Consider the following 126290-nt stretch of genomic DNA (forward strand, 5'->3'; position numbering starts at 1 on the left):
TGGTGTGCAGGAAGCTGTTCCAAGAAATGGACAGAATCTCTCCCTCCCCCAGCCCCAGCCCCACCTCTGCATTCTAAATATTAAAGGTTTTCAGTAGAATGCCACAGGGTTCATTTTCAGCCAACCAAACCGTCTCACCCTTCTGCCTGTGGATCCCAGTAAACAGGCAACACCTTGATTAATCTCCCCATTTCCACCCTTGATTCCCAAAACCATTGATGCTCATCAGTCATTGGAGACATTTTTAATAACAAATAGATCTGTAAAACTGAAAGGTCTGCAGAAAATAGAAAAGCTGGGATTATTGCATAGAGCAATGTTTAGATTCTCCCCTGTTATTTCCCTCCCCACAACCTGGTACCAAAATAACCGCTGCCACAGAACAGCACATCCTCTCACATCAGTATCAGTTAAACTATCTCTCTGTAGAATAAATACTTTAAGTCTAATACTCTCCCATCTGATCTCTCTCTTCCCCCCGCCCCCATTCTAATCCCATGGTCCACAAGGTCACTGTTGCATCTTCTTTCCCAGACGAGGCAATGGCGCCACGTGGCATGTCTTGGGTTTGATAACTGCTGATTGAAAGAAAAACCTTTGTAAAGCAAGCACCAGCCAAGCTTTTCAGCAATCAACAGATCTTATCCAAAGGCCCTGAGACCTTACAAGCACCAAGGGTTGGCATTCTTTCCATATTTCCAGGTGGAACCAAAGACTAGTTCAGAAGCTGGATTCTGGTACAGCTATTCTTCTGCCCAGGGAGGCTGTGTGATACCTTGCCCGCTGAAATGTGCCACAAGAAACCCCCTCTAGAGCTAGTGGTGGCGTGCAACCCTGCAAGGACACACTGTTGTGTGCCTTGGAGAGGGAAGTTGATCTGTTCAGCAACCAGTCACTCCGTCCCTTGTTGCTGCAGGAGCTCTGAGCACGCTTGATGTCCAATTCAGAACGGCAGATCCTCCCATTGGGCAGCCCTTCTGTGGAGCTGCGGCCCAAGGCACTGTTTGCCCTGCTCTCAGTGATAGAACTCAGTGTTCCATTGGAGAGAGATGCCCGGGAGGACGCTATGGCGGGTGGCATGACGCCGTGCCTATCAGACTCACTGTGCCGCTTGGGGTCCCGCCGTAGGAAGCCAACTCTGAAGACAGCCAGCTTTCCCTCTGGCTGCCTCTCACCCTCAGGCTCCCTCACTGCAACACAGGGCATGACCTTTGGGTCCTGGACACCCCTGCTTTTAGGTTGAGAACTGGATGGAGGGAGGTTTGTTCCAGTGCGCAAGGTCCCATTGACGTTTGCTTTGCCCTTGGGTTCCTCGTCCTTTATTGGAGGTACTGTGCCGAGAGAAAGCACCAGTTTCTTGGGTGTCCGTGGCTGCTCACCTACATCCTCCTTTGGCTTCCCTGCCCTTTTCAGGGTGCTCGTGTTTTCCATGGCAGTGGGTTCTTTCCCGGTGCTCTCAACGGTACCCATGCCTGTTAGTGAAGTGTTTGGCTTGGCTCTGGCGAGCGAAGGCCCATTGTCCTCCCCTTCCTTAGTCATGAGAGGTACAATGGACTCATTTGTGAACCGAGGTCTGCGGCCAGACTCCAGGTATTCCACGAGCTCCCCAGAGGGCTCTGCTGGCCAATCTTTGGAGGTGAAGGACCAACGCGAAGGCATTGGCTTTGGGATGCCCAGCTTGACCTTACAAGGGGAAGCTTTCAGGCTGACGCTCCTGCCCTGGACGCCCCGCACCAGGGGGCGCGACTCAAAGCCACCTAGAAAAGAAAACAAAGGGAACTGGCAGTGGTTCTCAGGAAGGCAGTGGAGTCAAGTGTGCTCCTACAGAGGAACGTGGAAGCTTGCTTAATAAAACGTGCAATAGCAATGCTGCCAAGACTCATATTTCTTGGCCTGAGTGAGCACGATCAGCCCTGAATTCTTCTCTAACTCAACTTCTAATTCAAGCCAAAGAAGAATTCCCCTCCAGCCCCATTTCTCCCTTTTACCTCTTGCTTTTCTCCCACCCATTAATCTTCTAGCCCCCGCCGTCCCCATCTCTTTCTTCCCACCCCACTCATCCGGCTGCGGATATTGCAGTAGCCCTCAGGAAAATTACATTTCCCAGGTGCTACTTCTGCTTGTGCCTGACATGCCATGTGGTGGCACACCAGACATTGGGAGACGGAGGAGAGGCATCCTTCCTGCTTCCTGCTACTGCCAAAACACCAGCAGCAATCAGGTAAGTGGAGGGAACAGGGGGGGATTTGGACGTTCAAAGGAGCAGGTTGAGTCTGAATGCTTTTTAAATATCTATATGAAACTGCTGGTAGAGTCATCAGGAGGATTTGACACAAAATGTCAACAGTATGCTGATGACATTCAGGTTTATTTCTCTTCCTCATCTGAGTCAGGTGAGGCATGCAGGTGCTGGACCAGTGCATGGAGGCAGTAAAGGGCTGCATGAGCCTAATAAGCTTAGACCGAAGCATGACAAGAAGGAGGTCCTGTGGGTGACTGGTTCTCAGAACCAGGAACTGGGTAGATGGCCTGTTCTGAATGGGGTTGCATTCCCCCTGAAAGAGGAGGTATGTTGTCTGGGGGTACTCCATGACCCAGCTTTGTCACTGAAGTCCCAGATGGCCTCAGCGGCACCAAGTGCCTTTGTCCAGTTTTGGCTGGAAGAGCAGCTATAATCATTCCCGGACAGAGATAGCTTAGCCACAGTGAATCATGCTCGGGTCACCCTGTGTTTGGATTACTGCAACACACATTACATGGGGCTGCCCTTGAAGACGATCTGGAAGTAAGACTTGATACAAAATGTGCCAGCCAGGAAACTGACAGGGACAGCTGTTAGAGAAGGAGCTGGACTGGTTGCCTACCTGTTTCTGGGCTAAATTCAAGAAGTTGTTGTTGACCTACCAAACCATGAATGACTTAGGACTCAGGTATCTCAAAGAACACCTCTCCCTATATCAGTCTGTCTTAGATCTGTGGGGGAGGCCTGCCTCGTTATCCTACTAATGGGAGAAGTACACTGAGTAGTCATACAAGACAGGGCCTTCTTAGTGGTGATGGTCTGACTTTAGAAATCCCTCCCCAAAGAGCTAAACCTGGTGCCAACTTTATTGTCATTTTGGTGCTAAGCAAAGATCCACTTATCCACATGGATATTTATGAGTGATTAGCTTTGTTGCAAACTAATTGCTGTTACCCATCTTGGGATATTTTTTTAATGAACGGTGGAATATAATTGGGAATAAATAAACAAATAAATTTGGCTTGGTTTGGAAATAAGCTGAGCTATTTCCCAGTTTGGGGAGAGAAATGGCTTGGTTTCTTTCCAAACTAATCCATTCAAGGGGGAGCTTTGCCTATTACTTATGTAGATGCTGAGCTGGGCTAATGGACAGACTAAACACAGAGCTGGGGACTGGGCTAAAAATGGCTGTGGAGAATTTTTCCCTGGCAGCATGTAACAGGACCCAATGAATGGTGCACAAGACAAGAGCCAGGCAGAACTGTTCTAGTTCTTGCCAACGCTGCACCTGTATGGGTTGTTCCTAAGCCTTTTGGAGCAGGATGCAGTTGCTGATTCAGCACCCACCTTAGAATCATAGAATAGCAGAGTTGGAAGGGGCCTACAAGGCCATCGAGTCCAACCCCCTGTTCAATGCAGGAATCCACCCTAAAGCATCCCTGACAGATGGTTGTCCAGCTGCCTCTTGAATGGTTGCACACCGCCATTCAGCAAAGGGAACAGCCCAGACTCCTGCGAGCCTTGTACTCTCTCAGAATCATCAAAGGCTGGGGATCTGCTCAGCCAGATGGCATGAGGTGGGCTTTGTACTAGAACTTAAAAAGAGCCCTGCTGGATCAGGCCAAGGGTCCATCTAGTCTAGTACTCTGTTCACACAGTGGCCAACCAGCTGTTGACCAGGGACCCACAAGCAGGAAACGAGTGCAACAACACCCTCCTGCCCACGGTCCCCAGCAAGTGGTGCATACAGGCTTACTGGAGGTAGCAGACAGCCATCAGGGCTAGTAGCCATTGATAGCCTTCTCCTCCAGGAATTTATCCAACCCCCCTTTTAAAGCCATCCAAACTGGTGGCCATCACCACATCTTGTGGTAGAGAATTCCATGCACTGTGTGAAAAAGCAAGGCTGTGCATATAGTAAGTACAATAGTGGAGATCAGGCACCTTTCTCCTGGCTGGTGCTGGCATTAGCGAGGGTGGGCGAGTCAGGCGTTTTTGGCAGAGATGGGCACATAGCAGAACTCCGGGACACCAGGCTCTCTCGCTTGTTGCTTCCGCTGAACCTTGCTAGCCAGTGCTCGGAGACGGAGGAGCTGGTGGACCCTGCAAGGAACAGGCACACAGTAAACATAGGGTGGGGAGAACTTTCTTCCAAGCACTCTGTAGCTGTATTAGAAAGGAAGTCATGACATGTATTGGATGTCTGGGGGGCACCAACTGTTTTGTTTTCGGTGCCTGCTGGAGACATTTTTATTTAAACAATCCCTCCTTGATTGACCCTCCATTTTTTCATTGTCATGATCTGGTTTTAAATATTTTAGTTTGTATTTTGTGTCTGCTTTCTTCTTTTATTGTTCAATATTTGGAAATCCTATTGGATAGAGAGCGGTGTATAAACCTTGTAACTAAATAAATAAAAATAAAAGGAATGAAATAACCCTGTCTGGCTGCAAACCCGCATGTTCACTCACTGAGTCATGGGTTCAACCAACCAATGAATGCCAAACATCCTTCAGGCCAGAATGCATAAAAACAAAAACTATGGAATCTCTCGTCTCTTGTAGAGCAGGGGATAGAGAACATGTAGCCACTCAGATGCTGGTGGACTGCAGCTCCCATCAGACAGCATAGCCAATGATGAGTGCAGCCGTCCAATGATGTCTGGAGAAACATATCATGTTCCCCATCCCTGTGGCAAAGATATGTGAGCCACCTCTGCCTTGGAAATAAACCAAGCTTTTTCCACAAAAAAATCAGGAAATGACTTGGAAGCCCAATTCAACCTCATCACCTTCCCAGTATGACACTTAGGGTTTCCTTGCAAAGCATCCCTTGAAGATCAGATGAGTTTTCCGTGGCCAGAAAAGATGCTTGCTGGCTGGCCCCAGAGGATCCCCAGACGATTCTTGGGATTAAAGGGTTCTCTGCAAGGGGGGGGCATACCCCCCTACCCAGGATGCAGTCACTTTAAATATCCTCCTACTCAATCTAATGCAGCAACATTTTTTCTTTTAGACTGAATAGGAGAAGATTTAAAGAGCCTGCATAGGTGAAAAACTGTAGTGTGTTTCTGGAGGGAAAGCCCACCCCTAAATAAGACCCTTTTACCCAAAGGGGTTTAGTCAGTGCAGCTCTTAAAGCCAACAAGAGTGTGTGGGAAGCAGCAAGCCTTCGGCTGCCTTTGACAGCTATACGCAGCCAGGAGAGGTGCTGAAACTGTCATTTTTGAGATTTAAGGCTAGGTTGGTGGGTAAAGGGAGAAAGCTGGGAATTTAGTGAGCATTACAAGCTTCTAATGCTGGTACTTGGGTTCAAGCCCAGCAAGTTTAACTCTGTATTTTAACCTTATATCAATTGTGCTGCGTGGTTTTATCCTGGTTGTGCTTTTTATATTGTATTTTGTATTTGTATTTTTAACTTGTTGGTTGTTTTATGATGGTTTTAATTTTTGTGAACCGCCCAGAGAGCTTCGGCTATTGGGCGGTATAAAAATGTAATAAATAAATAAATAAAATAAATAAGTTTCATCAGCATTTCTAGTATCTTGCATCAACAGCAAATTGTGTTGTCCTACAAAGCTGTGCTGCCAAAAGGAACATACAGTACAGGACTCTCAGTTTAGCACCAAGAATAAGCAACTTCCTCTGCCACCCTAGTTCATGGAAAAAGGATGTTCCCCATTCTTAAAAACAAACAAACCCTGTATGTTAAACGCTGAACATATTCTGAAAAGCAGGTTGCTCCACCCTGCTCCAAAATGGCAACTTCTGTATTGAAAATAAATCAAACCTTACCAAAAAGGAAAAAAGGATGAAGCACGATTCCTAACAGATGCTTATAACCCTTGAAAATCGGAGACCTCTGCTATTGGATTTGCAGTGATCTCATATCGAGGCAATACAGTTTTGTAAACTGTCACTCTGGATTAAATAAGGCCCACATCCATTACTTGAGACCCATGCTAATCCATTACTTTTAAACCTATGCTCTCAAATCCATGTCAACGCCTGTTTAGAATTCCTTAGATGCACATCAATTGCGTCAGCAAATGGCTTGGGATTCGTCAACATCCAGAAAATAATAAGCAGCACTGCCACCGTGCAAGCTAAGAGCAAAGGTGACCTGCGAACCTCTAACAGAGCTTCCCCCAGACCAGCTTGGAACCACACTGCGTCTCTGGTAGAAGAGGATGTAGGCACCACGTGTGCTGACTTCTTCTTCCAAGACTGGCTCCACGGTGCTGTCATCATAGCTGTACCAGTGGCCATCCAAGGTGTTGCGGCAGTAAGCTGGGAACAGAGCAGGCATCGCATTAGAGGATACCTTGGCAAATGGGGCTGAGCTCCTTCTAGGTATGTGGCCACAGCTTCAGCACTGCTGGAGCTCCTGAGCAACCTCATTCATCTCTCTAAGACAGAGGACATCCAAAGGATCTAGCTCATATTGGAACATTCTTGTACAGGCAGGAAAGCCACAAGGAAGCAGAATCATTTTATAGCATGTGGGTAGCAACATTTCTTCTCTAAAATTCACTCTGTGACCACAACCAGAATTGGAACTTTTTGCTCCCTTCTAGCCAAACGGGCTACTTGTATTCTACCTGTCTGTGATGGTCCCATACAAGCATGTTGGTTGATATGCACAGCATTCAGCATCCTAAGAATTTCAGCTTTTTCATGTATTTATTTTTAAAAGGCAGTTTCTAGCTTTTTCAAACTCTGAAGAGAAGCTTGAAAATGTGTGAGCAGTGCTCAGTGAAGTCTCAGAAGCAAGGAAACAGCTGAGAGTGGCTTCCAGATGGGGAGACTCAATGCTCTGAGTTGTTCTCTGTCCCTGCCCCACCATTAGTAGAAGCAGAACAAAATATATGAAATAAGCACCTATTTGCACATTCATTTAATTTCCCTCATTTATTAATCTTGTAGAATTTTCTCGGATGCAGAGTTTTGACCCCCTCACATTTTTGGGGGGTAGGGGGCATGTGCCTGCTCTCTTGGAAGTTCAGTGTCATGTAATCCCAGAATGGGTTATGGATAACATCTGGTGAGAGCCCAGTGCTCACTCCAGATTTCAGCAAACCCATTCCTTTCAACAGCCAGTGCCCAGGGATAGACTGACCTCTGCAATCTCCGGCCACTGGAACACTCACCTGTATAATGCCCTCCCTGCATGCTGCCATGATGATTGCAGACGGCGTACAGGTCATAGAGGAAGTTACACTGGCCACCTTCCAGTGTGGGGTGTTTCCAAGTGCCCCACTTGCTGCCACGGCTGCGCTTGGCCACATGGGGAGCCATGTCAAGTCCACGCAGGGGGAAGTGCACCAGCGTGGAGAGCTTGTGGCGCTGCTCGCCCACCTGCCGGAACCGTTTCAGGTGGATGACGAGGATATCAGGTAGCGTCCATAGGCTGAGCTTTACCATGCCCTGTTGAAGCACCTGGCAGTGAGGACAGCGCCAGGCATCATCAGGGGCCAGCTGCAGAGAAAAACACAATGTAGTCACCAGTGGCTTTTATAAGGTTTAAACAAGGCATCCCCAAAACATTTGGGGCGGTGGGCACATATGGAATTTTGAAAATGACATGGGTGCTCTCTCAAAATGGCTGCCATGGGGGGGGGGCTTGCCCATTCATAAAAATGGCTATCATGGTGGACATGGCCAATCACAAAACACCCACTCCCAAGAAGGAAAACCGGTGAGACTAAAAGAAAAGTAACCTGCCCAAGTAGCTAGAAACAAGACAGAGATTGGGGGTGGGTGGGTGGGCGGTCTGAGCTCTAAAATACAAAATCACTCTTTTGAATCCAAATGAAGACGGCATTGGAGAATGGCACTTTGCTTTGCAGCATGCCAGCTACCCAGTTAAGATTAAAGGGGTTTTTTTGAGACATAAAATAAAAACCAAGAGGGGCAGGCTGCCGGGCAGGTGCCAAGAGAGGTGTATGCAGGTGTTGGAGACCCCAGGTTTAAACACTGGGCCACAGACTCCGCAACCCCTTGAAGGGGGGAACAGAGGGTAGTGCTTGATGGGAACATTCCAGCAGCAGTGAATGCCCCCCCTCTTCTAGAACTCTAATTTGCCACGTTCAACAGAGGACCCCTCTGAGCAGAACAAAGCCTGGCTCAAGCAAATGGGATCTCCCCTTCCTATTCAAAAAGCCCGTTCTTTGCAATCTGCCAGCCTGCTCTAGTGATCTCCTAGCAAGCCCTTGGCCCCCGTCCAGGGATACCTGTTCCTCCTTGGTGTAGAGCTGGAAGCATTCGTCCAGGGTACAACTATGCTGCTGTTGATGAAGCTGTTGCTTCAGCCTCACACTTTCCGCATCCTCAACCACTTCTTCCTGGATGTTGCCAAACAAGCTGTAAAAATACAGATTAGCAGGTCAGAAGCGCGCCAGTCCTGGCGGTAGTTTCATGATGGGGAGGCATTTGGCTTTGCATAAGGCAAAGCTAGCTAGCTAATGATCCCGTTCCCAACCAGAGCTGGTTTATGCCTTAATAATAACCTCAGGCTGCTGCCCAAGAAAGGTGTGGATGTCGTGAAATCCTGAGCACAAATACTCAACCAGGAACCAGTAGCTCCTTAACACAGATACTTATTCAAGGAAAGAAAATACAAATTCATGTGTTCTGAGATATTAATTTTCCCCCAAATGGGAAGGCATTTGGAGAGCCCAAACTATGAGAGTTTTCATCCATTTCCCTTTGCATGTCAAGCTTTTTATTGTGCCTCAAATTATGCCCTCTTCAACGGCCAAACTTAGCACCCCACCCTCCATGATTGCTTTACTGTTACGCAGTAATTATAAGAAGGATGATTTCAACAGATATTCAGGAATCACAGGGCTGGAAGGATCCAAAGAGCCCCATTCAGCCTGGATTCATAGTAAGTCCTAAAAAAAAAGTAGACCCTAAATCTAATGCACACAAAGAGAAGGTGTGGTGTTAAAACTGTCCCTGGACTGTACTACTGTAGACTGCAGGTTTTGTTGTTTATTCGTTCAGTCGTTTCCGATTCTTCGTGATTTCATGGACCAGCCCACGCCAGAGCTTTCTGTCGGCTGTCGCCACCCCTGGCTCCCCCAAGGTCAAGTCTGTCACCTCCAGAATATCATCCATCCATCTTGCCCTTGGTTGGCCCCTCTTCCTTTTGCCTTCCACTTTCCCTAGCATCAGCCTCTTCTCCAGGGTATCCTGTCTTCTCATTATGTGGCCAAAGTACTTCAGTTTTGCCTTTAATACCATTTCCCTCAAGTGAGCAGTCTGGCTTTATTTCCTGGAGTATGGACTGGTTTGATCTTCTTGCAGTCCAAGGCACTCTCAGAATTTTCCTCCAACACCACAGTTCAAAAGCATCTATCTTCCTTCGCTCAGCTTTCCTTATGGTCCAGCTCTTGCAGCCATAGGTTACTACGGGGAATACCATTGCTTTAACTATGCGGACCTTTGTTGTCAGTGTGGTGTCTCTGCTCTTAACTATTTTATCAAGATTTGTCATTGCTCTCCTCCCAAGAATTAAACGTCTTCTGATTTCCTGGCTGCAGTCAGCGTCTGCAGTAATCTTTGCGCCCAGAAATACAAAGTCTGTCACTGCCTCCACGTTTTCTCCCTCTATTTGCCAGTTATAAATCAAGCTGGTTGCCATAATCTTGGTTTTTTTGAGGTTTAACTGCAACCCAGCTTTTGCACTTTCTTCTTTCACCTTTGTCATAAGGCTCCTCAGCTCCTTCTCGCTTTCAGCCATCAAAGTGGTGTCATCTGCATATCTGAGATTGTTAATGTTTCTTCCTGCGATTTTAACTCCATCCTTGGATTCGTCAAGCCCAGCACGTCGCATGATGTGTTCTGCATACAAGTTGAATAGGTAAGGTGAGAGTATACAACCCTGCCATACTCCTTTCCCAATCTTAAACCAGTCCGTTGTTCCGTGGTCTGTTCTTACCATTGCTACTTGTTCGTTATACAGATTCCTCAGGAGGCAGACAAGATACCACCAAGAACTTGCCACAGTTTGTTATGATCCACACAGTCAAAGGCTTTAGAATAGTCTATAAAACAGAAATAGATGTTTTTCTGGAACTCTCTGGCTTTCTCCATTATCCAGTGGATATTGGCAATTTGGTCTCTAGTTCCTCTGCCTTTTCTAAACCCAGCTTGTACATCTGGCAATTCTCGCTCCATGAATTGCTGGAGTCTACCTTGCAGGATCTTGAGCATTACCTTGCTGCCATGTGAAATAAGTGCCACTGTCCGATAGTTTGAACATTCTTTAGTGTTTCCCGTTTTTGGTATGAGGATATAAATTGATTTTTTCCAGTCTGATGGCCATTCTTGTGTTTTCCAAATTTGCTGGCATATGGCATGCATCACCTTGACAGCATCATCTTGCAATATTTTAAACAGTTCAGCTGGGATACCGTCGTCTCCTGCTGCCTTGTTATTAGCAATGCTTCTTAAGGCCCATTCGACCTCACTCTTCAGGATGTCTGGCTCTAACTCACTGACCACACCGTCTGAGCTATCCCCGATATTATTATCTTTCCTATACAGATCTTCCGTATATTCTTGCCACCTTTTCTTGATCTCTTCTGTTTCTGTTAGGTCCTTGCCATCTTTGTTTTTGATCATACTCATTTTTCTGTTAGGTCCTTGCCATCTTTGTTTTTGATCATACCCATTTTTGCCTGGAATTTACCTCCGATGTTTCTAATTTTCTGGAAGAGGTCTCTTGTCCTTCCTATTCTATTGTCTTTTTCCACTTCCGCACATTGCTTGTTTAAAAATAATTCCTTATCTCTTCTGGCTAACCTCTGGAATTTTGCATTTAGTTGGGCATATCTCCCCCTATCACTGTTGCCTTTTGCTTTCCTTCTTTCTTGGGCTACTTCCAGTGTCTCAGCAGACAGCCATCTTGCCTTCTTTGTTTTCTTTTTCTTTGGGACGTTTTTTGTTGCCACCTCTTGGACAATGTTGCAAACTTCTGTCCATAGTTCTTCCGGGACCCTATCTACTAAATCTAGTCCCTTAAATCTATTCTTCACTTCCACTGCATATTCATTAGGAATATTAGTGAGCTCATATTTAACTGATCTGTGGGTCTTCCCTATTCTCTTTAGTTTGATTCTAAATTGTGCAATAAGAAGTTCGTGATCTGAACTACAGTCAGCTCCAGGTCTTGTTTTTACTGTCTGTATAGATGTCCGCCACCTTTGGCTGCAAAGGATGTAGTCAATCTGATTTTGGTGTTGGCCATCTGGTGAAGTCCATGTATAAAGCCGTCTTTTCAGTTGTTGGAAGAGAGTGTTTGTTATGCACAGTGAGTTGTCCTGGCAGAATTCTATCAGCCTATGTCCCGCTTCATTTTGTTCTCCTAGACCATGCTTACCTGTAATTTCAGATGTCATTTGACTGCCCACCTTAGCGTTCCAGTCTCCTGTAATGAAAATAACATCTCTTTTTGGTGTATTATCCAGTAAGTGCTGCAGATCCTCATAGAACTGATCTACTTCTGCTTCTTCAGCATCTGTTGTTGGGGCATATATTTGGATCACTGTGATGTTAAATGGCTTACCCTGAATTCGAATTGAGATCATTCTATCATGTTTTGGATTGTATCCAAGCACTGCTTTAGCCACTTTATTATTAATTATGAAGGCTACTCCATTTCTTCTGTGATCCTCTTGTCCACAGTAGTAGATCTGGTGGTGATCTGATGTGAAGTGGCCCATTCCAGTCCATTTCAGTTCACTGACACCCAATATATCTATATTTACTCTTGACATCTCACCAATAACCACATCCAATTTGCCCTGGCTCACAGATCTTACATTCCAGGTTCCTATGGTGTGTTGATCTTTAGAACATCGGATTCGTCGTTCACCACCAGCACCGTCAGCCGCTAGCCGTCCTTTCGGCTTTGAGCTAGCTGCGTCATCACATCTGGGGCTAGTTGAACTTATCCTCTGTTCCTCCCAGTAGCATTTTGACCATCATCTGACCTGGGGGGTCCCATCTTCCGATGGTATATCGACATATCTCTGGTTGTACTGATCCATTTAGTTTTCATGGCAAGAATACTGGGGTGGGTTGCCATTACCTTCCCCAGGGATCGTATTTAGTCTGACCTCTCTACCATGACCTTCCCGTCTTGGGTGTCCCTTCACGGTTTAGCTCATGGCATCCTTGAGGTGCTCAAGCTCCAGCACCACGACAAGGTAACGATCTCCTTTGCTGGAGAGACTGCAGGTAGGGCACTGTAAAAAAAACTAGGTATTCGGAGATGGGTTCACCTAGCTTTCCCCCTCATTCTTATCTATTTGATTTCTATCCTACCTTTTGATCTAGAAGGATCTCCAAGACGACTTACATAAAATAATGCCACACAATAACACTGGGGCTGCTTCTTTCTCCTTTGGAACATGGCATTGTTCTAGGGCAAGTTCTCCTCCTTCCCTCCCTCCAGGATTGCAGGCCTTGTCACTGTCTAAGGTACGGAGGGAAGAGCTGGTGCAGCAACTGGGTCTTGGGTGAAACCCAGCTGGATCTTCTATTATTCTGCTGCCGAATCCTCTGCTATCTGGATGTTCTACTGTTGAATGTGTCCTGCTCATTCTCTTCCCCCACAGGACTGTGCTGTACAGAAAATGTCTGTACAGTGAACTATTTTCAGGGGAAGCATTCAAACATGGGATTCCCCACTCGGGTCCAAAGGGCTATAGTGCAGGAAAGGGTTTTTTCTCTGCATCTGCCCTTTGTGTGAGCACAGCCTAAACATACAACAATGGCGTTTTTGATGGGGATACCCTTGACCAAAGGCAATTAGAGGTGAGCAGTTCTACAGGCTGAAGATGAGTGGGCAAAGCCTTTGGCAAAGGATTCTTCTGGACGGAGGGCTCTTAGCACTAGCCCTCAGAAAGCATTGTGCAGCTTTCTCATTTTTTTTCTTATCACAGAAAATCTTTTAAGGAGGAAAGTGGTAAGAAAATTCAAGAGGGTCACAAGTAGAAGATGTCATCTCGGCCAACCATAAACTTCCATGAATAAGGCAGTGAAGATGGCACCACAAAAACCTTGTCTGGAAGTGCCCAAAGTCTGCAAGTGCGCCACATACAACCCATCCCGTTCAGCTGCCAATGTCAAATACAAAATGTGAAGGCTGAATTGTTGGTTCAAAGCTCTCACTTCTTTCCTTATGGAATGAAATTGAAAATACAGGCAACAAAAAAGAAGAAAACACACAGCAATGAAAGATCACTCAAGAAATAAAGAAGTGGCCGTTGATTCTAATCCTTGCTATATTGTGGATATGCTTGTGGTTGTAACACTGCCTAAGCAGAAGGAACTATCTAAAAGAAGACCGGATATGTAAGTTATAAAGGCTACAGAAGGCATCTCCCCCTGTGTGTAAACAGATGCTGCATTAAAATATAGGTTTCCTTTGAATTTAAGAAGAACAGCTGCACTGAAAGTCCTTTTGGGGGCCACATGCTCAGGGAGATTCATTATGATCTATCTTCTCACCAGCACACAAATGTATCTGCCGCGCACACACTCACCATTCTTTGGTGTTCACATCCCACTCGATTACCAGCTTCACATGAGTGGGTCCACCAGGGCCACTGAACTGTAGTGCTCTGCAAGAAGGAGGAGCCATTAGGTACATGTGGCAGCGGCAGCAGGGTGGAGGAAGCCACAGGCTTTGAGGATTCATTACAATTTGAACATTACAATTCAGACAGACATAGGAAGCTCTGACAAAAGGAAAATGGGGAATCCCAGGAGCCACAGAGGGATCCTTGCTTAGAAAGCATAAACTCAACAGAAGCTGGATCCAAAGCGTAACTTCCCCTAGCTTACGGATATGGGGTCTTATTGCTACCCCTAGAACAAAACCCCCCAAGCTGCACATGTGTGTCATTGTGTGGATACCACGAAGCCTGCAGGGAGCTACATAGCCAAAGGAACAGGGGGTGTTCAGCCTTTCCGCACTTGTAAGTGCCAACTGTCCTTTACTTTACAAGGCCTTTCCCTTCCTCCTGCTACTATTCCACCACAGCATCAGCGCTGACCTTTTCCTGTGGCTATTCTGAACCGTAGATGCTGTGGCTTGCTCAGCTGATCCTTGCATAGTGCTCCAAGAAAATGCCTTGCTAGTTCTTAAAGGCCAGTGGTCTCCGATACGAGGTCAATCCCACAAGAATTTTAAACAAGCAAAAACATTTTAATAAAATGGAATATGTCACACTGGAAAATGCAATGGTGGGTTTTTTTCCCCTCTTACAAACAAGTGGACAATTTGAAGCCATAGCATTTTGACAGGGTTATCTTATGAATCCAGTCCCTACATCACTCTACGACACCATCGTAGTCTTTTGGATCTAGCCAGCAAACTAGACGGCAGCTGTTGCCCTCTTGTCCATAAGCTCTAACCAAGGGCAAGGCCAGAACTGCAAGTGAAATGAGCAATGGCTCCTCAGCCAGCATCAAACAGCTGCTAAGACAAGACACAGGTCAGAGGAAGAGGTTTCAGAGTCCCCAGCAGCCAGCAGGGGGCAGGCTCCTCCCACAGAAGCTGCAATTCATCGTCCCGGTTCTTAATTTTAAGAAACTGTTCATGGGAGCTCAGGTTGTACACCTGCAGCTGGGGAAAAAACAGGAAGATGGGAGACGGATGAGCGTCCCACATGCTGCTCGTTTTTTCACATCCTAATTATCAAGATGTGATGAAGCTCCTTACTCCTCTTTCCCCACTAAAACTAAGTCTGCAACCATCTAACTCCGCCTTCCCCAATCTGGTGCCCTCCAAATGCCCTACAATTCCCAACGTCCCCAGCCAACAGAGCATGTTCTTCCCACTTATCCTGATCTCAATTTTCTTCCCTTCCCCCTTTTGCCTCCCCACAGTTCCCCCACCTCCTCATGGCTGTTACTTTAAAGTGCCATAAGCCTGTATGGCACCATATAACAGGGCCGGTGCCAGACTATTTTGCACCCTAAGCAAGGCGACCTACTTGCACCCCCCACAAAAAAATTGCCAACTTCGATTCAGCTGTTCAAGAAGCTGTTCTGAACTATTATATTTTCCTTTTATTATGCTTTTTTCTTAAAACAGCTAATTTGTATAAAACTGTGACCCCTAAACGTCAGTACTGTGCCCCTCTGAGGTCTGGGCCCTAGGCGGCTGCCTAGCTGGCCTAAGGGTAGCGCCAGCCCTGCATATAGATCAGGGGTGGGCAACCTTTTTTGGGCCCAATGGCACATTTGGAGCAACTGGCCTGAGCACTACCACAAGATGGCTGCCATGGGAGACGTAGCTAGTCACAATGGAGAAGTAACCTGCCCAAAAGTCTTGCGTACAAGGCAGAGGTGGAGTCTAGGCCCCATCATGCTGAACTCCTTTGAACCCAGTTTTCGCTGCCAACAGAAACCTATTTCATGGAACACAAACTTTTCTCTCTCCCAGCTCTGCCAGCCAATTCATTCCCCTTCTATATTTTTCTCTCTCAGTCACTGTTTCTCTTTTCCCATTTCTCTCTGAAGCAATCCTAGCTGCCAGTAAGAAAAAGTGTTCACTTAAAAACAAAGAAGTAAGTGGGAGAAGTAGGGATATTTGGCAGCCATCAAGAAAGGTGGCCAAGGGCGCACTGGTGCCTGCAGGCATCACATTTCCTACCCCTGCTATAGACCATGACTCAGGGCCAGCCCCACCATTGGACAGAGTGAAGCAGCCACCTCAGGCAGCAGATGCTGGGGAGCGACAGCAAGGTGTTGGTGTGTGCCATGTGGCCTGGTCTGAACCCATTAAGCTGCAGTGGAGGATGCTGTCCCATTGCCAGTGCTGAAGTATGATTCAACTGCCAGTCCAGTCCAATGATGGGGCGGGGGGGGGGGGAAGGGAAGAAACCTTCTTGTCCTTTGTATCGGGTAGCAAAATTCTTGGCCTTCAATGATGATGACAAAAACACTGCGCGATCAGAATTTGTCTGAGGTGTGCAGTGTGGTGTAATGGCTAAAGTGTTGGATTGGGAGTTGGGAGATCCAAGTTCTAGCCCCATGGAAACTCACTGGGTGATTTGGGGCCAGTCACAGACTCTCAGCCCAGCCTACCTCACAAGGTGGTGGTTGTGAGGATAAAATGGAGAGGAGGAGGATTACATCTACCGCCTTGGGTTCCTTGGAGGAATAAAGGCGGGATATAGAAAGGGCTAGGGTTGTAGCTTTTTGACTCCTTGGCATGTTGAAGCCAGGGCTTTTTACAGATTAACCTTCTTGCTGACGCACACTGATACCGTGCTGTCACCAGCCAACTGGCTACTATCCATTCACAAGGCCCCGGAATATGTTGGTGGGTCCAGATATTCCCAAAAGGAGCCACAAAGTCCACAAATGTGCAGGAGCAGCATGCCTCCATTGCAAGATGCTCAAGCACCGGAGGCTTGTTTACAGAATCAGCAACAGCTTCGAGCACCAGCAACTCCGAAGGACAGAGGTATGGGCAATCAAGGCAGTTCTCAGGATTGGGTGCCACACAGTTGGTCACATAACAAATATTTCATCTTTCCCATTCTTGCATCCGGCACCTTCCTTAGTGATGGGCCCCTCACACAAGCTCTCACCTCCAAGGTAACCATTTTGTGCTGTGTTGAGACCGTTAGACTGTGCACATGGCAGGGATGCTTAGTCTGGACTTCTACTCCTTACCTGTTAGGTTCCCTCTGTCTCCATGACTTCATTCGTATCTCTCCCAACCCTGCACCAACGGGGACCCCCATAAAAGCCCCTGGACTGCCAGCGAGCAATATAATTAGCAAGCGCTGTGGCACAATGACAGCACCTGATGCACTCCCTGCTTCCTGGGGGCATTATCTGAGCTAACGTTATTGTGGACTGGAATCCAGCTAGCAGCAGCAAGGCATTCATAATTCATCGACAATTATTCGACAGCCATGCATGTGGTCACAAGGCAAGAGAGGGAGCACAGCTGCTGGTGCTGAAGGATTGCCAGGTGCAGTGCACAGCTAGGTGGTGCTGAAAGAGAGAGAGAGCGTGCTATAGAAAGGAAGGGGCTGCCCTGGACCTTTTCAGCTCCCTCTGCTCCATATGAGCTGCAAATGTCTAGCTACAATGGCCGCCCCTCTGGTCTGTCAGGCCAAGAGGTAACTAGGAAAGAACTGCCAGGTATACACAACCAACAAGACTCCCTTAGTAGCAGCCCCTACTGGGCCTTCTGAATTTCTGCCATGCTGGCTCCAGATGATGGGAGTTGTAGTCCAATATGTGTCAACAGACAGCGCAGCAGCTAAAGCACACAAACCTGCAGCACGTGTGTGCATAAGACTGAGTCACAAGAGCCGGTTCTAAGGACATTTCTTAGTCCACAAAGCCAAAGATTGAGGGAAAGGCAAATGCCGCCCAGCTAGTCTGCATATGCCCTGCAAATTCTAGGACAGGCCAGCAGAAGCTGGATTCCATTCTGAGACTAGTCAGGGCTGGATGGGAGGAGAAAGATCTTATCCTAATGCTGGCATTGACTTGTCAAACTACAAAAGATGTGTACATACTAAGAGACTGCCCCCTTCTTTTCATTTCAGCACGAACTCTTTAGATCATTCAAGGGCCTGCACAGTCACCAGCCGCTCCATTGGAACCAGGACCTGGTTTGAGGCTGGCAGCAGGATTTAGACCAGCAGGGTCAGGAAGATCCCAGGTCCCCAACAAGGTGCTAGATCTTTTGGTTCAGCCACTGCATTCTATATATGGTGAACTGGGCAGGGCAAAGAAGAGCATGACTGGAGACTTGCTCCCTTTCTCAGCGTGAGTGCAAGTTTCATGGGATAACCCTAAAATAGTGTTGGTGCACCAAGTTAGATCCTATGCATGTAAAGAGAAGCCCTTGGTTGCTGCCCCACAATTGCCGAATCCCCCTACCCCATAAGACTTGCCGAAGCTCGTATCTTCCAGAAGCACTCTTGTGGCCTGTTTATTCTGGCTCATGTTTAGTATCAGGTGGACTGTTAACACAGTGTGATTTCTTTTTACGTCCTCTGAATGTGGCCCGTAATGTTCAGGTAAACTGCTATTCACTCAGAGGATGGCAGCTTAAAGGTAAAAATAAGTGAAATAATTATTTATCAGAATTGCCTTTTTCCATGAGACACAGAGCTTCTCTAAATGAGCGATTTATTGCACACTCATGATTGACCACTCACGGATGTTTACGGATGTGTTACATGACATCGTCAATGTCTAGGCCATCTCCAGCACAAATATTGGCAATAATGTGGTATTTAATTTATCGCTGGGATATCGTGGGATCTCCCCAGTGAGCCTGTTCAGACAACACACTAAGCCATGGTTAGGCCATTAGTGTGTTTACACCATGGTTATGTAGCCACCATGGTTAAGAATAGTTCACACAACATGCTAAGTCATTGTTCATATGACACACTAAGCCATAATGTTTAGCTCTAAATGCTTAACCACCATGGCTTAGTGTGTCATCTGAACAGGGTCACTGTGTAAAGTTTTTTCTTTTTTTCTTTTCCTTTTTAAATTTTATTGTGAATATGAACAGAACAGAAAATACATCATGAAAACGGGGGGGGGGGGGGAACACACCATAGATTATGTATTCTCATCATTTCCATCATATAAACTGAAAAAAGGGAGTGTAAAGTTAACATCGAGCTAACTGTGTAAAGTTAATATCGCGCTATAATTAAGCCACTAGATGGAGCCTTGCCGAGAAGGGAAGTTTTCAATTCAAAATCACGAGGGCACATCATGAAAATGAAAAGACTGTGGAGGACAAAAGTTCCAATAAGACTTCGGGATTTTTCCTATGTGTAGAGAAGCTCATAGAGCAAGGGGCTCTTCTTGATGTCTAGGCAGGAGAAAGGAAAGAGGTTCCAGAAGAAGTTTATCCAAGTTAGAGAAGGAGTAGCTCAGGAAACAGGATGCACATCTGGCAAAGGGACACACTAGGTACAGTCCTCACCATTCTTTTCGTCACTTTGATTACAGGTTCTCTTCAACCATTCATTCCTTACTCCATCGGTATGTTTAATCCCTTACCTGTCCACAGCTGGATGGTAGAGAGGCCAGCTGTCCTGACGAGAGAGATAACTGCACAGTGCAGAGCCACCAACCACTCGCACCTGAAACAGACTCCCAGTAGCCTGAAAAGACAAATGGGTGGAGGGATGAGACAAAGAATCGCATGTCTGTCCTCTCCCTAGAAGAGACATTTGTTAAATCAGAGGCTTAGGATGAGGCAGAGAGAGAGAACCAATGAGACAGCTACATTTTCAGAAGAGCACTGGGGCTAATCTTTTGTGTCACATACCTTTTCAGGAGCAAATCAAGGTGTCTCCAACAGAGACTTAATGAGTGGCTTACTATAGCAAGGTTAAAACAGTCAGTTCCTCTGTAAAAACGTATTCTCTGCACTCTACAATACTCATCTATCTCAAGTTTGGAAGTGTCTAACCTTCATAGCTGCTCCAGCAGTGAGTTCCCAACATATGTGCTCTCAGCAAAATAGATGCTCACCAAGGGTGTTCTGCAATTAGTTTATAACAATCTTTGATCCATGGCCTTGTTGTAGATTGCATTACACTCAAATACACTGAAGAGTGTGTATCTCACAGAGAGAAAGACACACATTTGTGTTTAGAACATAGGAAGTTTCCTTATGGCGAGTCAGACCACTGGTGCAATGAGCCATGAATTGTCTCTAACCTCTTGACAGCAGTTTTTCAAGGTCTCAGGCAAAGGGGTCTTTCCCAGCCCAGTTACCTGAGCTTCTTTTTATGGAGATGGATCTATGAGGGCCAAATAATAATAATAATAATAATAATAATAATAATAATAATAATAATAATAATTTATTTCTTACCCGCCTCTCCATTTTGATCGAGGCGGGGAACAACAGTAAGTACATAATACATAAAATACTGATTAAAAACATAGTATACATTGTTAAAACATCCTAAAAAACATCCTAAAATGATTATGGAGGCAATGGCTACATAGCAATAACTGTATACAGAACGAGTAGGCTGTAAGCAAACCAAGTGCAGGTTTAGCCGCATCTCCAATGATGCCCTGAACACACATTTACCTCCTCCTAGATCACAAGAATTGTTGCAAATCACTTCTATGGGGGGATATGGTGAACAGGAAGCCATGTCAGAAGCAAAACCTGTCCATGACATTGGACTGTGCGGCTGCCACTGAGAGGGACCCCCATGGGGTGGGTGGGGAATCCTTGCAATATAAAACGCTTCACTATAAAACTCTTTCTTGTCCCAACACATCATAATGGTCAAGAGTTTACCTAATAGATAATAAAGCTCAGAGCCTTCTGATGGATGGTGGCCCAACACTAATATCTCCTGAACATATCATGCACTTCGTGGTCCCTTAAGCCTAAGTTCATACAATTAAGGTAGCTCAAGAGTGGCAAAAGACTTCAGGCTTCTCCACTCTTTCAATTTGTGTTTATGAGTGGAGCAGTGATTTTCATTTCCATTGTTGTGAATTAATTAATCTAAAACAAAGTCTGAGCCTGATAATGCACTCAAAAGTAAATTACATGTTCATGTAGGCAGATGGATCCCATACTATCACCACAAACTCACTTGGCTCCAACTCCATCAGAATAGTTTCCCATTTTGCAACCTTTTCCCCAGTGCCAGTTGCAATTTCCCAATTGTCATACAAATGGACTAATTTACTCCTCCCTCCCCCTCTGTGATGCTGTTTTGTCATTAAAACCAGCATATGATTAGCCAATACATTCCGGATTTCATTATGTTTTGTGTCCAGCTCCCTCATCTTCTTGACAGGGACTGTAATGAGACCTGATGAAGAGACAAATATGAATCCATTATCCTGACACCAGATTATAGTGCACAGTTCTCACTTAGGCAGGCATCAGAAAGAGTGATAACCCCCCTCCCCCAGTGTGGCATGTAGATAGGACATGAACCGTGAGGAACCAACACCTCTGTCCTTCTCCTCCTCTTACCCACCTCACATGGCTTCTGGCCGAGAGAGAGCTGGTGGCATTTCAAACAGAGATTAATTACATACCCACCCCACACAGAGTTGATGAGACAACAACAACCTCCACTTTGATATGACAAGAAACTTAGTTGCAATTTGGGGCATTCCTATTGGCAGGATACCATGCCAGAGAAGAATGGGAAATATTGGAAAGAATTCCCCTTGTCCTCGGTCACACCTTCATAACACAGATGATGTAGGTCAAGCAGGTCCATGAAACAGACAAAAAATTTCTATGACCACCTGCCAACCATTGACCTGAACAATCCCACAGTTGAGTGGCTTGACCCCCAAGTTCACCTCCAGAGCTCTAAGGGACTACCCAGCCTCCTCTTTCATCCAGTCAGATCCACCACAGGGTGTCAGGATCCTGCCTAACGCAGACCTTAGGGTGACCTCCTCTGACGAAGAAGCATGGAACTCTCAGAGAACCCCAGCACAACTGAGGACCTGGCAGCCCCAAGCCTCTCATCTCATAGATGTTTCAGTCACCTCATGGGCCAAATCCCAAGACCAGCCTTGACCGCTTTGCCCCTGGGCCTCAAGAGTAAAGGTGGCACTGGACCCAGTGGGAAGCCCAGAATTGGCCTTGGAGGACATATTTGGTTACCAGGGGTCAACTACGGAGGACTGAGAAATCAGAGGAGATCCAGCTGCAAACAATGACACAGAAGATGACCAGGAAGACAAGGAGCTGGCAATGCCGAACGAAGCCGCTCAATTTCCTGCTAATCATGAAGAGAAGCAAGTAGTTACACTGGGTGCATAAGTTCAACCCCATGCCCACTGGAGATCCTGTTCAACGTCTCACACTTGAACCCACTTATGAAATTTTATGATACCTTGCTGACACATTGCTTTCTTCACAATCACGCAGGCTAGAGAGTTCAGGCTGACATTCTCAGAAGGCTAGATGCTGCATTCAGTACCCAATTTTGTGTATGTGTTTTTCCTTCACATTCCAAAACTGTGGAATACCCTCAGCCCTGCTTTTAGTTGCCTCACTTCTACTGACATTCTTTTTTTAAAAAAGCTTTATTTCACCCCCCCCCCCCCCAATGATAGTATCAGAGAAGACTGACAAGGCTCACCCGGCATTTGCTTTCTCTGTGTTGATACCCAGGTTTCAAAGAGTGGTAGCCCCACATACGCACAAACATTTGTCTCCAAATGGCCAGCTGGTGCTGCTAGCAAGGCTTCTATAAATATCCCACAGCAGCCATGAAAGCAGCAGAGGGCCACAGAGTTAATTAAATACCCACATGTTTTAATTAAACCTAATTTAATGAAAACAGCTCATTAGAACCACAAGGCCAGAATAAGCTGTGTTAAGTTACAAGGGGAGTTGTTAGCTCCTTAAGTAGAGGGCTTCTCTTTTAGTGGAAACACACAAATTGAGCCGGGTGGGTGGGGGAGTATAGCTGCTGTGGTTGCTTTATGCAACAGAGAGCCATGCCTACCAGCAGGAAGAAAGAGGCTCCGCCCTCTTGCCACTCTTGCGCCAAGCATCCTTGTCTTACAAAAATGTCAGGACATGAGAAGGGTCATGTTGGATCAAACCAGGGGTCCATCTAGTCTGGCATCCCATTTTCCACAATGGCCAAACAGAAGCCTCTTGGAAGTTCATAAGCACGATGTGAAGGAAACAGCTCTCTTCCAATGTTGTTCCCCAGCAACCAGTATTTAGAGATGTCACATCTCTAAAATCTAAAAGTTACATACAGCCAGTGCAACCGTGACTGGTAGCCACTGATAGACCATATCCCCCATGAAACTGTCTCATCACATTTTAAAATCATCTACGCTTGTGGCCATCACCACATCTTATAGAAGCAAACTCCATAAACTTGTTTTGTGCTGCATGAAGTATTTCCTTTTGTCAATCCTTAATCTACCCTTACTCAGCTTCTCTAGATGTCACTTGAGTTCTGATATAATGAGAGAGCAGTAAAACTGTCTACTGACACCCCACACAACATGTATAATTTTATAAACCTCAATCATGTCCCCTCTTAGAAACCTTTTTCTAAACTAAAATGCCCCAATTGTTGTAACTTTTCCTCGTGGGAAATTGCTCCAATTAATAATTTTGGTTTCTCTCTTCTGCACCTTTCCCAGTTCTGCAATAGATGTGTCTTCTGCTACAATCCCTACTTGGCAATTATTTAAATATAAGTGGGCAATGCACCGAATCTAGATGTTACATAGTCCCTGGTCAGGAGGTTCACAATCTGCTGGAGCTAAGTAAGATGTAAGAGAAAAGAAAGGTCTCCATAGTGGAAAAGAAAAGCTACACTTGCAAGCATCAAGTTTTCAGTCTGTTGTTCTCTAGTATTTACTCCAAATTAATCAATGTATAACAAGTCCTTTTTTTCTTATTCTACAAGTTGCCACATACATAAAATCACAAGTAGTTCTTCACTTTATTATGCTTTTCAACCTCAGTATTTTGCTGGATACTAAACACACCAAATTCCTAACACCACAACTTCAGAAAAGGAAATGGCAGCAGTGAACAATGACAGATTTACTTAAGAAATGGAAGGCCAGCTTTCGTCACAATCCAAGGGTCCCAAGTATAAAATATTCTAAAATGCTCAAAACCACAACTCAAAATCATGAGACAGGGGCTAACAAATCTAAAGTTGTGAACTGCCAAGAGAGCTTCAGCTATTGGGCGGTATAGAAATGTAATAAATAAATAAATAAAGCCCTCCTCCTTACACTGCTGTCTCATCCATGCTGCTGTGATTCCAAGCCCTCCCGCTGAGATGTGAGACAATAAAGAGGTCTGCCGTGCAATTCACAAAGCTTTATTCAGTAAATAGACATCTCTTTACACATGGGGTGTGAATGCTAGGAGCTATCCTCTAAGCTTAATTAGCCTAACAAAGCAAGACACTTGCCTATCAACTAAACAGACAGTTTCCCACCGTGCTTGACAGGCTTTACTGAACCCCTCCTTCAGTGAGTGTCTTGAAGCTGTAACCTCCGGCGAGTGGCTAGCCTAGCAGATCATTTCCCACCTCCTCTTAACTCTGCCTGCTTGACCCCACAGCGGACTCTGGGATCTGTCAATTCCAATGCACCCTGCCCCTCTGACAAAAACTGAGTTCCCAGGGAGGGGGATCTCTGAGCTTGGCACTCCTGCTCAATAAGCTCCTGGGAAGATTCCTCCTTGACTCTTGGGAAGTCTTGGAGAATTTCTTCCCTCACTTCCTGTCTTGGCTAGTCTACTTTGTCTTCAGGCTCCGAGTCCAATTTGGGATACACACCAGGGAAACTGGCCTGATCCTAACACATGCACTGATAATTTTATTTATTTATTTATTTATTTATTTATTTATTTATTTATTTATTTATTTTATTTCATTTTTATACCGCTGAATAGCCAAAGCTCTCATGGGTGGTTCACAAAACCTTTTGGCCCTGTGAGTGGAAAGCTACCTTAGGGCCCTGGCTTTCAACCTCCTACATAGCAGCCTAAATGTGGCTATCAGGATCTCACAACATTTCCCAAATTCATGGGGGCTGATGTGCACCATGATTCTCCCCACCCACACCTACACTCACACCCAGCACAGCTACCAGGCTATTGAGATGACATGTGACAAAAAGGATCAGAGGGGCTGAAGGCAATGCAGAGTCAAAACTGGACAGAGGCTCAGATTCAAGGAATCAACAAAGGAGAAGGATGGCCAGAGGCAGGCATTTAGTCAAAACCAAGCATGGGTCAACATCCAAGGTAGCTATCAGGAGAGGGGAGCAATAACCTAAGCAGCATCCTCAGAAACAAGTTGCTCAGACTGAGGATCAAATTCTGAAGTTAAGACTTTATAGGACCTATGGCTCTTTGCCAACTCCAATATCAGAGGCAGTAAGCCTATATACAACAGTTGCTGGGGAACATGGGTGGCAGGGCACTGTTGCACTCTTGTCCTGCTTGTGGGTTCCTGGTCAACAGCTGGTTGACCACTGTGTGAACACAGTGCTGGACTAGATGGACCCTTGGTCTGATCCAGCATGGCTCTTCTTATGTTCTTATGACTTGGTGGATAGGGACTGGCCTTAAGGGTTAGCTGATAATGCTCAGGCAGGCTGGTACAACATTTTAGATGGCAACCTCGAACCACAGAGCTCAGTCCATCAGACTTGCAATGGAACCAGAGGCCTGGTGGTAGAGGAGTCAAGCACAGAGGGTTAACTGCAGAGAGCCCCAATTCAACACACACATACACAAACAGCACCTCACAGCACTGACTTCATGTTTTGGCCAGCAAAAGTGAGCTTTGTGCGCTTTTGGCTAGGGTCTGTCCCTTGAAGGACAGCAGGCCTGGTTGCACAACAGAGGAGACTCACATTATCAGTAGGGCAAGAAAGCAACACACTTTGCCCAGGAAATCCATACACATATTGACTCCATGGCCCACTGGGGAGGTGGAAGCACCAAAACCAGTTTGAGTCCATCAAAATCAGACACAAATTGTTCCCTCCATTCTCTACTTAGGAGGGCTTTCAAACAGTGAACTTAATGCAAAATGGCCTGCCTTTGAGTCCAACATTTTCTACCTGTGTGAGCCTAATTATCCTTCACACTTCAAGGTGACAACTGACAGAAGGAGCAGTGATTAGCGAGGAGCCTTCCTGTTCAAGCCCTTGCAGTTTGACCAAGGTGCTGTGGTTGGATAGCTCATTTTGGAGCCGGTATTATGAAGCCAATTCATTAAAAGTTCATGGACTGCAAACCTCCCTTCGCTGCCTGGCCCGCAGTGGGGAAAATGACTTGGCTCTCAATGCCTCCTGCAAGGAACACAGTCTTGCTAGGTAGTTCCATCTTAATATTTCATGTCAAGCAGCTATGGGACGGCTCCCTTGCAGATGAACTGTGCTGCTGGCTCACCACTCTCCGTGACTCTTTTGCAAGATGAACTGCTGCCTCCTTTGCAGCAGGAGAGGAGAAACAAGTGCAGCACACAGCAGAAATGTCCAGCTGCTCCTATTGGCCTTATTGAAAATCATGAATAGAAACACAGGATGCTGCCGACTCAGAACACTGATCCATCAAGCCCAGTATTGTCAACACTGACTGGCAGCGGCTCTTCAGAGCTTCAGGCAGTTTTTCCAGCTCTCCCTAGAGACGCTGGAGACTTAACCTGTCAACTTCTGCCTGCAAAACATGTGCTCTACCACTGAGCTACAGTCCTTTTCTTGAATCTTATATGGTGGATCCAAATAACCCCACACATAAATAACCCCTGGCTCCCATCAGCCTCAGTCCCAACTGATGGGAGATACAGTCCAACAGCATCTCAGGGGACACATGTTCCCCACCACCGGCATAGAGAACTGCTCTATGCAAGGAGCTGGTCATATGGAGAGGTTCACCACTACCAGAATCCAACCCTCCACCTGCCACAGCATACCCTGTAAGACTTGAACTGGCACAGTTGTGCTATTATATACACTATGGTGACAACGGCACGCAATCTCCATGTGGTTGGATTTTAAACAAGAACCATGTGGTTGTTTGACTTTTGTGTCCACCCAAGCAGGCCTTTCAGAAAGAAAGAATGACGGTAGTCCATCAATCAGTCAGTCAAATGTTATTGTCAGACAATCAGGCTGACAGAATTAAGGTCAGGTGAAAAGAAACAGCATAAAGTGCAAATGTGCTAATGACATGCTTTAAGACAGCTGCTGGGACCAGGAAGGATGTATTGGTCCCTATGCACCGATTCACTGACTGGGCACATTAAGGAGAGGCATCATTTTCTTCCGAATAGTTCATTATTATGGGCTACCAGATAATGGACTTCACAGATCAATGGGAAACGCTGCAGTCTGAAATACTGATATTTCTTCCTGTTCTTCTAAAAGACATTGATGAAGAAGGAACAAGAGACATCACAAACTGCTCCCCTTTATTTATAAAGGCACCTGGAATGACTGGGGTTTCACAGAGGGAAAACAGAGTATCCCAGAAACCATATCTTTACATTCAGAATTCTTTCTCATTGCCCCTTCTGTTTATTTTGAAGCACTTTACATCAGGGCTGAGCCTTGAAACCCATATTTGAAACCAGGCCTTAAACCCAGAATACATGAAGTAATAATAAAATGCCTTTAAGTAACCAGAGACAACGCTTACACCTGTAGGCTTGAGCCCTAAAAACATCCCATTATATACAAATTAATCCTTGAATTTGCCACAGTAGACTTGGATGATGTAATTTCCTGGGCACGGAAGTAGCTGTCAAAATCAAGGCTCACAATATTATTATTAACATTCCCATTTGGCGTGATTACTGAGGCAGCTTATGGGAGGCACGTAATGCCTCTGTAACCAGTCATGCCAACGTGATGAGAAATGCCCTGGTTGTGACTAATACAAATTAAGTGGAGCACCTACTACATCCTCTACCTTACACCACAACCTACAGTGGAAATCACAGGCTCCAGAGCTGAACATAGCAAGGATGCAGCTCCTTCCCCAAAGGAAGCTTACTGGTCTCTCGGTGCTGTGCAGGGTTGCACCAGATAACTTAGCATGAAACCCAAAATTAAAAGTAGCAGTAACCTAAGACTTGCACAGACAGAGACACACAACCCCACAGACTACAGAAGAGTCTCAGCAGCTTGGTATTCCAGCACATAAGAGAAGGAAGGACAGGTTGGATCTTACATCCAGCTTCATTGACTGCCAGTCCAGGTCCGGGCCCGATTCAAAGTGCTGGTATTAACATTTAAAGCCCTAAACTGCTTGGGGCCAGGCTATCTGAAAAACCGCCTCCTCCCATATGTACCTGCCCGGACCCTAAGGTCATCCTCAGGGGACCTTCTCCGCAAGCCCCTGCCAAAGGAACTGAGGCAGGTGGCTACCAGGAGGAGGGCCTTCTCTGCTGTGGCACCCCAGCTGTGGAATGAGCTCCCTAAGGAGGTTCGCTTGGCACCTACATTATATGCCTTTAGACGCCAGTTGAAGATCTTTTTTATTCTCCCACCATTTTAACGGTCTATAAATAAATTTTAACTTGGTGTTTTAAATTTGTAATTTTGCATTGCTGCTGTTTTTATCTGGTTGAGCTTTTATATTGTATTTTATATTATGGTTTTATACTGTTGTTTTATACTTTGAATGGTTTAAATTTTTTGTGAACCGCCCAAGAGCTCCGGCTATTGGGCGGTATAGAAATGTAATAAATAAATAAATAAAAATAAAATATGGATCAAGGGCAGGCAAATGCCTTCATCTATCCAAAGGCTCCCAAGTCTTCGGGCAAAAGTAGTGAGAGGGCACCACTAGTCAAGGGATCACAAGGGGCCAGCTTAGCCCCCCATCTCCATTGTTGTTCCTGCACGCACCCCCTTTGCTTTCTCCCATATAAATGAACATCCGATATTTACTGCTATGAGAAAAAGTAAAGCCCCTGCACTCAGGACAAACAAATCCTGCCCACCACCATTGACACGGGTACCCTGACATATAAAGGCCTTCGCACTACATGTAACCCATTCCTCAAACCTGGCAATTCACTAGCACAACATGAAAGGAAAGAAATAATTCCCTGTCAAACATTCAACTCAGACACAGAAGGGGAGGGGGGGGAGAATGTCTATTTATAAACACACACACCGCCTGAGAAAGCTTTTTCAACACAGTGCATGCAATTGGCAGCACTTACAGCTGCAGTTTTCATTTCCAGCAGTTCGGTTGGAAGAAGCAGAGGGGATTAAAAAAACAGATGCAAGACTCTCTCTCTCTCCCCACCTCCGGGAGTAGTACATGATGTCAATCATACCAGGGGAAAAGATCCGCGAAACATCTACAAGGGACTACCCTAGATCTGGATGCGATCATCAATCTTCATTTTCCACAGGAATTTAATTTTAGGTCCCTTGTGGCATCAGATTATGATTTAATAAGCTATAATTTAATTAAAATGCTACTCTGTTGGAACAACTCTGAAAGGCGACTAACATGCACACACACAAAAATTAATATAACATTTAAAATTTAATCAATTGTCTCTACGAGGAATTCAGTGTCCTCAGAACTAGATCAGAAGTTTATAATCTTGTCCCCCATCCTTACTGTAACTAAGCTTAAGTATATGCAATGGAAATAATGCACATTCTTTCCCTGATCACCTTTGCCTCTATGTCCTCTCTCTTCCTTTACTGTCACCCAAGTCCACTGATACTTAATAAAGTGCCCAACACACTGATGCTGCGGTATCAATAGAGAAATAAATATGTAATTTTTGAACAATTTATTTAAGAAAGATATCAATAATGTATATTGATATCTAGCTGCTCCCTAGGGTTGCCCAGGGATAAATGTAGTTTTTCCTGCCCCATGATGATTCTTGACTTAGGAAAGGAAGGAATGCTTCTGAAGGGATTGGGGGAAGATCCCCCTGTGGCTATCAGATCCCTGACATACTTACTGACGCTTGGCACTCTGCTCCAGCTGACATTCTACTGGGAACACAGTAACTTCCGTAAGAAGCCACTGTCCTTTACACAGTGCATCCCTCCTACTACTAGGAGGAGGAGGTGGGAGCAAAGTACTCAGTTGTGCCTGGATACCAGGAAAGACTCACCTGCACTTGGGCCTCCCTTTTCATCAGATAGCGCATTTTGCCTAGGATGCACTGCTGCAGCTGATCCCATGACACAGCTCTGTCTTCCCGCATCAGCAGTGGAGGGCCAAACCTGAAAAACCACAAAACGTGCATCTTAGAGAATTGCCGGCCTATGTTTATTGCCACTAGGAACATCCTGCACAGATTAATAGCCTTCAGATGTCTCTGCTCACCTGAGCAGACAAAACACACTTGAGCCTTGCTCACTCACTGACAGAGGTATCAACGTTTTTAGGTATTTTTTCATTAACTGCTCTGAAATTTGGGATACTCATAGTAAAAGAGACCCCCAATTACCAGGAAATCTGTAAGTGGAACATCTGTTATTTTCTCCCCTAAACAGGGGATTCAAAGTGTATAGTTGAGGTACACTTATACCAAGTAGGAATTTGAAATTTGCTTCACATGTTACCAAAACACACTGATTACTAGAGGTCCGAAGATGGAACATTTACACATCTGTCCTTCAAAATAAGGGACTTAAAAAAATTAAGGTGCTTCCAGGCCACTCAAAAAGCTGAAGTTTGGCTGACACATGCTCCAAGACAAACAGACAAATATCAAAAAACAGAACATATTTGTACCCAACAGCCACACTGAGACACATGGATTTTCCTTCACAAAACAGATCAGCTTCTTGAACAAAGCAAGCAAAATCCCACAAGAGATAGGCCCACTGCCTCTTCAAACTTGCATTTGGAAGCATGGACACTTCCACAAATAGTTATCTATGCTTCCAGAATACATTTACTTGTAAGATTACAACATCCTTCATAAATCTGGGAAACTATTAGCCTGGACTAATTTCCACCAAAGGTTTTAGGACATGTTTTTGACTATTAGTTTTTGACTATTTCTCTCAAATGCCACAAACCGATGGAAACACGACTGATGAGCAGATCCTATTCTTCACCTCATGGGTTCTTGTTCATCTGGATTTCCAAATATCTGTATCCACAAGCTGCTAGAGACCACTGTAGTGGCCAAAAATCTAGCAGTGGAGAGATCTTTGTTCAACTGCTTTCCTTCAATATAAGGGAGATCTATCAGCCAAAAATCATATCTGTGGATCTAAGCTTTTAAAAAGCACTAGGGGGGACATGCTTCTTCCTTTATTATGAACAGCTTTATTATGAACAGCTATAACATACCAGGGGTAAGGAAGCTGCTGCCCTCCAGATGTTGGACTACAGCTCCCAGCATCCTTGATCATGGGCCAGGGCTGATGGGAGCTGGGGTTCAACAATACCTGGAGGGCCAGGGGTTCCCTACCTCTGGTCTACACTATACTAATGATCCAAACCATCAAAATGATATCTTTCTCCCCAGCCAAGTGCCACAAATGGACAAATCTCTGTACTGCCTTTTTTCCAAGGAATACATGATCAGGGGTGGGGGTGGGGGAGATTGCAAAATATTCCCGTTACATAATTGACCAAACTGTAATGTTCCACAAGACAGATGCTCTAAGATTTAATACTCCCAGTTCTTCCTCACCAACACCTGTCATTTTTGTACAGCTTCATTGCTCCCTGAAAAAATACAGCTCCATTGCAAAGCTTGGAGGATGTGATGTCATGGTATACCTCAGGCTGCTAGCTGGAGTGTGTGATGTCATGGCATACCTCAGACTCCCTCAGGCTGTTAGCTGGTTAGAATTTAGTCACTGTTCAAGGCTGTTCCAAAACAATGAACAGCAGGCAAACAGCAGCTATTCTTGGGTGGCAGAAGAGTGCACTGCATTCAGGACACTAGTCCCACTGAGTTCAGTTTGAAAGGACACGTGCAGCTTGCTCAGCCGATTTCATTTTGAATTAGCCAAGCTGCACTTGACCCAGCCTGAGAGGTGAACAGTGATGATGGATTGGGCATTCATGTTGCTGTTTTTTGCCATGAGACAGTGAGTTGGAGGCTGCTGCTGCTGTTGGCTACACACTGCTGTCCCAACTTCCTCTCTGTGCACTGAGGACTAAAGGGAAATTCATCAGGAAGATTATGGTGCAAGCCCAGGAGGAGGCAGTGCAGGCACAGGAATGAGAAAAGAGCGCTCTTCTTCAGGTGCTTTCACTCTCTTGTTCATTTGTCTGGGTACTTACTGCCCATCGACTGTATCAGTCAGCTTTACTGGATGTTTACTGGTGTTAGGAGGAAGGACTGTAAGTCAGTGGTAAAGCACATGTTTTATATGCAAGAGGTCCCAGATTCAATTCCCGACATATTCAGATAGGGCTGGAAAAACTCCTGCCTGTAACCCTGGAGAGCTGCTGCCAGTCAGTGTTGACAATACTGGGCTAAATGGAACAATGGTCTGACTCAGTGGCTGCATTCAAACAACATGATAGTAATGGTGGGGTAACAATCAACTCAACAGTTGTTTATCTAGGGGCTACTCCCCACACAACATGATAATAATCAACCGTGGTGTGGATTAGGATCTGCGTTGACTTGTAGTCCACACTGAGTAGACTCACTCATCCTTCCCCCCTCTCTCTCCCCCCTTCAGTCCTCCTGCTAATATGCTAGTATCCCATCAGCCACTGCTGCCAAAAATCTATCCTGCCGGTTGGACTAGAGCAGCAGCTGCTGCTTTGACCACTCTTGCCTTGCAAGTCTGTGGCTGATGAAATAACCAACGGAGGCCTCCACATGACACGATAACCAACAGTAGTTCAAATAGACAACTCTGCACAGTGTTGTTGCTTTTTGCATTGGGTTTTTTTTGGCATTATTAGTATTAGTTATATACTGCCCATAGCCGAAGTTCTCTGGGCGGTTTACAAAAGTTAAAAACAAAAGGGTATATCTAGGGGCAAGCTGGTGATATCTCACTGCATCTGTTGCTAATCAAAATTTGTTGTCTGGAAATCTTGCATTTTTGTTAATGGTTCCCAGAAATTTCCTCTGGTTAATCATTCCAATCAGTGTGGTGTAGTGGTTAAAGTGTTGGACCAGAAGTTGGGTGATCCGGGTTCTAGTCCCCACTCGGTCATGGAAACCCACTGGGTGACTTTGGGCCAGTCACAGACTCTCAGACCAACCTATTTCACAAGGTTGTTGTTGTGAGGATAAAAATGGAGGAGAAGGAGGAGGATTAGGTTCCTGGGAGGAAAAAAGGCGGGATATAAATGCCATAATAAATAAATAATCAGGAGGCTGCCTTCAAGGCTCCACTGCCAAACCCGACAATGTTTAGGCAGCCCCCAGGTGTGATCTGATGTTGTACTAGCATAAGATGGGTGCGCAGGAGGGAAGGAGTTTAATATACTTAAGTTAAGGGCAGGCATGCAGGGGACTATGCAAATTGACTAAATGGAAACCTAAATCTTCTTTCCACTTCAAAGCCAAGATAATTATTTGAGGGAAAGCCTCAACTGGTCCACCCTCTGCACACAAAAATTGGGACAGGCAAGTCTTCCCACTTTGAAGGCTGGCTTTCTTTGGCAAAAAAATGAAAATACACTTTTAATGAAAATCAACTTTTCCTAATTCTGTTACAAAAAATATATGAAACTTGATTCCAGGACCAGAAGACAGTGGGTGCTTTCTTTATTTTCTGTGCCAAAACTATTTTGCTTCTTTGTTTTGAAAACATTTCCTTTTTTAAATGTACACATGTTTTGCCTTGGGATTAGAGAGACCTCACCTACCCCTTTTGATTTGAACTGCTTGATCTCAGGCTTTAAAAAGAGCTTCAGGCTTATCGCTGGCAACTGGGCATTAAAAATGCTGGTTGTAGTGGTGGCATAACTCTCAGCCAGGCTGACAGATTGGAGCTCCAGGCCTTTTTGGGCTGTTTGTGTAACTCACAAGGGTGGGTCTCGTAAGACTTACAAAGGGTATTAATGACAATTGTGGCACAGGAAGCCAGTAAACCTTTCTTCCTTCCCCCCCCTCAAAAAACAACCCACACTTGCTCCATTAGAGACCCCCACCCCATGCTGCAACATGGCAGAACAAGAAGGGTAAACATAATGCAGTTCCTATGGTCTCCTCCTCCTCCTCCTCTCTAACGTGTCATATAACCTATTCTCTGGTTTATTTACTTATTTATTTATTTATTACATTTCTATACCGCCCAATAGCCGGAGCTCTCTGGGCGGTCCACAAAAATTAAAAACATTCAAGTATAAAACAACAGTAAGGTTGTGGCTGTTATGAGGACACAGCTAGATGGACCCATATCCTGAGTCTGACTGTCTGCTTGTGTTGTTTGGTTGAAGAAGGGGGCTTAAAGAGAGTAGATGCTCAGGTTTAGGAAAGGAAGCGTCTTGAAAAAGCACTTACGTGGGATGGGGGGTGGTGGGGGGAAGAGACAGACCGGGCCTGCCTGGATAACATGGAAATATTGCTAGATAAAACTTCCCTCCATAAAGCTCAGCATGTCACAAGCTGTTTCCCAGCTGATGATGGTTTATTAGCCGCTGCAAGCATGCGGAGCATTACTTAATGACATTTGGGATGTGCAATGCGAATTCATTACCCGCCTACAGTGCTTTTGCATCCAATCGCCCTCCTGCAAGCTCCTCGTCGCCATCGGCTGCTAACTGCAGCTCCCCCATCTCCGGTATGGGAACAAGTGGATATTTGAAGGGAAGAAAAACATACTGGGCGGAACATTGCTGCAGGCCCAAAGCAGAGCACTGGGGCTGGCTCAGGACACTCGGATGCTCGGTGGCTGTTGCTCCAGACCAGCTGCACTGCCTTGATTTGGCAGAAGTAACAGCACGACTGTTCCAAGCTCTTTGCCATCAAGTGAAGACGATTAAGCTGCCACAATGCTGGCTTTATCATACCTTAACAATGATGTCACGGAGTCCAGATGTTGTGCCAAATGACACGAACGAAACTGCTTTTAACAAGCCCAGCTGCTGCTTATCTGATTGTTTCCGGCTTTTCAGAGTCACTGATTAGCAGACTGGGATGACAAGGCAAGAAACTATGTCCCGAAGTACCTTCCCTCTATGGAGAGACAGAAGCCTCCGTGTGGTCTCCGTACTATTCTGTCAGCCTAAGGGAAAGAGGGAGCGGGGTGGTGGCTTGTATCCTATGGAGTCATCACCACAACAGTGCAAGGCTCTATGAAGCCTGGGTTCAAAAAGGAGGCTGTTTTATCAATGCCTGCAAGTGCCTGGAAGGCTGACTTGAAATGATACTTGCTAGCATGCAGTCTAGAAAGTAAGAGGCTTCATCAATGCCTTTGGAGACATTCACCTTATACAAGGGACACCTAATTTCTTTGAAAGAGTTCAAATCCCCTATAGAGTAATGAAGGAGCTGGCTGAAGAACTCTCTGAACCACTGTCCATTATCTTTGCAAAATCATGGAAGATGGGTGAAGTGCCAGACGACCGGAGGAGGGCTAATGTTGTCCCTATCTTCAAAAAGGGCAAAAAGGAGGAACCTGGGAACTGCAGAACAGTCAATCTGACATCCATCCCTGGGGAAATTTTGGAGCAGTTTATAAAGAAGTCAATCTGTAAGCATCTTGAAAACAATGCAGTGATTGCTAGAAGCCAGCATGGACTTGTCAAGAAGAAATCCTGTCAGACTAATCTGATCTCCCTTTTTGATTGGGTAACCTCCCTTGTAGACTGTGGGACTGCGGTAGAGATAATATAACTTGATTTCAGCAAAGTTTTTGATAAAGTACCACATAACATTCTGATCAGCGAACTAGTTAAAAGTGGGCTAGATGGAACAACTATTAGGTGGATGCACATTTGGCTACAGAATCAGACTCAAAGAGTGCTTATCAATGGTACCTTCTCAAACTGGGTAGAGGCAACGAGTGGGGTACTGCAGGGCTCAGTCCTGGGCCCAGTGCTCTTCAACATTTTTATTAATGACTTGGATGCGGAGGTGCAGGGGATGCTTATCAAATTTGCAGATGACACAAAATTGGGTGGGATAGCTAGTACCCTGGAAGAGAGAAACAAACTTCAAAGTGATCTTGATAGGCTGGAGTGCTGGACTGAAAACAACAGAATGAAATTTAATAGGGTTAAATTCCTAGGAATTTACTACACCTAGGAAAAAGAAACCAAATGCACAGTTACAAGATGGGGGATACTTGGCTCAACAATACTACAAGCGAGGAGGATCTTGGCACTGTTGTAGATCACAAGCTGAATATGAGCCAACAGTATGATGAGGCTCCAAAAAGCAAATGCTATTTTGCGATGCATTAATACAGGTATAGCTTCCAAATCACATGAGGTACTGGTTCCCCTCTATTTGGCACTGGTTAGGCCTCATCTGGAGTATTTCGTCCAGTTCTAGGCACACTTCAAGAAGGATGCAGGCAAGCTGGAGGGGGTTCAGAGGAGAGCAATGAGGATGATCAGGAGTCTGGAAACAAACCCCAATGAGGAGAGGTTGAAAGAACTGGGCATGTTTAGCCTTGAGAAGAGAAGGGTGAGGGGAGACATGATAGCACTCTTCAGTGTAAGCAAGTGTAAGGTGATGCACGTTGGGTCAAAAAAAAAAAAAACCCAACTTCAAGTATAACCTAATGGGATCTGAACAAGAAAGAGATCTTGGGATTGTGGTAGACAGCTCGATGAAAATGTCAACCCAGTGTGCTGCCGCTGTAAAGAAGCCAAACTCCATGTTAGGCATTGTAAGAAAAGGAATTGAGAATAAAATTACTAGTATCATACTGCCTTTATACAAATCGATGGTGTGACCACACCTAGAATACTGTGTACAGTTCTGGTCACCGCACCTAAAAAAGGATATTATAGAGCTGGGAAAAGTACAAAAAGGGCAGCTAAAATGATCGAGGGGCTGGAGCATCTCCCCTATGAGGGAAGGTTACAACAATTGGGATTGTTTAGCTTGGAAAAAAGGAGGCTAAGGGGAGACATGATAGAGGTATACAAAATTATGCATAGTATGGAGAATGTGGATAAGGAGACATTTTTCTCCCTCTCTCAAAATACTAGAACCTGGGGTCATCCCATGAAGCTGATTGGTGGGAGATCCAGGACAAATAAAAGGAAGTACTTCTTCACACAGCATATAGTTAAATTATGGAACTCACTACCACAAGATGTAGTGATGGCCACAAATTTGGATGGCTTTAAAAAGGGGTTGGACAAATTCCTGGAAGCGAAGGCTATCTATGGTTGTGTGCTATCTCCAATATTCGAGGCAGTAAGCCTGTGTGCACCACTTGCTGGGGAACATGGGTGGGAGGGTGTTGTTACACTGTGCCCTGCTTTGTTGGTCCCAGGCCGAGCGGACTAATGGGCTAAAGTTACAGAACAAGAAGGCGCCTTCTCCCTCCATTCTATGCAGAAAAGCCGACTAGCTGAATTGTATTTCAATACTGGTGATGGCATCTTCCATCCTTCCTGAAGACTAGTTTAGAGGGTGCAGAGTAGACCATATTGCATACACAGCTCCCTCTTCCCACACCTTACTATCACCTTCCAGCATCTGCTGCTGGAGTCAACTGCCTCACTCTGCCTAATGGCAGGGCTGTATGTAAAGACCCTGCCTTTCTCTCTCCTACATGCTATCAAATCCCACACAGCAAATTCTGAAAGGAGGCTCTGCCTCGAGAGATTGGCTGGTGCCTCGTAGAGCAGTGGCCTGCAAATGGGAATGAAGGGTGTGATGAGTGAACTCCGTCAGAGGATCACATCACATCTCTGATCCAGGTCCTTTGGGCAAAGCCCAGACTCTAGCAAGAGCTCTTCTATCTAGCAGGACTTACCTCACAGCTTGCTGTCCTGTTCCAGCTACATTACAAACAAGCAGCAGGACTCTGCCACCTCCACAATGGTGCAGCACCTCTGAAGAAATGGCGCCATTATGGGCCAAACGCTGGCCTTCTGGCTCAGAACAGTTGGGAGAGGATGGGAGACTGTGGGGACAACCTGGAGAAAGAAAAGAAAGTACAGGTGAGGGAATCCCCCGGGCAGGGTCTCCTCTACTGGGCATCCACTGCAGCAAATGGCTGAAATGTAAAGACTGTGGATCTCTAATACATTCTTGCCCCCAAAGCATCTTGGGGATTATGGAAACTATGTTCTCTGCCAGAACAGCAATGATGGGGAAAATTCAGATCAAGTGCCAATTGCACCTAAGTGTTCCTTACATACATACATACATACATACATACACACACACCTATCCCCATGGATGTGGCTTCTCTCATGGAGATGTCTTATTACGTGGATGTCTTAATATGTCAATATTGCAACCACAGGGGGTGAGGTTGATTGGACACCTCTTTGGGAGGCAGAGAGAGACTTAACAGTGTGGAAAATAATCTTGTGACTGGTCCTACTCATGTGGTTATGAAATTCACTCACATTCTGCATCCATATGGATAGCACATGGCAAAAGCAGTTCACATGTGTTGTGGGGAAGCGAGTGTGCTATGTATGAAGGGGACAATTAGAGCTAAAGCTTAAATCACCCAGCTATTTTCAGTCAGTTCTAATATAGCTGGTTAATTCTGCTCAAAAACAAAAACAAATATCAGTAAAGCAGTTCTGTCCTTAACCATCTGCAAACACAAAAACTGAATAGTCCAAAGAAAAAATATTTATATAAAAAAAGACAAACGTTTAATATAAATACTGACATTTTTCAGTATTAAATAAAGACAACTGATTAGCAGTCAAAACATGCCCATCAATATATCACGTGTAAATATTTCAATCCTAATCTTTTAAATCAAAGGCTGTAGAAATACACAATGCCAATGTCCCAAACACATTTTGACCAATCTGGTCCTCTTCAATAGGAAAAATATAAACAATAATTACCGCCCTTAACTAAAAGGTTATCATGATGGTAAAATTCCTACATGGAACCTGTAAAACAACCTGAGATAATATGTGTTACCCAAACTATGAGACAAATTTTGACTAATAAAAAAAATCAATTATCAGTAAATGTTATCTATACAAAATATAAAATCCACATCATGCGCCTGATAACCGCATACAAGAAAAGGGGGAAAGAACATTCAAAGTTAATTCATTCATTCCACCTATAGCAACTGTTTACCATAACCAAAATAAAATAAAATAAACAGGCCTGTTGTTCTAAACTGTTTTCTAGATACTGACACATGGGCTTACTCCTGAAAATTCATGGAGGATAAAGCTAACAATGGCTACTAGTCTTGATGGCTATGTAAAAAAATAAAATGGCTATGTGCTACCTCCAGTAATCAGAGACAGTAAGCCTATGTACACCAATTGCAAGGGAACATGGGTGGGTGGGCGCTATTGTACACATGTCATGTTTGAGGGTTTCCCATAAATGGTTGTTTGGCCACTGTGCGTACAGAATGCTAGACTGGATGGACCCTTGGTCTGATCTGGAATAGCTTTTCTTTTGGAACCAGAGTACCTCCTCCCACATGAGACTGCCTGAGACCTTCCTTTAGAACCCTTTTCAGAGTGTCCCCAACAATTCACGTCTGACAGGCATGCGCAGGAAATAGGGCGTTCTCCATTTTGGCATCCAGACTATGGAATATCTTTCCCAGAGAGATACACTTGGTCCCATTGATACCCACGATTAGGTGGGCAATTGTTTCAACAATTCATTTATACCTCAATTTAACCTGCTGCCATATAAATTATAGTACAAATAAATTAATGTATGTTTAAATAAATAAGTTGAAACAGTCCGTTCTTACATTCAAAATGTAAAAAAGAAAACTACTAGTAGTGTGAAATACAATGGTCTATGTACCCTGCAAGATCCAAGAGGCAAGTCAAGATTACAAAATAATAATTTAATGAATTAACAAAGTAACCAATTAGAAAAATATTGAACAAAATTTCCCCAAAGAATTCAAGGGCCACAATGCAAGATTCAATTATGCAACTGGCCAATATGGCACAGGATTTAAAATTAAAATTTGCAAATATGAATCTGAAAAGTATAATGGATATATGAAAAATTATTATTTCCACTCCGAGACAGAAATTATGCAGTGTATTGTGAAATCAGTGACCATAGAGGAAAATAGGGGCAATCACAGTGACTGCCTTCTCAAGACAGGTAAATCTGTTAATTTGGATTAATGAAGAGCATTTTTCGTCAGACATTATAATCTAGTGCTTGTCAACCCTCCTCACTTCTAATGTTACATCAGTTTTCCTAGGAACTGGATCATTATTCCAGTTGCACCAGTGAAGAAAATGTGACCAGGAAATAGTGACGGCAGCCAATGAGTCTGTGGTTGAGATGGGGTTGTGACCACATATATCCCAGGCTTGAATCTAACACTTTGGCATAGACCACACACATTCTAAAGCTAAGCACAGTGTTGTTGAACATGCTGGAGTGTATATGAGGGTTCGAGTTACATTTAAAGCTGTGAAGCACATCACTGGTAATTTAGCCGCAATGCCTGACAACTTCTTTAAGCCACAGAGAGAATAGAAACACTATTCAGCTTCACCAAACAAATGAGGTTAGATTTAGAGAGGGCTCTGTGCATACCATAATTTCATGCAAATGTAGGAAAGACTGGGTACAGAATTTCAAAGAATCTAGCTGCCTTTGTTTTTAAAAGATCACGTTTCTAGCCCTAAGGATTGCAAATGCATGCTTGAAAATATGTTTGGTAATTTTTAAAGAAGTTAGAGGTGTTACCAGTGGCCAGAATGTGGACTTCAATGGCCTGTACAGCCGCCTGAGCATCCCGCTCCCTTTCCCGTAGGCAATGGAATAACTCAAAGCGTCATCACATGGGGGGAAATCGCGTTCCCTTACCGTCGCTTCTCTGCCTGAGCGTTTGTCCCTCATTACTTCCTCATTCTCAAGGGAGAGGAAAGAGGGTGCAAACAACGTGCAAGTGGCCCATTCAGTGGGCTGTTTTCATAGTGCTGCTTCTCCTGCACACAGCAGGAGATAGCGGCAAGTTCCACCTCAAAAAATAAGCTGGACTTACTGCGGTGTTTTTTTGTCGCGCAAAGAAGTCCAGAAGGGGCAGGAGGCATGTGGGAGACAAGACAACGTAGTGAGAGGGACCCACAAAAATCCGTGAGTGTTCAGTAACAAGCGTGCAATAAAATGCTTGTCTGGAGCTGATAGAAAAGCTAGCACAATAATGAAAAACAATTAGGCAAATGCTCCTAATTTGCATCTCCTATACAGGTTGCAGATTTCAGTTGTTTCTTGGTACAGAATATGAGTAAGTTTGATAGATTTATAATGTAGTGCATATACTAGGGCTGTACCGAATTAACTCCCAAATACAGCTACAATTTTATCCATTATTTTTTCCCCAAATTCCCCTGGAACTACTTTGCATCTGAACCATTTGGCAGTGAAAAAAATGGTGGCCGGACAACCCAGGGCAGAGCTGCATTGCTGGTGCTGCTGAAAATTGGTGGGTTTTATTTTTTAAAAAAGTTTACTTTTTAAAAGTTAGGAATATCAAACAACCTGAATGGGAGGCAGAATTTGGCATACAACCCCACTCCCCAAAAATCTTGAATTCATCCCACCTGCTCAGCCTCCTAAATTTGCTTTCAGCCACCCAATACATAGAGATTGCTTGAATTATTTATTTATTCATTTATTTACAACATTTAAATACTGCTTCCCATTCAAGAATTTCGGAGTGGTGAACAAATAGAATAAAAACAGAATAAAAACACATTAAAAATACATTTTTAAAATGTATGTTCAGGTGACTGTCATCCCACTGCTAGTGTATTTACCCTGCATTTAGGTAAAACCCCAACTGTCTGGAGCAGATATGGTGTGTGTGTGTCTGCAGCAGGGGGGAGAGGATGCAGAGGCTGGCACAAACAAGGATCTGGATCCAACCCTGGGTCTATAATAAAGGTTTGACTAAATGATCCAAATTGCTCCCTTCCAACTCTGTGACTCTGCAAGAAAGAATTAGCATTAACAACCCCCCAACAAGGTGGATAAGTAATACACTAGTGGTGGGTGTTCATTATCACTAGCCATGAGCTCTCAGGCATAACTAGCCCAATCTGCACCTCAATTTGCAGCTTGATCTCTCCGTCTCCCCAGATTTGGGCTGCATAATTCATCAAAGCCACCTGGCAATAGGGCTGTCCAAAAGGCAGGATTGCCATGAACTCCATCTCCCAGATCTGCACACACTGTCTCCTCCAATGTTTTTCAATTAAGGCCTCTTGTTTAGCCCGGAGAGGCAATAAATCACTGCCACGGCACTCCGTCTCCAGTCTTGCTCCTCATTTTGCATATACAAGCTAATTCTTCCCAAAATACAGCCTGCACGAACAGACTTCCTGCCAGCCCCAAGGCTCATCCCATCCTGTCCCGTCCCATCCTCCTCTCAATAGTTGGATTGCTTTCCAAGTTGCACCTCCCAGACCCGGACAAATCCCTCGGAATTTGCAGCTGTAGAATTTCTGAATGGGGATAATTCTGAAGGACATTTCTGGCCAGTTTATAAAATAAGCTGAATGAAGTGGTAAAGGCTTTTCAAGACTGTAGCAGTTCAAGCGGGCAGTTGCATGTTTGAGTACCTGTCCCTCCCACACACACATCCTCCACAGAGAAAAAACAGCATGCCAGAAAAAGAGCTAAATCTTTCTCCCTTGCATGCTAATTGTCTACGCATAGGGATTTTCTTTTCATAGCAGAGAATTCTAACATTCTCCTCTCGTAGAATGAAGCGGTGGCAGCCCAGAAAAACCGTGACCACCTGATTCAGCTGATTGTATTAACTCAGACCAACCAACCCCCGCTCTGCACTGAGTCCCCCCCTCATGTCAATTCCTAAGACATTAACCCAAATGATCCAAACTATTGTGGGATACAGCAGGGAACAGCAACAAGGAAGGTGCATAATCTCCAAGACAATATTCACACACACACACACACACACACACACACACACGGCTCAATCTACAAACGCTCAAAACAGAAATGATCAATTGGCAACACACCAGGAGTAGGTGAAAAGCACAGCCTGTCCCACTGAACACATAGCTTCAAAATGCTAAAGGATCCCATGCTTATTACTAGTAGGGGTAGCCCAAAGTGGGCTGATTTGAATAGATTTGAACATATCTGAATCAAGGTAGGACTCCTTTGAAATGTTCTGAATCCGAACCCTTCTGAAGCTAATTAGTGATTTAAATTTGGAGGGACACAGAAATCTAGATAATGGTCAGGTTTGGATGTCACTTTAAGCCATGGTAGCTTAAACTATGCACAATAGCTTATTTTGAAAATAACCTACTGTTAGCCATCACACGATCGGACAAATAAGCTGCTGTGCATGGCTTGTTAAGCTTCTGTGCATAATCTGAGTCATCTCCTCAGCTCCTGTCCCGCTGCAGTCCTCCCATCCCAGCAACGGCAGTGTTTGGCCCATTGGCAACATTGCAGTAGCCTGTTTTAACCTTCCACAATATCTGAATGAAAGGGGAGAGGTTAATTCAGTGCTTCCCGTATCATCCCAACAAGGGGGTGGTGCTTTAAAGTGCTGGAAGTTTGCAGGATCGGGACAAAACTTCATACACAGCCTCCCCTAGTTAGGAAGCACCTGATGCACCATCAGAACCGTGTGTGCGCCAAAAAGGAGATGGCACAAATAAGCTCTTGGAAGTTTGCAGGATGGGGACAAAACTTCATACACACCCTCTTCTAGTTGGGAAGCACTACTGTGGCTTATTTAACACCCCATGGGATCGTATCGTCCGAACCCAATCAAAATGTCTGCAAAAATTCCCAAGATCTCCATAGAAGGAAAACTTTAGGGTGGGGTGAGGAAGGAGAGAGAGGAGGGGATATAGTTTTGTGACTGAGCGGTTTTGTTTCCCGCATAGACATACATTTATAGCAAGGGTGGACAGACGTCAGGCTTTCAGGAAGAACCCCAAGTTCTTCTAACTGGAGCCTGATGCAAAACTACGGCTCAGGCAGACAGACAGACACTAAGAGCTTCAGACGGGGGAAATCGTGTTTCCCTACAGTCTAGTACCGTTGCACTTCTACCCGCTTCAGTTCCACATTGGGGCCAAACTCCAATTACACGGGGAAGTGTGCAGAGACCAAGTGGCCCCAATAGAACAATGGGAACAGCACTCTTTATAGCAGAATTTCCTGCACATGGCAGGAAATCCCGACAAATCCAGAGTTATTTTTAAAAAGTCGGGTTTTCTGAGGCTTATTTTAAAACGGGAAAACTGGGCAAATGAGGTGGGAGGTTTGTGGCAGGATCTGTCATGATTAGGCCTGTTCCCTTTAGCGTGGGGGAAGGAGTTTCAGACTATCAATCAAAATCAGATTCTGAAACAGAAGAAACAGGACTAGAAATGTACCAGCCAAGACAAGAAGCGGGGGGGAAGATTTTCCCAGGCTCTTCAGGAGCCAGGGATGAATCTTCACCCAATTTTATCAGAGAAAATGCTAACTCAGTTTTCCTCAGAGGAGGAAGGGACTTCAGAGTTGACTGATCCCAGAGTCCTCCGCAGACTCAAATGGGTGGAGCTAAAAGAAGACAAGAAGCTATCAGCTCAGCTAGCTTCTCACCAAAGGCTTCTTCAGAAGAACCCTCCTTGAAGTAAAGTGGTTCAGGGAAAAGACCTTCCCTTTTGTTGATAGAGCAATTGTCTTGCTTAGCCAGCCAAGTTTTAGCCTAGAGGAAAGTTCCTAGTCTTTACACTCTCTTTATTGCTGAATAAAGTTTTGTGGATTATTTGGCAGACTTCTTTATTGTCTCACACCACAGCAGGAGGGCTTAGAAACACAACAGCATCGCTGCCTCATCAAAATGTCCTGTGAAGAACCGTGAGTGGTCAGTCGCGAGCGTGTGATAAAACACTTGTCTGATGACACTCTAAGAATTAAGGCCTTTGAGCATATGCAATCAATTTGTGAATGGTACCAGAAGCAAGCTCACAAATCCCTTCAAACAAAAACCCAAGTGTTCTTTTTCAGCAATTTAATATGTGGGGGGTGGGGAGGAAGGATCGTTTAGCTGTTGCTACTGTTAGACAGCCGGGAGTCAGAAACCCTTGCCACGCTACAGCAAATAACTCAGAGGTCTACCAGTAGATCACAATTTACCTCCTGCCTTCTCCTGATCTAAAGGACATGGCCTTCTGTAAGCTACTGCAGGAATAAAACTGTCCCTTTACAAAGCTATGATAAACAGTGCTTCCCACGGGACTTATTGTGCAATCAACCTGCCTCATCACAAAGGATCTAGATGGTGTTGTCTTCCACTAATACCCCTCCCATATTTCCCTCCAAATCCATTAAGGAGGAAAAGATGGAATAGCTGCACAATGTCTTTTGACTGGTAGCTTTAGGAGCCATCTGTCTGTAGCACCCTTTGACAGAGGGACATCTATTAAATAATCTACGAGATGGGAACATCTGGGTGGGTAAGAAGCAGCAAATGGGTGGTGAAGGTAGGTAAGACAAACAGTAGGTTATTATTTACTTATTACATTTCCATACAGTCCAATAGCTGATGCTCTCTGGGCAGTTCACAACAATTAAAACCACAAAATAGATGAAATGGTCACATTCACCTGTGAGACAAATCTGACAAGTTGTCTCTCTTCCAACTTTTAGACTGGTGCTGAAACTCTTTTTATTATTATTTTGGAAGGCATTTTTATTATTGATTTATTGCTGTTTAAATTAGATAATATGATTGTGGCCAGTTTTGACACTGCTGTATTATGTGTTTCTAATGTGTGTTTTAATCTTTAACGTATACCATTTTGACACACATGGACACACATATGTAGGATATGAATAAAAAGAAACTAACAAATATTTATTTCTTTTAAAACAAAATGTGTAAGATGCCCAAGAAAACCCTAGTTATGGGGTGGCATAGAAATGCCACAAATAAATAAATGGATCATTGCCAGAATATGACACTTTGGTGATGGCACTTTGGTGATGAAGCCTAAAAGAAGTGAAATGTTGAATGAAAACAGCCTCCTCCGGAGCTTCAGTTAGAGGCATTCAAGAGGCAGCTGGACATCCATCTGTCAGGGATGCTTTAAGGTGGATTCCTGCATTGAGCAGGGGGTTGGACTTGATGGCCTTATAGGCCCCTTCCAACTCTACTGTTCTCTGATTCTATGAGTTAGCAACAGGGATAAATGAACTTCCGTTACTTTCTTTTCATATCTCTGGCTGGTTGAGGAAAGCTACACTGGTCATGCCTATTTTTTTCCTCCTAACCATGGCTCTTAAAGGCAGCCCAAAACACATTTTCTTATCCATAAGGATGCTGCTATGAATGACCACTCACCTGTCTCACCCTCTTTGGGGATTCAGGATCACACATCAAAGTCAACCCCAATAGAGTTAAATACAGAACATATTTTCTCCAAGCTCCATCAAGTATCATGCAGAATATGGGACTAAAAGCAAAGCAAGCCTGCCTGCTGAAAGCATCTTGCCCTACTCTGTGAGTTGTTTGGCAGGGTGGGCGTGGGCAGGGTTGGGGCGGGAGTCTCTAATGGGAAACAAGGCATGTGTTCCTGGGCAGCAGCACACTTCCTACAGCCCACCAAATGGCTGGAGGAGCTCAATTTTTCTGGGTATGCAGCCATGCTGCCACTTGTGGCATGGCCACTTCTGATTGTAGTGGCAGCTCTGCAGGGGAGGAGTGTGGCCTCCTAAGGATACTGGAGGGGTCCAGTGCAGCCACCACAACTCTCTGTGGTTGCCCACCTGTGCCTTACAACCTAGTCTTTCTCACTCTTCCCTTTGAGATAAGGATGTCCCAGATTGGTTCAAATGTATATAGATTTTTCTTTGCCCAAACTTTCAGCTTTCTTTTTAAGAGGCACAGTAGTTCCCCTTTGTCTCGCCTTGCTTCTCTGACCCTTACAAGGTTCTGCCCAAACTACATCCTCCTGCCAATCCAGGATTCACAGAAGCCCCTGACCTGAGCTCCTTGAATCTCCAGTGGCATTTACAGAATGAAAAGCCAATTTATCTTGATATAAGCCTGACCCTTTGAAGCAGGGATGGGTTGGCTGCTTGCCAGGTCCGGAAAGCTAAAAATAACCTCTTGTATTAGTCACAAAACAGAAATAGATTCCCTTTTTGGCAACAGGTTAATTGTAAAATGCTATCGATCACAGGTAGTGAGTAAGTCTCTAAAGCAAGTGTCTCCAAAAATCCCCACTCACCCCAAAAAGGAACCCATAGGGAATGGCAAGGTGGTGGCAGGATCTGCTCACCTGTGCTATTTCAGGTGAACTCTTAGAGATTATCATCAGTTATATACCTGCCTGAGCTCACACCAGGGTTATGGAAGTATATGGGTTTTTAGCTTGTTTGGTCGCCTGCAGGAGGGACCTTAAAGCAACACATAGACTGGCTGCCTGTCCCTGACTTTGATCTTCCTGCTCATACCTGAGATGACAACAGCTGCAACCAGCCAAACAATATCTTCATTTCCCCTCAACTATATTAGGGAAATCTCAAATATTTTTCCATGAGCTTTTTTGGGTGGCTTAGCACAACTACATCACAAACCTCAACTAGTGTCAATGTTATAGCTTAAACCAGGAAACCTTTTTGGGTGGGGTTTCTGCTGCAGAGATCCTGAGGCCCCTCACAGAACTACAATTCCTAACTGTCTGAGAGAGAGAGAGAGAGAGAGAGAGAGAGAGAGAGAGAGAGAGCAGAACATTATAGTTAAATTGGCTTAGGATGTAGACCTATTCAACAGTAATGCCAAAGTGTCCCTTATCAAATGCTGTCTTAATCCTGGCCTTTTATTCTCATTTCATTTGGCCCACACAGTGTATTATTCATGTTGGTAACAAGTTAGAACAAAACAAAACAAAACTGAAATATTTTCTCTGATAAAATATGGCCTTGTATATTCTCTGCCCCCCCCCCCCCGAAAAACCACATACCAAAATACACATGCAAAACAATACACATGAGTTATTCATTACAAAATATGTTTGTTATATTTTATTTATCTTTTGCAGCAAGAAGAAATCATAAAGAATAGAACAGATGGAAAGGTGGCCAGGCAAGGATGTGCACGAGAGAGAAAATTGCAGCAGTTAAAAAAGAAAAGGGAAGGAAAACAGACGGCACGTAGTGAATTGCACTAACCTTAATGATACATGATGGGAGTGATTAACAGTGCAATCCTAGGCAAGTCTACTCAGATGCAAGTCCTACTGAGTTCAATGGGGTGCATTCCCAGGAGAATAGGTGTGGTGTAGTGGCTAGAGTGTTGGACTGGGAGTCGGGAGATCCGGGTTCTAGCCCCACTCAGCCATGGAAACCCACTGGGTGACTTTGGGCCAGTCATAGACTCTCAGCCCAACCTACCTCACAGGGTTGTTGTTGCGAGGATAAAAATGGGGGGAGGATTATGTACGCCGCCTTGGGTTCCTTAGAGGAAAAAAGGTGGGATATAAATGCAATAAATGCAATAATAAGATTGCAGCCTAAATGTTCAGAAAGCACAGAGAACACAATCTTCTGATCATCCAGGACTACCTCAGAAAGCATGGGCAGGGCAGCTTATTTCAGTGTATGTGGAAGGTTAATGCATCAGGATGAAGACTTTCAGTTTTTGCTCTGATGTGTAAAGCTTTCCAAGTAGCTTAAGGAAGTGTTTTCAGCCAACAGGCATATTGAGAAGATTGATCCTGGCCTGTTGGGGCTCTACCATATGTTCATTCGAGACATTTGAATCGGCTGTTATCGGCCAGGACAGGGCTCCAGCAAGAGAAAACACTAAAGAATTGAAGAACACGCTTGTTACCTGACTAGAGGTAAGAGGAATATAAAAATGGGAGCAGGAAAGGTTTTCATAGTTGCTCCTGATGGTTTTAATACTCATTTTTTTAAATACTCATACACAATGAGTTTTAATGGGTTTTAATGGGTTTTAACACAATGGGTTTTAATACTCATACACAAAGCTAAACAAGCTGAAAACTCTTGTAAGGAAATCAGGCTAGCAGGCTGAAAAATGGTGTGTGTGTGTGTGTGTGTGTGTGTGTGTGAGAGAGAGAGAGAGAGAGAGAGAGAGAGAGAGAGAGAGAGAGAGAGAGAGATCTTGGGCTGCTGAATGCATCAATGATATCATTCTTCTCAGAAGTAGCCATTCAATTTAGAAGATCAGACTTAGTCCTGGTTATGGCCAGCTTCCCCTCCTGACGAGCAACGTGTAGGTACAACGGGCATGTCTACACCAGCCCTATATCCCCGGATCGTCCTGGGGTCGTTCCTGTGAATCTAAATGCCACACAGGGGATCCTGGGAGCAGGCAGGGACGATCCCTCCATTTTCCTGGGATAACCCTTAGGTGTAGAAAGGGCCAGCATTTCTTCAGAATCCACCACGCCTCACCTGCCGAGCCTACCGGCAGTTGGACAATAAGCAGAATCAAGAAGAAATGCTTTTGCAAGCTAAGTAATAAAGCTGCCCAGGAAAGAAGAAATTTCTGCCTCTGCAGGGAAAGGGTATTTCCCAGTGGCCTCATGATGCAATCACTGGGCTATAGATCTCAATAAGAGGCCGTTAAAGTGGCAGAGCCTTGGTGCCCCTAAAGCCCACTCATCCTGAGGCTATCTGCTGTGACTGTTACTAATCACTGCTGACTGAACCAGACAACAGCAGTGTGATGGATAGACCCAGCTTTCAGTAAAAGTTACTAGTCTCATTGTGATCCCATCAAGGCAGCGAAATGTGTTCAGTTCCCTCTTCCATCAGGCTTCACCCTTTCCTTCCAGGCTTCTGAATGCTGCTGCGCAAAGCATCATGACGTTTACAACAGCGGCCCATGTGCTGTCTTTTTGCAAATAGCAATCTGGTTGCTGCTGTGCAGAACACTGAGCTAACTGCTAAGCCTTGAGACCATTAGGCCTGGCAGCAGTATCTTGGAGGTTCATCAGACAAGCGTTTTATCGCACGCTCGCTACTGCCCACTTACGGATGTGCGCGTGTCCTTTAGACGACATCCGCCTCCCGCTTGTTCTTCTGTAGCAAAATAGGCTCCTTTTAATCTGACTTTTAAAAAAAAAAACGGAATGTGCCGCGATCTCCTGTGGTGTGCAGGAAAAGTGGCGCGATAAAAACAGCCTCTGAATGGGCCATGTGGTCTTTACTTCCTCTTTCCCCTCTGAGAAGAATGAGGAAGTGCAGAGAAGTGACGATAAGGAAACACGATTTTCCCCAGTGTAATGATACTCTTGGTCTCTGAATATGGCAACCAGGTCTTCCCATGGCTGGTCTTCACATGGCTATCTAGTTTCCTCAGGGCCAAACTATTAATCTTTTATTATTGTTGTTGTTGTTGCTTTTATTGTGAATTTAACAAAACAAAACAAAAAAACAAATCGTGAAAAGAAAAATGAAAAAAAAAACCCAAGAAATTACAGGCATAGAAATATCAATTTCCATCAAATACAACATTCTTTAAAAAAATAAAAGAAAAAGGGAAATTATGTATAACCTACAAGAAAAACAAGCCAAATATCCATATATTTATCCATTCACGAGTGGTGACTATATACCACCCTTTCAAATGTTGATAGTATTGCTAGGTCTTCAGTCCATTGCAGTAATGGAGGCGAACATTTATTCTTCCAAGGGCCAAACTAGATGTGACAGCAGCAGTGTGTGTGTGTGTGTGTGGGCGTGCATTTAAACCTAGATCAACTGAGGATAGGTGGCATGTGGTCCAATTTAAGGAGCAAAAGAGATGTGTAGGTCAGGGAAGCCCCTCTTTCAATTCACTTCCCCACAAACCTTGCCCCAGGTACTTTTCTCCCAGCTGAGACTCTGAGATTGGAAGAAAACTGTTTCGCCCAACTAGGAGAAAACTGTCAGGGAGAACGACGGCAGGGAGATGACATGAAGAAAGGGGGAGACTCCAACACCCCTTAAACATGCAAGACTTTTGCTCTTAAAATTGGATTCCTTCCTAACAACATGGAGCTTGTTACCAGCAGCTAAACAAAGCCTGGATTCTTCACAACTCTACCCACTGCTTTCAACATTATTGTAGCAATCCACGTTTAAACACAGATTTTCTAGTGTCACATCTGGTTTAGCTCTCAGGACGTGCACAATTTGAAAAAAAATCCTTTAATCTCAGTGGAAGAAGGGTGTATGTGTGGGTGTGGGTGTGGGTGTGTTGTGTATATACTTCTTACTTAATTTCCTTCCATTTCATACCAAAGGACCTAATCCTCTCAACCCCAGGCACCTTGCTCTTGTGGACCATCAGTGGTCAAGTTGGACAGGAGCAGGATGGTCCATGGGACTGGTTACGCAGCACAACCATGCCTACACTGCCTGCCTGCCTACCTCTCCAGAGCTGCACTGCCGCTTGCCCCCGGCCATATCAAGCCACAAGAGATGGTGTTCCTACATACGCTCTGTAGTGTACACTGAGGTAGAACTGTCTCATACTTTGGACTTAGCATGTGTCACATTTCTCCCAAAGGTGGCCACCACAACTGTAGACAAAAAGAAACAGCTTATTTGCCAGACAGTGGAAGTACGCATTGTCCACAGCAAGACCTACCTGAGAGACGGGAAGCGCTGGCCCTGCTAAAGGAGAGCGGAGCCTGGAAAGCATAGATGCTGTCACCTTCTGCAATGGTGTTCAGATCCTCATCATCTGAGAAGGAGCACTGGAACCCTGACTGGACCAGCTCAGTCAGGATCACCTGCAACACAACAGAGTAGTCAGGAATACCAGCCCTGAAGGCTTGCAGGTGGGCAGAAGGAATCTGAGAAAGGGAAGCCTTCATGGCTTATTTATCTGCTCGATTCCTCAATTACAGTGGGACCAAGGCCACAGGAGGGAAACTAGCCTGGCTTACCTGGTCAGGTGAAATGTTGCCTTCCTCCGCAACCATTTCCCTCAGCTTTGCCACAGTGCTGAAGAGAGGCACAGCCAGGCCCACACGCACGAAGCGCTGGCTTTTGGACTGGAAGACGAGAGTGACATTCAAAGGCCTAGGAGAAAAGGGAAAATAAGGGAGCTTAGAACCGGGCACCAAAATGCCCCAGATTCTGCAGCCAACATGCCCAACGTCATATTTGAAATGAATTGCAATTAATCATATGCTGCTCCAGCTTACTGTTCTTTGCATTGTTTTGTGTTGTTACTGTAGTTGGAATTGTGTCTAACAGTGTATTTTAAGTGTGATTTGTATTTTTCCAACAGTCAAAATGGTTTTTAGTAGTGTGTTAAAAAGTGATTTTTAATATTTATATGGAGACCACTTAGAGATTTTATTATATTAAGTGGTATCTAAGTACTACTAATAAAATAAATAAATAAATAAAATATTTGCATACATTCATTCAATTTGCTTTTTCTCTTGGGATGCACCTGCCCACAAGCACAGAAATGAATTAGTTTGTGTCCACTTTCTTTTTCCTTCATCACATATTAGGCATGGAGCTTTGGGGTTCCCACTGGGGATTAGAAGTGTGCTGACGCATAGGGACATGGACCCACAGCCAAACAGATTGGAACTTGTGGTAAGCAAAGGCGTTCCAGCCACCTTGTCTGTTTGGAGCTGTATTTATTTTCCGTGCTGCGAGAGGCATGATTGCTTGGCACCAAAGGAGAGAGGACGCTCCAAGCCTCGATGACTCACAAGGAGTTGAGTAAGCGTGCTGTGGAAGTACTGAGGAGGCTGCCCGTTAAAAGCTGAGGCCAGGAGGAGGAGGAGGCGCATGGGAGGCAGCCAAAAGTGGGGCTGAGGAAGGGAAAAGAGGCTTAGCATCATGAGCGCCCGCTCCCTCCCTTCCAAATTGCTCCATGGTGGGAAGACAAGAAACCGGATCCCCTCTTAGTAAGGGGCATGGCCTTGAGGCTCTGGCAGGGTTGATCCTTTCAAAGTGGGCAAGAGAGCCCTCCTGCCTGGCAGGGGGAAAAGCTTTTCCCCCTGAAAAAGAGCCGCCAACTCTGCATCACCTCTGAACTAGGGGGTGCTGATGGCATAAGGATGGATGGGCCTCTGGGGCAGCTCCAGCATGTGGTGGGGGGGCAGGGGAGAATAGAGGCCCAATCCAAACAATCCACCCCAGCACAAGGTCCCTCTTTAAATCGGGGTGTGGGTGGAGGGAGGCTACCTCACTCCCTTTCAAGAGTCTCCTTCACGTTCCTCCTCTTGCAGCATGTGAGTTCCAAAGACAACAGGCAGACAAGAGAGACTGGGGAATGCAAGCTGCAGGACGAACCAAGGAGGTGGGGACTGAATCTTTCTTTGAAAATTTGAAACCTTCTCCAAATAAATGGGCAGCCAGAGGCTAACCCATACCTATGGAAATTGTAGGGAGAAGTCAGGGGGAAATTACAGCCCATGAAACTTTAAAGTTGTATCTGTAACAACGGGTGTCCTTTTTTAAAAAAAATTAAAAATAAATGCTGCACATTCTTTGGATTCTGCAAGAACAATTTGAATCCCGGTTCATCAAGATGTGCCATAGTATGAAGAGTAATTGCAGATTCCTAGACCCACTGGAGAGGTCGCTGGCAGATGTACTGACTTAGAGGGAGAGAGATGTAAACTTATTGTACTGTGAGGAAAGGAACAGGGAGTTGAATTTGAACCCTAGCCTTGAGGGATCAGAACAGTGACAGTACATCTGTGGAAAAGAATAAAGCATTCAATACAATATATAGTTGTGTTCTCTTATATTCCTCCACCCAACATGACTTCAAAGCCAGCACAAGATGCTGCCAGAAAGACCAGTGAACAATCATGATGTCAACACTGGGATAGGCCCAGGGAAGCTGGTTCTTTCCACGACACCTAGCAAATCTGCTGTCATCTGCCACTTGTTGAGCACAGATTCACAGACAATTCACATAACTATTGTCCTTTGCTGACATGAGGAGCAACTTCTCCTATTGCTTCCCCATGGCAGCATTCAGTGAGTGCCTCACTCTGTGTGACTTTAAATGCATCATATGAAGCAACATTTTAAAATTAAAACTGATTGCGGTTTACAATCATTTTTATTTTTAAAAAAACTTTTTACAAGATCGCGATGGGTGAGGGAAGGATTCAGCCTCCCCTCCCTGTGGGCTGCTGGTCCTGATCTGGATTCTCCCACATCCAAAAATAAGCACATGCTGTTTATTTTTATATTTTTAAAGAAAATCTGATGTCACTTTAAGGAATACATTTAAAGTAACTCACAGGCCCCCAACATGCCACCTGTAGGTACCATAGTGCCCATGGGCACCTCTAATGGTGCCCATGAAGGGATCCCCAACATCGCACTCATGGGCACTTGCAAAACTTTTTTTCTTTTCTGTTTTTTTAATATACATACATGGATTTGTATATATCTACATTAACTAATACGTATCAAATGCATACAACTTTCTAGCAATTATGCATAGACTTCAACAAAAGCAGACCAAATATCCAAACAATTATGCATTTGAAGGTAGCATCTATATACCACCTGTTCAAATGTTGAAAGCACTGTAAGGTCCTCAATACACTGCATTATAGGAGGTGAGTGTTTATCCTTCCAGTTTTGTAATATCAGTCCTTTAGCTTAAAAGGGTGCAGAGACTATGTTTATGCTGTTTGTGAATTTCCATGAAGCAGGTAAATAATTTTAAAGGGTGTGTATTATTTATTATTATTTATTACATTTATATACCACCCCATAGTCAAAGCTCTCTGGGCGGTTTAGAAAGATTAAAAAGTTTGGATGAAAAAGACTGTACATTAATACATGTAGAGTGCATTGCAGTAAACTAACTTGGAGGTTACAAGAGCGTAGACAACTGAGGCCATGTTATCACTGACCAGAGAAAGGCATAGCTGGGCCACCAACCAAAGCTGGTAGAAGGCACTTCATGCCACTGAGGCCACAAGTGACAGAGACGGTTCTAGAAGAACCCCCAAGCTACGAACCTGCTCCTTCAGGGGGAGTGCAACCCCATCCAGAACAGGTTCAGCACCTTCCATCCAGTCAAAAGAGCCACTCACTAACAGCATTTTGTCTGGATTGAGTTTCAGTTTATAAGCTCTCATCCAGTCCACTGTCGCAGCCAAGTATTGGTTCAGCACATCCACAGCCTCACCTGATGTAGATGAAAAGAAGTAGAGCTGCGTGTCATCAGCATACTAATGACAACACACTCCAAAACTCTGGATGACCGCACCCAATGGCTTCATGTACATGTTAAATAGCATAAGGGACAAGACTGACCCCTGTGGAACCCCATGCTGGAGAATCTATGGGGCCAAGCAACAATGTTCCCCAAGCACCACCTTCTGGAACCAACCCACCAAGTAGGAGAGGAACCACTGCAATGCAGTGCCTCCCACTCCCAACTCAGACATTCGACCCAGAAGGATACCATTGTTGATGGTATCAAAAGCATATGTCAGTGAATATTAAAGACTGTCACTGTACAAAATTTGTCTGGGTAATAACCTCCTCCTAAAAAGAAGCTATTACTGGACTTTGCCAAAACATATGTTTAAAAGAAGATTAGCTGTAGTGCATCAACAACAATTAGCCAAATTAGATAATCCCTTGTTATAGAGTCAAATGTTTTTGATGAATAAAATGCAGCCTAAGATCCATAGACAGATTATAGAAACCAAAGCGGTGCATTTTGTGGTGGTGCCAACAAAAGTTTCTCAAAATCCCAAATATGGCCAGAGATACAAAAAGTTTGGAGACCCCTGAAGTAACGTGTTGTTGAGCAACAGCAGCATTCAGGTCATTGTAGCAATCTGAGTATTCAATGAAAGAGCCAGTTAAGCTGCAATGTTACGCCTCATCCTCACATTAGAAGGAGCAAAGAATTGTGTATGGATTGGTAGTCAGTTATGCAACCAAGTCCCTTATAAGTAAGGTAGAAAGAAAAGAAGCAGAGAAAGAGAGACAGACACAGACACACACAGACACACACACACAGAGGGAGGGAGGGAGGGAGGGAGGGTGAGAGAGAGAGAGAGAGAGAGAGAGAGAGAGAGAGATCTGTACTCTTAAGAAAGGTAAAAGAGGACACATTACATATTCTAGAATTAAAAAGGAGCTTATGTCTTAAGATCTGTTTTTGAATATTCACATTCATGTATGTTTTACATCAGTTTCACTATAGAGAGCTGGTGAATGGTGTCTTGGAAACGAAATTTACAAAGTGTATACAGACTATCTAGCCATTCAAAAATGCAACTTCACAGAAGATCTGAAGAGCTGTATCCAAAAAATGGCAGGGCTGAAAGATTGTTTAAAGAGAAATTAAAAGTGTAGCAGTTTTATTCTTTCATCTTTTTTGTCCTAAATAAAGGGCTCAGGTGGCTGAATCCCTCTAATGGAGGCAGTCTCATTGTTGTCCAAGCAAAGCCCAACCACAATACATAAAGCCAAGAATCTGGAGGGAGTTATGAGGATTTAGAGACAGAGAATAGAGAGCTGCATAAGGTTAAAGAAAAAAAAAGGCGGGGGGGGGGGGATGAGGGAAAACCTGAGCTCAATTTCCCCAAGGTGCTTGGAAATGAAAATTAAATGGTGTTCCTATCAGATATCATTTTGGAAACTATGGATTCTGGAAGAATATCTGGCAAGTCTTTGGAAAAACAACAACAGAGTTCTGTGGCAACTTAAGGACTAATAAGCTAAATTTGACCTACTTACTGCTCCATAGTGGCATGCTGCCAAACGAAGTGCCGGGGGGGGGGAGGGGCATCACCCACTGAAATTCCACAGGGTGGCAGTGGCAGGAGTACAGCCACGAGGGGGGCAAAAATGGTCCCCAGACCTCCGAAGTTGCTCAAACTTGAAGTCTAGGAACACCCTTATCTGCACATCTCTTCCTTTCTGAGCAACCTGACAAGCAAGCCAAGGTGCTCATCTTCTTAGCTATCTCACTATTGTTTAGTAAATGCTTCCCCAGGCAAGCAGACCTCTATAAAGAGTAATCCTCAGAGTAATGTCATTCAAACTCTGCAAGTGTCAGTCTCCATGTTCAATCTCTATCCTGACTCAATCTCTGCCAATGTAGTTTGTTCCAGCCTTGTTAAACTCTAATTCCAGTTAGTTTTGACAATCTTTCCTACCTTTCTCTCTTGATCCACTGCCTTCTCCACATTTGTTACTTTGAAACCTCAGTATAGTCCCAGCTATATCTTTAGCAAATGGGAGATTTCTAAAGGTCCCCCTTTCAAAGCTTAAGCTCCAACCCACTCAGGGTAGGCAAAGCCTGAGAAAGAAGAGAGCATCTTGACTGTAGCAGCCTTCTCCCTGAAGTCTTTCCTCTGCTGTGTGTGCCTAGATTTGTTAACATCTGCAACAAGTTCTTAATCTTTCTGCCCTTCATCTTCTATTTTCTGCTACTCTCAAGATTGGTCATGCCACTGTTACCAAGTTGCCATACCCCAAGTTAACCATTTGGCTTGCACACATACCTCCCAGAGTTCCCTGTATGTCACTAGAGCCAATGCCCCACTGTATCCGTGTCTCTTTTATACTATCCCTGTTTTGTTGCCAATCCAAAGTAATGGTTCTTCAATTATTTTGACTAACCTAAGGAAGACTTTTACAATGGAGCCTGCTTAAATATATGTTTCCTTTTTTCTTTAAACGCAAAAGCATGGGCATTGATTAAAGATAAACACTGCTTTGGGAGGAAGACTTCATTTTGTCTCTTTAAGAGCCAAGCCAGCATGAGCAGGCCATGTGAGTGAACTGAAAGAATCGGTTTCAATTTTGCAGCAGAAGCCTGAATGAGTGGCTGGGCTTGTATGATTTCTTGAGGGGCCAGAACAATCCTGGGCCTAGATGGAACAAGAGAATTCTTAGTTAAATTGCACTTGTTTCTTTTCCTCCCGTGTTTCTGCTCCAGCCTTTCTCAATGTGTTGTAATAATAAATAGTTGGATTTGTAGAAGTTTAGTACATGATGCTGTTCTCCCATATAAAACAGCACCAATCCAATCATTCAGCTTTGACCTTCAGGTCAGAATCAAACAGGAAGCCTGTTCCCAGAATTCCCTGTAAACTAGCTTAAGTGCTGCAGTGATTCCTTGGCTTAGGATGATAATTTGGGGCAAGCAACAGCCCTGAGCGGGAGGGAGGAGAACTAGACTTTAAGAGAGAAAAGCAGGATATAAATGTAATAAATAAAAATAAAATGTTCAGTTGCATCCTATGTAGGCAAAAGATCACCCAAGATCTACCACAGGACAAGAAAGGCTTAACCATGTTATTATGTGGTTGCCAGACAACTCCAGTCCCTCTTAAATGAAACTGATTATCTGAATCCATTTCAATCAGGCTTCAGGCCTGACTTTGGAACGTGAACTGCCTTGGTCGCCCTGTGGGATGACCTTTGTCAAGAGAGGGACAGGGGGAGTGCGACCCTGTGGATTCTCTTGGACCGCTTGGCAGCTTTCAATACCATCAGCCAGTGGGAGTGCGACCCTGTGGATTCTCTTGGACCGCTTGGCAGCTTTCAGTACCATCAGCCACGGTATCCATCTGGATAGGCTATCTGGGCTGAGATACTGCATTTCAGAGGTTCACTTCCTACTTGAATGACCAATTCCAGAGCAATACTGTGGGAGTATTGCTCTGTCCCTAAGCAGTTATGCTATGGGGTCCCACAGGGCTCTATTCAACCCACCATGCTGTTCAACAACTACATGAAACTACTGGGGGGTGGGGTGGACTGAGATGTCATTAACACCCTGCTCTACCTCTCTTTTTCATCAAATCCAGGTGAGGCAGTGGCTGTTCTGAATTATTGCTTGGGTGCAGTAATGAACTGGATGAAGGCCAATAAACGAACACTCAATCCAGACAAGACAAAGGTACTGTTAGTGGGTGGTTCATCTGATAGGCTAAGAGATGTTCAACCTGTTTTGAAGGGTGTGTGCACTCCCAACTAAAGCATTAGATTTGGGGATTACTTTGGGGGTACTCTTGGATCCAACATTATTACTAGAGGCACAGATGGACCCAGTGGCATGCAACATCTTCTATCAGCTATGGGTGATATACCAACTACTTCCTTAATCTGGACAGGGATAGCATAACTACAGTTATGCATGCTCCGGTAACATTTCACCTGGATTGCTGCAGTGCGTTATACATGGGGTTTCCTTTGTAAATGTTCCAGAAACTTCAGCTGGTCCAAAATAGGGAAATAAGATTGTTAACAGCGCTGTTTGATAGGAACATATTATGTCACTTCTTTGTGATCTACACTGGCTACCAGTCCATTTTTGGTTCCAATTCAAAGTGTTGATTTTTAACTTTTAAAGCCCTAAATGGCTTGGTGCCAGATTACCTGAAGAATCATCTCCTCCCATATATACCTGCCTGGATCCTAAAATAGTCTTCAGAGGCCTTTCTCAAGGTGCTCCAACCAAATGAAGTGAGGTGGGTGGGTAATAAGGAGAGGGACTTTTCAGTGGTGGCATCCCACTTGTGGAATGTCCTCGCCAGAAAGGCTTGCCTGGCACCTACATTGTGGTCTTCTCAGTGCCAAAAACCTTCAGTTTTTGTTTTTAAAACCATTATTGCATTTTCACACCTTTACACTGGTGTTGTTTTAAACTTTTAAAAGTTTTATATTATTATTATTATCATCATCATCATCATCATCATCATCATCTGTATTTTATGGTTTTAATTGTGAACCACCCAGAGAGGTTTGGCTATTGGGAGGTACAGAAATGTAATAAATTAATAAAACTAAATATATAAAAACTGCTCTCAGCAGAAAGTAAGCTTGTTTGACAAATCTCTTTTGATAATTTTGATATGTATTTGTCAAAATAAAAGCAAGGAAGTTATTCATGTAGGCTACCGGTTTAAGTATTAGATGATTCATTCATTATTTTGATAAAGGATTATTGTTTGAAATATGTAGAAGCTTGATCATTTCTGCTCTTAATGTTAGTCACTGTAAATAATGTTTATATGATAATTCCTAATTTCCAGAGATTGTAAAATATTTTTTGCATTCCGTTAAAGTAGGTAGGTATGCCTATTTAGTAAATTGACATTCATGGTTATTAATGAATATATCATCATTGGTGCTAAATCCTAAGCTATATAATATATTTATTATGGCAATATTTCATGTATTTAAATATGCTACATTATCTACTAACCATATTTGGGGGGGGTTTCAGGAAGAAGGCCCCAAGACTGTTCTGTGGCTCAGCCGATAACCCCCACCCCACAGAAATTGAAAAGTCTTCTGATCCTAGCTAAGTAAGAGTTCTGTGTAACTCAAAATCTTTTATACAAACCAATACCAAGAGAAGCTGGCCTAAAATGAGATGAGGACTCTGCTTTTCTTGGTCTATATTGCTGAAGACCTGGGAATTTGAGGGTGCCATTCACTTTAATGCTGCCAATTTCTCATTTTCTAGCTTTCTGACATCCCTGGGATGCATCCATTGAAGGCTGTAGGCTCAGGGGAAAAACAGCTTGAGGCACTGCTGGTTGTAGGCCCTTGGCTCCCTGCTGCGCATAAACAGCTGCCAAAGTAGCAATTTCCAACCCAAAGGCTTTTGCTCTGATGCTATTTCTTACTCATCTTGTGGTGCTGCTGAAGCCAGCAAGACAGGTCTCCAGCCCCCTGCTGTTCTGTCCACAAGCTTGACCAAGACACCTCTGAATGGGAGAATGGGAGAATAGCTCTGGGGCCCTTCAGCACCGAAAAGAAAGTTTGTTCTTGAAAGAGGATCTGAGACCAAAATTCCCAGTGGTGGGTTGCAATGAACTGAGGTCATTGCAAGACATTGACCCTGTTCATATGACATTTTTTTATTTTTTTTATTTAAGGATTTTTATGCTGCCATTCAGCCAAAAAAGGCTCTCACAGCGGCTTACAAAAGTATTTCTTGACAGTCCCTGCCCACAGGCTTACAATCTAAAAGACATGACACAAAAGGAAAGGGGACTGGGAGGGAGGAGGAGGAGGGGGAAAAGGAAAGCAAATTCAGGCACTACAATCTTAGTTGCAAAGTTCAGCAGTTACAGATGACAGCAGGAGGGAGGGGGCTCTCAGCTGGAGCTGGACCCAGGCACGGTGGAGAGGTCCCTGGCTGCTGCTTCCTCCCTCACTGGTGGCCTCTCCAGAGACATGCTAAGCCATGGTGGTTAAGTGTTTTGAGCTAAACATTATGGCTTAGCATGTCATGTGAACCATTCCTTAGCATGTCATGTGAACCATTCCTAATGGGGGCTACATAACCACGGTTTAAACACACTCGCTAAACATTTACTGTAGAAGGGTTAGCGGCCTAACCATGGCTTAGCGTGTTGCCTGAACATGCCCACTGAGAAAACTATGAATATCAACAGACCTGGGAAATTGTTAGGGCATGTGCACTGACTTCGAGGGGGCAGCTACCTGGGCATCCAGCATAAAGCAGCAATCTATCCCCCTGTTCCAAACATGAAGCTCCCATAGCATTTTTATTTATTTATTTATTTATTTATTTATTTAATATTATTTATTTGATTTATATCCCGTCCTCCCATGCAAGGAACTCAGGATAGTTAGCATCCCATATAAAACAGTCGAAAATATAAACAACATTAAAAATCATCGTAACTCCAAAATTACAAATACATAATAAAATACAATAAAGCCATCACAAAGCCCCAGTGTAATCTGACAATCCATAATGATCCTGAAACTTTCCATTTGAAAATTCCAGCGGATGCAGTGAATTTGTTTCTGAGGCTGTCAATTTAGATTTGTGACCCTGAGCCAACCAACTTGGCTCACAACGTCAAGATATTCTGGGGTATTTCAGTCAATCAATCAATCGAGTCAATTGAGTTTGCATAGGAATAAAATTAAGATTTATAACGAAACAGGTTTTGTTTAATGTAAAGCACGGTTGTGCATACACTTTCCTCTCCTTTGCCTCAGTAACAACTGACAAACGGGAGCTCTGAGTGGCCTGCCAAAGTCCTGGGTAAGCCCTCTAGCTACAAGGGCTGGCACCCGGCATCAGTCACAGCATGCAGAAGTAGAAATATGATCGCTGGAGGGTAGTGATTGACTGTGACTGCAAGTCTTTAGCTGGAGGGGAATTGAATACTTACTCATCTGCAATCTCCACAGGACAGATTCTGCCTGCATTAGCTGCTATAAGCAGTCCCTTGCCATCACACTAAAGGGAGTGCTGCCCTCGTTCACAACACGACCTGGCACCAACTTTACAACCGGGAATTAACCTGGTGGGCATCCAACCCCCCCTTCCCCACTTTCCAGCTTCTTTGTTTACGCTTCTTCCCTGTGCCAACTTGTCCAGAGACAACCCTCTGCCCTGAGGAGGATGAGAACCCTCAGAGATAGCTAAAAGCACAAGTAAATGGAGCCGTCCCCTGTGGGCAACGGTTGCAGCTGCCTTTCACCTCCAGCAGGAAGAGAGGCGGCTGCTTGCTAGTGCTGGTTGTTATTATTATTAATTATTATTATTATTATTATTATTTACATTTATATACCGCCCCATAGCCGAAGCTCCCTGAGTGGTTTACGGTTAAAGAGAGGCTGCTTTCTCCTCAAGGAAGGCAAGCAAGATGCAGGCTTCCTAACCTGCCTAAAATGGGGCTAGCTAGGAAATCCGCCTGAACAAAACAGTCAAGGTTTGGCTGGAGTGGGGAAGGGGTAACTCGCTAGCCCTGAGACAAAAGAAAGCTCCTAAGGCAGGACAAGGAATGCTTGAGGAATTCTCTCAATGCAAATTCTAATTCTTTCTCTGCAAATTCCAATATGAACTGACATGTTCCTCACCTGCTAGACTACTGTCTGGATCGAAATTTAGTTATCCACTATATTTTGCACTGCCCAAATGTTCTGATGCAACTTGAGGATCAAGAAAACACATCAAAATATGTATTAAAGTGCACACTGAGAGAGAAAATGCATTTAGAAATGCGTATTTTGAGAGAAAATATATTTTAAAAATTGTATTTGAATGTGAATTTTTATGTGTGCACGTGTTTTTATAATGCAGAAATGTAGCACAGCGGACATATGAGTGAACCCATGTAAAAATTACACAGACTGGAAATAGATGGTTACATCCCTCCCTAGTTAGGATCTAGGGATAGTGAAACATGAGTAAACATACCTGGTCTGACGCAAGGGGATGGGCAACGAGATGCACAGAAAGGGGTCAAAGGTGTTGCTCTGCTTTAGACAGTGAGGACAAGTCAATGAGGACCTAGAAAAGAAAGAAAGAAAGAAACAAAAAACCCACAGTCAAATCCCATGTTGAAGCATATCAATAACAGGAAAAAAATGCAGGTCTGCCTTTACGCCAGGAGTAAGAAACTCATCTTTCGTTTAAAAACAGAACCTGTGGGAAGCGGAATGACAAGATCCTGAGTAGGCATCCATTGTCACACTTGCAAATTGACCTTTACTCAGAAACTACTGAGGTAAATTAGACTCTCCTCCCAGTACATATACTTATACATGAATGTTGCAGTTAGAGTTGCATTACTCTGTACAAGGGGCCTTTCAGTATCCCCTTCAGTCTAAAAAGAGAGGACTGAGGCAGCAGGCTCTTCATAACATAATTATCACAAGGAAGATTTACACCCAAGCTCACCCAGTTGACTATTAATATTATACTGAAGCAGCTCTAAGGAGCTTCTCTAAAAGTTTAATGTTAAGATCAAATATCCAATAATTATGTATTTGTAGCCATATCTAATGACTTGCCATACACAAATACATCATGGCAGTTCTTCCCCCCTCTCCACAGGAGAAGTGGCTACAGCTTTTACCACAAACATGCTCATCCTCCACGTTACTGGTCCAGTTTCATTCCACAAAAACGGGGGTCTCTATTATCCATAGGGTCAAAATCACAATATATTTTAAGGCTTTTGTTGTTGACAGAAATTTCTCTCTCATATAGCTTTGCCTGCAGTGGGGACATAGTTTACACCAAGACACTGAAAAATAAAGCTGACATCACCTCAAATATCAAAACACATTTTGCCTGTCCAGCATTATGTCTGTTCCTCACACCTAATTTTAAGGGGTGACTGATACAGATCTGACAAGAAAAACTGGACTTCAGATACTCTGTCACACATTGGTCCTGGCTTCTCATCTTGCTGCACATCACTCCCCTCGCCTGGATCTGAGATGTTGTTCCTGTGATGGAGAGCAGTGAGAGGAGGCTGTAGGTCAAAGATATCCTACTCAGCTGGAGAGCATGGTATTAACCCCATACCAGACTCCTCTCTCTGATGGAGTCATTCTATGCCCCTCCAAGATGCCTTGTGTCTGGATGAATAAATGCCTTGGATGGATATCAGTATGTAGCTTTGGTTTCAAGGAACAGACAGCAAACCAAAGCTGCAATCCTGCACACAGTTAGGCTGCTTAGCCTTAAATCCCATTAAAGTTAATGGCAGAGGTGCCAGATTATCAGTTTGCAATCCTCGTAACCTTTGTGCAAACGAGGGGTGGCTCCAACCTGGCCTGTGCCTTCATCCCATCTTGCACACCCTCTTACTCTCCTAAAGGCACCACAAAAGCATTTCGGCTCAGGAAAGAACCTCAGAAAACAGCACTGCTGCCACATCCCTACACTGTTTATCAGCTGCTCCTCAAACTTCTTCATATTTAAACGTTTAAAAGCAGAAGTGCAGAACAAATATGAGGTAGGGGGTCCAGATTGCTCCCACCAGGCCCTCCAAGAGCCAGATGACATCAGTGGGTAGAGCCACGGCCACTGACATCATCACTCAGCTCCCTGCCCATTTTCAGTTTCTCAGCATGGAGAAAAGGACTTGGCCAGCACTGGGGAAAGCAGCCGCTCCTCCCAGTGCAGGCTGAGTCCCCAAAGTTTGTGTGCTGCTTGTTGTCTCAATGGAGACAGCAGGCGGTGCGCAAATGGACTTGACTGCCACACAATGAAAGGCTCTGTTGACACTGAAAACAGTGGCAGCAGCCAAGTGCCCTGCTGCTAACATCCCCAGTGAGATCTCAGATCAGAGATAGGGGAATCTTCCAGGGAGCAAGACTTGGAGGAATCCAAGGAGGCTTAGAGAGGCCAGCTTATGCCCAAAGGCTGGAGTTCTGCACCCGAGGTCTAAAAGAGAGCAGAATTCCCCACCCTATCCCCATTCTCCATTTTCTTCCAACCCTGCCCCCTCAGCCTTTTCTATTCCACCTTAGCAGCACTGCCAGAAGAGTTAAGCAGACCACAACCCACCTAAGCAAAATGGAAAGGAAGGCCTCTGGTGAGCATATACAACCAATTCTGGCCCGCTTGCATTAGTTATCAGTATGTTTCCAAGCCCAATTCAATATGGTTTTAACCTATAAAGCCTCACATGGCTTGGGACCACAATACCTGACTGAAAGCCTCTACAGACTTGAACATACCCAGACACTACGATCAACACCTGGGGCCTTCCTCCGAGTGTTGCCTCCAAGGGCAGCTCGAAGGTGGCAACAAGTGAGAGGGCCTTCTCAGTGGTGGCCCCCTGGCTATGGAATGAGGCCTGCCCAGAGTAGACACTGTTATCTTTTCAGTGCCAGGTAAAGACTGCTTTCTACTCCCAAACATTTAACGATATATGATGGGCATCTATGTGTCCTGTTTTGAATCAGGTCTATTAGGAAAAATATTGTTTCTTTAAAATTGTTTTGACTTTTGTGTGTTAATTTTTTTTTAGACTGTTTTGATCGTGTTGCATTTTGGGTATATTGATGTATTTTTATGAATTGTTGCAAAACACCCAGAGAGCTCCGGCTTTGGAGGTGATATAATAAATAAATTAATAAGGTCATGTGCAACTAGCAGTCTCCTTTACACAGCAAATCACCCTTGGTTGTGGCAGCAGCAGGAGAGCAAAGAACCAAACCTGTTTCCAACCATCCAGTGGCCTCTACTCTTGCTTGATGCACACTGGTCACATTAGGAACTGCTAATGTGCTGCCTGAATTTGCACTGAATTTATTCTTGCTGCTAATTGTTGCTAATGCCTAACATCCTTGCTACTGGTGCAGCAGTAGTAACTATCACACCACTGACTCTGGCAGCAAAGCCAGCAGCTTTAACAACTATTTTAAAAGGCAGGGGGCTGGGGAGAGAAAAAGCAGGGGCGGGGGAGAACAGGTAAACATCCCCCTGCCCACTGGCATCGTAACCCCCTCCCCTTAAGACTGTTTGGGAGGAGGTGAATCACAACCGCCAAAGCAGCCGCCCTTGATTCACCATCTGCAAATGGGTTGGTGAATTAGGGACAGTCATTTCAGCCTATCCCTGAGGCTCCTAGTTCTCGTAATTCTAGCAATTCTGATCAATAGGATTTAAGCAATCTAAATCATGTGCAGGACAGCAGTGAAAGCCTATTGCATCTCCACCAAGAGACAAGACCTGCCAATGTCTAGCTCTCCAGGGAGGCAAAGATTGGGACCTGGGATACCTGGTGCAGATGCCAAGCCTGAACCATATATCAATCACACAACACAGTATAGCACCATCAATGTATGTGTTAGCTGACAACATAAATAAAACGAGAAGAGAGTTTTCTGCCCCCAAGGAGCTTAACAATCAAAGTTTGACATTGGGGAATGAAGAAAAGGGAGGGAACAGAAAGAGCAAAAAAGGAAGATAACCGTGAGGATAACTACCATCTGCCCGATTGCAAGCACAGACTGAACCTCTCTGCCTCCGGCAAGAAGGAAGCTGGCCCCACATCTCCATGAATGTGAGGCTTCCCTAGCACAGCAAAGGGGCAGCCCTCCACCAAGAAGGGGCAGCCCGGTCCATCAGACAAAAGCTTATTTCCACAGCAGTGGATACAGGTGAGGAGCAGAGCAGTTCTTAATGAGACTGGCCCACTGGAAGTACTAGTAGGGTAATAGGATTGTATCTAACAAGATTACCTACCTGGGAGATCAAACCCCTCCCCAGGACAGAAAAATATGCAAGGTTCCAGAGAGAGGGAGGAGGAGAAGACCTTCTGGTAAAGCCCCTTTTCACAAATGGTGCAGCTTGCAGAAACATAAAGGTGTGCTTTTGAAGGGGTCGTTTTAGGTAACACACCGCATCATATCATGCTGCCAAAAAACACTCCTGTTAGCTGCTTTTCTTTAGCACAGTTCTGCTAAGTGTTTTACTGTAAATAACCCCGTGGATATGCATTTGTAGGCATGGAAGCAAAAACTGTAGACTTCGCCATGATATCCATATGTGCAAATCTGCTCAAACCATCACATTCTCTTCTCGTTCCCCTTTTTAATATTTCTTTCTCATTTGCTTAACTTGCCGAGAAGCTGCCCAGGCCACTTTGGGCAAGGTGTTATTCACGTTCCAGAGCCTACCTACCTTTCTTTCTTTCTTTCTTTCTTGGGTACATTTATATCCCGCCTTTCTTCCAAGGAGACCAAGCAATGTACATTTTATCCTCACAACAATCTTGTGAGGTAGGTTAGGCTGAGAATCAGTTCAAGCCCAAAGTTACCTAGTGGTAGTATATGGTTAACCACTATACTACACTGTCTGTCTCTCCATTTCTACATTGTCCATCTTACATTACCCCTCCTTTCATTCCATACTTGGTACAGTTATAATGCTTTACTGGGCCTCCACAGCCCTCTGCTGATCCTTTTCTCAGTGCTTCAGTGACTATCCATCCTCAGCAATGGAAAGCCACTGAGTACCAGCAGCTGGGGGCCAAATCCAAGGGAGGGTTGTTGCCTTCATGGCCTGCTTATGGCTTCCCAGAATCCTCTGATTAGAAAGAGGATGCTGGACTCAGAAGAACTTAGGTCTGATCCAGCACAGCTCTTCTTATGTTTAGGGATCACAATTTCAGAAAGTAAGACTGGCTATCAATGGCATCACGGTGGCTCTTCTGCCCCCAGCCAAGCCTAAGACCCCATGATGGTGGGGCTACCTCTAAAGATGTCCAGGGCAGGATCTACACTACTGCTTTATGACAGAATTGAAGTACGCAAACAACTGTTGGGGCACATGACACCTTCCATGTACCATTTTCAAACCACTTCCATAGTGTTATATCCTGCTTTCTGGCCCCGGAAACATCAGTTAGTGCAAAATAAAGCAGCAAGGTTGCTTACTGGGACTAGCTTTTTCCAACACATTACACCAATGTTGCATCAACTGCACTGGCTGCCAGTCAGTTTGCAGGCCTGGTTGCTAAGATTGTCTTTGGAGGCTCTACTCTGGGTACTGCCACCCGCAATGGTACAACGGGTGGCTACCAGGGAAAGAGTCTTCTCTGTACTCCCACCCCCCGCCCCCGGTTGAATGCTTTTCCCTGGGAGATTCGCCTGACATCTTCTCCATATACGTTTCGACCCCAGGCTCTTCCTTTTCCAGCAGGCATTTTGTGCGCAATCCTATGTTGGACAGAAAAAAGTCCTACAACTCCCAGCAATGGTTGTAGGAGTCAGACTTTTTCCTGTTTAAACATGCATCGGATTGCACCCTTAATTTCTAATCTGGTGCTTTGATTATTAAACTCAATCTTTAGTATTTCTAGATTAATAATGTTTAATATTTTCATTATTGTATTTATTGTTTTTGTTGTTAGTTTACTGTTGCTTGGGGGAGAGGGATGTATTTTTATTATTATTGCAAACTGCTCTGAGGGTATCTGCCAGGGTGTATTAAAAAAAAGTGGGGGGAGAAACCTGATAAAGTGAATCTCCCTCTTCATCTCAAATAGCCACATTTTGGAGAAATACACTTCCAAAGCTTCATAGCAATATGATAAATATTAAATAGAAATCGCCCAGTTCACCTCCTGAGTTCTTGGTTTTTCTCACAGCCTAAAATAAAATCAAACCAAACTCTGAGCCCTGGTTTTCCTTTTTACTGTGTATTAGAGTCAGCGAGTTCTGAGCAACCAGCCTTGCGCGTTAATGGATCGTTTGCATATAGAAAGGCTCTGACGCATAGATCTGAAGTTGGCAGACTGAAAATGAAAACAGCCTTTTTAATAAGCATTAATAGGAAAGGGATTAATTGGGGACTGGAGAGATTTGACATGCCTAGCATGTCTCTTCCAACCAACATGATAGGAAAAAAGGGCCTTAAGGGGGCACATGAGGTTGGCTGGTGGCGAGAGGCTTGTTTGGCAAGGAGAGACCTAAAACTCTTCCTCTGCTTCACTGCAGAAAGTGGACAGAGTCTTAAAACTGTGTCAGATACCACGTAAATTGCAATTACCACACATAGGCATTATCAGGGAACAGATTTGCAACAGAGCAGGCACCAATTTCATATTGCGTGATCCAGCAAAACAAACAGAGCTTCTACGGACTGGCATTGTGCCTACTTTTTGGGAAGTCCCAGATATTCCTTATTTTATTTTGCTTGTTAATCAAAAATACACACCAAGGAAAGCTAAAACCTGTAGCTGCTATCATTTATTCCTAATTTCATGTGGCCCTAGGCCTAATTTAAAATTTTCTCTGCAACTGAGCAGTTCTGACATCTGGCAAGAGAGAAGGAGTGAGAGCATGCAGAGCAAAAGCAATAAAATGGGTGCTCTGATCCAACCCACCACTGGATTCAGCTCCGCCCACTACTAGCATGTGGAGTCTGACAGAGTACCCCTGAGGAAATGTGGCCCTAAACAGGAAAGCAAAAAAGTTTCCCACCCCTGATTTATTGGGGGGGGGGGGAATAAATCCATACCACTTCTGCTATAATTATTCAATTCTGCAAGCCATGTGGAAAGGGAAGGAGATACATAGCAAGCAAACTTATGCCTTGACCAGCTCTATGCAGACAGACAGACAGACAAACACACACACACACACACACACACACACCTACATCAACCCTTCCTCATATCTCCAAATATCTGAAGGGCTATGACATAGATAATGGAGCAAATTTGTTTTCTGTTGCTCTCCGGGCGGTCTATACATTTTTTAAAAAACCCGCAGTGGCTGCACAGTGGCACTGTGTCAGTTATACAATGCAGCAGCCACTGCAGGGCTTTCCTGCGAAGCTGAGCATTACAGAAGTCAGGCATCTACCCTGACTTTTTATGCTTGGAGCTAGGTGACTACGGACCTTCTGCCCTCTGATCTCACTCCAGCGTGGAGGCGGAGGCATTCCTGGGTGGATGGTGACTCCTGATTGGTCACCAAAAGCCCAGGCAGAGGCCAGGGGGCGGGCCGGTGAGCTGGATGGTCACCAGAAAGCCCACGCTGCCTCCTGCATCGGGATTACCCACTGCCACCCCAAAGCAGCGGAAGTGCAGGAGTTTCCCGAAAGCAGGGACAACCCACTGCCGGCAAGACAGCCTCCCAGAGAGTAAGACCAGAACCAATGGGTTCAAATTTGACTGAACATGGGGAAGAATTTCCTGGTGGTATAAGCTGTTCAACAGAGGAACAGACTGCCTTGGAAGGTGGTGGACTCTCCTTCATTGGAGGTGTTTAAGTGGAAGCTGGGTGATCATCTGTCAATGCTGCAGTAAGAGATTTCCTGCACTGGCAGGGAGTTGAACTAGATGACTTCTGATGTCTTTTCCAGCTCTATGGTTCTATGATCCCTGGCTTCTGACATTTCACCAGCCATTGCCCACAGTTTTCAAACCTATTTTTACTACCCTAAGGTCTAGAAATTTGCTTTTAAAAAGAAAGGACAAAAAGTTACAATTCTCGAGATGGTGAATTGTACGCTCCACGCAGTGCAAACAACACTGGTTATAAGTCCATGTATACTGATTGCACTTCTGTGCCTCTCTAGCTATGCTAGGAAATAGCACCCCTCCCCCCCGAAAATGAGTCTGATCCAATGGGCGAAGCACTTTCGCCACACATTTGTCACACCAGGTCATTCCAATTTCCTGTCCAGAAGGATGTTTTTGTTCAACCAATGCAAGATGGGAGGTGTCGTGTGGTACATGGCGAAGCAGCGCTCGGGGAAGCTTTTTCCCGGAGCTCTACACACTCCAGGTGAGGACGCTTATATGGATATTAGAAGGAGACGTGAGGAGATGAAGGAGTGGATTCCTAGAGTCTGCCCAAGCAAACGTTCACGGATGTGTTCCTATCGCATTTGCCTAGTTACCACCACGCCAGCCACCCTTTCAAACAGTACAATGGGTTGCCATGGAGATGGCTGCAATGTCACAGCAGAGCAAGGCAGTGCAAATCTGTGGCTTGGGAATGAAAGCTGGGGATTGTGGGGAGGAGGGGGGGAGTCGTCTTCTGCCCCATAAAGGGGGTGTTCATGTAAATTCTCCACTTTGTGAGAAGCAACTGCTGCAAGGCGCTGAAGCCCAGGGTTAACGGTCCTGGGAACACCTCTGTTGGGCTGACTGCATGATAACTGGACAATTCGTTATTAATAATTAGCAAAACATCCATTGTTATGACAGTGGCTTTGTGGGTGGGGGTGTAAGGAGGAAAGGAAGGGGGGAAAGGGAGGGTGTGATTATTAGGAGGGTAAGGGGAGACATGATGGAGGAGTACAAAATTATGCATGGTGTGAAGAATGTGAATAGGGAGACATTTTTCTCGCTCCCTGGGTTGTCCCATCAAGCTGATTGGGGGAGATTCAGGACAGATAAAAGGAAGTACTTCTTCACACAGCATATAAACTATGGAATTCACTACCACAAGATGTGGTAATGGCCACCAATGTGTATGGCTTTAAAGGGGGTTTAAATAAATTCTTATACGCTATTAATGGCTACTAGTCATGGTGGTTATGTGTATCCGAGGCAGTAAGCCTATATGAACCAGTAGCTGGGGAGCATGGATGGGAGGGTTCTATTGCACTCATTTCCTGCTTGTGGGTTCCTGGTCAACAGCTGGTTGGCCACTGTGTGAACAGAATACGGGACTAGATGGAAACTTGGTCTGATCCAGCATGGCTCTTCTTATGTTCTTACAGAATGCAACTTTCTTTTTTTTTTTTTTTTTTTATAATTTTTATTCATTTTCAACACTATATAAACATAGATAAACATTTCCAAAATATAACTGAAACAAACACAATAAGAAAAAAAATACATCAAATATCTGCTGCATACATATTGAATAATTGTTGAGTACAAATATCAAAAACTATTACATATGCCTTATCACACTACAACATCTTCATTCTTAACATAAAAGTGCACCCCCCACCTCGGGATCATTCTTGAGTCCAAAATCTAATCATTTCTTCTGCTGGTGGTTTCCCACTTCCCTTAGTAAACACGAACACTAGGAACTGTTTCCAGATTCCTTCGAACTCATTTATTTTAGTTACGCCTTTTCTCCACTTAATATTGCATGTCAGTTTATCATTAATGGCTATGTCCCATACTACTTTATACCATTCCTCAATAGAATATTCCCCTTGGATCTTCCAGTTCCTAGCTATCATCAATCGTGCTGCAACCAACAAACTCGATATCAGCTCTATAGTTCCTTTTCCACACTTTATATCTTCAAATAGTGACAGCAATGCTATTTTTGGTGTTTGTTCTATTTTCATTCCCACTATTTCTTCAATTTCTGAGAACACCATCTTCCATAATCTTTGTACATATTTGCATTGCCACCACATATGTAAATACGTTCCTTTTTCCCCACATCCTCTCCAACAATTTGCTGAATGTTGATCACTTATCTTATTCAATCTAACCGGGGTTAGGTACCACCTCCATAAAATTTTAAAATAATTCTCCTTTATTCTTACTGATAAACTTCTCAACACTCTTTGTTTCCATAGTCCCTCCCAGCTCTGTCGCCCTATTTGTATCTTCAAATCTGATTCCCAAATCATTTTCTCTATATTCTCTCTAAACTCCTTCTCTAACAATATTTTATATATTTCACTCATTAATCCTTTTGAAACTATACTACCTCCTTTTCCTTTCTCCTTACTTACTACTAATTCTTCAAACCTCGTCATCTTTCTGCACATTCTATTATCTTTAATCCACTTTTTATTCCATTGTTCTAATTGACCATATTCTAGCCAAGATAGCTTCTTCTCCTTTAACAAATTTTCCATATCTTCTCTTGTTTTAATATCTCTTACCCAATCCTTTAATTTTATTTTATTTTTCTCTTTTAATATTTTACATAATCTGCCCTTTAGATCCTCTGGGAAATTCTTTAACATTATTATCGGTGCTAAGGGAGAGTTGCTCGGAAGCAGCTTCCCTTTAAATTTACTCCAAATTTCCCATTGAGTCCTCAGGAGTGGATTATCTATACTTCCAACCCACTTTCTTCCTCCATCTTTAAAAAAAACATTCTCCAGATTCATCTCTACCTTACTTATGATTTTTTCTTCCATCCAATATAAATCTCCTACTCCCATAATTGCTTCTACAACATGTCTTAATCTATTTGCTACGTAGTATAATTTTATGTTTGGGAGACCCATTCCCCCCTTTTTTTGGCTTAGGTACCAATTATTTTTATTCACTCTTGCTCTCTTTTCTCCATTACAATATTTATTAATAATATTTTGCCAACTTTTTATCTCGGTTTCTGATATTTTTATAGGTAGCATCCTAAATACAAAATTAATTTTAGCTAATATCTTCATTTTTATCAAAGCTATTCTCCCAAACCAAGATAAATTTAATCTTTTATATTTCTCCAATTTCTCTAGTACCTCCTTCTTTAACCTCGTTAAATTTTCCCTTTCTAAATTCTCTAGATTTTTTGTAATTTTAATTCCCAAATATTTAATCTCGTTCTTAACTTTCAATTCCATTCCCTTAAATTCCCAATCCTTTTCTTCCTTCTTAGTATAGTTAAACAACATCATCTCTGATTTAGACCAATTTATTTTTAACCCTGTAATTTCCTCAAATTCCCTCAACTGATATTTAATTCTTTCTAATTTTCTTAATGGATTCTTAATGGTCAATAAAGTATCATCCGCAAACATGTTTAGCTTTATTTCCCTTACCTCTCCAATTCCTTCTAATTCTTTATCCTCCCTTAGTGCCTTCGCCAAAACTTCCATAACCATTACAAAAAGGACCGGCGAGAGCGGACATCCTTGTCTTGTTCCTCTGGCTAGTCGTATCTTTTCAGTAAGTCCGTCATTTACCACCACTACCGCCGTATTTTGGGAATATAGCTGTTCTATTACATTTTTAAATTTATTTCCAAATCCCAATTTATCTATAATACTCTTTAGTGCCTGCCAGCTCACACAATCAAAAGCTTTAAAAATATCTAATGCCATAATACCTGCTTTAATATTTGCTTTTTTTATTACATTTATTACATTTAAAACTCTACCCACTAAATTATGCATATATCTTCCTACCACAAACCCACATTGATCTGCTCCTATATATTCTGCCAAAAATTTATTTAGTCGTTTGGCCATAATAGATGTAAAAATTTTAGCATCCTGATTTATTAAAGAAATAGGTCTATAAGAATCGGGATTAGTCAAATCTTTATCTGGTTTTGGGATCAGAATTATCACTGAATGTTCCCATGATTCAGGTATCTTCTCTCCTGATAATATCCTATTATAAAGTTCCATTAATTTTGGAACTAAACAATCTTTGAAGACCTTATAATATTCAGAATGCAACTTTCAATAAGGGCTTGGTTTCCCATTTTAAGGATGGAGGGGATGTTTTCCCCTCCTTGCAAGAGTCTTAAGGTGCAGTTATTTGCGTTATCCCATAGGAGTGAATGGCAACCATTCATTTATAGGAAGCAAAGTAAAAAGGTGTCCTTAGGGACACCACTGGATGCCGAAGTAGGGGCTGAACCTGGTCCTAATCCTTAGTGGCCCTCAGGCATTGAATGAAGTTGGCTCCTGTCAGTACAGTCCTATTCCTGTATCACATGGAAGTGTAGATGGAATATTTGGAATTGTCATTTATACAGAGAAAACATTATCTACATGGTACATTTACAATCTTTATTTTCTTTCTTGTGTATCGTTGTAAGGTAGGACACTATTATTCCTCTTTGGTTTAGGTCTAAGTTCTCACTGAAATAGTAAAACTGTGTCTGGACTATACCACTTCAGACTGCCAGTGAAGGCTCCTCCCTATTAAAAGAATTACCTGAACATAGAAAATTGGCATGACAGGGAGCAGGTTAGGCTACTTCTCTTCTGTCTGACACACAAGATTTCTGTATGCGAGGATGTTGGTTTTTTTAATGGATGAGTATTCGGTCAAAGTGGCACAGTCCAGACACAAATTTACCACCTCAGTGAGCACAAGCGCTGAGAGACACTGGGTAACCCTGGCCAAGTGACTTATTAGCTTGTCTAAAATACAGTTTCAGTACAGAGTACGCATTACAGCTGGCCTCATGATCACTTAGTCGCATGTCCAGGTCCAATGTTCAGTTTATAATTAAGGCAGGAAGTTGTTCTACTAATCACACTGCATGTTGAACAGCAATTTGGATGTGTTGAGGACATAGTACATGGACCGCTGTAGCATTCATTTCCTTCTCCCTGGGGTACCTTTATGTGGAAGATGGTTTATGTAAATCACTCCTCTGAAGGAGGTGGAGCTGTAGCTAAGGGGTGGAGCACGTTTGCTCCCTGACATTTCCTGCCTGGAGAGCCGCTGCCAGTCAGTGTTGACCGTATGAGGCAAGATGGACCAATGGTCTGACTCAGTATGGCAACTTCCTGTGTTCCAAAGCTACTGTTTGCGTTGGGAGGAAATCTCAGAGGACCATAGCAGAGGAAGAAATTATTATATTCCCCCTGTTGCAATTCTATTAATTATCAACCCCCTGCAACAGCCATTTGCATAGAAACAAATGCTTTCTATGCAAAAGGTCTCAGATTCAATCCCTGACAAGTCCAGGTAGGGCATGAAAAATTCCTTTCTGAAATCCCAGAGAGCCGCTGCCAGACAGTGTTGTCAGCATTGAGCTAGATGGATCGATGGTCTGACTCAGTATGAAGCAGCTTCCTGTGCTCTTCTCAGTTTTTGTCATCCATTGCCGAGCGAGATTTTTAATCTAGATCTTGCATGTTCAAGTCCAACACTTTTCATCCACTAAACCACATTGGTTCCAATTTAAAATGTGATGAAAACCACCTTGGACAGCCCAGTCTGTGCTTTCAACTCACACAGACATTGTGCAGATTTCGGGGTGGGCGGTTTGCCTACTAAGTGACACGAACAACCAACAATGATAAACGGGGCACTCAAACAGATGGTGTGCCTGACTTTGCTCCAGTTTCGTTGGCAGAGGGAGACCAGTCACTCCTACAATGACACCCACTGCTGCCTACATGAGCTCCCATGGTTTCTGGTAAAGGTAGTAGAGTTCACCTGAGGCCATTCTCCAGTATACACCACCGAGAAATTCTTGCAAACCTGCTCCGCTTAGTTCTCCATAGCTACATCACTCAGTCCTCCAAGTGCAAGCTGTAGAGGTCCACTTGCAATGGAATAAATTTAACAACAAAATCTCTAAGCCACTTACTCTAACTAAAGCTTGACATGCTCTGGCCCTTAATGCAGCAGCCTTTTTTGGTTAACAGCTGTCAGTTTCATTCTCACTACACGAGTGTCATCAGCTCCACCAGCTTGCACACTGCAGAGAGGACAAGCTGAGATGTCACCCCCTAATGCCATGAGGCTTCTGCCAGCATCTGAGATGGTCTTGCTGGGCTCCATTGAAACACAACTCAGCTCAAGGGTCTCTTAACCCACCCAAAACCAACTCCTGCATGCTAGCTCTCCTAAGCCACTTCATCCTCATGCTAAAGGCCTTCTAATCTCCCCTAGAAATGCTTCCCTCCTTTTCATCACAGCCGTTCTCCTCGCAAGCATTCAGGATGCAGCAGAAGCATATTGGCTAGCTCATGGGTTCACTCCCTTTCCAATATATTACCAGTGGCTAGCTTGCAGCATGCACCATCCAGTCCTCCCCCTTTTTTGGAACCCACATCTTTAGCAACAAACCAGGAGGGTGCTGCCTGTAACACATCTCACCTTCCAAGAACGGATTTGAACAGTCAGGTGTATCACAATAGCATTACTTTAATGTAACAAGAGGTAGTGTATCCCCCAACTGCTAAATGCATTTTTAATTGGCTCGGGCAAGGAACTCCTGATTTGTTTCATGGAAAGAGCCTGCTGGACAGAATGCAAACAGGAAGACACATGAAGAATGGGAAGAGCAACTGAAACTAAAAGAAACCCTACAAATGTGCTGAAGTGGAAGCTTTTGAGATTTAGTGACCTCAGTCATTTGAACAACTTCACAATGTAACCTACAATCTGGGTGACCTGGGTCAAGATCTGTGAAATGGCTACTAGTCCTGATGGCTGCGTGCTGCCTCCAGTATCAGAGGCAGTATGCCTCTCTATGTACCAGTTGCTGGGGAACATGAGCGGGAGGGTGCAACTTGTAGGCTTACCACAGACAGTTGGCCACTGTGTGAACACAATGCTGGACAGGAGGGACTGATCCAGCACGGCTCTTCTTATGGTTCTCATGAAAATTATACTCTGCCCATCACACCTGTTGGAAGGAAACTCCATTGCCCTTGAGATACTGGGAAAGTGGGGCAGTGGGGGAAGTCCAGCGCCTACTTCCACTCCATTCCGATGAGGGGAACACAAACCTGAGAGCCCAACAGTCTGGTTTGCTCCCTGGCTGCCATCCCTGCTCTGGCTGTAGCCTGGAGCAAGGGCTCTCCCAAATCTGTACAGGGGCGAGGGGGGGGAGCATAACAACCGAAAGCTCTGGCAAGCACCAGTCATTAAAGCCTTATCTCTGAGAGCAGCCTCATGCTGGGAGCTTCAAACTTCACTCCGCTCCCAGCGCTTTCATCCCACCGCCAGAGACACAAAGCAGCAGTGTCAGCAGCAGGAGCCCTATGTGTGTGCGTGCATGCTAAGGGGAGCGAGCACTCGCTGGCGGCCTCGTCCAGACAGAGGCCACAATGCCTTCTTCTGCCTCTTGCCTGCATCCAGCTCACTGTAACGAAGGAGCCAAAAGTTGCTAGATCTGCAAGACTGTGCGGGCGCAAGGCACCCCCCGGCTACAAGAAGTGGGGCAGCAGAGCTGTATCGCATTCTCTTCCGCTCTCTGCACTCCATCAGCCAGACCTCTCCTTCCCTTGCTCTCTCCGGTAATGGAGGGAAAGGGGGATGTTATCCCTAAAGGCGGATGTGCTTTTATAACAGGGGTGGGTTACATGCAACATGCAGGCTGCATGTGTCCCACTCAGGATCGTTTTGCACTCCTGCTACCCCCCCCCCACCCCACCCCCGACTACCAAATTTGCGGTTACAGAAAAAGGGGGGAAAGCAGCAATTTTGGAAGCAAACAAGGCACACAGGGAGCACGCTTCTTGTTGCAGGCAAGAGTGTGCTCACAGAAACTTCCGCCACATTTTACCACTGCCTGGGCAGTGGGGGAAATTCAGGTGGCAGCAGGAGTGGGTTCTGATGCCCCCACCCCCGGAAGCTGCCCACCTCTGATTTAAAAGGAAGATGCAGCCACTAACTGTTGGCCCTAAGAAAACCATCAGAGCGACATGCAATAGCATGGGGAAGAGGATGAGCTTGAGGTGCAATTACATCCCTGCATTTTTGATGGCCCTGAGAAAACTAAATACAACCCAAGAAGAGAGCCAATCCACGACAGTTGGTTCAATACTGGTCGCCTGAGCACCACCTTGTCTCCAAAAGGAACACATTGGTGCATTGCTTGTCAGTGCTGCACTGCCCCTGTTACCACTGCAGGCACCTGGCAACATCTCGCAATGCTGAGAGCAAGCAAGCGAGCCACCTCTGGGATGTGAAAAGCTAAATGATTGCTTTTCACTCACTTAAAGTTTCTCCCTGACGTCTGTGCTAGACAACTCTGCTAGCAAAATACATCCTCACTCATGCAAACCCAGGGCCTCCGGCTTTTTGTCCTGCCTGCAGCATCTATAGCAGTGTGGCATTAAAGGTGGGTACTTGTTGGGCCCCAGTTACAGAGTATGGATTTGCACCACATTTGGGCCAAATTGCAATGGTGGCAGTAACAATGCAGAGGAGTCTCCGAAAGTAACCATGGAGCCCTTCAATCCAGCCTTACCTGTACTGTGCTTGGAAGTGGTTCTGCACAAAGCTCTGGCCCTTGAGAGGCTGGACAGCTGGTTGGGCACTCTCACTGCCAGAGCTCTCTTCCTGTCCAGGCAGAGGCTGTGGGGAAAACAGAGGAAGAAGCTGAATTACATGGACACCCACCTGCCACTGAAATATAGCACCAACCTTCTCCTCAGAGCACTCAGCTGAATCTACCTATCTCAATTCTGCCTTAACATCATTTTAAACGTGGGTTCTTTAAACCTCAACATCCCTGCTTTCCCCAACCCTGTTTCTCTCAATTTTTCACACTTCCCACTCCCTTTCAGTAGAAAAATCATGACTAAAGTGGAGTGGACAGCAGGGGAGAATTAGGCATTAATGTTTGCAAACGGACATTTTAAAAATTCTCCTGCTCTACAAAACTTCAATTATTAGTTTCAGAGTGTTAAATAATTGTTTACTCTCCATCAAATCAGGAATAAACCATGGGGGGCGGGGGAGAGTACCTGCTAGTCACTGAACAAACCTGTAGCACAGAGCATCCATCCCAGTATCTGTCTTTATAGTAACAAGCATCCTTGGCCAAATAGCTGGCATCCACAGCTATCCATAGCCCATCTTTCCCATGGTTTTCAGATCTACAAACAGGAGGCCATCTCCTTTTCAATTAACACTTTTCTAGACTATCGCCTAGACTCAAAAGGTGAGAAGAGTGCTACACGCTGGCCATGGGATTGGTTATAACTTGTTTACCTGGAATGCCTAGCCCCGTGGTTAGCCACCACAAAAACAGACTAAGATCTCTGTATCCCCTTGTCACTTTCTCATCTCCTTGGACCATCAAGGATGTTATATATTGAATCTTCCCCAGGCGATTCCGACATCATCATCATCATCATCATCATCATTATTATTATTATTATTTATATAGCACCATCAATGTACATGGTGCTGTACAGAGTAAAACAATAAAATAGCAAAACCCTGCCGCATAGGCTTACATTCTAATAAAATCATAATAAAACAATAAGAAGGGAAAGAGAATGCACCAAACACACTGTGAGTATTTTCCTCCAAGAGCTTAGGCTACCAAATTTCTTAATGTCCCCCACCCCAAAGGTCCTCTCTACCTTCCCTTGTTCCCTCATTGAATCCCTTTTAATAACAGTCTTCCGTTCAGTTTGGATCTGAAGTCTGAGAGTGAACATTTCAACCAAACCCAAAGGAGAGTTCTCGTCCCACCCATCTATGCTGCTTTGAGCTACCCCTGCCTACTTTTACCTAAGGGAAGAAGAGGAAAGTAAGCTGCCCTTAGCCACGGTGATGGGAAGATTCCAGTTGGCTGTTAACTCTCCCAGGCAGACAGTTATTTTGGTGCTCTGGATTTCTTCCCTGGCCAGAATTAGAGGATAAAAGGGGAGGTAGTGGCAGAAACCTATTTATCCAACAGAAGCGTGCACAACTGGGCAACCTCACGAAGTTATAGTGGCATGGCTTTATCAGGAAACTGAACCCATTTTTGTTGTATGTGGCATGCCAGAAAAAAAGAGAGAATACAATACAGCAAATAAAGAAGACAAATTACTCTCCCAGATTCAGAAGGGGAGACTTGGACAAGCCCTCTTCTTATTGGTAGGATGAATAATACGGCTAGGGGTGAGAGCAGCCTTGCACACCTGTGTCCAGGACCAGTAAAAGATTCTAGTATTACCCCACTGCTATACGGCTGGCCCCGAAGTGCTTCTGCATAGTTGAGGCTCCATTCTGTGGAGATAACTTAGGCAAGTGACATCTCTGCCTATTTTCACCCCACCCCACCCCATCAAAGTGCTGCTAGCACTAATATAGGAAATAATGCACAATCCGGGTGACTGCTACTTGCTGCGACCCAGAACTCTGACCACATTTTCAGCTGCAGCACTGAAATGGTAAATGCATGAACTGGCCTCAGTGACCTCACGAGTCACAGAGCAACACCGGCCTCCCGTTAAGACAAGGCGATTTAACGTTTTAATGGATTTCTCAAATGTAGCAGGATGGAAGGAAAAGCATTCAGGGTGCCATTAATCAAATTATTTGTCCTGTCTGGAAAGGAGGTTTTTTTTCCTCTGCAAAAAGCAAAGGATTGGATGCCTCTTGATATGCAAGTAAGAACAGCAGAATAAGGAGACACTTGCTACCTGACTTTAGCAAGCAGGCAGGCTTTCCTTAATCTAAACTGGAAGTTCCTTAGTCTAAACTGGAATGTACATTGCTGTACGTTCACAGAGAACTCCAAATATGAATAAAATTATAAGCAAACTCACAACACCATACATGAATGTATATAGGTTTCTTTCCTACACCCATGTAAACCCATATGAGGAAAACAGCATGTGTCCATCAGCCCCTATTCAGCAGTTAGTCAGCTAAGAACTGATCTTCTAGGCCCAGTGCATACAGGGCTGGGTTTTGGCATGGATGCAGATTATTCTGTCTGAGACCGATTGAAACATTACAGTGTGCATGGGCAAAGCACTTACCAGTGTAATTATTCCAAACAACCACAGCCTCATTTCAATACCCTTACTAGTGAAACATGAGTACACCAAATCAGATGTGCCATCAGTGTGCTAAAAATGCATAAACATAGGCCAGTGCACATAGGAGCATTTAAAAATGAAGGCAGTGGCCACCTGGAATGCTTACCTGGGTAAGTGCCTTTCCCCATGGCCACCATAGTGGCCCTGTTCAGAAGACACCTTAAACCATGGCTTTAACCATGGTGAATAAGGCTTTTTGCTTAATTCACCATGGTTAAAGCCATGGTCTAATGTGTCTTCTGAACGGAGCCAATGTTTTAATTAGGCCTCAGCCTATTTTATCTAACCAGGACTTGCATTCATGTTTTTAGCAACTGCCTTGAATGAAAAAATATGCCACAACACCAGAGAGACAGTGTACTCAGGTCATTTAGAAAGTGCCACCCTACAAACAGCATAGCTTCCACATGGATCTGCCCAACAATGTGAAAGTATTTGGAAAGAACTAGAAAGGGCTTGTTTGCGTACATGATGGGCCTGTTCAGAAGACACTTTAAACCCTGCTAGTTAAGGCTTTTGGTTAAGCAGCAGGGTTTAAGGTGTCTTGTGCGATGCATTTTGCTAAACCCTGCTCACTCACTAACCACAGTCAGACCATCTGCAGCAGGGTTGGCGGCTCTAACCATGGCTTAAAGTGTTGTGTGTGACAGCACAGCTTGTGGTTAGTGCTAACCCCAGATAACCACAGTTTCGCTAACCTGAAGTGCTGTCTGAACAGGCTCAAAGAAAGTTTGTTTACTGCTCTATGTATCCATGTATGGGAAGCATCTCCAACTCAAAGAAGTTCAAGCAGTAGGACAGAGAAAGATCTTTGCTTGATGCCTTGGGGTTCCACTATCAGAACAGACAGCACTGGGCTAGAAAGACGAATGGTCTGACTCAGTGACCCTTTTCAGATGGCATGCTAAGCCATGGTTAGGCCACTAACCCTTTTGCAGCAAATGGTTAGTGAGCATGTTTAATCTGTGGTTACGTAGCCACCATGGTTAGAAATGGTTCACACGACATGCTAAGCCATAATATTTAGCTCAAAATGCTTAACCACTGTGCCTCAGCGTGTCATCTGAACAGGGTCAATATAAGGTACCTCCTCCACATGTTCATATGGCAGAGGTAAAGTTTCATTACAAGCTAAAGAATGTACTTGATGAGTACTGTGTTTATGCAAAGGAAAAGAACGAAATACCGGGCATTCTTCTGCTTGTTAATTAGACAAAAGAGAGTGGCAAAAACTGGAGAAGGACAGGAGAATTCGCTGATTTGCATCAGGCAGTGGAAGAAGCATTGTTAGGGTCAGGATTGCCAATGCAGTGATGTGTGATGAAAGGGACAAAAAGCCGTAGCACCAGCTCAGAGGAGAAGCTAAATGTAAATCACTCCCTCCTCCCCCTGCCCCCACCCCACCTGTACAGGTTTGTTAGCAATGGGTGCGGCACACAAACACAGGTAGGGGAGAGAATCAAATAAACACTATGTTGGAAGACTGCACTTCTCTTTGGTCTAATTCCACTAACTTCCTGCTCTTCATAAACAATAGCTTGACATTACTCAACCCTATGTTCCTCCAGGCTTAGAGGGTTTCCGGCCACTCTGTTCAAAGTAACACACTATGGCTAAAACCACAGCATAGGGTTGTATATATATGCTTCCTCTGACAATTATATTTTTATGATAAGGTAAAAGCAGCCACTGGAGGCAAAACATTTGAGTGGAGGACTGGTGAACAGCAAGGAATGCTTAACACAGCCCATTTTTCTGTTCAAAATCATACCTTTCCCCACCTGTGGGAGAAATGATATGAGTTTGTGTAACCCCCACCTCCAAAACAGATCCCCCTGAACCAGTTCTACCCTTAAGATTGTAGTTTTCTGCAACTGCTTTTGGCTTGAAAAGGAAGAAAACAGTGGACTTTATTTGGGGGGAAACATAGAAAAAACAGTCTATTGGGCATAAAACACAAAACATACTGTCCTAGCTTAGGTGATATAGGCGCATGGGACTACAGTTAGAAGTCTATAGACATTTATTTATCTCTTTTAGCCCAATTTTTCTTCCTCAGCTAGAGAGCGAAAATTAATCTTGGACATGGTAGAGTTCCAGAATAGGCAGCACACAAGTTGCAGCTTCAATCTATATTGACAACTTATCATTACCGGCATTTGATTTGAAAGATTTCCCCACTAAATGGATGGCAAGGTGGACTTCTTTGTTTATTTAGAAATTAACCAAATCATTTCAAAATTAGAACAAATATTTTCCTATTATGCAAATTTGGAAAGGCAGGAAAATGCCTTGAATGAAAAAATAAACACAAAGTATGTTTCATAATTAACTGAACTGAACCTCTGGACAAGACTTGCATCCAAACTGGAGGCATCAGCCTAGTTCTTACTGAGATGGTAAACTTATATCCTGCCTTTCCTCCAAGCAGCCCAAGGCATCTTACATGAAACTCCTCCTTCTCCATTTTATCCTCACGACAACCCTGTAAGGTGGGTTAGGCTGAAGATCAGTGACTGTCCCAAAGTCACCCAGTGATTTTCATAGCTAAGTAAGGACTAGAACCCGGATCTCCTGAATCCCCAGTCGAACACCTTAAACCGCTATACTACACCACCACTACACTTTAGGTGGGAGCTCACATGGCTGAATGAAGAGGCTTTCCACACCTTACAGTGTTCATTTCTGTCCATTGATTAGACACACTAAACAGATCCCTTATTGAATGATCAATCACTGAAGCCCAGATCCAACAACGATCTTTGTCTCACATTGTTTTCATGTTTAAATGTGAGTTTGAATTATAAGAATACAGGAGTTGGTCGCACCTTGTGTGATGGACATTTCTATGTTCAATGACATTTTCCTTTATTCTAAAAAAAACAACTAGATCTGATATCCATAACAACTCCTGTGAACTATGCCAGAATTACCCCAAAGTTACATGTTTATTTGAGGTCACCATTGAATGCCCATTTATGTTTGTCCTTCACAAAATTCCCCTTTGACGTTTTGTTTGATCATCAACTTGACCCACATCTATGCAACTAAGCCATACAGGTGCATAGGTGAGAAGGAGTTGGCTCACTGCCTGGCTGCAGGCCCATAATAACTACTCCTGGAACAAGACTGAGTGTACTCCCTTCTTCAAAGTTCATAACACCTTTAGCTTAAGGCAATGTAACTCAGCTCTTACACTTTGTGATTACCTTTCTTTCATTTTGCTTGTTTTGAATGTCTGTCATTCTGCTTCCAAATAAATGGCCTTTAATAAATTACACCTGCCCCTGCCTGGGGATTAAAGGGTTGTGGCCCCATTCTTTGAAACATAAGCACTGGTTTACAATGTCACTATGATCCCAAGGATGAAAGGGGTGGATGTGAACAGGCAAAAGGAACCTACTCTAACTCAGACAAGGGATGCTTTGCCTTCTCAGACCCCAACCATACCCCTGTGTCTCCAGGGCTGCTTGCCTGCCTGGGTTTGTTAACATGCTAGATGTTTTATGCTGCTTTGGGGGTCCTTTTAGTGGCATAAATATATATATGCAAAGTGTGGAAGAAAGGAGCACATCAGCTGCAGTCAAGCAAAATGCATTAGTCAGCTTTCCAAATTACAAACCATCCACATTCTAACTACAAGTCTGATAATATCAGTTGTAGTAGCTAATTGCTACCCAGCAGGAGGTAATTTGGGGACATTGCAGCCAAACACAAACACTCCCACCTGTTTGCGTCTTGTGCACGTATATGTCCTTGTGCATACATGCCCAAAGAAATAAGTGGAAGTAGGGTGGGGTGGGGGATTGAGTGCTGGGGTCTGCATGGGTGTTTGCAATATACTGCGTTGTTTCATTAATTTCCAGTGCACTGCACAATATTGTGTATATTACACATGGTAGGATACCATGCACAGCATCTCTTTCCATTTAATTTGGAGTTATCAAATTGGAAGGTACCTTGAAGATCATCTAGTCCAACCCCCTGTTCAGTGTAGGATCTGCAATATAGCTACAGCAACTGCGAGAGAGACCATCCAACATCTGCTTAAATATCTCCAGTGAAGGAGAACCCAGCACCTCCTGAGGCAGTTTATTTCACTGCCAAACAATAGAAATTTAGATTTTTGCATATTCTGCATACATTCACCAACATACACACTTCAGAATGGTTACAATGTACATTGCAACAAAAGAGGTTGCAGAAGAAGCAATGGTTTTTTTTTAGCATAGGAGATTAATAAACGCTTAGAGCAGAATATAATGAGGACCCTTCCCAGTACAGGATTACTGGCATCAAAAGCAACCTCTTGCTAATATATTCTCCATACCAATACTGTCACCAGGGCCTGGGCACTTTGAAGTCTATAAGCCACACTTCTCTTGGTTTCCTGTTCTGGCAGATAGCTACCACTATGAAGTACCATTCAAGGGATGGTGCCCTTGAGTGCAAATGCAAAGGAATATCCACATGCCCCAATGTAATGAGAAGTCATTGTCCTTCTTACAAAGGTATGATGGTAGGTTCCCCACCCTCAATACATGCATGCTACAGCTCCAGTGGGGAACTAAAGAGCATATAAGAGCTGCAAACATTTCTGAGCACATACTAGACTGACAGCTGAGTGGTAGCCAAGAAAGGTCTGTGGGGCAAGTGGAACCATAGGTCTCACCATGCCATTCAAGGAATTCCCTTGGGGCAGAACCCTTGTCAGATCCAATGGGATCAGGAAAGTTGATCAGTGCATAGTTGGAGAGCAGAGCTTTTCCACTGTGAGAAACAAACATGCCCTTATGCTACTGATTTTTAGCTGGAAGACTCCATGGAACGTCTTCTGGCTCCTTCTCAGCTGGTCAGAATCTTAGAGGATCCAGGTGGCCAATGCAATCTCACAGGATCCAAAACAACAGCAACCCCATGCAGTAACAAAAGACCTTCCAGAATAAAAGGAATGCTTTAAGAAGACCAGGATGCTGTTCTGAAAGTGTCACATGTCTGTAGAGAGGGACAGGAGTTCAAAGAATAAATTTCCAGAGCAAACTTCTATAGCACAAAATAAGGGTTCATTCAACCAACTGTGGTTTTAAATTTATACAGCTTACTCCTTGTACCTTGGCTAGAAAAACCACACAAGCTTACTTCCCTCTTGTATAAGAAACAGTTGGACAGTTAACAGAGAGAGCTGTATGTGTAAATCAAGGATTATAAGGCCCTGTGTTCTAACAGTTGCTAAACAGGTATATAGACAGTTGGATTTGCAGAAATGGCTCAGGCCAGGATTGTTCCAATGACATCAAATTTCATGAAGTCGCTTTCAGTCTAGAGAACTTAAGCTGTGTCAAATCTTTAGTGCCACTCCTTATAAATGATGATATTGATTATGGGAAAATGATATTAATCCTGACCCAATATGTTCCAGATTTCATCAGGGGGCTTCAGATCTCATTGTTGGCTCTTGAGTCCCTTGTTTCTACTGCAAGTTAGGTTTTCAGGCCTAGGTTTGTACCTACACTGAACACCCTCTCCCTGCACATATGCACTAAACTCTGGTCTATATGGTATTTTTAATCATACACAGCCACTGCAAGGTGTCTCACCCTTGATAACCATCATCATGTGTAGCATAGTCTCCATGCAAATTGTCTGCCTGGGCTGAGACAATTCTCACCAGTGTGGTCCATTCCAGGCAGCATCTGATGCTGGTGTGGAAACTTTCATTGCCAGAAGGAAGAATCATATGGAAAGCAGCACGAATCCATAAAGATGTAGTCAGGCTAAGATACCACACAGAAACTATTTATAGTCACGTAGTGATAATAATGTGAAGGGTGGGCTTTAGGATGGATCTAGATCAGCTGAAATGGCAACGGACGAGGTGAAGCTATCAACAGCTTGGGAGGCTTTTTTGCTGTGTGAAGGCCAAGTGTGAATGGAGATGCGGGGGGCATCAACCCACACTGGCTTCACTACCTAAACTGTTTGTTTTGGACTCGGCATATGCACACACACTCCCTCTCCGTTTCCATTCCTGCTTTGGAATCTTCCCCCTCGAGTATTAACTCAAGGGTTCTTCCGGCACCAAAGTTCTTGCTGAGTGACTACAAAGAGTCAAAGTTCCCACTCTGGAATGTAAGAATCTAAGTGAATGTGAAAGCAGCTGCCCCTTCCTCTTCCTTCAAGACCGAATTAGCAGCTTGGGCAGGAAGCCCTGTGTCAGCCGTGTCATGAGAGTGCCAATGCAATCATGCTGAGCGAAGGATCAGGGAGGGCTAATGAATTCTACCATCTGCCCAGCGCAGAGATGGCTATTTAAAGGATGTGTAGGAATGATGGGGTCTTCTCGGGATGCAGCTGAGACAGCTGCGCAAACTGGATCTCTGAAGGCCCATCCTGGGTGGGAGAAGAGAGACGTGCCATAGGCATGAAACACACACCCAAACACATACCTATTCCCTCTGGGGTTTGCCATGTTTCAGGGTTGTGAAAGTGTAGCAATGGGCTACCCCAAGAAACAAAGCCTTGACTCTTGCCTCCTCAGTGGGTGCCAAGTGGGCAGAGTGCCCATGGAAAAACCACTTTTCCTGCCGCCGTTGCCACCATCAAATGTGATGAAAGAACCTGGATTATACTGCTGTTGCCACCATCAAATGTGACGGAACAGCCTGGATTTGAAACATTGTGGTTTAGATACCTTGCCACAATTCTTAATAAAATTCAAAAGTAGCCCTGACAGCTAGGAAAGGCTACTTTTAAGAAAACACAGAACTTCTTCCACTAAACAGGAACTCTTTGTATCTAAAAGAAATTCGGTAGCCTGGTTCCTATGGCATAGGCATGGGATAGACGCTACCACTAAAGATAACCTTTCACAATTAACAATACTAATTACGGAGGAAGTATTACGATGTTTATAGAGCTAACATTACAGCAACAGAAACAAAAGTTTCATTACATGTGGTGGCAGCAGCAGGACAGGCTATGTGGTTTATAAGTGGTTCAGTTTATTCGTATCCCACCACTAGTGCCACATTTGGTGGGACTAGTGGTGGGATATGAATAAACTGAACCACATTGAGACAATAAAATAGGATTTAGATAGATTGTTTTAAATTATAGGGGGAGGATTAGAATGTTTATAGGGCCAATGCCACAACAGCAGTGCCAAAACACTTGCCTCCACCCCATGTATGATAAATGTGTTCCATAATCTCAACCATTATTAATAGTGGGAGAAGCACTCTATCTTTTGCTTTCAGCCAGGGTCTATTACTACCTTCCTTTCTTTAATTAGCTGACCCCTCAAGCCCAGGGATGCAGAGGAGTGATTCCAGCTAGACCATCTCATTTTATAACACTAAGTTTTAACTTAGGGAAGCATGCCACCATCACAAGATCCGAGAACCCTTGTTCTAGCTGATCCAATTAATACTTTGGCTAATTCTGATAACTGCTCTGAAATACACATGAGGGAGGTGCTGTCCTATTGTTACAACTTGCCTTTTGCTGGGCTCCTTCAAAGTGACCTCGTGTTTGCTTGCCCTCCAGCTTCCTATCCCAAAAAACCCTCCGCTTGTGGTAAAATCAGCTTCTGAGAGCTTCTTCTCCTGAGGCTACGGTCTCCAGTGGCAATTAGGGAAATGCAGAGCTTTGTGCAGGAGGAGTTCAGTGCTCACCGCACGCCCTCACAAAAGGCACATTTTTCAAACTGAGATAAGTGCCAATTAATTTTCGCTTCAACCACTCTGCAGCCTCGTGTATCTTGCACAAAAGCAGGTGATTTCCTCTTGGTAGGTCATTGTGTTTGTGCATTTGTGTGCATGCGTGCATGTGTCTAAGAGAGAGACAAGACAGTTTGTGTGGTATGGTGAGAAGACAGAGCAAGCACAGGCAGGGCGAAGATGGGCAAATGTGTGTGAAAAAGTAGACACAGAGTTTGGAAAGCAGGTATAGACTAAGAGTGAGAATGTACATGACATGATCAATGCATCTCTACGGCTGGAAGAGAATTATATTCTTTTAGCAGTTGGGTTTGATCTATTTATCTAGTATTTTGTCTCTTTACTATGAGTTAAAGTTTTGAGGGTTTCTGTATTTCATTTTTTTAACAAAATACCTGTTGTGTGACAACCAATGAGTTTCTATTATTCACAGATATGTGTCCTCAGACTTTCAGAGAAAATAAAACCATAGCAGATTGTAGACAGAGGCTAACATTCAATATTCTTTCTGAAATCTATAATAATAAAAGAGGATGTGTGCCTGTCAGGCAGTGCCGTAGCTCCAAGACCATGAAACCTAGACCACTGAAACCTGGTATGCATGCTAAGGGAACTGTAAAGGTGTGCACCTCACAGTTATTTGGTCTTTTAAATGCATATATAATTTTGATGAATTTAAATGTGTCCATGTGTTTGAGGCCTGCAATACCACCTTCAGTCATTAGGTGGGAGACTTCCCTAATCAGCACATAGTTCTGCAGTTCACAAAGGTTGAAGGGGGGGGGGAGGGAGTACAAAGGACAGGATTATATGGTTCCTCCTCTCATTGTTGTGGGGCAGCTCCCCCTCAAAGGAATGGTATAGACAGACCCCTCCCTCAGGGACCATAGGAGTCCACCTTAGCAGGGTCTGTGCCTATAAGTGCCCGTGAGCGTGGCTTTACTCAGGCCAAATGTAGTGTGACCAACTCTGATAACTGCACAACTTTGCTTGAAGGCTTTGCTGTACCAAATAAAGGGATAATCCAGCCCATGTGAAGACAGGTCTCTTCACTAGTTAAAAATAAACCAAGAAAGAGGAAGCATAAAGAATCTGCTTACATGTCAGATCCAGACGTCAGAGCATGATATAATGGGATTGCAATGGACTAGGCTGGACAGCACTCAAGACAGCTCCGGAACAAGGGCAAAAACATGGCACCTCCGAGGTGTTTTAGAAGCAACTCCTGTGCCTAGCTCCTGTGGCCACAACTGAGCAGTCGCCCCTTCTAAGAGAGGGAGGCAACAGCACTGGAGTTGGCGGGGGGGGGGGGGAGTTGCAGTATTACCAGGCACAGGACATCCCAGGAATCACAAAATCCTCTTCCCCAAGGAACCGCTGGAGCAAATCACAGCCAGAGGCAGAGAAAGAGATAAGGCTGCGCAATCATACACTTATCTCGGCATGTAGGATTACAGCGCATTCAGCCTCTGCAGGCACGATGTGCCCAGTATGACATTGCTACAGAAAGCAAAAGCATGAAGAAGCAGGATCTTGCTCAAGATGTAAAGGAATTGCAAAGATCTGGCTGTATTAAATGACAGGTGGGAGCGAGGGAAAGCTGTCCTCCGTCTTGCTTCTGTCTCCCTCCCCAAGCCACATTTGTTCTTCAGGTCCTCTTCTGATACTATTGCTTTCTTCCAGATGAACAACTCCTACAACTACTCATCAAAAGACATTCATCATCGGGCTTCTCTGTCTTTTCCTCCCGAACATGACTGCAGAAAACATTTCTGAAAACTATGTAGACAAAGATAGCTGTGTCTGTCAGCAGATGCTTTAGCAGGCAAATCAGATGTCAAGAGTCAGTGAGGAGTTTTTAGCATTTTAAGATAGCTATACACATAATTCTGCCAGTTTTGTATATCTAACGCAAGCACATGCTAAATAGAGTCAGGCCAATAGTCCAGTTTTACCTACCCTGAGTGGCAGCAGCTAGCCAGGGAATCAGGGCAGAGGGTTTTTCTAGTCCAGGTATTTGAGATCCAGTTTAAGTGGGGGTAAAAGCAATTAAACTCATTTGATTTCAAAAGCACATGTGTGGGAGCACAAGGCCACGGGAACTGCTGAGGAGTCCAAAGGTGTACATAGATGAGAGAGCTCCCCAACCTGGAGTCCCAGAAATCTTGATACAGAGAGCTTTTCACCCCCAATTTCCATCAACAAAGGCATTACGTGCCCTCTTATTAAAAATACATAAATAAAGCATGCCGCTCTTCATAAGCAAAGCAATGGGACCAGTTTGGGACCTCTAATTTGGAGGCATCAGCCAGGCAGCAAATTCAGTCTATGAAATTCTTCCCCATCATCAAGGGCTTGATACTCTTCTTTCCTCAGCCTGACATCCTGACTACCAGGCCAAATCACAAATGGAGCAGGCTGCTAAAAAATGAAAACATACATATCTCTGCTTTGTATACTGCTCCAACCTGAAGAGATCATACTGTGAGGACAAAGAACATTGCAAACTTACATTATCTAGCAAGGAGATCATCGTATATGTTGCGTTTAGCACAATACAGCTGAGAAGTATCCACTGCAATGCTTGAGTTCTGGCTGCATCTTCCAAGTTGAGTTTTTATAGCCAGTATTTATGGTAATTAATTCGTCTGCCTTGGTTTGCAGGGATTTGGGCTATTCTTCAAAGGCATGACAACAGCCCTACTGGTGCTGGGAATAGCGAGCCTGTTGGGAGACTCAAGGGATTCCAGGGAGCCCCTCACCTAGATGGGGTTCAGGTGCTAAGGCACCTGCCTGGGAGGGGGGAGGAGACAAGTCTTTACTGCTGGTGGCTTCTCATCCTTGCCCAGGGGTAGCTGCCAATCACATTTTGACAGCTGTCACAAACACAGACAAGCTGTCTAGACAAAAGCACCTGATTAGCATTAAAATGGTTGATAAATATATTTATGAGGTGTGTTATAGAAGGATGATCTTAGGCATCCTTCCCCTTCTTCTATAAGCATTACAACAGCCTCCCCCAACATCTCCATATGTTTTAGACTACAACTCCCATTGGCCATTTTGGCTGGAGCTGATGGGAATTGAAGTCTAAAACATCTGGAAGGCCCCAGGCTGAGGAAGGCCACATTACAGGTATCCACAACTAAAGTGATGATATCAGGTTAAGAGCCACAGTGTTGAAATTCTATAGAGGAGTATATCATGGATAATGATCCAGTCTGCATAGCATTCATAGGATCCTAAAGCTGGAGGGGCCTTGTAGGCCATCTAGTCCAACCTTCTGCTCAATACAGGAAACCCAGAGCTAGAGCATCCCAAACAGAGGGCTGTCCAGCTTCTGCTCGAACACCTCCAGAGAGGGAGAGAACACCCACCTCTCTGTACTCTTACTGTTAAGCAGCTTCTCCTAATGTTCAACCAAAATTGACCCTCCCGTAGCTTTAAACCCTGTGTTAATCAATCCTGGCTTGTACAGTACATTCCTGGCTTATTGTTATATGTGATTAGGGTCACTGGTACAGACGACGAAACAACCATTGCTAGAAAACCTTGCTATGTAGTGATCTGGTCCCCTGTATTCAGCCTCTCTCTGTGCCAGCCTAGGAAGAGCATGAATAAAGTGTGGAATTATTATTATTATTATTATTATTATTTATTTATATAGCACCATCAATGTACATGGTATTAGATTCTAATTAATAGAATACTGAGAAATACGCTGATCATCAAGAACAAGTAAGAGGGGAATTGCTACTGGGACATGCTGTAGATTAGACTAAGAACTAACTGATATATACTACTCTTTACAATAATGTTTATATAGTGCATTTCAAATATTAAACTATTTCACATATATTCTTTCTATAATACCTTAAAAGCAAGAGAACGTACATTGGATATTTTCAAAAGTTATGTTAATAATGTTCTTTAGCCCAGAATGTTGAGAACGTTGTTTAAGCAATATTTTAAAAGGGCAAAAGAGGGCCGCTTTTAAATCATGTTTTTTGCATTGCTTCTGTTTTTATCTTGGTTGTGCTTTTATATTGTATTTTATATTATGGTTTTATACTGTTGTTTTATACTTTGAATTGTCTTAATTTTGTAAACCGCCCAGAAAGCTTCGGCTATTGGGCGGTATAGAAATGCAATAAATAGATAATTAATAAATTTATGCAATCTGGGTAGTATGTTTCTTCTGCTCAATTTACAGAAATGGAAATTTTAAGTACTGATTTTTAGAGACACCTGTGAAAGTGCTGACAGTTTGGTACTAGCCTCCCCATTCCAGCAATGGGCAAGAGCCTTAGACAGTCCATATTTCTTCCTCCTCCACTCAGCTCTAAAGCAAACCAGCCAGCCCTGATTCACAGAAACTCACTTCCTTCTAGGCTCCCAGATGCAGCACTTAGCTGCAGAAATCGCCTTCAGGCAAGATGTTCCAAAAACAATAGTAGCACTAAATAGTAATACTTGGCATTTACATAGTGCTTTTTGAGTGTTCAAAGCACTTCACATACATTATGTCTGTAATTCTTACAATAACCCTGCAAGGTAGGACACCACAATGATTTATTTGTTTATTATTACAGTTCTTTATATCCTGCCTTTCAGGATACGAATCCTTCCAAGGTAGCTTAGAAGTCATAAAAAACATACCATAATAAAATAACAATAAACAATATTAAAACAGAATAACATCCTTCCTACAGAGCTATTGGGGGTAAGGGAACTGTGTTGGAAGGGGAAAAAGCAGCGGAAGTAGGGTCTGAGGAGTCCTTGACTGACTGCCTCTCTCTTCGGAATCCTTTCCAAGGGCAGATGGTGGCAGATGACCCTATGGGGTCTCCTAGACCTTCCACTCCACTAATAAGTAGGGGTGTGCACCCAGCAATCACAAAGCTCGGTGATTTGGAAAACAGCCCAATTAGCCTCGGACTAGATTCTATTTGCAGCCAAATCCTAATCTCCTGCTGACTATCACTGGAAATCAATGAAAGACTAAAATGTTTCTTTGCTGTTTGACAGAAAGAATTGGATGAAATTGGCAGGCATTGTAGCCCCTTGTGAGAAGATAAAACATTTTGGGCAAATAGGTGCAGGGTGTGGGTTGTTCTCGGGGCCTTGAAAGTTTGAGTATTTAAAAAAAGGGAACTGCCAATACCTTTAAAAAAAAATCTTGCCAGAACTGAATGAAATTTGCAGGCCTGGTTGTCCTTTCGGAGATCATGCTCCCCATGTTTCAGATGAATAGCTACAGGAGTTTTGTGCAAGACCAGCCTTTACAGTTTGGGGGTTTCCGGAAAAGGATGTGCTTTGTGGGCCACTGTTACAAAAGTGACATACAACATAAAATGTGGCCTTAGCTAAGAAACCCAAACAATTTACGGATAGTGGCAATGGCTTATGTGGAAGGGGAGTCTTCACAACTGGCAAGTGGAGGTTTATTGTTGCATTTATATCCCACCTTTTTTCCTCCAAGGAACGTAAGTTGACATACATAATCATCCTCCTCTCCATTTTATCCTCTCAACAACAACCCTGTGAGGTAGGCTGGGCCAGTCTGTGACTGGCCCAAAGTCGCCCAGTGGGTTTCCATGGCCGAGTGGGGACTAGAACATGGGTTCATTTCCCCTTCCCCTCTCTAGTTTTTGTGGGTTTAAGGGGGGGAGCTTTTTAAATTTGTATAAAATGGCATATGTCCCAGAGGTGACCCTATGAAAGAAACCTTCAAAATTTCAGAATAATAGGTGCAGGGGACTAAGGATTTATGATGAATTAAAAACAGTTTAAGACTTTTTATTGTTGCTTGTTTTCAGCTCTATTGGCACAAAAGTCACAAAAACTGCATTAGGAGAAAGGCAGATGATGGATATAGAGCATGCAATAGGAGAGGCAGAAGGACTTGAACATCCAGCATTTCCCAAGCAAGCACCCAATGCTATACCCTCCCAGGTCCCTCTGGGCATGTCTAGATGGGGAAATATCCCAGGGATCGTCCCAGGATCATCCCTGTGTGTCCACATGACATACAGAGCATCCCAGGAGCAGGGAGGAACGATCCCTCCCTTGCCCCGGGATATCACCCTACCTTTCAACTCTGATTTTTCCTGTGGTCTCGGGATGATTCCGAAACTGTGAGACGTGTGGCCCGCCATTGCAGTTTTGTCCCGGCTCCTCACGAGTAAACATGAGGAACCGGGCATGGAGCATAGAGCTCTGTGCCCATTGGGGATGGGGTGGGGGGAGTGCGATGCTTTTTTTAAAAAACAACTCTTACAGTTTCGTTCAAGCACTCATGCGCTCATTTTTTTTTAATCCAAAATGGCGGGCGCAACGTCCTCTTCCTCCTAGAACATCACGCACCGCGTGTGGACAGTGGGGCATGATCTCGCGATCATAAAATCGTGAAATCATCCCCCTCAACCCCCCTCGTCTATCCACGTCCATAGACTCCATCGAAACCTCTTTTAATGTTCCTCCTCTGGACAGAAAGAATAGGCAAAGGGCACTTAGCACTGGATCAGGACTATGATATATTACGTCAACATTCCTCTCGCAAAGCACTGAGATTAGAGAGCCCTAGTACAACCATTCACTGCCAGTCACAAAATGACACTCCCCGCTACCCCAGCCTGGTGTTTTCCTGACATGAAGAGCTTGGAGAGAAATGTATCAATGTTTGCAGACATATTGTCTGTATCCATCCAATCTGAATTGCTAATCAAGCTTCAGGAGGGTTCAGGTTTGTATTCAGTCCACTTTGGAGGAGCTCTACTTCAACTCGGACATCTCCAAATCTACCTGATTTGATTCAGGACCCTGTAAATGGCCCTGGGAGGTAGGAGAGCAGTCTGGCTGAACCATGTGCTGAGGTGGTCTTTGTCTGCCTTCTTTCTTCTGGACTCCTCTCCATGGGGGAGTTGGTGGTAACGGAGGGGCAGTCCAGCTGGCGCAAGGGCCCTGAGGTGCCAGCATGCTTCTCTCTTCCAGGATCCTTCCCAAAGGGCAGATGGTGGTAGATGGCCCCATGGGGTAGTACAGCAGTAGAGCTGGAACAGGCTCTGAGGTGGTCTTTGCCTCTTATTAGCCCCATGATGCAGAACAGGCTGCTATCTGCCCCTGGGGCATGTTGCTTAGTCAGATACTACTAACTCATGAGGACCATTCCTATAAGCAGGTCCTTGAATTTACAGAATGAAACAGCAAGCTTAAACTTCAAGGAAGTCAATCAACCAACTGGCTCTAACACTTATTCTCTGCCAAGGCATTTGGGTATAGCATGAACTTGGCGAAAAAGACAGGTTGCTTACCTGTAACCGTGGTTCTTCGAGTGGTCATCTGTGCATTCACACATATGGGCTCTGCACCTGTGTGGAGCCCATGTGTGTGATGCACAGAGACCACGAAGAAGAACAGTTATGTTCACATCAAAATGTGCTTGTAGGTAGGAGCCATTCCCTCAGTGGCCCCAGCCCCTACACAGTGTTAAGAACTGCCCTGGCACATGAACCACAGACAGAAAAGCACGTTCTGTAGCATCAGGGCTTTCTGCTTCTTCTTTTTTTAATTACTATTTTTGCCAGCAGTAAAGCAGCTGCCACTCCATTCCAGAAAGCTGCCTAGCAGTGTAATTAGTGACAGATTAGTAGTACTCTGATGGGGGTTCACACAGTGAGAGAAGAGAGGGGGAGAGAGAGGGGGGGGAGAGAGAGAAAGAGAGAGAGAGAGAGAGACTGCCCTTCGCCTGCTGGGCCTCACTCTATGACCTATCTGAAACACCGTGAGCAAAGTCCATCTAGGAATGCCAAAGGGAGCAATAGGCTGGGCCCTTTCAGAGGTTTGCTGTTAGGTCATTCCTTGGACAAGATGGTACAGTCCTCTGTGTTTAGTTCTTGCAAGCAATCCTCCTCAGAAGCCTGTGTTAAATCTAGAACTTGCTCAGAGACACATTAGTCAGCAAATCCACCACAGGAGCTATTAGCTGAAGCCCGAGGGTTCCAGAGGCCAAGGATTTGCTTGCTTGCCCTGCCAATTGGAGCTGTCTACTAGTTAAAAAGAATTTTCAGATGATTAATCATCTCCCTTTTAACCGATTAATCAATGACATATAAATTATCAGTCGGAAATACAACGTAACTTTAAAACGTCATACACAAAAGCTAGCACTCGTTGTTAAAAGGAAAAGCTGTATTCAATGTTCTCATTCCCTATTAAAGTAAAAGCCAAGCTAAGCCTGAGGTCATGAGGGATCTGTGACAGGATCTCTTAACACCTTTCTAGATAAAAGCTGTCAGAGGGCATTTTGGATCAGGGCTTCAGCAGTGCTGCTCGGAGAGAGATGTTTAACCCCTACACCGTGCTCTCCAGATGCTTTGTACTACAGCTCCAAGTATTCCTGACCATTGGCCATATTGTCTGGGGCTGATGGAAATTGAGGTGGGGGCATGAAGTTGGGGAAGACTGGGTTAAATTCTCCTTCCCACAGTCCTTACCAAAAGCCCACCTCCATTAGCCTGGGACATATGCTAAATGGATTTTTGGTTGAAATAAAAATACAGGCAACAAAAAGGAAGAACACACATAACATAGCAAAAAGATCACTAAGGGAAGCAGGAAACTCACTGATTACAGTCCTTCCTTAATATATCACAAGTAAGCATGTGGGAAAATTAGGAGTAAAACACCCTCAGGAGAAGCTCACTAACTATTAGGAGAGTTTGGATGTACTATATAAACTACGTTACCAAATCATAGGCATAAAAATATGTACAAATATTGTTCTTCAGATATGCTTTTATGTGAAGAACAAAGACAGCAGGAGAGCTGATCACAGCCCTCCCATGTTACATCTACCCTGGTTCTAACATGGTAGAAACAAAAAGTCAGGTTGCTCCATAGAAAACATCCAAAAGAAAGACAAGGAAATAACATCATTAGGACCACTCAAAATGTCACAAAATAGTGAAAAAGCTGTTGAACAGAGCCAAAGAAGCCTCCAAAAATTAAACAAGTGTGCTCTTAGCTTTCAGTCCCACCGATTAAAACTAAAGCTTTGGTTGATTAAGACTGCAGTCCTAAACCCTCTTACACGGAGGGAAACCCCATTGAACTCAGTGGGAGTGACTTCTGCAGGGACATGTATAGGATTTCTCCGTAATCGATCAACTAAACTTAGCTCTCAGTTCTAATTTTAATACATCAAAACATTTTGGTTCAGAATACCAACTGAAACCTTGAATTTTAGGGAGAGACAGACGAACAGTGAATTATCATACCACAGGAGCTATATAAGAGAACCTAGCGACTTTACACTGCATATATGCACATGTGAGGAATGGTAAGTCTAGCCCAAGCAGTGTCTGGGGGGGGGGAAATAAAAATAAATCCCCAGTCCCACACCGTGCCATAACTGTGTCTTGAGAGATTGCCAAGTGTTTTTAAATCATTCTGAGAATCAAGTGGTCTCATTGCATGTTCAGTGGGCAATACAGAGACTTTACCTCCCAAAGAAGGATCCACAGCAACCTACTGCCACCTGTTCCAAACCATGCCTTTGGCTTCACTTGCCTATATGACACGACTGGTAACTTTGGAAGGGATGCTGCTCTCAGCTACACACTCATCTCCTTCCAGAAAGGACTAAAAATGCATGGATGTCAGCCCAGGTGTTCCAACTTTTTCCTAAACTCACTAATGAGAAAAAGTGGCAAGCCAATACCAGATAAAAAGTGACGAATGGAGTTGGGGGGGGGGGAGAGAATACTGTGGCACACCCTGACATCTCCGCCACTCTCACCTGCTGATATATTGATGACCCAAAGTGGTTCCACTCTGTTCTGCCACAGTCTCCCTCCCAGTGGCTCAGAGGAGGCAAATGGGGCAAAAGGAAGGCTGCTGGTTTCACACCATCAGAATTACCCTGCTTCAGCTTGCAGGCAGGAGAAAGTGTCCCACCTCATTAGCCAGCCTCTCCACCTGCAGCCCCAAAGGTAGGACAACGGTCAGGAAAAGGAAGAAGAAATGTGTGGGTTGCCAAGGTCTCCATTTGACAGGCATCTAGGACCTCCTTTCACAGCCACATTGTAGCAGGATGCATGTGTACACACACATTATTGATCACAATACGGACTGCAAGTATGCCTCAAATTTTCAAAGTTTGTAAAGCGCTGCAATACAGGAAGCATATGCATGCACACACACCTATCTATATCACATTGTGGGTTGACAACTATGGGCACTATAATAAAAATTAACTTTTCTACATGAGGCATTTATTGTCACTCAGCATTCCTTACTCACGGTTGTTTACAGGTTCTTTAAATGACACCGTGACCCTCCAGTTTCACTTCTTTTAAGAGTACTTTCCTGCGGGGGGGGGGGTTAGAGTGCAGGAAATGGAGTATCATTTGTAAAAGCAAAATGAAATGTATTTTCCTACTTGTGTAATTGTGATATTTTGCTATAGCACAGCACCACCTAGAGGCTATGTAGCGGAAAAGCAAGAAAAGAAAAATTCTTTGTGTAGATCTCGTATCTCAATTTTGCGCTGAAACCAAAAGTACATACAATGGATTAACAGCCTCATGTATAAAACCTCAGAGAGATCTCAGAAAAAGCTCTGCCTAAACACAGATTGTGTTTAGAAACCCTGTAAACCTTCACCTGGGTGTGAGCACCCCAAATCTTCTAAATGCACAGTCTTAGGCTTGGTTAGACAGAAATAAAGCCCTAGGAATGCTGGGAGTTATAGGACTTTTTTTCTCTCTAAACAAATTGCATCCTAAGAAATGCACCCTGGAAATATCACAACTTCCCCCATCTCTAAGAGAACTGAGGGAACTTGTGGTGATATCTGCAGCCAATTATTATTATTATTATTATTATTATTATTTATTTATATAGCACCATCAATGTACATGGTGCTGTACAGATAACACAGTAAATAGCAAGACCCTGCCGCATAGGCTTACAATCTAATAAATTACAATCTAATAATCTTATCCTCACAAGAGAGCTATCTGCAGGTTGAGAAAACACTTCAAACAAAGGATGAAGGGGGAAGGCTACCATGCTAAACAGGCCACTTTTGGTTGAGAATGAACATGGACACACTTTGTTGAGTGACAATCAGCCCAGCTGCTCCATATACATTCCTAATATTTGGTGTGCATCTCACTTGTGTTTTTATATTGATCAGCAGGCGATTAGAGAGCTTTCAGGGTAAAACCAGAGACGTCCTGCTAGAATACTGACCTTTCCAGACAACTTCACTTTCTGATTAAGGGATACCGAGCACAAGTCTTCGTGCATGCGGTCCAGCAGCCACAGTAGGAATTCCAGGGCATCATGTTGAGAGTTTCCACGGAACTGCGCACCATACTTAGAGACGACATTCTGCAGTGAAAAGAAGTAGCAAGACTTAATATTTTCACGTGGAATGGGAAAGAGGCACCTCGCCAAGGAGGGGGTTAAAGACATTCCTAAATCTTGAAGCTTCCTCCCTCTAAATGAGCCAAACTGGAGATAAGCTGGATTGTACATGTGTTGCATCGAGAAGATCCAGATTTTGTGCTGAGGGCAGCAAAATGACAGCAATCAGAATAAGACCTGGAATAAAGCTCTTATCTATTCAGCTGTATTGTTTATAACCCCAGGTCATCACAATATAAAAGAAAAAATCCAGAATATTACAAAAGTAAAACTGGACAAGTGCCCATAGATCAAAGATAATGACTAATAATGTGGAGCTAATAAAATAAAATTAATTATAATACCAATTTCCAAGTTTTTATAAACCAAAAATAAAATATAAAAGGCTAAAATTGTAAACAATCTATTTTTCCAAAATATAACCTATTTCATACCCTATTAAAAGTGCAATCGTATACCCACCAGCCAGCATTGGGGAAGGGGAGGGAATAGGTTTGCTCATTTTCCTGGCTCAGAGCTCCAAGCCTGGACCCAGGAAATTGCACTCCCCACCACTTCCCCATTCCCACCTCTGAAAACAGAGATGGGGAAAAGTGGTGTTCCTGGGGGTGGGGAAGGGAAGAGACTGGGGAGTCTGCGTTACACCATTTTCTATGGCCACTCCACCCTTCCTCCCTTTCCGAGACGCCATTGCTAGACAGGCAAAATCACCCATCTAGCAGAAATGCCTCCCACGCCGCATTGGAGTCAGCAGCCTCTGAATTCAAAGGCTGCTGAGCATCCACAAAGGACTGAGTCCTAAATCTATTGCAGACTTTAGCTATTGCCATTGGGAGAATGGCAACACTTCTTGCAATCCTTGGGTTCTTACTGTAACTCAAAAAGCCTATCTTCTGGCAAACGGATCCATTTGTTTCCATTTTTAGCAAGGTGGTAAACTGTGTCTTAGCTGTGCCACCTCAGACTGCAAGTTGAGGATGGCACATCCGATAGAAGCTAAGCCAGAATGCATCTCCCCAACATGCCCGTTTCCTCCATGGACGGAATTGTTTGAAATGGAGGAACATTCTGTCATGGGCGGCCCAGTCTTCAGTGGTGCAGCCCAGGTTTAAGTTTGCCACCTTAGTAAGAGTGAGGCCTGAATTATGCAAAGCACATTTGCATAGAATTGTAGAATTGGATGGGGCCCACAAGGCCATCAAGTCCAACCCCCTGCTCAATGCAGGAATCCACCTTAAAGCATCCCTGACAGATGGTTGTCCAGCTGCCTCTTGAAAGCCTCTAGTGGGAGAGCCCATGACCTCCCTAGGTAACTGGTTCCATTGTCGTACTGCTCTGACAGTCAGGAAGTTTTTCCTGATGTCCAGCTGGAATCTGGCTTCCTGTCACTTCAGCCTGTTATTCCATGTCCTGCACTCTGGGAAGATCAAGAACAGATCCTGGCCCTCCTCTGTGTGACAACTTTTAAGTATTTGAAGAGTGCTATTTATTTATTTATTTATTTATTTATTTATTGCATTTATATACCACCCCATAGCCAAAGCTCTCTGGGCAGTTTACAAAAGTTAAAAACAGTGAGCATTAAAAAGTACACAAAATTTAAAATTTATGTTTTCTCTTCCATGTGGTGTTTTTGAAAACATTTTCCATATTCCAAACATTGATGTGGTTTTTCCCCTGTGTGGACTCGCTAGCGCATTTGCAGGTGTCCTTTCTGAGGAAAATGTTTGCCACAGTCAAAGCATTTATATGATTTCTCCCCTGTGTGGACTCTCTCTCTATCATGTCTCCCCTCAATCTTCTCTTCTCCAGGCTAAACATGCCCAGTTCTTTCAGTCTCTCTTCATAGGGCTTTGTTTCCAGACCCCTGAAAATCCTCATTGCCCTCCTCTGAACACCCTCCAGCTTGTCTGCATCCTTCTTGAAGTGTGGAGCCCAGAACTGGATGCAATACTCAAGATGAGGCCTAACCAGTGCTGAATAGAGCACTGACCAAGATGGCTCCATTTAAACTGACTCCAAGATGGCAGTTTTCAAAGAAAATAATGTATTTTAAGCAAGGACAAGAAAGGCCATAGAATTACAAATAAAAGCAGAATAAGGGAAGGTGAACAGGAAGGAATAGCCATAGAGGTTGAGCATGGAAGTACCATATGGAAAGGAGGACAGGGCTCCTGTATGTTTAACAGTTGTACAGCAAAGGGAATTTCAACAGGTGTCATTTGTATGCATGCAGCCCTGGTGAAATTTCCTCCATCACAACAGTTAAAGCTGCAGGAGCCCTGCCCTCTTTTGTGTCTGGTCAAGAGTCCTTCCCCATCCACTGCCATATGCATGTACCTAGCTAGCCCCCAATTATGCCTAGTCGCAAACAGGACTACCTGGAACTTGCACAATGTCTTATTATCATAACCTCTCCCTGACCTAACAGAGGAAGAACTGTAGAAGGATTAGCATTTGTTGGGCCTGATCAGCAGGTAGCATCTCTCAGGTGTAAGCAGGCTTGAATAGTTGTGAATCTGGTTCAGTCTGGCATTTCCTCCTTATTTCTTAAGCTAAGAAAACAGGATATTAACATTAAGGAATACGGGGACTTCCCCTCCAAGGAGAATCAGGTTGATAAATGCAGTATGTCTCAAACAGAGTTCTACATTTAATACTGTAATTTTCAACTTGTAAACACACAGGCCCCCCAAAATTGAGGTTTTTATCCAAGATCAATACTGTTCTGTTGTTTAACAAAAAGGTTAAAAGCTAAAAATTATTTATATATTACATTCTCTGAAGAGCTCAAGGAGGCATACATGGTTCCTTCTTCCCATTTTATCCTCACAACAGCTCTGTGAAGGAGGTTAGGTCAAAAGCTAGTAATTGGCTGAAGGTCACCCAGTGAACTTCACGACTAAGTGGGGATTTGAACCTGCGTCCTCCCAGGCCTAGACTGACATTTTTTAAAAATTTATTTTAGTACATTTTTATCCCACATGTCTACCTACAACACAACACAGTTGTCCTAAAGGACACAATGTATGACCCCATCGTCATAGCCATGTAAATTCCTAGTCCAACCTTCCTCCAACCTGGGAATGATGGGACTTGCAGTCCAATACATCTGGAGGGCACCGGTTTTGGGAAAGGCTATCTTAGGCAATTTTTGGCAAAAAGATTGTCATTCCACTTAACAAAGTCAGAATCGTTCACTCCACCGATTTCCCTTTTTAACCCAGACCTCCACTGTCCCTAAATGGTGAAGTCTGCCCTTCTGCAACTTGGTCCTTGCTGATATTTGGCTAGGAGGGAAAAGGATGACACAGTTTATTGCTGTTGCAATAGGTGAGGATGCTAAATCGATCCCTGGTGCCGCTCTACAGGAAGACAGCACAGGTTCTGCCTGCCACTGAGTTGCCAAACAGTTGCCATGACAACTAAAACGTGGCCATTGAGAACCCAGGAGGAAGACAGGAGGAGCTCAGGGTCTTCTTCCCCTTTTCCTTTCAGGGCCACTTTGCTCTTTCCCCCCAGAGGCTCCACTCCCGCATGCTTCAGCAAACAAACCCATCTCGTTCACAAAGCAAAGCCAGCCACCTCTTGCTGTGCTTTGCTGACAAAGGCAATGTTTTGAAGACTTCACTATGAAGAGGAGTCTAGTTAGCTGCAGCTCCACACGCAATCCTCCCAGCTTGGTACAAACTGGAAAATGCTTCTCATCCTGCACAAGCTCCTCATGCCCAAAGCCTCTGGCCTCTAGGGTCTTATCCAAGGAGTACTTTTTTCTGGTCAGATACCTGTGCCTTTTCCAGCCGTGGGATAGGCAGAAACTCAACAGGAGAAACCTTTGCCATTGCCACATCTATGGTGGGAAAGGTAGTACTTTTTGAATGTCTGACTGCTCTGGAGTTGTTAAAGCACATGAGCTTTGTCAGGAAAAAAAGGTGGCAGGCCCATTTGCAACCAGCTGGGTGTACACTGTACAGAAACAAAGCTGCTCTTACACAGGACAGAGCTGTCTTTCTGCCTTGGCTAGCTAGCAACTGCAGGAGTTCTTCTAATCTTACCCAATCAGTTCACCCATCACCACCCTTAGTATACCAAGCTGGATACTGAGGCCTTTCTACACCTAAGGATTATCCGAAGCAAATAGAGGAATCATCCCTGTCTGCTCCCGGGATCCCCTGTGTGTCATTTGGATGCACAGGGATGATCCCAGGACGATCCGGGAGTGGGGGGAAGGCAGGAGTAGAAATGGCCTAAGAAGTACTACCACTTGTCCACTGTGAAGAGGACCCTGAGGCATAGCAGTATGCAGCTTAGTTCTAAGTCATACAGTGCATTTGTTGCCAGAAGAGTACCCATTTTAGTCTTGTTACAGCAAAACAACAAAAAGTACTGTGACACTTTGAAAGACTAACAAATATATGATGGCGTAAGCTTTCATGGGTTACAGTCCACTTCATCAGATACATGAAATGTTATCCTAGGTTGCAGATATTGCCTAGACAGGCATAGTTGAAGGAGAGTGTAAACATAAAGTCAGAGGGCAATGAAATATAGAAAGTACAAGAGAGAGGCAATTACATTAAAGCTTAACAGTGACCATTCACAAAACAGTGTTGGTTTCATTGTAAGGTGAAATCAGGAGTTCAGTTATATCACTGCGGCTTGAATCAGGATAATGGTTTGCTTGGGTTTTTTGGGTTGTTGTTTTTTATCACACTATATTTGTTCATTCGCTTACCAATGCCAGGATGTTTGTGTTATCACCAATACTGATTTGTGAATGTTGATAATGTATTTGTGACAGCCTAAATCTATAAGTCAACTGTGATGCCACCATCACAGAAGGAACTGCCTTTATTTTTGAGAATGTAAAGAAAGCGTTGCTGAATCAGAACAAAACAAAAATAAAGCTATACCTAGTCACAGTCTGTCTTCAATGGCATTCATCCAGACATCTTTGGCCACACAGAAGCAAAGTATGAAATAGATGGCCATCACTTCTTTGTTCCCAGCATTTAGTAATCAGAGTTACACTGCCTTTTTTCCATCCTCCTTATTTAATTCCTTAAGGATTCATTTCCTGCACTCCAAAGGTATACTCCCCTACACTCCACCCTTCCACACCAACCTCTCTCACTTGCTCGATTTCAAGAGCAAGCTGTTCGCTGAATACTGCTACGCTTGTTTAAGTACGACGTTCAGAATGCCAAGATAGGAAAGCTAAGAGCCTGGAAATATGCAGCAAAAGTATGCATGAAAAGAATGTTTGCCAAGCAAGGGGCATCATGCCAAATCGTGCTGGGATGCAGGTGTACAAAGCGGTACTAGATACAGGACTGCCAACATAGCATACCATAAGAGCTCCACTGAAATGAATTGGACTAAAATCAGGAGAGTTTCAGCTCCATGCATAATTGTCCATGCAGTGAGCCACCAGAACTGCAATTTGGAGCATCTTCCTGAGCAATGAAGTGTTCTTAGGCACTTGACAAGGGGGGAATCCGCACGTCATACCGAGACTGCTTCTAAGTGACCCCAGTGCGGCGTGAAAGCAATCGTGTAACTTGCCTTTGGAAGAGCCGAGGAAGAGACGTCCTTCCCGCCGCCACCGCCACCCACAGACCTCCTCGCCGGCTGGGACTGAGAGCTCGGGGGAAGAAGGCGGGGTGGAGAGCTTCTTCCGCTCTTAACCCCGCCTTCTTCAGCCAAGCTCTCCTCGCCGGTCGGCAAGGAGGTCTGTGGGGGGTGGCGGCGGCGGTGGCAGCGGCAAAGTCGTCTCTTCCTCGGCTCTTCCAAAGGCAAGTTACACGATCGCTTTCACGCCGCACTGGGGTCGCTTAGAAGCGGTCTCGGTACGACGTGCGGATTCCCCCTGGCATCGTCCATACAGATTGGCCATTGGACCCTCCTAGGCAGGAAGAGCTATAAGTGGCTTCCTGTTTCAGCTGGGACTTTGCCAGAACAGCAAGGGTATTCCTGGATCTGGTGCATTTCAATTTGTCCCTCAGATCTGGTCTTTGGTTAACCTCTTAGGATATCAAACCCATCTGCTGCCACGCATCACACCAGACTCCCCTAAGTCTGAGCAATGAAATGTTGCCAGAGAGGACAGCGGAAACCATTCGAACCCATTCCCTTCTCCTCCAGCAAAGCCTCCTGCCCATGCGCTTTCAATAGTGAAGAGCAATTAAATGCTAGCGAGCACTTGATTATTAACAGATCTAGATAGCATAACGACTGCTAACGGATCTGCCCTCCAGATACTTATCTGTAACATGTAGCGAAACCTCAGCAGGTAGCTCATCAATGAAGCCTTATGGCTTATGGCTACATAATAACCATCCTATTAAACAGAAATTAAATACGGACTTGCTTGGGAATATTACTATAATAAAACATCACTCTGTAATCACTCTGGGTGACTTCATGTTTCACAAAGGAGTGGGTACCAGAAACTGCTACAGTATGCAACCCACAAGATAGGTTAACTGTAGGCAACGGTATTTGTTCAAATGTATAGTGGGGAAAAGAAGGGGGGAGTCCTATCAAAACTATTTGTATGAAAAATTGTTGGTGCTCCTAGTAGTTTGTAAAATATTATTTCTTATCTTTAAAAAATCTAGAAGTTTGAGCCTTTTTTTTAAACTTAGAATTGCTAACTTTTTTCCTATTGTCCCTCTGCCTCTTACAGACATGCAGAAATTAAAAAACGGAAGGTTTTTTCTGGCATGGAAATAAAATTATGAGGGAAATGTCACTTGCTTAATTTCTCCTCGTTGGGACAGGGTCTGAGTTTCCAGGTCTCTAGAGGGGCAGTTCGGAAATGGGGCTGATGCAAGCCAGCTACTGATTCAGTGTGGGGATGACCAAGAGTCAAGCTGCTGAAATAGTTAAATCTAAGTTGAAAGAAAAGGAAAAAGGAAAATTGTTTCTCCAAAAGGCAAAACCCTGGGGAAAACTTTTATAAACATCTTTTTCCAACTTGCTTGCATTCTGGCATAAGTGCTGCTGTAGAGAAGGCACAACTTTTTCTGATATCCCTCTGAGCTTTTCCATACAAGGCTGTTAATTGCTGCATCTACTTTCAGTTTCATTGCAGAATTGTGATCCTACCTCTATGCAGTGTTTCCTTTCCTGCTTTTCCAGTATCCTCTAGGTGGCACTGTGGTATAGCAGAATAGTGTATATCCACAAAAGGAAATTGCGCTTTCTTTTGCTTTCACAATTAAATGCCACATTTTCCCTGCTCTAAAAACCCTTGCTGAAAGTGTTGGTTAGACACAGAAGCAAAACTGGAGGGTCACAATGTTGTCTAAAGAACCTACAAAGAACCACGAGTATGGAATAATGTGTAGAAAAGCCACAGGTGGCACTGTGCTATAGTGAAATATCGCAATTATACAAATGTGTTTTTTGTTGAAATTTTACAATAAAAAATTAATCACATTGGAAAAGTAGGAAAATACTTTCACTTTCAGAAATAATGCTCCATTTTCTAAAAAATAACCCAGGAAAATGCTCTTAAAAATAGAAGCAAAACTGGAGGATTACAACATCTAAAAAAAACCATAAACAACAGTGAGTAAGGAATCATGAGCACACAATAAATGCCTTGTGTAGAAAAGCTGTTTCTCAAAAAAAGCTTCCAACGAACAAAACAAAAGAGTTTTGATCACTGATTCTCAGTAACACACCTAGAAGGGGTTTGGCAGATGCAATAGCGGAACACTGTGCTCCTTGCTTAGCAGGCATTGCAACTTTTACTTTTTCCCCAGACTAAAAGTTGGGAACTGAAAAGGACACTGATAAACAAGAAGTAACTTCCATTTGTCTCCAAGGTCCGATCAAAGAGAAAAGCTCCTGATTTCAGGTGTGGAAATGACCTGCAGAGTTAAGATGATTTCAATTGTATAACAAGCATTTTGGCTGTATTTCAAGTTGCTCAAAGTCTTATAAATGCACCGCTGTGGTACTTGCCTTGTAGGAATCTAGTATATGGAAAGAATATCTGCATAATATCTGCTGCAAAACTATTAGAATGCAGAACCTATGTAAAACACATACAGATAGTTCATTTTGGCTGGATGACTACTTAAGTTTTAGCTCTTAGAAAAGACAACACAAAAAGAATAGCCATACTTGGGTCAGGAGAACTCAAAAATGAAATATACAGAACATGAAATGACATCTCTCCAAGGCATGAATAAATGCGGAATGATGTATGGATATTTGAAGGACTGTATTCTCACATACAAGCTTGCCCTTGTATAAGACCTTTAGGGTCGGCCTTCTGTCAGTCTCACCACCATCGAAGGATGCTAGAGAAGGGCTTCTCAGTGGTTGTTCCCAAGGCTCTGGATCTCCCTGCTGAGGGTGGCAGTCTTAAGATTCCTTCTGCCACCAATCCTTTGGCGTGTAAGCTGGTTTGTTGTGGAAGTGAGTTTTAACTGGTTGGGTGCTGTTTATTTATTTATATTTCTGTTTTTCATTTGTTTTTAAATTATGTATTCATTGAAATTCAATTTTTAATCTGCATATGCCACCTTGAGCGCTATTTTGGCGGAAAGGCAGGGCATAAATTTAATAAATAAATAAATTTCCATGAAAGCATTATGCAAGCTATTCGTATATCCCAGTGACTTAAGCCAGAGTATATGGATTTAAACAAATTTTGTCATTTTCATGCACTTCAAATTCAGGTACTCCCGATTAACCAGTTTCTGCATTGAGTTGAAAAGGTCTGTTTCCTTCATCCCTTCAAGCCCAGGATTTCAACGCCTGCTGTGGAGATTATTTCTCTCCCCTCCCCACCCGACTTCATTTACTGCTGATCAAGGTTCTGTCAGAAGAATGAAAAAGAAGGTCAGTGGCAGTGGTGGCAGCAACACGATGGAAAATGTGATATTACAGGCATGGGCACAGCAGAAACATGGTCAATAAATAAACATGAGCTAAACAATCTCAGAGCAGACCACATCGACAGCATCTGGACTGAACAAGGAAGAGCCATCCATTCATCCAATCCTGTCTGATTGGCTCTACTACTATGCTAGGACAATGTGAACTATTTTCAGCACAGGACAGTCAGAATAGGTCAGACAAGATTTGCCAGCCATTCATAGGAGCCACTGAAGGAAAGAGAATGGCTCCAGGCAGTCGTGGAGAGAAGCTCACCTACGCAACTCTTAGCGTAACTAATTATTTGCATGCCCCTTGCCTCGCAGTGCCCCAGAATGAAAACAGAGCTTCCCAACACCCATATTGGGTGTTTCCCAATATGGAAATGTACCATGGAATGATGGGGAACTGGCACTTCTGAACTCCAGGCAGAGACTCCTGAGATAATGGGGTCCATTTTCCAATTTTGACCAGGCTGTGAGGGTCATGTTTGGCTCAGTGGTAGAGCACCTGCTTTGCACGCAGAACGTTCAAGAACGTTCCCCACTGCAAGAATCCTGCCTGAAACCCTGCAGAGCTGCTGCCAGTCAGTGTCAACAATACTAGGCTAGATGGACCAATGGTCTAACTCAGTATAAGACAGCTTCCTATATTCCTATGCTAGTCCTCCAGTGGGACCCTCCTGGCCCTGTCTACTCTCAGGACCACAGGAGCAACTTACACAGTATCTCAAGGACTGCCTTATCCCAAAGGAACTTGACATTTGCCACAGTTGTCAGCAGATGACCTGCCCCAGGTGCCCCCACTGATAAGAGCTTAGGAAAACACCTGTCGTGTTTCTCAAAACCTGCTGCCTTCTTGAGAGACAATAACCACACCTGCTAAGTAATCCACAACGCTTTATTCAAGCAATAAAATCTCTTCCCACTGGGAGTCTAATCTCTTGGAACTTTCCCCTAGGCAAAACTATGCAAACTAAGCGAGACAATTGTCCTATCAAGAAGAATAGAAAGCCTTTTCCCAAGACCCCTTAACTTCAGAGAGACTAGTTCTGAGGCAGCTTCTGATGAGATGCGAGCCGGGCTGACTTCCTCTTGCCTTCCTTTCCCCCCACACGTTTTAGTCGGTGGCATACTCTAGGATCGGCTAACCTGTCCATGCTTTCTCCTGCGGAAGAATGTTGGCTTCCCACTGACGGTGTATTATTTGCCCTTGATGAGGTAAGCTCTGGAGACAGTTCACTCCCAGCTGGCAAAGAGCTCGTGAGAGCTTTCTCCCCCACTGGTACAGGCTGGCCTGTTTCTGGCACCGACTCCTCTACTTCTGAGTCTGATTCTGACTGATCATCTGAAACACCTTCTTCTGACCCAGGGGGAGCAGGTCTAGATATGACAACACCTATTCAAGATAGGGCCTATTCAATTGTGGTGTTCTTCAGTTGGGACACCATAATTGAAAAGGCCCTTTCTTGAATAGAGAGGGGCACCTGGCACCTTCACAGTTTTCTTTCAGCAGCAAGGGGGGGGGGGGGGGACTGCTTATTTTCCCATCCCTTTCCTGATCGACTTTTGTTGCTAGCTTTTAATGCTTACATTGCTTTGGTCTTACTGTACTGGGATATGTATTATTGTTTATTATTTTTAATGGATAATTTTATAGATTTCATTCCGCGTGTATGCTGCCTTGGACAATGTGAAAAGGTAGGCTATATGTGCATTAAATATGCAAACTAGTATAAATAGCTCAGAAAGGCATGCAACAAAACCCCAATAGTTAGGTTTTTTCTTAATTGATAGATTACAAGCAATGAGCCAGTAGTGTGATGAAACTGCTAAAAAAGCTAATGCAATCTTAGGCTGCATTAACAGAAGCCTAGTGTCCAGAACACAGGACTTAATAAGCCTATTCAGGCCTTTCTCTCCACATGTCTGTGATCACATGGAGAGAAACAGCAGGGCATACATGCTCATCCCCCACCCCTATCCTGCCCCATGCTGATCCCTTCTCCAGTGCTGTTCATGTGTGTGGGAAAGTTCTGAAGGGGAAAAACCAAAAGAATGTGCACAGTTTTCTCCATGAGCTAGAACCCTGTGAGCTCCAGGTGTCAGCTCATGAGGACAGCAAGTCCCACATATCCACCCACCCACCCACCCCACACACACATCATACTTTTCCCCAGCACATGGAAAGCACTGGCTGATTCCAGTTTTGGCGGCAGCTTTTGATGTTGACAACAAGGAAGTGCACACCCAGGAAGGATTTTTTTTTTAATTCGTAAAACTACAGAGTACACACGAAATGGGGGCATCCTTGTTGCTCTTGCAAGCTCCAGTACAATTGTACACCCCACTATGCCATCCCAGTGCTGGTACTTGATGAACTCTCCAGCACTATGATAGAGTACAATTGGACTGGAGCTTGCAGGAGTATCAGCCAAAGTATAAATTGTAGTTGTGGGGGACATCTGAGAGTGCAGAAAGGCCCAAGGGGACAAGCTAAGGTTGCTCAAGAGTGGCAAAGGTGGAGGGAAAGCAACAGCAGCAAAGAGGGCTTCAGATCCAATTCTGCACTTCAGGATTCAAATGGACTGTTGCAGGAGCAACCCAGTTCAGTCCATGCTGGACCCAGTAGCTGAGCAGCCAAGGCTCGTTTCTCTCTCTACCAGCAGCAGCCTCTCTCTTCTCCACCAGCCCATCACCAGCAAACTAAGGGCTGAATTCTGAAGAGAGAGGGGAAAAAATCTTCCCAGGGTTCTCAGGGTGAGGTTACCAAATAGGCTCCCTACAGCAATCAGTTCCCAAGTGACCAGACAACAGGGGGTTTGTGTGTGTGACTCAATGCGACCGCTTCACTCCCAAACTCTTTGTAACCCAGACATGTGTGAGAGAGACTAAACGGAACTGGAAAAGGGCAGATTATGTTCCCCAGGAATGTGAAATTGTCTGTGATGGCACCGAGACGAGGGAGATTTTCTCAACAGGACTCTCTTATTCTCGTCGTCTCTTTCCTGCACAGTCTCCTTCCCGGGGTCCTTTGCCGTGCTGTTTCCTAGAAACACAGCCCGCCTCACACATCACTGCTCAACATCACAATAAACAAATGGGGTGGGGGAGCGCCAAAGGGCCCTCCCGCCCAGCAGCTAAAACTGTAAAACATGGACTAAGGCTGAACAGGGGCTTAACACATTGCTTTCTTTTCATTGCTTTCAGAGACGGAGATCCAGGATAGACTTTAATCCCCCACACTCACCCCCACCCCCAAATGTACTCCAAAGCCTTGTTGCTTGTGTGAGAAATTGCCCATCCTGCACCCAAATTCCAGTAGTGGGAAAAACCAGGCAGACTTGCATTCATTTCAGCAATAGGGAGTGGGCTGTGAAAAGCCTCAGTTTTACATTCACATTTTTCACCAGGTCCCTGGGGAAATCCTTCTTTTGCACTGCTCGGTTCCCAAACCCCATAAAGATGCTATGTCCACTCTGCAGTGGGAAAATGTCTCTGAGAAGCTGGTGAGTGCACAGGCTGACAGCAAGCAGGGCAGGCGGTTGGCTCATATTCTGCATTTGCATCATTTTCATTACTCAACTCAATGGCTGGCCGACGACCGGAATTGATTCCAATGAAAACCTGCAGGCGAGGTGACACTGGATGATATGAAAGTTCTTGTTTATTTCTTTTATTTCTATAATGTTACATCTGTGATGGTGTGTGAACCAGCAACAGCAGCACAAACCTATGGATGTTTACTCGGAAGACAGCCCCACTGTGTTTGGCATCACTTGCTCCATCCCAAGTAATTGCATGAAACAGGAAGCCTACACCTTTCCACAGACAATTCAACCCTCCTTCCAGAGTGGAGAATAAATAAATAGTGCAGAAATTTACATGAGCACTGTGACATTAAGCTGCAAGGAATATAGCTTCTTGTACAGATGCCATTGGCAGAAAACAGGGGTACACACTTTTTTCAGCCCCGAGGGCCACATGGGATGCTGGATCAGGGACCGCATGCCCACACTGTAGTGGTTCTGATTCAGAGCACGCTTTCCTCATTGCTAGCAGGGGGGCGACGGAGAGGATCTGTATGCTCCCACTGGGGGAGGGAATGGGGAAGGTTGGCGAGGCGGTCAAGGCACCTATGGGGGCACAATTAAAGCTTTGGAAGTGGGGGCATAAACAAAAGCACGTGAGTCTCCACTTTCAAAAGTAATAAGCACTGCATTTTTCCAGCCCTCCCAGCTAAAGCAAAAATAAAGTAAAATGCAAATCTGCACACTCTATCCATCAATGTTGCACTTGAGGACCAGCAGATGAGTGTGCGAACAGACACCATTGAAAGCCTGCATCTGAAGTGACACTGGGTGACATGTAAGTGTTTATTTCTGTAGTGACAGATCTGCAGTGGCTCATTCACACATGCAGTTATCAAACGCTGAAGTGTCCTGGGCCCAGTTTCTTTCCATCTGCATCTATACAACTGTGTTGCCCTTCAAATCTTCCTTCCACTATCACCTCTTTTCTGTGCCATGAACTTCCAAAAGCTGCAAAACCCCAGATCTCTGAATCTAATATAAACAAGACATTTTATATGAACTTATGAACATTACAAGGAAGTGTGGATACTCAATGTTGGAACAAGGCTGCAGATTATAAGAGTGTGACATCTGTAGTGCAGAACCTACCCCTTGGTTTATACCCCAGGGCACACACCATTTTTAAGGTTGAACATTGATACTAATTATGCTTTGATGATTTATCCCCTGTAGAATTTGAACTCTGTGCTTCCAGAAACAACTACAAAATGAAGTTCTGTAGGATTCTAAAGCTTTGCCTGAAATCCAGTATCCACCTGGGGTTCCTCCTTAGCTTACAGATTTCTTACAGGTAAAAAAAACAACTAAAAAACCCCCGCCAACTTAAAACAATTTCACCTTTGACAGTGGCGGTGGCGGCGTCAAGACAGAAAGAGCCATACACACTCACACACAGACACACACCCATCCTGGTATCAGCAGGAATGTCAGAGCGCTGAATTAGTGACACAAGATTTCTCCAACGCCATGGACAGCTCAGGCGTTTTGCTTCAAACCACCTCTGACAGCCAGCAGCCAAATCTGAGCATCAGAGATAGAAAAGGCACACCTCCAAAGAAATCCAATCTGTCAACAAGAGTGACCAGATAATAGCTTCAAATAACAAATAGAAATGAGAAGCCCTCGGCCCACAGGGCCTCCTAATCCTAGCTCTCCTAGGTCCACTTCTCTAGAGAACACATTCCTTTCCCCACCACCACCTAAAAAAAAAGTCCTCAACCCCCTCAAATAGGAATTTTCAGCACTGCCATCCCAGCTGCTCCCCCTCCCTCTTGGAAGAGAGGCCCATCATCATTCCTTCTCCATTGCTATCCAAGCCCTCTACAGTGCACATTCAGTAAGCAGCAGGAATTGAAACAAGCCACCCTGGCAAACCCCTGGCTCAATGCACTGCTCCACACACAGCCCTCTAATGAAGGGGCAGTGCTGTCGGGACCTCGCTTACTAAATACACTGAGCTTTATGAACAGCAATATGGAGGCCCACCTGCAAGCAACACCTACGGCCCACAGTCCAAAGGACATCCTTTTCAGTCAGACCTGGGCTAATGAGGGGTGGCCATATCCTGTGGCAAGCAGGGACGTCTAGGCTTGACTATCTCCCTTTCATCCCAGCTCATGTTCCTAAGCTCTGGGCTGAGTCTTCCTCCCCAGTTTCCTTCTGCGTCACTCCTCAGGCTCCATAGCACAAACCCACCTCAGTTTCCTGCCCAGCTGTCCCAAGGATTGCTCTGCCACTCTAGCTGGGGACCTCAGTAAACCGAACAGGGCACAAGAGCAAGAGGGCCGGTTCAAACCGTTCTCCACTTCCGCCCCAGTTGCAGCACTTGAGATACCCAAGGATGAGAAGCGTCTCCTGCCCTTGCTGGCATGAAGCTGGCACAGTGCTCTGCAGGACAGAGAATGGAAGCCGGCTCAGTGCTTCGGCCTCTCGGTTCTTTGTTCCCCACCCGCTGGCATGTTCAGCTCCATGACCGTCACACTAGCAAAAAGGGGGTTTGGGAGGGGCTTCCACAGCAACTCCGCAATAACAAATATTTCAGCTTCAGCTTCAAAGCACCATACAAACGGAACCCCGTAGAGTTCAGCATATCATAGTTCCTGCCTCTCCAATGCACCTCATTCCCAATGCCTTTGCTCAGAAGGTGGAAGCAGCTGAGGCAGCTAAACACGATGCCCTCCAGTATAGACTCTCTCTCTCTCTCTCCCTTGGCTTTGTTATACCAACACTTCTCTATTATCCCCTCAGAGCTAAAAAAAACCCAAAACAACCCTCCCAGAGATTGAAAGTATTATTTCTCCCAAACACTGACTGTGGGCAAAGACGTGACCAACAGTCGGTCCCCCGAGCAACTACTATCCTTGCACAGAATAGGAAGCAAATCAGGCTGCTCCAGTATGAACCTACATTTCATCTCTGATCACATGGATCTTTCTGCCTTCCTCCCAAAACGACCTGGTCTTATTCTCATCTTCGAATTTTTGGAAGGGCCCCAGCTACCCAGCTGGTTGTCAGTGGTAGCCCTCCTCTCCTCTCCTTCCCCTTAGGCAATTAACCTTCCCTTGGCCCATCGCCAAATCGGCCTGCACAGGAATGACAACAGGTAAGTGTATTTACTTGAAAGAGTCTGGTGCGACTGAACAGGTGGCTGCCGGCGGGAGAGAGGAGCGTAATTGAGGGGATTCTCCTCCCGCTGCCCAATGGAGCCCCTGAGCGCCAAGGAACAAAGGCTGCGGGCGATGTTGAGAGTTCGAATTCACGCGTGGTCACCCCGAGCGTCAGTCGTTTCGTTTCTATATAGACTCTGGCAGACTTTCAAGTTAACTTGAGATCAGAGCAACTGGTCTTAGATTCGGAGCATATCACGGTGGGATTAAATCGGAAGTGCTTTATCGGAGGGTTACAGGTGGCTCGGAAGGATACAGCCGTTAGACACGGAGCCGTCTCGCTTTCCTCCCAACCTATTGCTCCAAAGTCTCGTCTCAGTCGTACTGCTTGCCCCCCACCCCCACCCCGACCCACCCAGCCCCTTTCCCGCTCGACCTACCTTGAAGTCTGCGGAGAGCTGCGGCGTGTACTCCAGGGTCCAGAGGGCGCGAACTAGTGCCGCCAAGTGTTGCGTGACCTCTCCGGAGGCAGTTCCAGATCCCAGTCCGGGCGGCCCTTGCTGATCGGGCAATGCCAGCAGGAGGAAGGCGGCGAGCAGTTCGGTATGGCTCAGGCACTGCACCACGGCGTTTAGGAAGCACGTGTTGCCGTGGTTCTTGAGCCCCTGCGCGCCGGGGGTGAGCGGGCGCAGATCCCCGGAACTGGCCGCCGCCGCCGCCGCCGCCGCCGCCGGGGGTGGGCTCAGAGCGCCCAACGACAGCCGGGCGCCCCCGCCGCCGCCTGCTTGGCCGCGCTCGCGCTCGGGCCCCGGCCCCGGCCCCGGCCGGCGCTTAAAACCGCCTTCGTCGTCCTCCGCCTCGGCGCCTTCCCGCCGCCGCCGCTGCTGCCGCGCCCCCCGCAAAGTTTGCAGGAGGCGCCGGGCCAGTCGGCTCAGGGCGCGCACGGCTCTGCGCCGCCGCCCGGCCCCGGCGTGGGGGTGCTCGCAGCCGCGGGCCCTGCCCAGGGGGGGCTGCGCGCCGGGCCCAAGCGTTTCCCGCGCCTCGAGCTCGCCCATCGGGGCCAGGCTACGGCGATCCGCTCCTCCGCCAACTGCCGCCGCCGCCGCCGCTGCCTCCTTGGCTACCTGCGCCCTCCGCCTCCCCGTGCGCTCCACCCGCCTCCCGCGGCTGCCGGCTGGGCTGGGCTGGGCAGGGAGGCGGAGAGGAACGGGCCAGGCTCATGGCAAAGGGCAGGCGGGCATCGCCCTCTGCCCCGTGGCGAAAAGGGGCATGTGGCTTTTCCCGCCTCCTTAACTCCCCGCCGGATCGGGAGCGCCTGGGGAAGTCAAGTCGACCGGGGGCTTTAGTTTGGAGGTGCGGCGCCAAGCACCTCCCTCTGTTTGGAGCTCTCTCGCCTGCTTCCACAGCGGGGAGGCTGTATTCTTGCGAGCGGGGCGTTGCTGTTGCTGCTGCTTGCAAGAAGTGGCATCCTCGGGAGCCGGGCAGGCACACGGAGCGGGATCAGCTTGACCAGGTTGAGCAGGGAGGCGGGGGCAGCAGGCGGGCACGGGCAGGTGTGGCCAGCAAAGGTAGCGGCGGCGGCACGGCGCTCTCTGTAGCCGTGCAGGCGGCCTGGCCCCAACCTCTTCCCTCTTAACTGCGGTACGGAACCGTCAATGCCAGCTCACCCGGCCGAGCGGGGCGAGGGCGAGGCTTCTGTTCGTGTGCGGCTGTGAATCCATGGGGATCTTGAGGATCCCAGCTCGACCACCTTCGCAGACTCTAGCCTGGGCGCTAGGGGTGGCGGTGGGCATCGCTCTCAAGGTGGAGAAGCAAAGCAGTAAAGGCCCGGGTTTTCAATGGCAACGTGTCCTGCCTTAGCCCCAAGCCTCTGATTCGTGCCTCCCAGGGTTCAACCTTCAGGGTTACAGGATATGTAGGCCTTGCACGCCGCCACAAACTCACGTGTGCAGTGCAATCCAACGCTCATTTACTTGTTGGCTTATTTCTAGGTAGGTGTGCATAGGATTGCAGCCTAAGCGTACCGCAGTGGCGTTAACTTCCCACTGGATCCACCTCACAAGTAAGGTTTGGACCTGGCGGATCTTAGGAGAGGAGCCAACAACATAGTTCCCATGCCAGAGTTGTTCCCAGGGCAGAGGTGATGCTCACTGTGGAAAGTAAACATACTGGCAGCCCCTCCCCTATGATCTCCCAGGTTCAAATATTAGGGTGCTTCCAGACGGAGGTCCCCTAGCACCACCAAAGAAAAGTCATTTCTGAACAGCAATTCCAAATCCCCCCTTTTTTCTGCAGTAAGAAAAAGACATAAGAAGAGTCCTGCTGGGTAAGACCAAGGGTCCATCTAGTCCAGCATCCTGTTCACACAGTTTCTTAAACTGCCCTTAGGAAACTTAGGCACCAGTGTGGTGTAATGGCTAGAGTGTTGGACTGGGAGTCAGGAGATTCAGGTTCTAGACCCCCACTCGGCCATGGAAGCTTACTGGGTGACTTTGTGCCACTCATAGACTCTCAGTCCAATCTACCTCAGAGGGTTGTTATGGGGATAAAATGGAGAGGAGGAAGAGAATTTTATATGCTGCCTTGGGTTCCTTGGAGGAAAAAAGGTGGGATATAAATGTAATAAATAAATAAACAATAAAACTCATAAACAAGACATGAGTTCAACAGCATCCTCCAGTCTGTGTTCCCTAGCAACTGGTGTACATAGGCACACTAGTTGTGATACTGGTAGTAGCACTGTGTGAAGAAGTACTTCCTTTTATCTCTCCTGAATCTCCCACTAACTATGGAAGAATTGGTAGGAAAACATGAGTGAGTGATGAGCAGAACACAATGACATCTGGGCCCCCATGAAATTGGGTGTCGTGCATAACATTAGCAAACCGTGAGTTAATTAATCCATGGTTTGCCACTGCCATTTTCAGCCTGATTGAAGTTTGCTCCATAACATCTGAATCCAGTCACTAGGGGTTAATTGAGGGTTAAACAACCCACAGTACCTACAATTACTTCTTTTCTTAGCTTAACTGTAGTTACTTCAACCCACAATTAACCCATAGTGTCCTGGTTTGGACACCACATATTAAGAACATAAGAAGAACCACATTGGATCAGGCCAAGGGTCTATCTAGTCCAGCATTCTGTTCATATGGTGGCAAACCAGCTGTTGATCAGGAACCCCATGTAGGACACTAATGAAACAGCACCCTCTTGCCCATGTTCTCCAGCAACTGGTGTACATAGGCTTACTGCCTCTGATAAGAAGGTAGCACATAGCCATCAGAACTATCAGCCATTGATAGCCTTCTCCTCCAGGAATTTATCCAACTCCCTTTTAAAGCCATCCAAATTGGTAGCCATCACCACATCTTGTGGTAGCAAATTCCATAGTTAAACTATGCGCTGTATGAAGAAGTACTTCCTTTTATCTGTCCTGAATCTCCCACCAATCAGCGTCATGAGATGACCGCGAGTTGTATTTTGGGAGAGCGAGAAAAATGCCTCCCTATCCACATTATCCACACCATGCATAATTTTGTGCACCTCTATCATGCCTCGCCTTAGCCTCTGTTTCTCCAAGCTAAACAATCCCAGCTGTCATAGCCTTCCCTCATAGGGGAGATACTCCAGCCCCTTGACCATTTTAGCTGCCCTTTTCTGTGACTAAATATTCAAAATGGCGCCATATTCAAAATGACATCAGCACATGCCACTGCAAATCATTAATTAATTAACCCACAATTTGCCACTGTTATGTGTGAACAGGGTGATTGATTATGGCAGGATGATGGCATAATAAAAACCTTATCCGGAAGCACCCAAAGAACTGGTCCTTAGGTGGCATGCAATTGCCTGCAGATAGTCTAGCACTGTCTGTGACAGCAGCTGCATACAGACAAAAAGCTGATGCACACAGATTTCAAGCAACCCACACAAATCTAATAGTTATGTGAATCATCCCATAGATTAGAAAATGTACACAATACCAAGCAGACATGTTGGGACTGCAGGTTCAGTGAATCTGTGCAGAATTTCAACTCTGCCATGAATCTAGCGTGTCTTTAGGCAATCTGTTATAAGCCTCAGCCCTTACTTGATTACGGGGATATAAAGTCCTGATCTACTTTACAGGGTTGTTGTAAGGATTGCTGAGAAAATGCTTTGATCGTTCAGAATATGCTGTGTGAACACAAACTGTAATCACTAGTTCAGCTCATGGTGAAGCCATTATATGACTGATTGTCACACCAATCCATTATATCCCTGAATCTATGCTGCTGCTTGACCCGTTATAAATGTGGGTTGAGTACATTGCAAAATGGGCACATAGTGACATAGTCACTTTTTATTTGATTATTTATTATTACTTTTATATCCCGCATTTTTCCTCTTTCAAGAAACTCTTGTCAGCTTTCATGGTCCTCTTCCTCTCTATTTTATCCTCACAACAATCCTGTAAGGTAGGTTAGGCTAAGGGTTAGTGACTTGTCCAAAGTCACTCAGTGAGCTTCATGACCGAGTGGGGACAAGAAACCAGACCTCCTGAGTCCCATAGTTTCTTCAGAAGAGCTTTTTATAGCACATTCATGATTGGCCACTCATGGAGGTTCACTGGTCATTTTGATGACACAGTGATCCTCCTGCGCATCTACTGCTCCTATGGTTTTTTTTTATCACAAATATGACCCTGAAAACCCAACCCTCCTGAGATACAGCAATATTTGTCTCTATTTCCTGTAGTGTGCAGAAAAAGCCCTCCCTGGACCGCATGGACCTTAATAATTACAGACCAGTGTCAAATCTTCCATTTTGGGGCAAGGTGATTGAGAGAGCAGTTGCCTTCCAACTCCAAGCAGTCTTGGATGATACAGATTTTCTAGACCCATTTCAAACCGGCTTTAGGGTGGGATACGGAGTTCAGACAGCTATGGTCGCCTTAGTGGACAATCTCTGCATGAGTATTGACAGGGGGAGTGTGTCCCTGCTGGTACTTTTGGACCTTTCATCGGCTTTCGATACCATTGACCATGGTATCCTTCTGGAACACCTGAGGGGTTTGGGAATCGGCACTGTGCTCCGGTGGTTCCAGTCCTACCTCTCAGGTAGATTCCAGATGGTGATGCTTGGGGATAGTTGCTCCTCAAAAAAGGAGCTGTTGTATGGCGTACCACAAGGTGCCATCCTATCCCCAATGCTGTTTAACATCTACATGAAACCCTGGGAGAGATCATCCAGAGGCATGGGGCGGGGTGCTATCAGTATGCTGAGGACACTCAAATATATTTCTCTATGCCTTCAATAACAGCATCAGCTAAGGATAGTGTGTCTCCTCTGAATGAATGCTTGGAGGCAGTAATGGGCTGGATGAGGAAAAACAAACTGAAGTTGAATCCAGACAAGGCGGAGGTGCTTGCTGTCAAGGGCTCTGACCTAAGTTTATAGGTGTGTCAACCAGTTCTGGGTGGGGCTACACTCCCCCTGAAAGACTGTGTTCGCAGTTTGGGGATGCTCCTGGATCCGTCGCTCCAGATGACAGCCCAGATAGATGCGACGGCCAGGAGTGACTACTATCAGCTTCGGCTGATATGCCAGCTGCGCCCCTTCTTAGAGTCAGAAGACCTAAAGATAGTAGTGCACGTGCTGGTAACGTCAAGGCTTGACTTCTGCAATGCGCTCAACATAGGGCTACCATTGTACCTAGTTCGGAAACTTCAACTAGTTCAAAATATGGCAGCCAGGTTGGTCACCAGTACATCTAGGGGTGAGCATATTATCACAACATTAAAATCACTCCACTAGCTGCCAATTAGTTTCCAGGCGAAGTACAAAGTGTTGGTCGTTACCTTTAAAGCCCTAAATGGTTTGGGTCCAGGTTACCTGCGGGATCGCCTTCTCCCATACAGCCCGCCCCGCACACTCAGGTCCTCTGGGGGGAACTTACTTCAGTCAGCTAAAACTAGGCTGACATCAGTTTCCCAGAGGACCTTTTCTTCTGTCGCCCTCAGATTGTGGAATGGAAGGAGATTCGTAAAATTAACTCTCTGTGTGATTTTAAGGCAGCTTTAAAGACTAGCCTTTCCTGGCAGGCCTATCCCGATCAATGTAAAATCAAGAACTTTTAAGATGTATTGATTCCTTTACTAATGTTGTTCCCCGCCTCGATCCAAAGGGAGAAGCGGGTAAGAATTATTATTATTATTATTATTATTATTATTATTATTATTAAATACCCACTAGAGGGCGCTGTCCCAGTAAACTGAGCGGGCCATGTTGTCGCTGCTCTCTTCCCCGTGTGAGTCTGCTCGTCCCTATTGCGGAAAAGAACCAGGAACCAGAGCAACAGTAAGGAAAAATGATTTCCCCCGTCTGAAAATCCTCCCATTCCACTAACCATTACAACACACTTTATTATTTATTACAGTTGTTTATAACCTACCATTCAGGATAGATAGCCTTCCAATATAGCTCAAAAGTAAAATAAATATACATTAATAAAAATCATTGTAATTTTGTTCTTAAGACTCGTAAGCACTTGTTATTAGAAGGGAAGGAGAGACCAGCCAGAGCAGAGGCCTAAGATGGTCATTACCTTCCTGCCTCTCCTGACTCCATGATTACTTTGCTAGATGCCACATGCCTGTCACATAAATTGTCTAGTCTAAAGGTGAATTTGCATGCATTAGGGAATGGCGGTTGCTTGCAATCGCTGCTCAGTGTTCAAATTGGCTCCATGCCTATGATCAATGTTTTGTGTGCTGTGTTCAGATCTTAAAGCAACTATGCCTGAGAAATTTGGGTTTTCTGAAAGCTTTCAGGCTTTCCATAGGAACACAAGTTACATGGTTCACAAGACTGGAATGCGCCCACTATAAGTTGGCCAGGGCTCCAATCCTATAGACACTTAACCCAGGAATAAGTCTCACTGAATTCAACAGGACTTACTTCTGAGTAGACAGGCATAGGATTGCACTGTAAATGAAAGATCCAATTTGACTCCTTTGAAACTGGCCCTCTCCGGTTTCTAGACCATGGCAAGCCTATAGTGCCATCATTCCCAAAATATCACAACAGAGGGACACACACCATAGTGCAACCTGGTGGAACCTGTACTATGCCACAAGAAATAAAGTAATTAAGGATGCAATCCTATGCATGTTTAGACAGAAAAAAAGTCCTACATCTCCCAGCATTGCCCAGCCAGCCACACTGCCTGGGGAATGTTGGGTGTTGTAGGACATTTTCCTGTCTAAGCATGCATAGGATTGCACCCTAAATAGCTCAAGGCTCCTGTGAGGTTGTGGGCATTCCCCTTTCTCATCTTTTTGGATGTGGGTGTGAAAGGGTACTTCCATTTTCAATTCAGGAAAAAGTTAGTGTGGCTCAGCAAAATATTAAAAGTCTGGGAGACACTCTGCTAGTGTCACAGATCCTTCTAGAACATAGTCCACTTAGAGCTCCTTTTGTGCCCAGCTGACTGAAATGAACAGAAGCTGTTCCCATATCGACACACCTTTATACCCAGTCTAGGCCTCTGAGACAGCTGGATTACTTGTATCTGAAAAACTCAAGAAGAACTGGGCATAAGGCCTATTGGCAGTATTGTCCCAGATGAACTATTTGCCTCGTGTGGTCTAAGATTGTATTTAGAATGATCCAGTGGTAAAATTAAATAAAGCTGACTGTTTCCTCCTCCTGTTGATGTCCTTATTACCAGTACAATCCCATTCTGTATTGGTAACTACTGCATTGGTGTTTGACCTTCCATTTGTTCTTGCTTTCCTTGTCTCTTTAAACAAACAACAACACACAGCCTAAAGTCAAATTGGTGCACCATACCCTTTCTGTGAAAGCAAAAGTAAAAACAAAGTTATGTAGAGCCATTCCACCCCCCACCCACCCCAGGTTGTGTTTTTAAAACGTGTTCTGCTTTACCAGAACCTAATGATGCTCTGCTTAATGCAGAGAGCAGAAACGGACTGTGGCCATGGCCCAGTCGCCCACCCACACGCACACGCACGCTTCATTTTCATTAGAAACAGTTTGCTGATGGGGCTCTGGAACTTTTACAAGAGACATAAAGTCAAATGGCAGGAGAGAGAAAAAGTGTTCCACCTCCCCACTTCTAGCTCCAACTTCTGCTTGCCATGTCTTTGCCTTTGCAGAGCCAAGTCCTAAGCTCAAGGGCAAGAGCTTTTAGGCTCAAGCTGGGGAACTCTTGTCCTAGAGCATCAGTTCACAAAGGGCTGAAAGCAGTGGACCAGATGATAGGGTCAACCTGCCCCAGATGGGACCTGCCTTTCACCAGTTCCCATCTCATTTTATTCCACATAATTGTTTGGCCAATGAATATGGATGAATAAGCCTTCTGAGGAAAGGGAAGATTTCCTCTAAACTAGCATAGTTCTCATCCACAACCACTTTATTGGCTATGTTTTGCCCTGTTGATAGTGGTGGGACTCTGGAGTTCCAGGTTCTAGTCCCCATTCGATCATGAAACTCACTGGGTGATTTTGAAGCAGTCACTGACTCTTAGCCTAACCTACCTTACGGGGTTGTTTTGCGGATATAATGGAGAGGTGGAGGACCATGAAAGCTGCCTTGGGTTTCTTGAAAGGGGAGAAATGTGGGATATAAATGCAAAAATAAATAAACAAACAGTCAAAGAAGAGCATTTGACTTATAGGAGATGAGGAGGGCTGTATTTAAACTCCATCTTTGCTTTGAGCAAATCACAATCTCTCAAAATCTACCACTTTGCAAGATGTGGAACCTCTCAGAAAATTTGAGCAGGAACAGTTATTTCTGAAGAACTCTAGAAGGGTCTTTGTTTTCCTCCAAAGAAAAGGTGGGTTTTCTAGCCTTCATGAATGCAGAGAAAATATCAAAACATATGGACTGTTTCTACTAAAAGCTGAAGAACCAAGAGAGGAACTGAATGGCCTTTAAGTACTTTCAGCTTCACTTCCCTATCATTTCCAGTTTCTGTCTTTATATAATCCCTGATGCCATGCAGTGTCAGTGTTCATTGACTCCTAATCTTTGTATAGGAGCTAGCAATCAATTTGGAGAAACAGCATAAACCCCTGAAAGCTCTAAAGCAATGAGAAGTGCAGTTCCTGTCCAGTTCAGTTCCTCCACATGGGCCTTTCACCCACTTTCCATATCAAGCAGGACTTTCCTTTTCCCCCACGAGGAAGATAGGAAAAGCTCGGCCTTCCCCAACCTGGTCTCCTCCAGATGCATTGGACTACAATTGGCCATGACCATTAGCCATGCTGGCTGGGGCTGATGGGTACTGTAGTCCAAAACATGTGGATCACATCAGTTTGGGGAATGCTGGTGTAGGAACAAGACGCCGGGGCCAGATCTACTCCAAGCAGGATATGACACTTTGAAAATGGTTTGAAAACTGCATCTGGAGTGTGTCCTGGGCCCTGACAGTTGTCAGTAATGTTATAATTTGTTTTAAAGCAGTAGTATAGCTCCTGCCAAAGTCACCTTTCACAGTGTTCTGCTTCTTTGTAGCTTTCTTTTAAATGAACTCCCAGGATCTTTTCTGAACAACCCATTGGCAGCTTTTAAAAGCATAAACAACCCTCCCAACTAGTAACCCTCAATATTTTTTTAACCTAGCCTGACAAATAAAAAGGGGGAAGGGGACATAAATAAGTCTCAAATTATAACACCTTGGATTCCATAACAAAAACTAGGCTTGCAAATCAAGGATGCGAGTTGCTGATCCAACCACTGTGTTTCAATGGCAGAAAGCACAGATTTTTAAGTGCTCTGCAATGTCACAGCAATGCACTCATTAGGCTTTAAACATGTTAGCAGTGAATGCCAGCTTTCTCCCCAGTTTTGTCTTTTAAGGCCTGGGTTCCTGGCAAGCTAAAGAGATCAAATGTTCAGAGCAGGTTTCGAATGTTGCCTTGTATGACTTGGCGTCTGTTCTGCATGAGACCCAGGCAACCG

The 126290-nt window shown here is 44.6% G+C and overlaps 1 protein-coding gene across 1 annotated transcript; it reads right to left on the reverse strand.

Moving 5' to 3' along the window:
• Positions 1 to 238: 238 nt before the first annotated feature.
• On the reverse strand, positions 239 to 118108 carry USP43 (ubiquitin specific peptidase 43). The gene is made up of 16 exons (XM_063121525.1): positions 117983 to 118108; positions 116756 to 117499; positions 100545 to 100685; positions 78996 to 79102; positions 63061 to 63153; positions 51788 to 51923; positions 51487 to 51631; positions 37678 to 37840; positions 29916 to 30027; positions 19318 to 19421; positions 13800 to 13877; positions 8475 to 8604; positions 7392 to 7719; positions 6373 to 6531; positions 4187 to 4345; positions 239 to 1757 (listed from the first exon to the last, which is right to left on the reverse strand). Exons 1-16 carry the CDS (start codon positions 118106 to 118108, stop codon positions 721 to 723), a joined length of 3762 nt encoding a protein of 1253 aa, XP_062977595.1. The 3' UTR covers positions 239 to 720.
• Between the last annotated feature and the right edge of the window lie 8182 nt (positions 118109 to 126290).

Source organism: Elgaria multicarinata, chromosome 3 (genome assembly GCF_023053635.1).
Source record: "Elgaria multicarinata webbii isolate HBS135686 ecotype San Diego chromosome 3, rElgMul1.1.pri, whole genome shotgun sequence".
Lineage (NCBI taxonomy): Eukaryota > Metazoa > Chordata > Lepidosauria > Squamata > Anguidae > Elgaria > Elgaria multicarinata.

Bases quoted from the DNA above. Each gene is read 5' to 3' on its own strand.
- USP43 (XM_063121525.1), bottom strand. From the start codon at position 118,108: ATGCCCACCGCCACCCCTAGCGCCCAGGCTAGAGTCTGCGAAGGTGGT. The intron at 37,841-51,486 runs GTAGGTCTTGCT...TTCTTTCTCCAG, and splicing joins CAGCGCTTCCCGTCTCTCAG to GTTGTCCCCACAGTCTCCCA. The intron at 8,605-13,799 runs GTGAGTGTGTGC...GTATTTTTACAG, and splicing joins GATGTGAACACCAAAGAATG to CTTGTTTGGCAACATCCAGG.